The sequence below is a fragment of the Elephas maximus genome, chromosome 2, assembly GCF_024166365.1.
Source record: "Elephas maximus indicus isolate mEleMax1 chromosome 2, mEleMax1 primary haplotype, whole genome shotgun sequence".
Lineage (NCBI taxonomy): Eukaryota > Metazoa > Chordata > Mammalia > Proboscidea > Elephantidae > Elephas > Elephas maximus.
Window position 1 is genome coordinate 6,269,803 of NC_064820.1, and position 144,179 is coordinate 6,413,981.

Sequence of the window (144,179 nt, forward strand, 5' to 3'; positions counted from 1 at the left end):
TCATGAGGAATCTTTACATAGATCAAGAAGCAGTTGTTCGGATAGAACAAGGGGATACTGATTGGTTTAAAGTCAGGAAAGGTGTGTGTCGGGGTTGTATTCTTTCACCATACATATTCAATCTGTATGCTAAGCAAATAATATGAGAAGCTGGACTATATGAAAAAGAATGGGGCATCAGGATTGGAGGAAGACTCATTAACAACCTGCGTTATGCAGATGACACAACCTTGCTTGCTGAAAGTGAAGAGGACTTGAAGCACTTACTAAGGAACATCAAAGACCATAGCCTTCAGTATGGATTGCACCTCAACATAAAGAAAACAAAAATCCTCACAACTGGACCAATGAGCAACATGATGATAAATGGATAAAAGATTGAAGTTGTCAAGGATTTCATTTTACTTGGATCCACAATCAACACCCATGGAAGCAGCCGTGAAGAAATCAAAAGACACATTGCATTGGGTAAATCTGCTGCAAAGGACCTCTTTAAAGTGTTGAAGAGCAAAGATGTCACCTGAAAACTAAGGTGCACCTGACTCAAGCCATGGTATTTTCAATAGCATGTAAAAGGTGGACAATGAATAAGGAAGACCGAAGAAGAATTGACACCTTTGAATTGTGGTCTTGGTGAAGAATATTGAATATACTATGGACCGCTAAGGGAACAAACAAATCTGTCTTAGAAGAAGTACAACCAGAACACTCCTTAGAAGAAAAGATGGCGAGATTGTGTCTTTCATACTTTGGACATTTTGTCAGAGGGATCGGTCCCTGGAGAAGGACATCATGTTTGGCAAAGTACAGGGTCAGCGGAAAAGAGGAAGAACCTCAATGAGGTGAATTGACACAGTGGCTGCAACAGTGAGCTCAATGTAACAATGATTGTAAGGATGGCGCAGGACTGGGCAGTGTTTCATTCTGTTGTGCATGAGGTCGCTATGAGTCGGAACCGACTCGATGGCACCTAACAACAACAACAAGTATTGAATGGAAACTATATGTTATCTCATTGAGAATGCATCTTAATGTAAGAAACTTTTCTATGGAGTTATCGATTCATCTATCTACCCATCCACCCATCCATCCACGCACCCACCCATCCACCCATCCGTCTGTCCATCCATCTGTCCATCCATCCATCCAATCATGTATCTACAGATTCCACAGTGTTTATAAAGCTCCTACTTTTCTCCAAGCACTGGGGAATAGCTTTGGGTGTTTATTGATAAAACATGGGAAGTTCCTGCCCTCGGGAAGCTTATCTTCGAGTTAAGGCAGGTAAGACAGATAATAAACAAGGACTTTGAAGAAAACACAAGATCACCATGAGTCGGAACTGACTTGGTGGCAGTTAAAAACAATGTTAATGAAGAGTGGAGATCATTCTAAATTAGCGACAAGCATGGGTTACCTAACACATCTTAAAACAATTCATTTTTAATAGTTTTAACCAAATCCTAATGACTCTACTAGGTAAGACCTTTAGAAGACATGCTAAATAAATAAGGTTATTTCCGATTAGCACAAAATCACTTGTTCCTAGTATGAGGGGTAAATACTAGCCTTAAAATCTTATTCATATGGTTAGCTTCCTAGTGTGGTGAGCAGAATAATGCTCTCCAAAGAGCTCTACATCCTAATCCCTGGGTTTTGAGAAGAATTATAGTAGAGCTCTGATAAAAGTTGGGTGTTCCTGAACCCTGTGATCCCGGAAAACATCAGTGGTTAAGGAACTCCCCCACCCTTTACGTTCAGGAAAACTGCTTACTGCACAGAATCTCCCTTTCCGTATGTCTTAGGTAAACCTTGCAAATGTGCCCTTGTTTACCTAGGACAGGGCAGACGCAGGTCCTCCTGGTTCCCGCTTTTTGCTTCACAGATGAGTAACTGAGTCGCTTGTCCCCACTGATCAAGCAGAAGCAAGTGCTTGTGAACCACACTTTGGTGGGGCGTCTCTCCTTCCCCCACGTTCCGGTACCTGGCCCACCCTCAGCCCGCGCCGCCCTAAAACGGGCTGCCTTCCGGTCGGTTCTGGCTCACGGTGGCCCCGTGGCCCACCCTCAGCCCGAGCCGCCCTGAAAACTGGCTGCCTTCCGGTCGGTTCTGACTCACGGTGGTCCCGTGGCCCACCCTCAGCCCGAGCCGCCCTAAAACGGGCTGCCTTCCGGTCGGTTCTGACTCACGGTGGCCCCGTGGCCCACCCTCAGCCCGAGCCGCCCTAAAACGGGCTGCCTTCCGGTCGGTTCTGACTCATGGTGGTCCCGTGGCCCACCCTCAGCCCGAGCCGCCCTAAAACGGGCTGCCTTCCGGTCGGTTCCGGCTCACGGTGGTCCCGTGGCCCACCCTCAGCCCGAGCCGCCCTAAAACGGGCTGCCTTCCGGTCGGTTCTGACTCACAGTGGCCCCGTGGCCCACCCTCAGCCCGCGCCGCCCTGAAAACCGGCTGCTTCCGGTCGGTTCCGACTCACGGTGGCCCCGTGGCCCACCCTCGGCCCGAGCCGCCCTGAAAACCGGCTGCCTTCCGGTCGGTTCTGACTCACGGTGGCCCCGTGGCCCACCCTCAGCCCGAGCCGCCCTGAAAACCGGCTGCCTTCCGGTCGGTTCTGGCTCACGGTGGCCCCGTGGCCCACCCTCAGCCCGAGCCGCCCTGAAAACCGGCTGCCTTCCGGTCGGTTCTGGCTCACGGTGGCCCCGTGGCCCACCCTCAGCCCGCGCCGCCCTGAAAACCGGCTGTTTCCGGTCGGTTCTGGCTCACGGTGGCCCCGTGGCCCACCCTCAGCCCGAGCCGCCCTGAAAACAGGCTGCTTCCGGTCGGTTCGGGCTCACGGTGGCCCCGTGGCCCACCCTCAGCCCGCGCCGCCCTGAAAACCGGCTGCCTTCCGGTCGGTTCCGACTCACAGTGGCCCCGTGTGTGTCAGAGCAGAACGGATCTCCATAACGTTCTCAATGGCTGATCTGTCAGAAGTAGATTGCCAGGCGTTTCTTTTGAGCTGCTTTGGGTGGACTAGAACCACCAACCTTCTGGTCAGCAGCCAAGTGCATTAAGGTCTGCACTACCCAGGGACTCCAGCTAACATACTTCCCCTCTTTAAGGGCCGCTCCCTGAGAATGGACTGGCTTCAGTGTATACCATTCTGACTTGCTATCCAATGATACGGTCCCATTATCCTGCTTCTCTACAAATGCTCTTTGTTTTTTAACCTTGCTTATTCTGGCTTGGAAACCCTGGTAGCATAGTGGTTAAGTGCTATGGCTGGTAACCAAAGGGTTGGCAGTTCGAATCCACCAGGTACTCCTTGGAAACTCTATGGGGCAGTTCTACTCTGTCTTACGGAGTCGCTGTGAGTTGGAATCAACTGGATGGCACTGGGTTTGGTTTTTGGTTTTTTATTCTTGCTTATTCTCAGTCTCAATAAAAGAAAATAAGTTTTCGCTAACTCTGAGCCACTTGCAGATCTTGTAGTCAGAGTGTTCCCCCTGTTGTAGTAGACTCCTCCCCCACTGCCACAATAGTCCCTTTACTCCTTTTCCTTCTGAACAGAGCTTCTCCCTACCAAAGTCTGGGTTTGCTTTTGATGTGACACTTCCAGTCTTAGATTTAAAAATCCTGTTGCCAAAAATAAGTTGGCTACAAGAATGTGAAATCTTGATTGGATGATAACATTTCTATTGTCTCTACTAATTCTGAATCCAGAACACTTTGAAAGTTCTCTCGGATATGCAAACATGATAAGGAAAAACCTCACGTGGGAAAGGGTGAAACGGGCAAATCAGGAATCTCGGCTTAGCAAAACTCCCCACAAATGAGGGGCTTTAACTAGTTTGTTTAGAATGTGATTCAACAGGGTTCAGCTGTGGTGATACGCAATCCTTCCACTATACAGCTGCTGTGAAGGTAAATGACAGACACCTGCCCACAAGTAAAGTGGTCTCAGTAACAGGCTGAGACTGGAGGGGGCTCAAAGTAAGAGGATGTCACTTCTAAGTCTTTGTTGCTCTGTAGCCAAAAATAAAACCCACTTTGGACAACAGTGGCTATGAGCCTGAGTCAACTGGACGGCAACGGTTTTTTTCTGGACAATAGTGGAGGTCTTTTCCTCCCTCCCTTCTTCCCTCCTTTCCTCTCTTTTTTCTTTCCCTCTGTTGCCCACACATCTGCTCCCAGCCAGTGACTGGGCATTCTAAGCACAGTTTCCCTTCAGAAGGACTGGCAGCTTGTGTGATCCTCCTCCCCGGATCCAGACAGGGAGAGAAACCCCACCCTGTTACCCAACCCCGGGGTCCTTGTCCAGCACACTCAAACTTGCCAGTTATCTGGACACCGGTCTTTATGAAAGAGAAAGTAACCTTATTGCAATGTGAAGAGCAAAGAGCTGGAAGGAAGTTCCTCAGATTAGACTCCCTGAGCTGCAGGAAAGCAGGGCTCATACGTGATTTCGGCAGCAAGATGGCGGCCACGCAGGTGTACTGGGGAGGGAAAATTCTAGAAACAGGAGGTGACGTGGCTCTTGTCAGACCTCTTGTTTCGGAATAGGATCCGGGTGATGAATTATCTTCTGATTCGTTCCTCCTATTGCTACATCTTCTGTTGAGGTTAATTAGCTGTTGAAGCTAGCCCTTCTGCACATGTGGAGCAGGCCAAATCTGGCCTGGACTAGTTTAAGGACAAATGGAAACATACTGGCACTCATAGGGTCAGGTTTCAACTCTACCCCCTAGCCAAAGCCAAAATGAAAACCAAACCTGTTGCCATCAAGTTGATTCTGACTCATAGTAGAACTGCCTCATAGAGTTTCTAAGCAGCACCTGGTAGATTCAAACTGCCAGCCTTTTGGTTAGCAGCCATAGCACTTAATCACTACACCACCAGGGTTTTCCATACCCCCGCAGCAGGTTACAAAACCTAATAAAGCAATGGTGTTAAAACAATTAACAGATAAAGTGCTATTGGCACGCTGAAGGAGCCCTGGTGACTCCCAGCAGCTCCGAGGGAGAAAGACCTGGCCATCTGCCCCCAAAAATATTACAGCCTAGGATACCCTGTGAGACAGTCCCACTCAGTCACGTGGGGTTTCTATGAGTCTGAATCAACTTGCTGGCTCCCACCAACAGCACTGACATGCTAATGACCGTGAAATCACAACCCTTCTTTCTCATAGCTGAACTCCTACAACCAGAATGCTCCTTAGAAGCAAGGATGGCAAGACTGCATCTTACAAAGTAGAAGCAAGGATGGCGAGACTGCATCTTACACACTTTGGACATGTTGTCAGGAGGGATCAGTCCCTGGAGAAGGACATCATGCTTGGCACAGTACAGGGTCAGTGGAAAAGAGGAAGACCCTCGATGAAGTGGATTGACATAGTGGCTGCAACAACGAGCTCAAGCATGGGGTCGCTATGAGTCATAACTGACTTGATGGCACCTAACAACAACAACAACAAACTCCTACTTTGCTTCCCAACAGTTTATAAAACTCTTACCTTTCCTTGGGGGGAGGGAAAGAATGTAAATATAGATATGTGTATATATATACTTTTATATATATATGTATATATATACCTTTTTAATGCTGACAAACTCCGTTTTCAGTAATTGAGTTACTGAAACATTGTTTTTACACCTTTAATAAATCAGGGTAGGGTAGAGTGGATATGTGTTCATATCTTAGAAATCATCTAGTATGAACCAAGTAGCTCTCACTTTTAAATTCCATTACACTTGATTATGTAAATCATCAAATCTTATTAGTATACCTTCCTTCCTCACTTCACTCTTCACTCCTTATTTAAAGCAAATCATGCAATGATAATTTCAATGTAACTTTGACATCAATGAAAGTATAATTTCAATTGAAATCCCTATCAAAACAATTGAAATCCATAGCCGATTCCATGAAGCATCAAACACGCCAGATTTCAGGCCTAAATAAGAAAAAAGATAAATAGCTTAAATGCTAAGTGTACATTTGGTGAATCAGGGATAATTCTGGGACAAGCTTTCATGAAAAAAACAAAGAGAAGGAGGTAAGATAAGCATGAGGGAGAGGGTTGATGACCCCAAATTCTACCAGTTCCATGTCCAGTTCTTTAAGAATGATGCTGAGGCAAGCAAAATGGTGTGGTCACTGATATTCTCTGGAGTGTCCGGGCAGTTGTTAAGAAAAAAAAAAAAAAAGTCATATTAAGCCAGCAATAGAAATTTATTGAAGTTTAAATAATATATGACATGCAAATTAGGGTAGCATATTAACTAAAAAATGTTCCAAAAATGTTCCAAAGAGTAAAGAACTTACAAAAATTCTTATTCCCCATTTTTATCAACATTGCCATGGAAACAGGTCCATACCAGTATTTATACAGTAACAATTTACTGTAATACACAGCTTCTAGCCTGAACTGGGAGACCTGGTGGTACAGTGGTTAAGACCCTGGCTGTTAACCAAAAGGTCAGCAGTTCTAATCAACCAGCCACTCCTTGGAAATCCTAGGGGCAGTTCTACTCTGTCCTATAGGGTTGCCATGAGTCGGAACCCACTATACAGCAATGGTTTTTTTTTTTTCTTTTTTAAGTCTGAACATGGAATTTCTGTTTCTCAAAACTAATTGCATATAGATAATTCTTCAAAAGAGTCTAATGCCTAGAGAAAAACGGTCTTTACTAATTTATCTAGAACATTGTTTAACTAAAAGATGACTTTTAGAAACCAGTTTCTTCAAGGTGCCAAATATCACAATGACCTGTGTGGGTCACCCCAACCTCTGTGGAACCCAAAAACCTGGAATCCAGGAGAATTAAATTCCATTCTTCACATTGCCAAGACATATCCAAGCAAGAATTTCCTAAGGAAATAGTTGAGGTGCAGAGAAAGTCAGGCTCTTACTAGCCACCATGCAGGTGACCACAGGCTAACAGTTAAAGCATGTTCTGCTTAAAAACACATTGAAGCATGAATTCTGTAGAGACGTTTTCTGCCCTCTTGTTGTCTTTAGGTGCCATCAAGTCAGCTCTGACTTAAAGCGACTGCACATACAACAGAATGAAACACTGCTCTGTCTGCCCTTTTAGAGAGATTTATGCCAGGAGCCCTGGTGGTGCGGTGGTTAAGAGCTACAGCTCCTAACCAAAAGGTCGGCAGTTCAAATCTACTAGCTACTCCTTAGAAACTCTTTGGAGCAGCTCTACTTTGTTCTATAGGATTCCTATGAGTCGGAATTGACTTGACAGCAATAGGTTTTGGTTTGGATACACGCTAACAATCTTAGAATCATGATCCTGCAAAAACTGGTTGCCATCGAGTTGACCCCAATTCATGGTGGGTGACCCTACATGTGTCAGGGTAGAACTAGTTTCTCATCAAACAGTACACACATTGTTGTAAGACATTGGTTAACAACCCCATGACATGTCAACACTCTCCCTTCTCAACCCTGGTTTCCCTATTACCAGCTTTCCTCTTCCCTCCTACTTTCCAGTCCCTGCCCCAGGGCTGGTGCGCCCCTTTAGTCTTGTTTTATTCCATGTGCCTGTTCAATATTTGGCTGAAGGGTGAACCTCCGGAGTGGCCTCATTACTGAGCTGAAAGGGTGTCCGGGGTCCATACTCTCAGGGTTTCTCCAGTGTCTGTCAGGCCAGCAAGTCTGGTCTTTCTTTTTGAGTTAGAATTTTGTTCTACATTTTTCTCCAGCTCTGTCTGGGACCCTATATTGTGAACCCTGTCAGAGAAGTCACTGGTGGTAGCTGGGCACCATCTCATTGTACTGGACTCAGTCTGGTGGAGGCTGCGGTAGACGTGATCCATTAGTCCTTTGGACTAATCTTTCCCTTGTGTCTTTAGTTTTCTTCATTCTCCCTCGCTCCTGAAGAAGTGAGACCAATGGAGTGTCCTAGATGGGTGCTCACAGGCCTTTAAGACCCCAGACGCTACTCACCAAAGTAGAATGTAGAACATTTTCTTTATAAACTCTGTTATGAAACAGCTGTGTTTTTAGAAGTAGATTACCAGACCTTTCTTCCAAAGGGGGTGCTTTTTTTTTTAAAGTAGATTCCAGGCCTTTCTTCCAAGGGACCTCTGGGTTGTTAACCTGACTATAACCAAAAACCAAACCCTTTGCTACTGAGTTGATTCCAACTCCTAGTGACCCTATAGGGCAAAGCAGAAGGACCCCACAGGATTTCCAAGGCTGTAATCTTTATGCACTGATTAAATCTGTATGCTGAGCAAATAATCCAAGAAGCTGGACTATTAGAAGAATAATGGGGCATCAGGACTGGAGGAAGACTCATTAACAACCTGCATTATGCAGATGACACAACCTTGATTGCTAAAAGTAAAGAGGACTTGAGGCATTTACTGATGAAGATCAAAGACCAAAGCCTTCAGTATGGATTACACCTCAACATAAAGAAAATAAAAATCCTCACAACTGGACCAATAAACAACATCATGATAAATGGAGAAAAGATTGAAGTTGTCTAGGATTTCATTTTCTTTGGATCCGCAATCAACACCGATGGAAACAGCATTCAAGAAATCAAAAGACACATTGCATTGGGCAAATCTGCTGCAAAAGACCTCTTTAAAGTACCGAAAAGCAAAGATGTCACCTTGAAGACTAAGGTGCACCTGACCCAAGCCATAGTGTTTTCAATCATTTCACATGCATGTGAAAGCTGGAAAATGAATGAAGAAGAACGAAGAAGAATTCATGCCTTTGAAATGTGGTGTTGGCAAAGAATATTGATTATACTATGGACTGCCAAAAGAACAAATAAATCTGTCTTGGAAGAAATACAACCAGAATGCTTATTAGAGGCAAGGATGGCGAGACTGTGTCTCACTTACTTTGGACATATTATCAGGTGGGATCAGTCCCTGGAGAAGGCCATCATGCTTGGTAAAGCAGAGGGTCATCGAAAAAGAGGAAGACCCTCAATGAGATGGATTGACACAGTGGCTGCAACAATGGGCTCAAGGATAACAAGGATTGTGAGGATAGCACAGGACCAGGCAATGTTTCCTTCTGCTGTACATAGATAGCATTGCTTTGAGTCATAACCGACTAGACAGCACCTAACAACAGCAACAATCTTTATGGAAGTAGATTGCAACATTTTCTTACACAGAGCAGCTGGTGGGTTTGATTGGCTGATCTTTTGACCCTTTAACAACTATACCACTAGGGATCCTTAACCTGAATATATAAAAAAAAAAAAAATCCTGTATCTTGTATCTCGCATGGGAGCTCTTGTCTGACTTTCAGACTTGATTTTTTGAGTTTCAAAAAAATAATAAAGCTTATGAGTCCGTACACAAATTTAATATTGTGAGAATTTTTAATTTTAACAGGATTGACTTGAACCTCCAACCTTTCAGTTGGCAACTCAGCACATTAACCATCTGCACCACCTAGGGACTCCACTTTTTCATTCCGAAGCCAATAATTTGTAGATTTATGTAAGATAGTACAAATTCACCAAGGTCATCAATAATCATTAATTAATAGCATTCTATTGAAATTTTTGCAGTTCACCTTGAATTTCACATCAGACTCAGGTTCAGTCAATCATCATTTTGACCTCTGTTTTTAAAGAAGAGAAAATTATTTAGACCAATAGTGAGTGTCCTTCTCAAAGAATATACATGCAGTGAATTTGCATTTCAAAAATGCTTTTCTGTAATGGATGTTGGCAGTTATTGCTCCTTCATTAGCTTTAGAACATACAATGTGATAAAAGTTTTAGAAAGTATTTTTGAAAGTCGTTACTTCCTATGTAATCATAACTTTTAAAAGTAAATCTTTCTTCAGTTGGAAAATGTCCATATTTTAAAAACTGTTTTCAAAACTGCTGGCATTTCTGAGTTTTACTTCTTAAATTATGATTGGTGTTTTGCAATTTTTGGTGCAAAGTATACAATTTATTTTAGATTGGAATGATTCGCTTGGCTTTCTCCACCAAACCCAGGAAGGCCCTGGTGTTCTATTTCACAATTAACTGAAATGGGAATATGAAGCTAATTTGGGACATCAGCATTTATGGCTGAAAATGATTCCTGGAACACTGCTCTTTCAAACAATCATCACAAAGGCAGAGGGACATGCTGGCCCTATTGTGAAGTACTTAGGTTTTCTGAACCCAACTTGGGGCCACTTGGTCAGAGAAGGATGAACGTATCTACCGAAACCAAGATAGACAGCTTGAGAGTAGGCTTGTGTCTAAAAGACCAGGACTGAGGGGCAAGCCCTGCACCCCAGAACCCACCCAACCAACCTTAATTTTGATGAGGCAGGAACAGCACTGGGTGTATTTAAAGACGAAGAGAACGCACTATCCACCAGAATTGGCCTGGGTCCTATGGTGTGTGTAGGTCTTCTTTCTGTTCCTTCCGTAGCCTCTCTTGTTTTCAATCTTTACTCCTCCATTTTCCCTGGGCCTGGATTCCTTCACATCCTTCTGACTCATCCCTGGTTCCCACCTCCCAAACTATTCTGTGCCTGTTGTCTTCTCACTAACTTGCTTAAAGGGAAGAGAACTTGAAGCACTTATTAATGAAAATCAAAGAGCACAGCCTTCAGTATGGATCACAACTCAACACAAAGAAAACAAAAATCTTCACAACTGGGCCAATAAGCAACATCATGGTAAATGGAAAAAGATCAAAGTGGCCAAGGATTTCATTTTACTTGGATCCACAATCAACACCCATGGAAGCAGCAGTCAAGAAATCAAAAAACTCATTGCATTGGCCAGATAGGCTGCAAAGGACCTCCTTCGAGTGTTGAAAAGCAAAGATGTCACCTTGAAGACTAAAGTATGCCTGAGTCAAGCCATGGTATTTTTAATCTCATCATACGCATTTGAAAGCTGAGCAATGAGTAAGGAAGACCAAAGAAGAATTGACGCCTTGAATTGTGGTGATGGCAAAGAATATTGAATATACCATGGACTGCCAAGAGAATGAACAAATCTAACCAGAATTCTCCTTAGAAGCAAGGATGGGGAGACTGCATCTTACATACTTTGGACATGTTGTCAGGAGGGATCAGTCCCTGGAGAATGACGTCATGCTTGGTAAAGTAGAGGGTCAATGACAAATAGGAAGACCCTCAACGAGGTGGACTGACACAGTGGCTGCAACAACGGGCTCAAGCATAACATCAATCGTGAGGGTGGTGGAGGACTGGGCAGTGTTTGGTTCTGTTGTTCATGGAGTTGCTATGAGGCAGAACTGACTGGACGGCACCTCACAACAATTGCGTGGGCACACATGCACACACACGCACACATGCACGTGCACATATGCACCTACACATATTCACACATACAAATATGTACACATGCACATATAGATGCACATACAAACACACAGAATGCACACATTCACATGGACACACATGCACTTACACACGTACACATGCATGTGTACAGATGAACTCACACACACATGCACGTACATATGAACTCATGCACACCTACACTGAGCACACTCACATATGCATGCACACACACAGACACTCCAAGCACTGGTAACACCATCAGTGAATTCTCGTCTCTCCTTTATTGGAGATGGGTGACCCTACAGGGCAGACATGGCTAGGAAGGCTGACATGGTCACCCACTTTGGGGACAATGGCTTCCAGGGCCTTGACCCTGTGGACTCCATGGCTAAGTCAGGGTTGCATGCAGCCTTTTTGTGGCTAATATCTGTGACCAATCTGTGAGCTGCCCAGCCAGATAGTCCAATCTGTCTACTCCCCACTAGTATGAAAAAAAAACAAAAAACAGACATACAGCTCCATGGCCTGGTGGTTTTTGAGTTACCTTTTCTTTGTATTTTACAGCTCACGTCCCTTATATTTAAATAATAGGGGCCCTGGTGGCACAATGGTCAAGCACTGGGCTGCTAACCAAAAGGTCAGTGGTTTGAACCCACCAGTGGGTTGGTGGGAAAAAGACCTGGCTATCTGCTTCTGCAAAGAGTATAGCCTAGGAAACCCTATGGGGCAGTGCTACTCTGTCCTGTAGGGTCACTATGAGTGAGAATCTACTCAACAGCACACAACAACAACCAATATCTAAATAATGGATCGACAGGATGTCTACTTCTATTAAGTGAAGGTTATCTCCAAAAAGAGTGTGTTGAGTGAAGACAGACTTCTCTCCCATCAAAAGTGAGACAACTTTTGGACCTACAGGAGGCTGGGGCCTGGCTCCCATCCCTGGGACACCAAGTGCAGGGTGAAGATACCTGAGCATGCGTTCTCAAGCCATGTCTGCTTCACCATGCACAGCAGAAGTGCATACTCTCTAAATCACAAACAGAAGGCAGCTAGCACGGCCTCCATTTACTTATTCAAGGTTGTTGGTACATAAACTGCACACCATTTAGCAGATGCCACATGCTCAATTCAACAATACAGACATCGCACTGGAGAGGGGTGTGTAAGTAGGAGAGAGCACATATTAGGGGTACAATGATTTCGAAATGGAAATAGATAAATTTTTAATACTCAGGGATTGTCTGCTAGCATGGGCAACATCAATAAAAGCAAGTCTGGCTTGCTTGTGATCCATGCCTCATTCAGCTGTACTCTAGTATATTTTATGGGTTTGACAATCAAGCAATGCTTACCCAGAGTGTGTTTTCTCCGAGCCCTGCCAGGCTGTGCCGGCAATTCTGTATTAGGATGCTGCTTGCAGATCCCTAGGACTACCCAACCGCTGCACAGATTCACATACAAAATGACTCTTCAGGCCTGAAATAGTTTGTTTAGCTTTTGCTTAGAGATTTGCTCAGACTGGATATATTTGTATACCTGCATGCTGGTTTCAAGACCATTAAAATCACAGCTGTTAGAGTGAGGATTTGGCACGGGAAAGGGAAATCGTTAAAGATGCACACAAACATATTGTTTGAAATTACTGGAATGTTACAAGAGGCATATCAATATTCAGGGGAGGGTTTGGGCCTTCCATTACTCATTCACCAAAAATGTAACAAAGGTCTACCGTGTGCCCGGCCCGCCTAGTAGAGCAAAGCATGACCGATAGAGAAGACTGACCCAGTGGCATCCTGGTGGTTGGGTAAGTTTCTGTCCTGCCTCTAGCCAGCCCCCATCTGACAGTGATGCTCTCAGAGGACAAATGGTCTTCAAGCCCATGAAAGAACACATGGAAGCAAGAAACAGCTCCTTTAGCTAGAAAGCAAAAATTCAAACAGAAAATGACATCCAAGTGTATGCAAGTATCTGTCATTCTGAATATTTTCAGAAAGATTTCATCAGTTTTCTCTTTCTTCCTCATGTACTTCTCATTACTAACGCAGACACTGGCCATCTATCATTCTGAAATGCTGTGTTGTTGTTAGGTGCCATCCACTTGGTTTCAACTCACAGCGACCCTATGTACAACAGAAGGAAACACTGCCCAATCCTGTGCCATCCCCACAATCGTCATTATGCTTGAGCCCACTGTTGCAGCCACTGTGTCAATTCATCTCATTGAAGGTCTTCCTCTTTTTCACTGATCTTCTAATTTACCAAGCATGATGTTCTTTTCCAGGGACTGGTCCCTCCCGAAAACATGTCCAAAGTATGTGAGATGTAGTCTAGCCATTCTTGCTAAAAACGAACATTCTGGTTGTACCTCTTCCAAAACAGATTTGTTTGTTCTTTTGGCAGCCCATGGTATAGTCAATATTCTTCACCAACACCGCAATTCAAAGGCGTCAATTCTTCTTCAGACTTCCTTATTCATTGTCCAGCTTTTGCATGCATATGAGGCAGTTGAAAATACCGTGGTTTGGGTCAGGCGCACCTTAGTCTTCAAGGTGACATCTCTTTTGCACCAGATCTGCCTAATGCAATGCGTCTTTTGATTTCTTGACTAATGCTTCCATAGGTGTTGATTCTGGATCCAAGTAAAATGAAATCCTTCACAACTTGAATCTTCTCTCCATTTATCATGATGTTGTTTATTTGTCCAGTTGTGAGGAATTTTGTTTTCTTTATCCACACAAAGGCCTTTGCATAGTCAACAAAACACAGGAAAACATCTTTCTGATATTCTCTGCTTTCAGCCCGGATCTGACATCAGCAATGATATCCCTGGTTCCACGTCGTCTTCTGAATCTGGCTTGAATTTCTGGCAGTTCCCTGCCAAGATACTACTGCAGCCATTTTTGAATGATATTCAGCAAAATCGTACTTGCATGTGATGTTAATGATATTGTTCAATAATTTCTGCCTTGGATTGGATTACCTTTCTTGAGAATAGGCATAAATATGGATCTCTTCCAGTTGGTTGGCCTTTTAGCTGTCTTCCAAATTTCTTGGCATACATGAGTGAGCACTTCCAGTGTTGCATCCATTTGTTGAAACATGTCAGTTGGTATTCCATCTATTCCTGGTGCCTTGTTTTTTGTCAATGCCTTCAATGCATCTCGGACCTCTGTCTTCAGTACCATCAGTTTCTGATCGTATGCTGCCTCCTGAAATGGTTGAACGTTGTTCAATTCTTTTTGGTGCAGTCATTCTGTGTATTCCTTCCAGCTTCTTTTAATATTTCCTGCGTTGTTTAATATTTTCCCTGTAGAATCCTTCAATATTGCAACTAGAGTCTTGAATTTTTTCTTCAGTTCTTCTGGCTTGAGAAATGCCAAGCATGTTCTTTCCTTTTTCAAAAGGAAAAACATTCTGAAATGGAGGTACAAAAATAATGATTTGATTGTTTTTTGTGTGTGTTTTGTTTTAGGCGTTAAGGTAATGCATATCTCTGGACGGCACAAACAGCTTGTCCTTGGCTACTAACCTAGAGGCTGGTGGTTTGAATCTGCCCAGTGGTAATGCAGAGAAAAGCCTTGACAATCTGCTTCCCAAAAGATTAACCCAACCCAGTGCCATTGAATCGATTCTGACTCATAGCAACCCTATAGGACAGAGTAGAACCCCGCCCCCCAAAAGATTACTGCCTGGAAAACCCTGTGGAGCAGTTCTACTCTGTAACACATGGGTTTCACTCTGTAACACACGAGTCTAAGGGTTAAGGTAATGCAGGGTAGGAATATCCCCGGGGTACCCTGACGCAGACAAAAAACCTTGGGGACTTGCTCTAAGCAAATCCAACAGCCAATGAAGTAGGAAGAAGGATGAAATGTTATCCAAGCAATTCTGGTCCTGTAAATGCTCAGTCTGCATAGTAAGCCCTTGCTGTGTCCACTCCCAATGCCCAGAAATAAAGCCATTGTCCAGACAACAATAGGACAGCTCTCTACTTACAACCCATTCTAACTCCCTGCAATACACAAGGAAAGACATTTTTAATTCCAGGAAAAATTAACGTCAGGGGTGGGAAGCAGGACAAGGGGTAGGGGTGGGAGGCTATGCTGATGAAACAGCTTTGGTAGATATGGAATTTCAGAAAAGATTCTAGATATGTTCCCCTGAGAAAAGCTAAAAATAGTGAGGACAAATGAGCTGTAAAAAAATGGGCATGGAACGATGAATTGAGAAATTAAGCATGAATAATGAAGAAGATGGGCATGGAACCGTGAATGACGAGAAGAGAATTAACCCAAATTAATGGCTACACATTTTAGATGTTATAAAACTGGGGCCCTGGTCCTGTCGTCCTCTGACTGACATGGCATCTGAATGTATTGGTGTTTGGGTTCTTCTAAATAACATCAGCTCACATTGTGCCTCACAGAGGGACTGTCCAGATCCTTGAGCTAATATGTCTGAAGAGCTTACTATTCTGGGGATGAAAGGATTCTATGAACATGAGATATTATCAAAGTTGAAAATATTTGAAAGCCCCAGGACTCCAATTGAGTTTTCCTTTCTCAGATGCCTACCGAATAGTTTAAATGACTCCAACATGACTTTGAAGCTTTATTAAGGATGACTGGAAGATCAAAAGCATAAAAGCCAAATGCACAGAAACATTAACAACAGTGACGGGCTTAGTAAAAGCCATGCCAATAGGACATTGTTTTGATAGCTAGAGGTTGTTTGTTAAACTAATTTTAAGTTAAAAAAAAAAAAAAAGCTAACTACCAAACTCAGTAAAATAAAATCTAATACTCCTACCATGTCAGCTGACATTGTTAAACTATTGGACTATAATCTATTTAAAAGCATAAACTATCAAACCGAAACCAAACCCATTGCTGTCGAGTCAATTTCAACTCATAGCGATCCTACAGGACAGAATAGAATTGGCCTACAGGGTTTCCAAGGAATGGGTGCTGAATTCAAACTGCCGACCTTTTGGTTAGTAGCCAAGCTCTTAACCATTACACCAATCACCTTTACCCCCACCAGCAGAAGGGTCATACGTATCCCTAACTTTTCAACCATCATTAGAAAAAAAGAAAAAAGCATAGTGTTCTGTTCTGTTGTTTATACTTACGAATGCATACATTGCAATCCTAGCACTGCATTCTGTTTGGGGTCTGTTTTAAACTTTTGAGAACATGGCACTCCATTCTCCATTTTCATTTTTAGACCTGTCTTACTGATTGATATAGAAACATAGACCTAATGGCAGAGTCCATTTCTTACAATTGTTGCCATATTTTAATTATCCAATCTCCAGTTGATATTTGGTCGGTCTCCAGCTTTTCAACATTGCAAATTATATTGTGATGAGCATTTTTACACATGTCTCCTGGTGTGGAAGAATTCAGTTAAGCTATGTACCCAGAAGTGGAATTTCTTGCTCACAGAATATGTACTTAAATTTTTTTTTTCATTGATGAGTTGGATATTCAGGTTTCTTCTGTGAGTTGGCTTTTCATGTATGTTCTTACGTATTTGTAAAAGTTCTTCATTTATTGCGTATACTTATTTCTTGCTGGTTATATGTATATTGAAGTTATCCTCTCCCAGAGTGTCACTTGTCTTTAAACTTTTTCTGGTGTCATTTGAGATTTTTTGTATTTATTAGTTATTATCAATTACTGTTGACATACTTTTTTATTTAAAAATAATCAAATTTACTTACACTTATATAGCTTGAGGTTTTTTGTGCTATTTAAAGTAATTAGAGCAAACTATAGAAGAATACTTTGTAACACCTAGGATGGGAGAATTTTCTTAAATTTTTTTCAGACTTTCTCAATCCCACCGAAATTAATTTTTGCATATTGTGTAAATTAGGAATTCAATATTATTTGATTTTATTGTTCTTAATGGAGAGTCAATGGTCTTGATCTCATTGATCCAACCAGAAATGGCTCTGTCTTAGTGCTCTCTATTCTGTTCATTCCTTCACTAATACCTCACAATTTAATTGCAATACATTTGTAGCAATGGCTTGATATCTGGCTTCTCACAAGCAGCTTTTCATGCACCTTTGACTTTCTTTGTAAATATCTGAATGATTTTTTAAGCTATTAAAAATAAATCTGGATTGTTGTGGTGGGGGCCAAGATGGCGGACTAGGTAGACACTACCTCAGATCCCTCTTGCAACAAAGACTCGGAAAAACAAGTTAATCGATCATGTACATAACAATCTACGAACCCTGAACAACAAACAGATTTAGAGACAGAAAACGAACAAATACGGGGAAGCAGCGATTGTTTTCAGAGCCTGGAGCCAGCGTCCCAGTCAGGTAACCTTTGGCGCCTGATTTAGGGCAGAGCCCACGGGAGCTGACGGTGCAAACAAGGGGCTCAGCCCTACCCCCCTGAACTCACCCCAGGAGGGGGCCCAGCTGGTTCACGCAGGCGGCCAGGCTACGCAGCCTGTGGGAGATGCCCCCGGGAGGCAGTGACTGGTCTTGGAGCTGGGAGAGCAGCGTCCCAGCCACGGAATCATGCCACGGGGATTTTGACTGGGCGCTGGCACGGCACAAGCACGGAGAGCCGCTCAACCCCCCTGAACTAACCCTGGGAGGGGGCCTAGCCGGTCCACGGGGGCGGCGCGGCGACTCGGCTGGTGGGACGAGAAGTCCCTGGGAGGCAGTGACTGATTTTGGAGCCGGGAGTAAAGCGTCCCAGCAGGGGAACCTTGACGCTAGGAGTTGGACTGGCAGCGGGTGGCTTCAGAGGGCCAGACCCCGGGGGGGCAATCTCCACACAGCCAGCACACATAGGTGACACGCCCTGTGGGAATCTCAGATATAATAGTCATTCCAAGCAAGACAAGCAACTCTGGCTATATTCTGAGGTGCTACTCTCCTATCTCGCTGATCCCTCCCCCACCCTCCCCAGGCGGCTTCATTAACATTGGAATTGCCTGAGCCAGAGGGAGAACGGCTCCGGCTCCGGCTCCGGCTCCGTGGCAGCTTTGCTTCCCCCCCCTTTTTTTTTCTTCTTTTGGTCTTTTCCTAACCCACTCTTTTGGCCTGAGAGAAGGAACAACAACAACAACAACAAAAAAAAAAAAACCCAGGGACAAAAATCCACCCTTAATTGGACTAAAAACACAGAACAAGCTACAGCCAAGCACACATGATCCAAATCTCAGACTTTCATCATTACAGGGAACAAGGTGGCGGTTATAATACAAAGGCAATTTTGATAGGGATCTGACTGCATTTTTTTTTAGCGGATTTTCTGGAAAAACTAGTTTCCCAGTAATGGCTCAGAGACAGCAGTCCATATCAAACCACTTAAAGAAGCAGACCATGACAGCTTCTACAACCCCCCAAACAAAAGAATCAAAATCTTTCCCAAATGAAGATACAATCCTGGAATTATCAGATACAGAATATAAAAAACTAATTTACAGAATCCTTCAAGACATCAGAAACGAAATAAGGCAAGCTGCAGAAAAAGCCAAGGAACACACTGATAAAACTGTTGAAGAACTCAAAAAGATTATTCAAGAACATAGTGGAAAAATTAATAAGTTGCAAGAATCCATAGAGAGACAGCATGTAGAAATCCAAAAGATTAACAATAAAATTACAGAATTAGACAATGCAATAGGAAGTCAGAGGAGCAGACTCGAGCAATTAGAATGCAGACTGGGACATCTGGAGGACCAGGGAATCAACATCAACATAGCTGAAAAAAAATCAGATAAAAGAATTAAAAAAAATGAAGAAACCCTAAGAATCATGTGGGACTCTATCAAGAAGGATAACTTGCGAGTGATTGGAATCTCAGAACAGGGAGGGAGGACAGAAAACACAGAGAAAATAGTTGAAGAACTCCTGACAGAAAACTTCCCTGACATCATGAAAGACGAAAGGATATCTATCCAAGATGCTCATCGAACCCCATTTAAGATTGATCCAAAAAGAAAAACACCAAGACATGTTATCATCAAACTCGCCAAAACCAAAGATAAACAGAAAATTTTAAAAGCAGCCAGGGAGAAAAGAAAGGTTTCCTTCAAGGGAGAATCAATAAGAATAAGTTCAGACTACTCAGCAGAAACCATGCAGGCAAGAAGGGAATGGGACGACATATACAGAGCACTGAAGGAGAAGAACTGCCAGCCAAGGATCATATATCCAGCAAAACTCTTTCTAAAATATGAAGGCAAAATTAAGATATTTACAGATAAACACAAGTTTAGAGACTTTGCAAAAACTAAACCAAAGCTACAAGAAGTACTAAAGGATATTGTTTGGTCAGAAAACCAATAATATCAGATACCAGCACAACACAAGGTCACAAAACAGAACATCCTGATATCAACTCAAACAGGGAAATCACAAAAACAAATTAAGATTAATTAAAAAAAAATGCTCATAACAGGGAATCACGGAAGTCAATATGTAAAAGATCACAATAATCAAAAACAGGGGCTAAACACAGGAGGCATAGAACTGCCATATGGAGAGTGATACAAGGCGATATAGAACAATACAAGTTAGGTTTTTACTTAGAAAAATAGGGGTAAATAATAAGGTAACCACAAAGAGATATAACAACTCCATAACTCAAGATAAAAGCCAAGAAAAACGTAATGACTCAACAAACATAAAGTCAAACACTACGAAAATGAGGATCTCACAATTTACTAAGAAAAACGTCTCAGCACAAAAAAGTATGTGGAAAAATGAAATTGTCAACACACATAAAAAGGCATCAAAATGACAACACTAAACACTTATTTATCTATAATTACGCTGAATGTAAATGGACTAAATGCACCCATAAAGAGACAGAGAGTCTCGGACTGGATAAAGAAACATGATCCGTCTATATGCTGCCTACAAGAGACACACCTTAGAGACACAAACAAAGTAAAACTCAAAGGATGGAAAAAAATATATCAAGCAAACAATAAGCAAAAAAGAAGAGGAGTAGCAATATTAACTTCTGACAAAATAGACTTTAGACTTAAATCCACCACAAAGGGTAAAGAAGGACACTATATAATGATAAAAGGGACAATTGATCAGGAAGACATAACCATATTAAATATTTATGCACCCAATGACAGGGCTGCAAGATACATAAATCAAATTTTAACAGAATTGAAAAGTGAGATAGACACCTCCACAATTATAATAAGAGACTTCAACACACCACTTTCGGAGAAAGACAGGACATCCAGTAAGAAGCTCAATAGAGACACGGAAGACCTAATTACAACAATCAACCAGCTTGACCTCATTGACTTATACAGAACTCTCCACCCAACTGCTGCAAAGTATACTTTTTTTTCTAGCGCACATGGAACATTCTCTAGAATAGACCACATATTAGGTCATAAAACAAACCTTTGCAGAGTCCAAAACATCGAAATATTACAAAGCATCTTCTCAGACCACAAGGCAATAAAACTAGAAATCAGTAACAGAAAAACTAGGGAAAAGAAATCAAATACTTGGAAACTGAACAATACCCTCCTGAAAAAAGACTGGGTTATAGAAGATATCAAGGAGGGAGTAAGGAAATTCTTAGAAAGCAACGAGAATGAAAATACTTCCTATCAAAACCTCTGGGACACAGCAAAAGCAGTGCTCAGAGGCCAATTTATATCGATAAATGCACACATACAAAAAGAAGGAAGAGCCAAAATCAGAGAACTGTCCCTACAACTTGAACAAATAGAAACTGAGCAACAAGAGAATCCATCAGGCACCAGAAGAAAACAAATAATAAAAATTAGAGCTGAACTAAATGAATTAGAGAACAGGAAAACAATTGAAAGCATTAACAAAGCCAAAAGCTGGTTCTTTGAAAAAATCAACAAAATTGATAAACCATTGGTTAGACTGACTAAAGAAATACAGGAAAGGAAACAAATAACCCGAATAAGAAAGGAGAAGGACCACATCACAACAGACCCAACTGAAATTAAAAGAATTATTTCAGATTATTATGAAAAATTGTACTCTAACAAATTTGCAAACCTAGAAGAAATGGATGAATTCCTGGAAAAGCACTACCTACCGAAACTAACACATTCAGAAGTAGAACAACTAAATAGATCCATAACAAAAAAAGAGATTGAAATGGTAATCAAAAAACTCCCAACAAAAAAAAAGCCCTGGCCTGGACAGCTTCACTGCAGAGTTCTACCAACTTTCAGAGAAGAGTTAACCCCACTACTACTGAAGGTATTTCAAAGCATAGAAAATGACGGAATACTACCCAACTCATTCTATGAAGCCACCATCTCCCGGATACCAAAACCAGGTAAAGACATTACAAAAAAAAGAAAATTACAGACCTATATCCCTCATGAACACAGATGCAAAAATCCTCAACAAAATTCTAGCCAATAGAATTCAACAACATATCAAAAAAATAATTCACCACGATCAAGTGGGATTTATACCAGGTATGCAAGGCTGGTTTAATATCAGAAAAACCATTAATGTAATCCATCACATAAATAAAACAAAAGACAAAAACCACATGATCTTATCAATTGATGCAGAAAAGGCATTTGACAAAGTCCAACACCCATTTACGATAAAAACTCTCACCAAAATAGGAATTGAAGGAAAATTCCTCAACATAATAAAGGGCATTTATGCAAAGCCAACAGCCAATATCACTCTAAATGGAGAGAACCTGAAAGCATTTCCCTTGAGAACGGGAACCAGACAAGGATGCCCTTTATCACCGCTCTTATTCAACATCGTGCTAGAAGTCCTAGCCAGGGCAATTAGGCTAGACAAAGAAATAAAAGGCATCCAGATTGGCAAGGAGGAAGTAAAATTATCTCTATTTGCAGATGACATGATCTTATACACAGAAAACCCTAAGGAATCCTCCAGAAAACTACTGAAACTAATAGAAGAGTTTGGCAGAGTCTCAGGTTATAAAATAAACATACAAAAATCACTTGGATTCCTCTACATCAACAAAAAGAACATCGAAGAGGAAATAACCAAATCAATATCATTCATAGTAGCCCCCAAGAAGATAAAATACTTAGGAATAAATCTTACCAAGGATGTAAAAGACCTATACAAAGAAAACTACAAAGCTCTACTACAAGAAATTCAAAAGGACATACTTAAGTGGAAAAACATACCTTGCTCATGGATAGGAAGACTTAACATAGTAAAAATGTCTATTCTACCAAAAGCCATCTATACATTTAACGCACTTCCGATCCAAATTTCCAATGTCATATTTTAAGGGGATAGAGAAACAAATCACCAATTTCATATGGAAGGGAAAGAAGCCTCGGACAAGCAAAGCATTACTGAAAAAGAAGAAGAAAGTGGGAGGCCTCACTCTACCTGATTTCAGAAGCTATTTTACAGCTACAGTAGTCAAAACAGCCTGGTACTGGTACAACAGGCACATAGACCAATGGAACAGAATTGAGAACCCAGATATAAATCCATCCATGTATGAGCAGCTGATATTTGACAAAGGACCAGTGTCAGTTAATTGGGGAAAAGATAGTCTTTTTAACAAATGGTGCTGGCATAACTGGATATCCATTTACAAAAAAATGAAACAGGACTCATACCTCACACCATGCACAAAAACTAACTCCAAGTGGATCAAAGACCTAAACATAAAGACTAAAACGATAAAGATCATGGAAGAAAAAATAGGGACAACCCTAGGAGCCCTAATACAAGGCATAAACAGAATACAAAACATTACCAAAAATGATGAAGAGAAACCCGATAACTGGGAGCTCCTAAAAATCAAACACCTATGCTCATCTAAGGCTTCACCAAAAGAGTAAAAAGACCACCTACAGACTGGGAAAGAATTTTCAGCTATGACATCTCCGACCAGCCCCTGATCTCTAAAATCTACATGATTCTGTCAAAACTCAACCACAAAAAGACAAACAACCCAATCAAGAAGTGGGCAAAGGATATGAACACACACTTCACTAAAAAAGATATTCAGGCAGCTAACAGATACATGAGAAAATGCTCTCGATCATTAGCCATTAGAGAAATGCAAATTAAAACTACGATGAGATTCCATCTCACTCCAACAAGGCTGGCATTAATCCAAAAAACACAAAATAATAAATGTTGGAGAGGCTGTGGAGAGATTGGAACTCTTATACACTGCTGGTGGGAATTTAAAATGGTACAACCACTTTGGAAATCTATCTGGTGTTATCTTAAACAGTTAGAAATAGAACTACCATACAACCCAGAAATCCCACTCCTCAGAATATACCCTAGAGAAACAAGAGCCTTCACACAAACAGATATATGCACACCCATGTTTATTGCAGCTCTGTTTACAATAGCAAAAAGCTGGAAGCACCCAAGGTGTCCATCAACAGATGAATGGGTAAATAAATTGTGGTATATTCACACAATGGAATACTACGCATCGATAAAGAACAGTGATGAATCTGTGAAACATTTCATAACATGGAGGAACCTGGAAGGCATTATGCTGAGCGAAATGAGTCAGAGGCAAAAGGACAAATATTGTATAAGACCACTATTATAAGATCTTGAGAAATAGTATAAACTGAGAAGAACACAAACTTTTGTGGTTACGAGGGGGGGAGGGAGGGAGGGAGGGAGAGGGTTTTTTATTGATTAATTAGTAGCTAAGAACTGCTTTAGGTGAAGGGAAAGACAACACTCAATACGTGGAAGGTCAGCTCAATTGGACTGGACCAAAAGCAAAGAAGTTTCTGGGAGAAAATGAATGCTTCAAAGGTCAGCAAAGCAAGGGTGGGGGTTTGGGGACCATGGTTTAAGGGGACTTCTAAGTCAATCGGCAAAATAATTCTATTATGAAAACATTCTGCATCCCACTCTGAAATGTGGCGTCTGGGGTCTTAAATGCTAACAAGCGGCCATCTAAGATGCATCAATTGGTCTCAACCCACCTGGAGCAAAGGAAAATGAAGAACACCAAGGTCACACGACAACTAAGAGCCCAAGAGACAGAAAGAGCCACATGAACCAGAGACCTACATCATCCTGAGACCAGAAGAACTAGTTGGTGCCCGGCCACAATCGATGACTGCCCTGACAGGGAGCACAACAGAGAACCCCTGAGGGAGCAGGAGATCAGTGGGATGCAGACCCCAAATTCTCATAAAAAGACCATACTTAATGGTCTGACTGAGACTAGAGGAATCCCGGTGGTCATGGTCCCCAAACCTTCTGTTGGCACAGGACGGGAACCATCCCTGAAGACAATTGATCAGACATGAAAGGGACTGGACAGTGGGTGGGAGAGAGATGCTGATGAAGAGTGAGCTAATAATATCAGGTGGACACTTGAGACTGTGTTGGCATCTCCTGTCTGGAGGGGGGATGGGAGGATAGAGAGAGTTGGAAGCTGGCAAAATTGTCACGAAAGGAGAGACTGGAAGGGCTAACTCATTAGGGGGAGAGCAAGCGGGAGTACGGAGTAAGATGTATGTAAACTGATATGTGACAGACTGACTTGAATTGTAAACGTTCACTTGAAGCTCAATAAAAGTTAATAAAAAAATAAAAATAAATAAAATAAAGAAATCGATAATAATAAATAAATAAATAAATAAAGCTGCTGGAATTTTGACTGAAATGGACTTGGCTTTATAGGTAAATCTGGGGAGAATGGACATGTTTAACACGCAGAGTCTCCTTACGGACGTATAGGACCATTCTTCGCATTTATTCAGATCTTCTTTGACTTTTTATGACTTCTCTTTATTTCCTAGAGGGTCTGTCCAGGGGTCTGTCCGTTTGTTAAGGGTTGCGTTAAGCTCAGTATGCAGTTTTGGTTTTGTTTGTGTTTTTCCGAGGGTGAATGGTATCTTTTCTAATATTACACTGAACAAAAACAAAACAAGATTTTACCCTGTTTCAAGTGTGTTTAATTTCAAATGACCTCACCAACCATGGGTGATACATGCCTCCACTTCCATTCAATCCTGTGGCTCACTGGAAGCTGATTCGGCTATGGTTTATAAAAAAAAAAAGAAAAAAAGTTAGAATTCTATCTGTCTGATGTTTTCAGTTTCAAAATTGTTAATTGGCTGAAAGTTATTATTATGTAAATGTTGTAGTTTATTTGCATGTTTCTGTCCTTCTGGGCAAAGGCCAATCTAATTTTTAGGGCACTCAGCCACTGGAAATATTTTTTTCCTAAACAGTTTCGTTATTTTGGATCTGATTACAATTTTTTTTTTATCCTTCTCCTTCTTTTGGAGTTAGAGCTGTGTTTTGTTTCAGTCACGTCGTAGTGGTTACGCATAAATTGTAAGCAATTTAGAAACGTAGTTCGTTCATCGGTAAGGCCAAAACCAAACCAAACCCTTTGCCCTCAAGTGCATTCAGACTCATAGAGACCATAACAGACAGAGTAGAACCACCCCGTAGGGTTTCCAAGGATTGGCTGGTAGATTTGAACTGCCAACCTTTTGGCTAGCTGCCACTGTGTCACCAGGGCTCCAAGAGAAACCTGTAAATTGGTAGAAAGTTTTTTTTTAATGGACTTTACTTTTTAAAAATGTCATTAAGAGATACAGCAAGTCTATTAGTAAACATTTACATACAAAAGATTAAAAGAAAACCATTGAAATTTCTTTTATACCCTCTACCCAAAGATAATTAAAATAAAGTGATGCATAACATTATCTTAGGCTTTGTATATATGTGCAACACTCTTATGAAGTGTGTGCTGTTCTGTACTTTGAATCCTGTGTCGCTTTCTTCACTAACTACTATACAATTGGCATTTGCTGTGGTTATGAATATTATTTTAAAATTATGCTTTCAGTGACAGCAGAACATCCCATCCCATGATCAGAACAAATAAAACAATTTTCAACATTCTCAAAATCTTGTATATTTTCCTTGTGTCCAATTGTTGTTGTTTCTAGCTGCTATCGAGCCTTCTCCAACTCATAGCAACCCTGTACACAACAGAATGAAACACTGCCTGGTCCTGCACCATTCTCACAATCATTGTGATGTTTGAGCCCATTGTTGTACCCACTGTTCCAGTCCATCACATTGAAGGTCTTCCTCTTTTTGCTGACCTTATACTTTATTAAGCATGATGTCCTTTTCCAGGGACTGGTTTTTTTGGATAACATGTCCAAAGTATGTGAGACAAGTTCATCCTCACTTCAAAGGAGCATTCTGGCTGTACTTCCAAGACAGATTTGTTCTGTCTTTTGACAGTTCATGGTAATATTCAACATTCTTTGCCAACGCCACAACTCAAAGGCTTCAATTCTTCTACAGTCTTCCTTATTCACTGTTCAGCTTCACATGCACACAAAATGATTGAAAACACCAGGGCCTGGGCCAAGCGCACCTTAGTCCTGAAAGTGATATCTTTGTTTTTTAACTCTTTAAAGAGGTCTTTTGTGCAGATTTGCCCAATGCAACACACCCTTTGATTTCTTAACTGCTGCTTTCATGGGTGTTGATTATAGATTCAAGGAAAATGAAAGCTTTGACAACCTGAATCCTTTCTCCATTTATTATGATATTGCTTATTGGTCAAGTTGTGAGGATTTTTGTTTTCTTTATGCTGAGGTGTAATCCATACTGAAGGCTGTGGTCTTTCATCTTCATTAGTAAGTGTTTCAAGTCCTCTTCACTTTCAAAAAGCAAAGTTGTGCCATCTGTATAACACAGGTTGTTAATGAGCCTCCCTCCAATCCTGATGCCCTGTTCTTCTTCATATAGTCCAGCTTCTCGAGTTGCAATAGTGAAGGATTCCATGGCGAAAATATTAAAGGATGCAGGAAGCATCAAAAGAAGATGGAAGGAATACACAGAGTCATTATACCAAAAAGAATTAGTTGATATTCAACCATTTCAAGAGGTGGCATATGATCAGGAACCAGTGGTACTGAAGGAAGAAGTCCAAGCTGCTCTGAAGTTATTGGCGAAAAACAAGGCTCCAGGAATTGATGGAATATCAATTGAGATGTTTCAACAAACAGATGCAGCACTGGAGGTGCTCCCTCGTCTATGCCAAAAATATGGAAGACAGCTTCCTGGCCAACTGACTGGAAGAGATCCATATTTATGCCTATTCCCAAGAAAGGTGATCCAACCGAATGTGGAGATTATAGAACAATATCATTAATATCACATGCAAGCAAAATTTTGCTGAAGATCATTCAAAAATGGCTACAGCAGGGAATTGCCAGAAATTCAGGCCAGTTTCAGAAGATGATGTGGAACCAGGGATATCATTGCTGATGTCAGATGGATCCTGGCTGAAAGCAGAGAATACCAGAAAGATGTTTACCTGTGTTTTATTGACTATGCAAAGGCATTCGATGGTGTGGATCATAACAAACTGTGGATAACACTGTGAAGAATGGGAATTCCAGAACACTTAATTGTGCTCCTGAGGAACCTTTACATAGATCAAGAGGCAGTTGTTTGGACAGAACAAGGGGATACCGATTGGTTTAAAGTCAGGAAAGGTGTGTGCCAGGGTTGTATTCTTTCACCATACCTATTCAATCTGTATGCTGAGCAAATAATCCAAGAAAGGGGACTATATGTAGAAGAACAGGGCATCAGGATTGGAGGAAGACTCACTAACAACCTGCATTATGCAGATGACACAAGCTTGCTTCCTGAAAGTAAAGAGGACTGGAAGCACTTACTAATGAAGATCAAAGACTAAAGACTTCAGGATGGATTACACCTCAACATAAAGAAAACAAAAATCCTCACAACTGGGCCAATGAGCAACAACATGATAAACGGAGAAAAGACTGAAGTTGTCAAGGATTTCATTTTACCTGGATCCACAATCAACAGCCATGGAAGCAGCAGTCAAGACATCAAAAGACTCATTGCAGTGGGCAAATCTGCTGCAAAGGACCTCTTCCAAGTGTGAAGAGCAAAGATGTCACCCTGAAGACTAAGGTGCACCTGACCCAAGCCATGGTATTTTCAATCACATCATATGCATGTGAAAGCTGGACAATGAATAAGGAAGACCGAAGAAGAGTTGACGCCTTTGAATTGTGGTGTTGGCGAAGAATATTGAATATACCATGTACTGCCAAAAGAACGAACAGATCTGTCTTGGAAGAAGTACAACCAAGATGGTCCTCAGAAGCAAGGATGGTGAGACTGCGTCTTACATACTTTGGACATGTTGTCAGGAGGGATCAGTCCCTGGAGAAGGACATCATGCTTGGCAGAGTACAGGGTCAGTGGAAAAGAGGAAGACCCTCAAGGAGGTAGATTGACCCAGTGGCTGCAACAATGAGCTCAAGCAGAACAACGATTGTAAGGATGGCTCAGGACCAGGCAGTGTTTCGTTCTGTTGTGCGTAGGGTCGCTATGAGTCAGAACCGACTCAACAGCACCTAACAACAATAACAACAACAACAACAACTCGGCTTATTTGCTCAGCACACAGATTGAATAAACATGGTGAAAGAAGACAACTTTGACACACACCTTTCCTGACTTTATACCACACAACATCCCATTGTTCTGTTCTATCTATGTAGGGGTTTTCCATGAGCACAATTAAGTGTTCTGGGATTCCCATTCTTTGCAATGTTATCCATAATTTGTTATGATCCTCACAGTTAAATGTGTTTGCATAATCAATAAAACACAGGTAAACATCTTCCTGGTATTCTCTCTTTTCAGCCAGGATCCATCTGACATCAGCAATGATATTCCTCATTCCACATCCTCTTCTGAAACTGGCTTGAACTTCTGTCAGTTCCCTGTGGATGTACTGCTGCAGCCACTTTTAAATGATCTTTGGCAAAATTTTACTTGCCTGTGATATTAATGGGAAAGCCTGGTTGCGTAGTGGTTTAGTACTATGGCTGCTAACCAAAATGTTGGCAGTTCGAATCCTCCAGGTGTTCCTTGGAAACTCTACGGGGTAGTTCTACTCTGTCCTATAGGGTCGCTATGAGTCAGAATCGACTCGACGGCAGTGGGTGGTGGTGCGGTGATATTAATGATATTGTTCAATAATTTCTGCATTTGATTTGATCACCATTCTTGGAAATGAGCAAAAACATGGGTCTCTTCCAGTCAGTTGACCAGGTAGCTAGCTGCTTCCCAAATTTCTTGACATACATGAGTGAGCACTTCCAGTACTGCATTCATTTGTTGAACCATTTCAATTGATAGTCCCTCGATTCCTGGAGCCTTGCTTTTGGCCAATGCCTTCAGTGCAGCGTGGACTTCATCCTTCAGTAGTATTGGTTCTAGATCCTATGCTATCTCCTAAAATGTTTGAAAGTTGACCATTTCTTTTTGGTGCAGTGACTTTGTGCGTTCCTTCCATTTTCTTTTGATGCTTCCTGCACTGTTCAATATTTTGCTCATGTAATCCTTCACTATTGCAGCTGGAGGCTTGATTTTTTTTCTTCAGTTCTTTCAAGTATTCAGTATAATAACTAATATATAACAAATAATAATGTGCAGTTTGCTTATTTGTTTAATTATTTACTGGTTTATTAATCATATTTTCCAACTATTTCCTTAGCAAAGGATTTTAGAGGGTAGGATTTCTATACAATGTTGTGCTGGGACCTGTCTGTTTTGCTCTCTTTGGTTCCCCTGAGCCTATTAGTTTCATAACAAGTATTTGCCTCATTAGAAGTATTTGTCTAATGAATGGATGAATGAATGGCGATCAGCCAAAGGTTAAGATACATTAGAACCTCTTTATATATTGCCAAATTATTTTCAAGAAAAGTGTCTGGAAATTCCATTACCCATAAGAGTGTTGTTCTCTGTGGGGGGCTGGTTTACCTTACAATAATAATGCTGATAGTTCAGAAGGTTAACCAAAATAAATTTCTTTTCTCTTGCCCATGTCACATGTCCACTGCAAGTTGGCAGGTTTTCTCTGTTCATTATCATCATCAAGGGACCCAGGATGTGTCACATCCCATGATCACGTGTACTTCCCACCTTGCCTGGGAAGATGATATCAGGATATATTGATGGACTCTTAAAGCTTCGCCCACAAGTAATACATCTCACATGTACCTACACTCGCTGGTCCAGGGGAAGTCATCTGGCTACACCTACCTTCAGAGGGGCAGAGAAAGTGCACTGGAAGGTGAAAAATGGGAAACATTTGGGAAACGGAATGGTCTTAGTGTCCTAATGCTGGCCTAAGAAAATACCACAAGTGGGTGGCTTTAAAGGACAGAAATTTATTGTCCCAGAGTTGTGGAGTCTAGAAGTCTATCTAAATTTAGGGTGCTGGCAGGGCAAAGCTCTCTCTCTCTCAGCTCTCAGGGATGATGCTTGTCTGTTTCAGCTTCCGTAGCTCTGGTTGTTTCTTGGGGTTCCTTTGCCTGTAGACGGATTCTCACATGCTGTCTTCCCCTGTTTCCATGTCTGTTCTCCCCTTTTATAAGACACCACTCAGACGGAGTTAGGACCCACCCTCCTCTGGTATGACCTTGTTAATTCAGATGATAACATCTACAAAAGAAAAACACCGTTTCTCCAAACAAGTTCTCATTAACAGTTACAAGGGTTAAGACTTCATGTCTTTTTGGGAGACACGATGCAATCCAAAACAGCATTAATAATTACCACAGAGTGAATGATCTTACTAGTTCTGATTTTCATTTTAAAATCGACAGCTAATTGGTAGAGGAATGTTGTTTCTGTTAAGAATTTACAGCTCAGGGATTACAAGTGAGAATGGACGTTGATTTGTGTGTTTTGTCCTTATTTTGATGTCTTCTGTACTGTTTGTGTCCAGCCTACATTTTAATATTAATGACATTACAACAGTAACACCAGTAACAAAGAGCTGGTATCATTGTAGAGCACTCCAGTGTTGGGCCTGTTCCATGAAGACGGTAGTGCGTTTCTGTCTGCTGAGCAGGAGTTCATAGCTCTGAGTCGTAATTGACTGAATGGCAATTTTTTTTTTTTTGGTGTGTGTATGAGTTTCTGGCATATTTGAAGACATACATTTTTTATAATATACATTGCTGATATTTATCCAGGGTGTTTTGGTCTTTCCATTTTGTTTACAATGTAGCCAATATGAGGAAAAACCATATCTAATCAAATAAATTGATTTGCATTGTTGTATTTTTTTCTGAAAATATAGAAGAATGTTGTATCTTCACTGTACCCTGGTGGCACAGTGGTAATGAACATGGCTGCTAACCAAAAGGTCAGCAATTTGAACCCACCAGCTGCTCCTTGGAAATCCTATGAGGCAGTTCTATTCTGTCCTATAGGGTTGCTATGAGTCAGAATCAATTCGACAGCAATGGGTTTTTTTTTTTTTTCTTTTCTATTTTACTGAGATTAAATGTAAATTCGTTTAAAACTTCATGGAAAGGCTTTCTCATCTATAAATACATGCACTTTTAATCTCAGAATTTATTTTTCAAATCTATTTGGGGTTATATCAAATACACGGAATGAAGTGATGATCTATTGAGTTTTTGAACAGTTAACATATGTACAAATGATATAAGATACACATACCCTTTAAAAAAAAAAAAAAAAACACTGCCATGGAGTTAATGCAGACTCATAGTGACCCTAAAGGACAGAGTAGAACTGCCCCGCAGGGTTTCCAAGGAGCGCCTGGTGGATTCAAACTGCTGGCCTTTTGATTAGTAGCAGTAGCTCTTAACAACTACGCCACCAGGGTTTCCACAAGATACACATATTCACGATTATTGTTTCTCCATGACTTGTGATGAGCCCTTACCTGTGTACTAAGTTCTCCTGAGTGCTATGTCATCCTGGTGTATAGGAGATTTTATACTTTATATGCTTTATGGGATGACAGTCCTCCCCTGTGGATTACAGGTGATCTGGTGGGATTCCTCATGGCCAGGGCAGAACTGATTTTGTAACAATTCTCTAGGCTATCCTGGTCCATTGACCTGATGTCTATGGACTATAAGCGGGCTGATGTGTGTCACTTCTGGGGTGAGCTTGGAGCCATAGGAAGGGGCCAGTCATGGGAGCCCTTGTCTGCCCTAGCTTCACCCCCAAGGCAACAGCACACCATATGGCTTTTAACGTAGGCAAATGGGGGCTACAGGTGGAGAATGACAATAAATGCCTGTGAAATGTGGTGGAATGAGTTGGGTGGACAAAGGAAGAAATAAATGAATTCCTTTGCAGAGATACTTTGAAAGGCTACAGTAGCACACTGTCTGGTCTTGAAGCATGAGAGTGCATTCCCCTGGCAATAAAATGCTATGGAGGACATTTTATGTGCTGAAGATATGCAGAGGTGCTTGTGTAAGAAATGGCCGTTATCATAAGAGTGTACAGTTTTCACATCACAATTCTAGTGTGTTGTAGTGGTTGATCAGGGATTTGTGGATAGAAATCTCCTCACCTTTCCCCACATTCTCTGCTTCAGTGCTTGGAGGGAGGACAGTCATCTCTTAGGGATCACAAGTGATTCAGCGAGCTTTCACTTTGTCAGGGCAGAATTGATTTTGTGGCAATGTGGATATTTACTTTAGATTTTGAGTGGAAACCTAGGTCAAGCTAATATTCAAAAACATTCTTCTGTTTTGCAGAGGGAAATTCAGTAATTTGGAAAGAAAGACAAAGTCAAAGAATGAATTTGTGCAAAATTATTTTGTTTCTGGCATGGGACCCCCACCCAGGTCCGAAAGCAGTGGGAGCAAAATCTTGGAGATGGAACTAGTTAGTCACATGCCTGGACTGATAGCAAGGTCAGATCACGAGGGACGTTGTATGCCTTGCCTTTTAAGTTTCACCATTGGAGGATATTGAGTGGCTGACATCTGATCAGGTGTGAGCAGAAAGAACATACTGACAACAGCATGAAGAATAGTTTTGGAAGCCAAGGCCAGAAACAGGGAGACCAGTTGGGAAGATGTTCATTCCAGTACTGCAGGAGAAATTTGGTTGACCAACTAGGGTTAAAACTATTCTTGAGATGGTTTCTAAATTCAAGTGGGATATATTCAAGGCCTTACTTTGACTCTCATGAATTGGTCTTAATTTTCTTCAGCTTCGACTTGAACTTGCATATGAGCGATTGATGGTATGTTCCCCAATTGGCCCCAGCCTTGTTCTGACTGATGATATTGAGCTTCACCATCAGTTCTTTCCATAGATGTAGTTGACTTGATTCCTGTAAATTCTATTCGGAGAGTTACAAGTGTATAGTCACCATTCATGTTGTTGCAAAAAGATATTTGCAATGAATAAGTCATTGATCTTGCAAAATTCTATGATGTGATCTCTGGTGTCATTTGTATCACCAAGGTCATATTTTCCAACTACTGATCCTTCTCTGTTTCTGAATTTGCAATCTAATTACCATTAATTATCAATGCATCTTGTTTTCACATTTAATCTATTTCAGACTGCAGAAGTTGATAAAAACCTTCAATTTCTTTATCTTTAGCATTAGTGGTTGGTGCATAAATTTGAATAATAATTGTATTAGCTGGTCTTCCTTGTAGGTATATGGGCATTACCCTATCACTGACAACATTACACTTCTGCATAGATCCTGAAATATTCTTTTTGACAGTGAATACAACGCTGTTCCTCTTCGATTTGTCATTCCTGGCATAGTAGGCCACATGATTGCTAGATTCAGAATGGCCAATACCAGTCCATTTCACCTCACTAATGCCTAGGATATCTATTTTCAAGCATTCTGCTTCATTTTTGATGACTTCCAATTTTCTTCGATCCATATTTTGTACATTTCATGTTCTGATTACTAATGTACTTTTACAACTGTTACCTTTCATTTTGAGTCATGTCACATCAGCAAATGAAGGTCCCAAAAGCTTGACTCCATCTACATCATTAAGGTTAGCTCTACCTTGAGGAGGCAGCCCTTTCCAAATCATATTTGGAGTGACTTCTGCTCACCTTCCAGCACTGTATCAGGCAATGTTCTGTTTTTATCCATAAGGTTTTCATTGGCTAATCTTTTTCAGAAGTAGTTCTCCAGGTCTTTCTTCTTGTACTTAGTCTGGAAGATCTGTTGAAACCTGTTCACTATGGGTGGACACTATGGGTGACCCTGCTGGTATTTGAAATGCTGGTGGCATAGCTTCCAGCATCACAGCAACATGCAAACCACCAGAGTATGACAAACTGAGAAATGAGTGGTGGATTTCCAAGATAGTTTTCCCAGTTCACTTTTTAAAGCCAGGTCTCATGCCCTGGTCAGGAGGTCCCCCAACAGTTTTGCTGCTTAGTCTCTTTAAACTCTTCCAAAATAGGCCTTCCATGGGCAGGGACTGTAAGCAGAACTATCTTCCTTGGAAGAAGCTATCGGAGGCAAAGATTTTGAAGTTGCCAAGAATTTCATTCTTTCTGGAGCAACAATCAATGTCCATGGAAGCAGTCAAGAAATCAAACGACGTTTTGTGTTAGGCAAATCTGCTGCAAAAGACCTCCTTAAAATGTTCAAAAGCAAAGGTGTCACTTTGAGGACTAAGGTGAGCCTGATCCAAGCCATGGTATTTTCAATTGTCTTATGTACATGTGAAACGTGGGCAATGAAAAAGAGAGACTGAAAAATAATTGACAAATTTGAAATGTGGTGTTGACAAAGAATATTGAATATATCATGGACTTCCAGAAGAATGAATAAACCTGTCTTGAAGGAAGTACCACCAGAATGTTCCTTAGAAGCAAGGAAGTGATACTTCATCTCCTTTACTTTGAACATGTTATTAGGAAGTACCAATTCCTAGAGAAGGACATCATGCTTGATAGAGAGTCAGCAAAAAGAGGAACACCCTCAATAAGATGGATTGACACATTGGCTGCAACAAAGGGCTAAAACATAGCAACAATTGTAAGGATGGTGTAGGGCCAACCAAAGTTTTGTTTTGTTGTGCACGGGGTCTCTATGAGTTGGAGCTGACCTGAAGGCATCTAACCATAACAAACTACGGTAGCATTGTTGAAGATGGAGAAAAGTGAATCTGATTCAAAAAATGATGAAGAGATAGAAATTTCAAGGCCTGCCTGGTGATTGATCTAGTGGGGAGAGAGAAGGATGGCCCACAAATGATACTGTGATGTGACTAGGGCAACCAGATGGGTGATGAAGTCATTTCCTGAGTTAGAGGAAACAAAATATGAATAATGATAGAGGCCATGAGAGGTGGAGGTATCATGTCAACTTGTTTGGAGTTTGAGTTTGAGAAGACAGACAGTCTTGAAGGCAAATTTCCTCGTGCCCTATGCTTGTCTCTGCTTTTGAGTTTAAGCCTCAGAGGGAAATGTGGACAGCATGACAGTCAGATATCACAATGCAACCTGTGAATTGGCCTGGGCTCTATCCTTGTCTTTCTGTTTAGAGAGAAATAAGCAGGAGAAACTAAGAAATGGCTACTCCCAGAGTGGCTGATGTCTAACAGTGTGAGGGGGTGTTTGGCCACCATGAGGTGTGTCCCAACTGGATGAGGTTGCCAAATATCAATAAAGCCACAGCTGTTTACCTGTGGTCTGGAAAGAACCAGCTCCCGACCAACACCACCTCCACTGGGTTCTGAAGTGGACTGCTCAGGCTGCTTTTGAAGTAAAGACAGCCAGAAGTCTATGTCCACTACTGCTGCCTGGTCAAAAAAAAAGCGACTATTTTCCATGCCCAAACATAAGGAACTCGGATGGAAACTGAAGAAAAGGTTCCTCATCCTTCGTCCATGTCTCTAATCCTGTATTGGTTCTACCCTCTCTAGCACTAAGGACAGTGTAGCAAATAATGACACTATCAGTCAAAGACCCTGCACTCAAGTGGGTTTGGCTGAAGAGAGCTTAATAAAAGAACTCATAGACGTGTAGATAACCAGCTATAGATGTTGAGGCCTTCAGCAATAACAACAGAAGGCCACTGCCTTAGGCTGGATTCTCCAGGGAAGCAAAACTGGCAAAACACACACATTATATATAAAAAGAGAGAGAGATTTATATGAAAGAAATGGCTTACACAACTCCTAGAGGCTGTACATCCCAAGTCTATGAGGAAGGAAAGAGGATTCTCCTGATCCACATAGACACAGGGGCTGGCGAGCCCAAGATGGGCAGGCTGGAGGGCAGTGCTGCTGCAGGCCATGAATGTCGACAAATCTCAAGATTGGCAGGCAAGACCACTGGCAAGCTGCCAGCCCAAGTCCCAAGAGCCGGAGGTTAGATGAACAGGAGCAAGGTGAAGGATCTGAAACAAGCGAAAGCCCCAGCCAAGGCAAGCAGGAAGGAAGTAGGCAAAGAAGGGCAGAGAGATGAAGGCTGAGGGGGCAGTGAGCTACCACAGGCTCCGCCCCCACTGGTATCTCCCACCAGACTCCATCATGGGGGTAGTCACATGTCAGATTTCAACAGGGAAGGGATCACAACATTATACAACTGCCAAAACACTGATAATCATGGCCCAGCCAAGCTGACACACAATATTAACCATCATGTTCCACCCCTTGTCAACTTGGCACCTGTACACATCTCCCCAAACCATACATAATCTCTGAAAAAAGACAATTGCAAAGTCATGCTTGTGCCTAACATGATAAAACTATGACATGTACAACCAAAAATGCACTAGCCCCGTTTACATCATATATTTCATAAGTGAAGAAAACAAAAATATTTGATACACACACACACACAGCAGAAGTACTCAACACAATTACAGTCTTCGTTTCTGCAACTGACCACGTGGCCGTAACTGGTATTTAGAATTACCTTCTCCCACCACACATTCCATATTCCTTTTGTCCTCAGCAAGCACCTCAGGTGGTCATGATTCTTTGCCTGGTGGGGTGACCCGAACCTTCATTCCTGAAAGGTTTGGGCCGTTAGTCGTCGTGTTGGAATTGGGTTGCTGTAGTTTTCATAAATTTTAATCACAGGAGTGGTAGTACTTAAGAGATGCTCTAAAGGATCTTTTGCATTCCAGACGTACTCTCCTTTACCTCCATCATGTAATATCAATCCGATTTCCTCTTGGTAATCAGGATCAATCACACCAGCCAGTATAGTAACTCTCTTCTTTGCCTGTTGATCCAGAGGCATAAGGAGCCCTAAGTGGCCAGGTGGCATTCTTAGCTTCCAGTTCAATGGAATCAGTGATGTGTCTCCAGGTGGGAGCATTCCTTTCTTTGGAACTAAGACCTCTAGACCTCAGAGCATAAGGCCCCAGGGACAGGAAGCAAACGCTCGTGAATGGGGTCACTAGGGGTAATAGTGAATGGTGCCACCCCCACTTCCACTCCTTGATTCCTGGACCCATGAATCCTGACTACATACACTACATACAGCACCATATATTGGACACTGGTTTAGAGCATATACAGCCTCCTGGAGAACATTGCCCCAGCCCCGCGAGGTATTGCCACCTAGCTAACACCATAAATGTGTCTTCAGGAGACCATTCCGTCATTCTATCAAGCCAGCTGCTTCAGGATGAAGGAGGAACATGGTAAGACTGGTAAATTCCGTGATCATGGGCTCACTGCTGAACTTCATTTGCTGTGAAGTGAGTCCCTTGATCCAAGGCAATGTTGTGAAGGATACCGTGATGGTGGATAAGGCATTCTGTAAGTCCATGGATGGTAGTTTTGGCAGACGCATTGTGTACAGAGAAGGCAAATCCATATTCAGAGTAAGTGTCTATTCCAGTAGGAACAAAATGCTGCCCTTTCCATGACGGAAGTAGTCCAATGTAATCAACTTGCCACCAGGTTGCTGGCTGATCACCTTGAGGGAAGGTGCCGTATCGGGGACTCAGTGTTGGTCTCTGCTGCTGGCAGATTGGGCACTCAGCAGTGGCTGTAGCCAAGTTGGCTTGGTGACTGAAAGTCTATGTTGCTGACCCCATGCATAACCTCTATCCCTGCCATCATGGCCACTTTGTTCATGAGCCTAGTGAGCAATGATGGGAGTAGCTGGGGGAAAAAAATGAGTGGTGTCCACAGAATGCATCATTCTATCCACTTGATTGTTAAAATCTTTCTCTGCCATGGTCACCCTTTTGTGAGCATTCACATGAGATGCAAATATCTTCACTTCTTTGGCCCATTCAGAGATGTCTATCCTCATACCTCTTCTCCATAAATCCTTGTCTCCAATTTTCTAATCATGTTCCTTCCAAGTCCCTGACCCTCCTGTCAAACCATTGACCACAGCCCATGAATCAGTATACAGCTGCACATCTGGCCATTTCTACTTCCAAACAAAATGAACAACCAGGTACACTGCTCAAAGTTCTGCCCATTGGGTGGATTTCCCTTCAACACTGTCTTTCAGGGAGGTCCCAGAGAGGGGCTGTAGTGCTGTCGCTGTCCACTTTCCTGTGGTGCCTGCAGATCGTGCAGAACCATCTGTAATCCAGACACGAGTTTTCTCTTCTTCAGTCAGCTGGTCATAAGGAGCTTCCCATAAGTCCATAGGTGCAGACTGGGAGATGGAAGGTAATATGACAGGAGTGGAGAGCATGGATATTTGGGCCACTTCCTCATGCAACTTACTTGTGCCTTCAGGTCCTGCTCAGGCCTGATCTTGTATATTCCACTTCCATTTAATGATGAACTGCTGCTGTGCACGTCCAACTTTATGACGCTGTGGGTCAGACAACACCCAGTTCATGATGGGCAGCTCAGGCTGCATGTGACTTGGTGTCTCATGGTTAAGCATTCAGTCTCTATTAAGGCCCAGTAACAAGCCAAAAACTGTTTCTCGAAAGGAGAGTAGTTATCTGCAGAGGATGGTAGGGCTTTGCTCCAAAATCCCAAGAGTCTGTGCTGTGATTCACCAACAGGGGCCTGGCAAAGACTCCAAACAGCAGCTCTACCTGCTGTGGACACTTCAAGCACCACTGGTTTGCCAGATCCTATGACCCAAGTGGCAGAATAGATTACACAGCAGCCTGAACCTGTTGCAGAGCCTTCTCTTGCTCTGGGCCCTACCAACTTTTTGAGTAACTTGATAAATAGGCAGGAATAACACATCCAAATGAGGATATGCTGCCTCCAAAATTCAAACAGGCCCACTAGGCATCGTGCCTCCTTTTTAGTTGTGGGAGCAGCCAGATGGAATAACTTTTCCTTCACTTTAGAAGGAATATCTCGACATGCCCTACACCACTGCATCCCTAGAAATGTCACTGAAACTGAGGGGCCTGAATTTTTGTGGGACTAATTTCCCACCATCTAGCATGCAAATGTTTTACCAATAAGTCCAGAGTCATTGATACTTTTTCCTTACTAGGTCCAATCGGCGTAATGTCATCAATGTAGCAGACCAGTGTGAAGTCTTGTGGAAGGGAAAGGCGATCAAGTCTCCTGTGGACTAAATTATGACATAGGGCTGGAGAGTTGATGTAGCCTTTAGGTAGGCAACTGAAGTTGTATTGCTGGCCTTGCCAGCTAAAAGCAAACTGCTTCTGGTGGTCCTTTGAAACAGGTATGGAGAAAAAGGCATTAGCCAGATCAATAGCTGCTACAGGTACCTGGAGATGTATTAATTTGCTCAAACAATGAGACTACATCTAGAGTGGCAGCAGCAATTGGAGTCACCACCTGGTTAAACTTTTTATCATCCGCTGTCATTCTCCAAGATGCATCTGTTTTTTGAACAAGCCAAATAAGCGAGTTGAATGGGGATGTGGTGGGAATCACCACCCCTGCATCCTTCAAGTCCTTGATGGTGGCAGTAATCTCTGCAGTCCCCCCAGGAATGTGATATTGCTTTTGGTTTACTATTTTTCTAGGTAGGGGTAGTTCTAATGGCTTCCACTTGGCTTTTTCTACCATGTTAGCCCTTATTCCATTTGTCAGGGATCCAATGTGGGGGTTCTGCCAGTTGCTGAGTATATCTATTCCAATTATGAGCTCTGGAACTGGGGAAATCACTACAGAATGGGTTCAGGGACCCAATGGACCTACTGTGAGACTGACGTGAGCTAAGACTCCATTAATATCCTCACCTCCTTATACTACTACACTGACTGCTGGGCCAGAGTGATGTTTTGGGTCTCCTGAAGTTAGTGTCAGTTCAGAGCCAGTATTCAGCAACCTCTCAAAAGTCTGACTATTTCCTTTTCCTCGATGAACAGTCACTCTTGTAAAAGGCCATGGATCCCTTTGGGGAAAGCTGGGAGAAAGATTAACAGTATAAGTTTTTGTTTTAATTAATTTTTTTATTGTAATTTTTCATATTGATCTGTTGTCACTTGGAAGGGTGGCTAAATTCCTTTTAAAGAAAGACACACTCATCATTCTAAAGGCAACAAGAGTCACATTCTAGCAAGATTGTGGAAAAGCTGTTCAAAGCCATCCCGGCCATTGCCTGGCCATGTCGTCTCCTGCCCTCCCCACCAATGAGATGACTAGCACCTCCATGTGTCCCTCACTGGGAGACAACTGCAGCTCGGCCATGCTTCATAGTCTAGTTTTTTCTTTTCTCCTCCTCCTCACCTATCAGTACATGTGTGCTGTTGTGGGCCCCCTCAGGACTTAGTGTTAGCTGAGGACTAGAGAATGCCTGGTCTTACCCCAATATTTTGAGATTTCAACCCCGCTCTGGCAGTGGGACCGGAGGCTTCTGGGTGAAGGTGTATTTTTGTAGCAACACAATAAGCCTGAGAATAATCAGATCCCTGCTCTCAGCCTTTATTCACACACTCACACACACACACACACACACACACAGAGGAAAATATCTAGGAAGTAAACTCTTGGTCCACACTCCCCTCAGGAGTCATATAGTGGGAGAACAACGAAAATCCTGTGCATCTTCTCACTCCCTCACCCTATCTCATGCGACACAGGCCCAATCAGGTAGGAAGCTGACATTATTTGCCATATACATACACATAATTTCCAACACTTCACTTCCCTATCTGATCTTTCTGACCAAGATGCTCAAGCTTAATCTGTGAGTTAAATGTGAGGTCATTTTGGTGTGTATCTATATCGTGAAAATAGTCCATGACACTGGGTACTAAGATGTCACTGATTCAGAAACAAGGCAAAGCTGTTGAGTGAACGTGTGTAGGCAAAGCTGAGTCACAATGCATAGTGAAGGCAGGGTGGTGAAGGCGTGTGTCCCTGTAGTAAATGTCTTCAAATAGCAGGGGAAGGGCACCATCCCACATGGAAGCTAAGGGAACAACAGGATTCTTAGCAGCTAGCATCACATTAGCTATTCAGTGAAAAAGTACATTATGCCTCTGTCTTTTTTTTTTTTTTTTTTTAAGGACAATCACATCTTAAAGGAAAAGAGGTGCTGAATATATGTATTCTGTTAAATTGTCATTCCCTCCATGTAAGATTATGCCAACAGAGCATGAAAGTTGAGTATTGGATATTTAGTCTTTTAGGTAAGCATTTAAAAATATTTATGGTTTCCCTGTAAATATAAAAAGTAGGTATACATTTGTTTCAGGGTACTTGAAGAATCTTAAAGGCACATGTGTGAACACACACACACAGAGACACACACACACAGAGACACACACACACACACACACAGTTCTTCCTTAATCCTATCACCAAGTAATGACCATGTTTAACATTTCGTTTATTTACTTTGCCCTTTTATCTCAACAGGTAAGTAGATAGATAGATAGGTGATAGATGATACATAGATGGATAGATAGATGCTAGATGATGGATGGATGGATGGATGGATGGATGGATGGATGGATGGATGGATGGATGGATGGATGGATGGATGGATGGATGGATGGATGGATGGATGGATGGATGGATGGATGGATGAATATAGATTGATCAATCGATCAGCAGGCAGAAGAAGAAATAAAATGGAGCACTTGATAAGATCAAAGAAGTACATGAAAATTATGTTGGAAATGACGAGTCCTTCCCTTTTTTAGTTAATGGCACCTGTCCTAGTTTGAGTTCTCCCAGAAGCTGACCTTGAAACTAGAGTTGGAACATAAGAAGTTTATTTAGGAGGTGATCCCAGGAAACACCAGTAAGGGAGTGGGGTAGTGGGAAGAAGAGAAAGCCAGTGCAGGGGATATTCCTGAGCAGGTGACTTCTGCAGACACCTGAGATGCCTTCCCTCTGTGTATAACCGTCTGTGGGATGAGAAAACTGTTGTGTTTGCCCATCAACTCCCATCCGTCATTGTCTTGGGCCTTCTGTCAGAGACACCAACTCTCTGCAACTCTTTGTTGACCTCATGAACATGTCTATGACCAGAGAAAATCCTCAGGGATGGAGTCACAGGTGCTTTTAGTGTGGAGGCAGAGGTGTGGACCAGAAAGAAGAGGCAAAGGGGATAGGGATGGCCCCAACAGCTTCACAGCAGGACTGCCCCCATGCTCCACCATCTTTACATTCCATGCTCTCATCAATCTCACAGTGCAACCTTCAATTCCACCTTGAAACTGTTCACAGACCCGCTTTCTCCTCTCCCTCCAATGGTCACAGCATAGATTCGACCTTGACAATGTGTCATCCAGCATCATCCAAAGTGTTTGATAGTCCTACAAGATTCTGAGAAAAGGAGCCTGGTAGTCAAATAACTTTTCTCAATTCTGCCTTATAGTTCCCCTTCTTGGAGATTCACATTCACCAAATGTTTTTTGTTGTTGTTGTTATTGTTGTAGGTGCCTTTAAGTTGGTTCCAACTCATAGAGACAGTGTATTCACCAGAACAAAATGCTGCCAAATCCTGAGATACCTTCACAGTCGTTGCTATGTTTGAGCCCATCATTGCAGTCACTGTGTCAATCCATCTTGTTGAGGGTCTTCCCCTTTGTCTACTTTACCAAGAATGATGTCCTTTTCCAGGAACTGGTCCCTATGATTATATGTCCACGTCAGGGTTTTTTTTGGGTCATTAAGGTCAAATCTACTTTGAGGAGGCAGCTCTTTCCCAGTCGTATTTTGAGTGCCTTCCAACATGAGTGGCTCCAGCACTATATGAATCAATGTTACACTGTTATTCATACTGTTTTTTTTTTTTGAAGTAGATCTCCAGGTCCTTCTTCCAAGTCTGTCTTAGGCTATAAGCTCCACTGAAGCCTGCCCGCCATGGGTGATCCTGCTGGTATTTAAATACAGGTAGAGTAACTTTCAGCATCATAGAAACACACAAGTCACTACAGCACGACAAAGTGACAGACAAGTGGTATTAATTTTATCCCCATTATAAGTGATATAATACAATAATATCAATATATTAATACATGGAGTATAAATGGATCTCAATTTGGGAAATGCTAGGTTACTTCAGTAGTTTCATCGATATTCTGTCATCACTTCCCCTTCCAGTGCATATTGCCAAAATTCCTGTCCCAGCACCCAGGATTCTTGAAATCTGCCTTTCCATCTTATAATTCCCTAACTTTTTATCTATTTACTTTTTATTGTGCTTTAGATTACAGTATATAGAGCAAATTAGTTTCTCATTAAACAATTAATACATATATTGTTTTGTGACATTGGATGCCAGCCCTATGACCTGTCAACACTCTCCCCTTCTTGACCTTGGCTCCCTATTTCTGTTTGTCTAGCTTTCCTGTCTCCTCCTGCCTTTAGTCTTGTTATGTTTTATGGGCCTGTCTAATCTTTGGCTGAAGGGTGACTCTTAGGAGAGACTTCAGTACTGAGTTAAAAGGGTATCGGGGGGCCATACTATTGGGGTTTCTCTAGTCTTTGTCAGACCAGTAATGTTGGTCTTTCTTTTTTGTGTGAGTTTGCAAATCTCCAAAATTTCTCCAAGTATTCTGCATTTTAGCTAAGTTATACTTATTTCAATTTCGTGTTTGTGACATATGATTTTCTGCATTCATTCACTGATTATCATTTACTCATTCATTTATCCAGCAAACATTTTCTGGCACATACTTACTCCAGAGTTAAAAAGAAATGGCTTTAAAAAAATCAAGTCACCTTTTCTTGCATTGCTTTGTGTTTTGGCTGAATTGATCTATATTTTCTGGAGACATTGGGCTTGGATATTCCACTTGCCACATTCACTTAACTGATATCCAGCTTCCAATGGCACACAAATGAACAATGTTGCATACTTTTTATCTGAAATATCTCGTATCTCTGCAGTTTTATTCCCTATTAGATCAGCCCTTTACCAGTTGTAGAATCCCTGGGTAGTACAAATGGTTCACATGTTTTCTGCCTACCAAAAGGTTGGAGGTTTGAATTCATCCAGGTGTGCCTCAGAAGAAAATTTTGGTGTTCTACCTCCAAAAAACCAGCCATTGGAAAAAAAACCCTACAGAGCCTAGTGCTACTCTGACACACTTGGGGTCACCATGGATCAGGGTTGACTCGACAACAACTGGTGACAGTGGTTTAGGCAGTTGTATCTTTCTCCACTTTTGAGGAGCCAGAGGGGTACACAGTTCACACAACAGGGATACCTCCAGGCAATGCCTGTTGACCTGATGGACCAAGACCTTTACAGGCTGGAGGACCAGCTGATTGTCTGCCTGGTAACCTCAGGTGCAGTTCCCCAGGTGGAAGAAAGAAAAAGGGTACCATTGCTGTGGAAAGGGGCTTGTCCACACATTGTTAGTCCCTCTTGATTGTCATTCCACAAAATACACAGCTTAACTTGGGAGCACCAACGAGACTTTTAAAAGATTCACTAAGTTCTGTAACAAGTGCCCAGCATCTTTCATGAGTAGTACCAGTGAAGAGAGAGAAAAAATAGACAAAGGCCTGATCTCCATCCTTTATAGTCACTCAGAAATGGAAAGAATAAGATATAATACACCCTAGATTTCAAGAGGGATGGAATACTGACTCCTTGAATTGCCAGAACCAGTTTCTAGCAAATATGCATGGGGTGAGGCAGAGATAATTAAATGTTGGGTGCTTCTCTCTTTCGATGACACAGTAGTCACATTATACCATATATTTCTGATGTCGCATTCAGCTCCACCTACTTCTTTCTAGGATCTGTGGGTTGATAACATAAGTTAACTCAGCATTATCTGTAAGCTCAGGAGAACAGATTGAGGGAGAAACAGAGACATTCTGCAAACACATAAAGAGCATGTGAAGGAGGGGCTGTGCACAGATAGGAAAACATGTGGAGCAGAGGCTGGTAGGTGGGTGTCCTGTCATCTAGGGAGCTCCTTTGTTCAGGGTCCAATGAGAAATGTGCACTTTGACAGTTTCCCCCATCAGAGGAGCTTAGGCTGGGGCTGCCTACTTGTGAGGGCTGAGATGAATTCAATTTGGGGGCTCGGGCTGGGGCTGCCTACTTGCGGGGTCTCAAATGAATTCAATTTGGAGACTTGGATTGGTACTGTCTGATTGTGGGGCTCAGATGAATTCAATTTTGGGGAGTTTGCCACACAACTTTGAACCAATTAGTTCCAGTTTGAACTCCTGCTGAGAATTTACATTTCTAACAAGCTCTCAAAACCCCTCCAAAAAACCAAACCAGTTGCCATCGATTCAGTTTCAACTCATAGATACCTTACAGGGTACAGTAGAACTGCTCCAAGGAGCGTTCCCAAGAAGCAGCTGGTGGATTTGAACTGCTTACCTTTTGGTTAGCAGCCGTAGCTTTTAACCGCTGTGTCACTAGGGCTCTAGCAAGTTCCCAGGTGATGATAATACTGGTGGTTAGGGACCAATTCTGAGAACTGCCAGTAGAGCAGTTATTCTCAAAATTTATTTTACATCAGAATCACCAGGGAATCTTGTTAAAACGTAAATTACGATTCACTATTTTTTTATACCTGGGGTGGAAATACAAGTGCTCAGCAGGGGTTGGAACCAGAATGAACTGGTTTGAAGCCCCAATTTCTCCATCGTGATTTGATGGAGATGATCCAAACTTAAACACACTAAACAAAAACCTGTCCAAGGAAGCCAGTTATAACCACCACTTTCTAAGAAGACGCCACCTGAGTAACTGGCATTTTCTGACACTGCAGGCTTCAGAATATTCCCGGAGATAATTGAGAAGTGGACTGATTCCCTCATGAGTTTCTGACAAATCACTAATCTGGGTACCCTACTATTTATATGTATCTCACATCCCTCTCTCCAGAGATAAGGGATCTGCCTTCTCCTAAGAAATGAATGACGGCTACGGGCGCATAATGAGAAAGCTAATAAAGAAGGAATTTAGCAGGATACGTGGCTTCTTGAATAAAGGATTCCTTTATTACTTCATGAATCTCAGTTAAAGGTTAATGTCATGAAGCTGAGGAATTGTCTGCAGTTCAAGAAATAAAAAAGAAATGAAAAAACGACAAAACCTGGGAAACCTCTCAGAATGTTTGCTTGTTGGTGCAGTTTATCAGAATTCAACTCTCTTAGGTTTTTTGGACTGCCATTAAAACACACACAAATTGGGTGGCTTTAAAGAACAGAAATTTAGAAACATATTTTCTCACAACTCTGGAGGCTGGAAGTTCAAATTCTAGGCATCGGCCAACCAAGTCAATTCCTTCTGGAGGCTCATGCCTCTCTTCTTCCTTCTGGTGGCTCTTGGCAATCCTTGGCTGCTTATAGACGTATCTGCTTCATTTGCCACGTGTTGTCTATCTTCCCTCTGTATGTGACTCTGGTTCCAAGTCTGTCCTTGTTTTAAAGACACCACTCAGAAGGAATTAGGGTTAGGACCCACCCTGCTCCAGTATGATTTTGTTAACTGATTACATCTTCAAAACAAAACAAAAAAAACTTTTTTCCCAAACAAGACTGCATTCACCAGTGCAGGGGTTAAGACTTCAACATACGTTTTTTGCAGACATAATTCAGTTTATTAAATGAACCCCCAAATTTACTGATATTTCTACATTATCTTAGGAGAGGTGAAACTCAAATGTCCCTTATTTGTCACTGACATTGATACCCAGGCCAGTTTCTGGTGCCACAAGAAGTTTGTAGGTTTATTGTTACTAGGAGTCCATGGGTGGTGCAAATGGTTAAGTGCTCAACTACTAACCAAAACTTTGGTGGTTCAAACCCACTCAGAGGCACGTCAGAAGACAGGCCTGGTGATCTACTTCCAAAATATCACAGCTTTGAAAATCCTACGGAACAGTTCTACCCTGTACACATGAGGTCACCACGTATTGGAATCCCCTCAGTGGCAACTAACAACAACAGCAAGTATAGTTACTACTTAAGACTGGAGACAAGGAGAGCTCGGGCTGTGACTCACAGCTAGTTCAGTATGTTCCAGTTAGGGCACCAGGCAGGAAAGGTGCGGCCATCCAAGTCTTCCACTTGGTCACTCTGTTTTTTTGGCATTGCCAGGACTCTGCATGATGCCACCAGGGCAGAGGATGAGGCACTTTGTGAGAAGGGTGATGCTTGGGGATCCACCAGGAAGCCCACAGGACTCAGTCATCATGGAGGCCTCAGCATCCAGGAGGTAACAACAGTACCCCCGGGGAAAGGCTGTGAAATCGGCATGGTCAGCAGGAAGCCAGTCTGCCGCCGAGCACGTTAATGAGCAATTCTGCAGGAGGATCAGGCATGGAGTGGACCTCTGTCCAGGAAGCCCATGGCAGGACCCTGATTAGCACCAGCAAAAGGCAGTTCTGACATGAAACGGCTGGTAAATGCCAGCACTAAGTGTTGGACATGCACAGACAGGAAGCATAATCACACAGCTCTTAACACCCTCTCCTGGCATCAATAGGAGCTGCTGTCTTTGGTCAGAGAGAGACAGCCACACAGACAGCATTTTGGGTGAGAAAGCTACTGATATGTACATATTTGCATACCTGATCAAGCTGGGTGTGGCTGCTTCAGAGAACAGTGCTGGGAGGTAATTCACAGGGTTTCATTGGCTGATTTTCAGAAGTAGATTGCCAGGCCTTTCCTCCTAGCCTATCTTAGTCTGGAAGTTTTGCTGAAACCTGTTCAGCATCACAGACACACAGGACTCTACTGAAAGATGGCTGGTGGCTGTGCATCAGGTGCACTGGGTGGGAATTGATCCTGCATAGAAGGTGAGAATTCTACCGCTGAACCACCAGGGCCTCACATGTAGGTTTAAAACCCACTGACCAAACCCACTGCCGTCAAGTTGATTCTGACTCCTAGCAACCCTATAGGACAGAGTAGAACTGCCCCATAGAGTTCCCAAGAAGCGCTTAGCGGATTCAAACTGCCAACCTGTTGGTTAGCAGCCGTAGCACTTAACCACTACGCCACCAAGGTTTCCACATGTAGCTTTAGCAGCAGACCATAAATACATAACAGAAAACTTGATTTGAAAAAGGTACATTGTATGCAATTTTTAGCCTCCAGTGGGTGGCAGAAATTACGTTTCTGCTTGAACCACGAGCAGAGCTAAGCACCAACATCATAGCATTTGTTAGGCATCTACCAGGATGGAAGTGCTCAAGTTCCTAAAACGCCCTGGGAGTTCAGCTGCTCCCAGAGCCCTCCCAAATCTGCTGAGTGTCACACATTGGCTTGAAAAAGTTATTTTCAAATGAAATTTGGGTGCTATGAGCAATCTCATTTGCAGGCTTGGCCAATTGCTATGTATCTTGTAATAATTATTTTCTATTTAGGGCCACTGCTGAGGTAGCTACGCCTACTTATAAGTCAAACACATTGAAAGCATAACATCCAATCCACTTCCTACTCCAAAAACCCAACATCTTCCAGGTTCCTTTAATATCATTTTGAGTGAGAACTGCAGTATTAAATGTTGCTTTTTAAAGTAGCCCTAACGGTCAGATACATAGGGGGTAAGAAAACCCAGTTATACTCTTTTAAATTTAAAACATTGAACCATTAATGCAAAGGTGCTGGTATGTTCATTGAATCAAGTCCAAATTCTCAACTGGCATTGAGAACCTACTGCAATATGAGGAAAACCTGGTGCCTGCCAATTACGCCAGCCTACTCACCTCTCACTATGTGCAACCCTCTTGCTCCTTGGGGGCTACCTCTTCACATTCTGCCTGACGTTATAATTTGCATTTGGAGTGGTTAAGTTTAGGGGGGTGGGGTGTTAACATAGTTTGTTTCTCCTTCTGGGAAATGCAGTTCATGACTAGTTGATGTTAGCTGCAGTCAAGGCAGTCCCCTACTTATGGTGACCCCAGGTGTTACAGAGTAGAACTGCTCCATAGGGTTTTCTGGGTGGGTCCAGACTGCCAACATTTAGATTATACAGTTGATTGCAGACCACTTGTCCCACAGCCTATCATGTGTACCCTCTGTAATATCTCGCATGGTGCTTTACACCTAATAGGTGCTAAATATGTGATAACTAATAAATATTTGTTGTCTAAGTGACTTAATGAATGAACAAGTGAATTACTGTCTTGGGGACAGTAAATCAAATTAATAAAGGCATAGTTTGGGTTCACAATGGCAAACATTTTAATTGAAAGGGAATGATACAAATCTTTATAAGACAACTGCGTATAAAGGTGTTTACTCGTGACTTTTATAGACATGATTTTTTGTTTTCCTAAAAGACAAATGCCATAGTATTTGGGATATACAGAGGTTTTTTTTGTGTGTGTTTTTTTATTAAAGGTACTAAATATATTCTTACTTTAAAAAAAAGAAAAAAAAATTATCCCAACTTTTTGTTGTTGTTGTTTTTGAGAGTATACATAGCAGAACACGCACCAAATCAACAATTTCTACATGTACAATTTAGTGTCACTGATTACATCCTTCAAGCTGTGCAACCATTCTCATCATCCTTCTCTGAATTGCTTCTCCCCAATTAACATAAATTCAATGCCCTGTAGGTTTCCTATTTAAACTTTTGATTTGTTATTAATTTGGTCACACACAGGCAGCTTGTAAAAGAGTACAAAGCTCAAGGCAGACATTCTTTACTAATTAAGCTATTGTTTGGTATAAAGACTTCGGGGGATATTTTTGGTTTAAGGTTTGGTTTAAAGATTATCTCAGGGCGATAGTTTCAGGGTTCATCCAACCTCCATGATCCAGAAAGTCTGGATTATATGAGAATTTGAAATTCTGTTTTGCATTTTACCCTTTTGATCGGGATTCTTCTATAGAAACTTTGATCAAAATCTTCAGTAATAGTAGCCAGGCACCATCCAGTTCTTCTGGTCTCATGGCAAAGGTGTCAGTTGTTCATGAAAGCAATTAGCCACACATTCCATTTTCTCCCATTCCTGACTCCTTCCTCTGTTGCTCCAGGTTAATATAGAGCAATTGTTGTGTCTTGGATAGTCTCTTGATAACTTTTAATGACTCAGACACTACACAACAAACTAGGAGGTATAACAAAAGCACTAAATGTGGTTTCAGGACAGTTAGCTGCGATGTCCCATAAAACCATAACCATAAACCCCACAAGTCTGTCAGATTGTCGTACTGTGAGGGTTAGTGTGTTGCTGTGATGCTGGAAACTATGCCACCGGTATTCAAATACAAACACGGGTACCTATGTTCAACAGATTTCAGCTGCGCTTCCAGACTAAGACGGGCTAGGAAGAAGAGCCTGGTGACCTACTTCTGAAAAGAAGCAGACAGTGAAAATCTTATGAATAGCAGCAGGACATTGTCCGATATAGTACCAAAAGATGAGTCCTTCACATTGGAAGGCACTCAAGGGACAATGGAGTAAGAGCTGTGACCTCAAAGTAGAGTCAATCTTAAAGATGTGGATTTAGTCAAGCTTTTGGGACCTTCATGTGGTGATGCGGCATGACTCAAATGAGAAGAAACAGCTGTAAACATCCATTAAATAATAGGAACGTAGAATGTATGAAGTATGAATCTCGGAAAATTGGAAATTGTCAAAAATGAAATGGAATACATAAATATCAACATTCTAGGCATTAATGAGCTCAAAGGACTGGCATTGGCTGTTTTGAATCAGACAATCCTTTGGTCTACTATGCCAGGAATGACAACATGAATAGGAATGGCGTTGCATTCATCAATAAAAAGGATGTTTCCAGATCTATTCTGAAGTACAGCGATGTCAGTGAATGATAAGATCTGTATGCCTACAAGGAAGACCAGTTAATACAACTACTATTCAAATTTATGCAACAACTACTAAGGTCAAAGATGAAGAAACTGAAAATTTTTACCAACTTCTGCAGTCTGAACTTCATCAAACATGCAATCAGGATGCATTGTTAACTACCGGTGATTGGAATGCTAAAGTTGGAAACAAAGAGAAGGATCGGTAGTTGGAAAATATGCCCTTGATGAAAGAAATGACACCAGAGAGTGCATGATAGAAATTTGGAAGAACTATGACTTCTTCACTGCAAATATCTCTTTTCACCAGCATGAATGGTGACCATACACGTGGACCTCGCCAGATGGAATACACAAGAATAAAACTGACTACATCTGTGGAAAATGCCTATGGAAAAGCTCACTATCACCAGTCAGAAGAAGTCCAGGGGCCAACTTAGGAACAGACCATCAATTACTCATACGCAAGTTCAAGTTGAAACTGAAGAAAACTAGTCAAAGTATGACCTTGAGTATATCCCACCTGAATTTTAGAGACCATCTCAAGAACACTTAACTGTGCTCATGAGGAACCTGTACATAGATCAAGAGACAGTTGTTTGGACAGAATAAGGGGATACTGATTGGTTTAAAGTCAGGAAAATTGTGCATCAGTGTTGTATCTTTTCACCACTCTATTCAATATGTATGCTGTGCAAATGATCTGAGAAACTGGACTATATGAAGAAGAACGGGTCGTCAAGATTAGAGGAAGACTCATTAACAACCTGTGTTATGCAGATGACACAACCTTGCTTGCTGAAAGTGAAGAGGACTTGAAGCACTTACACAGCCTTCAGTCTGCATTGCACCTCAACATAAAGAAAACAAAAATCCTCACAACTGGACCAATGAGCAACATCATGATAAATGGAGAAAAGATTGAAGTTGTCAAGGATTTCATTTTACTTGGATCCACAATCAACACCCATGGAAGCAGCAGTCAAGAAATCAAACGATGCATTGCATTGGGCAAATCTGCTGCAAAAGACCTCTTCAAAGTTTTGAAGAGCAAAGATGTCACCTTGAAGACTAAGGTGCACCTGATCCAAGCCATGGTATTTTCAATTGCCTCATATGCATGTGAAAGCTGGATAATGATTAAGGAAGACTAAGAAGAGTTGATGCATTTGAATTGTGGTGTTGGCAAAGAATATTGAATAACCATGGACTGCCATAAGAATGAACAAATCTATTTTGAAAGAAGTATAACCGGAATGCTCCTTAGAAGCAAGGATGGCGAGACTGCATCTTGCATACTTTGGACATGTTGTCAGGAGGGATCAGTCCCTGGAGAAGGACATCATGCTTGGTAGAGTAGAGGGCCAGTGAAAACGAGGAAGATCCTCACCAAGATGGATTGACACAGTGGCTGCAACAATGAGCTCAAGCATAATGATGATTATGAGGATGGCACAGGACTGGGCAGTGTTTCTTCCTGTTGTACATAGGGTCACTATCAGTTGGAACTGACTGAAGGCACCTAATGACAACAACAACATGAGAATCCACAGGAACTTCACTTCATATGGGTGGATGAGGCCATATCTCAAAAAAGACCCCTAAGAAAGAATGGACATTCAGAGAAGGAAGTTGCATCAATACGAAAGTAGAACGTTGAAGAAAACCACGTGGAAAAGAGAGAGATAGAGGTGATAGAAATGGTCGAGATAAAGAGAGAGGAAACAGAGAATGAGAGCACAAGTTTCTGAGATTGGTCCACACCCCAGCTTCTGGTGAAATAGTAATGTAACTCCCATATGTGAAAAGATACCCTAAGACAAATCTATTCTCTTTGGAGCAGGTGCTGTGACCACAGGATCCCCACCAATCCTAAGCTCAGGAAAATGAACATAGGCCACCGCTGGGAAGATGGGTGACCGCCGTGGATCTAACAATGGTACGCCATCTATATCAGTCTAAAAATGTAACTGCAGGCTGCCTGCATTAGTGTGCAGCCTTCAGCCTTCTATGTTGTTGTGACAGATGATTAACAAAGAAGTGTTTGGGGAATTGTCCCCAACTACATATTATGAATTCATGTAAAGCCATATTGAATTAAACATCTGTCAGTAAATAAGTTAGCACCACCCTAACCCAGCCTCCTGTACCATTTATATGTTTGTCTCAGTGGTATAATAAAAGTTCAGTGGCAAAATAAATGAGAATGTGCTTTATGCATAGAGTTGCATAATTAGTTTAGGATTATTGTTTTCAAAATCCATATAATATGAGTAGTGGTATGAATTTGTAAAGTTTTTTTTTTTTTTGCTTAATGCAGTCATTCATATCACTACTAGAGTGTCACACTGAAGTCAAGTAAAAATATAAGATGTCATGATTAAGCAGAAGAGTCGAAGCTTAGATGCACAAGCTATAAAACAACAAAATAAACTCAATGTTCAGATGGTAAATTTGTTTTACAAAATGAAATGTGGAGGAGGGTTTGGAAAGGAAAAGATTGTAAATACAATAATAATCCCATGTCTATGAAAGCAGAACTTTGATATTTTCAATCATACCTATTAATTAGCAAATCATTGAGATGAATTGTAGGTTAAATATGCCAACTAAAATGGAATAAAATGTGGTTTTAATAGTAATAGATGATTCATATAGTTGTTCCCATTGAGAACAACTGGAAAATAAACTAACTGAAAGACATTGGAGAGTTAACAGGTGTTCATGTGCTATGGGGCAAGATGAGTGAGAAGAAGGAAAACAAGATAGCTGAGCCGAGCATTTTTGTTTTCCTTTCGTCTTGGAGCATCAGCTGATTCCAGAGAAGACAGCCAAGAGATGAAGACACTAAACAGATGTGTAGACATCTTTGTGAGTCAAGGGGACAAAAACTGGAGCCCAGGGCCTGCTGGTCAGGGAGGTGGGAAGACTGATAAAATTTCCACGCATCAAGTTGGAAGAGAACTAACTGTACCACAAGAGAACGAATAAACTGAAACTAGGCTGGTTCGCCTAGCCTGAAACCAAGGTTTGAATAATCATAGTCTCTGGAATTGAGTTAGGATATTACTGCATCATTGATGCCTGTAACTGCTTGCAAAAGGCAAGTAGAAATAATCTTTGAAATATGACAACATTAGCTTAGTGATCAAATTATTTCCGAATTATTTTTTATCAATTTTCAACTCTCAATTATGGACCAATAAGGACAAAATATAACAGACAATAGAAACAGACTCACTGAGGATTCAGATAATAGAGTCTGGCCCAGAAATTAAAATGAATACATTTAATAAGTTCAAAGATATAAAGTTAAGATGGAAAATTGTAGCCAAAAAATAAATAAACAAGAAAACTATTAAATAGAACCAAGTGGAATTTCTGGGTTTGGAAAAACATAACAATGAAAATAACACAATGGGTGGGTTTAATATCAGAATAAAAAGAAAAAGAAAAAACCAAACCCATTGTCATTGAGTTGATTCCAACTCATAGAAACCCTATAGGACAGAGTAGAACTGCCCCAGGGGGTTTCGAAGGGGCACCTGGGGGATTTGAACTGCAGACTTTTTGGTTAGCAGGCGTAGCTCTTAACCATTGCATGACCAGGGTTTCCAATATCAGAATAGACATAAATAAATACACAATTCTGTAACTCAGAAGTTAAAAGTGAAGAAAATGTTCATAACTGACAAAACAGAAACAAGAAGATAGAGGATGGAGAATACAGAAGAAATGGTAATGAGAGGGAATTATGAGATCTAGGACTTTCAGTGAGAAGGTCTAATGTACATGTAACTGAAGTCCTATGAGGAGAAAAGAGAAAGGAGCAGAAATGCTGTTTGAAAAGATGATGGGTAATAAGTTTCTCAAATTGATGAAAAACAACAGGTCACAGATTCAAGAAACTCTACATTTCCAGGGAGAATAAACACACACAAAAACAAATACACACTATTAATAATGAAAAAGAATAAGAAATATTTATATGTAGCCAGCAAAAAATTAAACTATTGATTTCTCAGTATAAACAAAAGAAAACAGCAAATATATACCATAATTTATTTATTCATTTGTCCATTGAAGGGCACCTAGGTTGTTTTCATCTTTTTGTTATTCTGAACAGTGCTGCAATAAACACGAATGTGCATATATCTATTTGTGTGATGGCTCTTATTTCTCTAGACTATATCCCAAGGAGTGGGATTGCGAGATCATATGGTACTTCTATTTCTAGCTTTTCGAGGAAGCGCCAAATCAATTTCCAAAGTTGTTGTGCCATTTTACATTCCCACCAGCAGTGTATAAGTGTTCCAGTCTCTCCACAACCTTTCCAACATTTATTTTGCATTTTTTGGATTTATGCCAGCCTTGTTGGGGTGAGATGGCATCTCATTGTAGTTTTGGTTTGTATTTCTCTAATAACTAATTATCCTGAGCATTTCTTCCTCTATCTGTTAGCCACCTGCATGTCTTCTTTGGTGAAGTGTCTGTTCATATCCTTTGCCCATTTCTTAACTGGGTTACTTGTCTTTTTGTTGTTGAAGTGTTGCAGTATCTTGTAGGTTTTGGAGACTGGAACCTGTTCAGATCTGTGCTAGCCAAAGATTTTTTCCCAGCCTGTAGGTTGTCTTTTTACTTTTTTGGCCCAGTCTTTTGATGAGCATAAGTGTTTGATTTTTAGGAGCTCCCAGTTTTTTTTTTTTTTTTCCCCAGTTATCTAGTTTCTCTTCTGGTGTTTTTGCCTTGCTAGTTATGGTTTGTAGTCCGTTTATGCCACGTATTAGGGCTCCTAGCATTGTTCCTATTTTTTCTTCAATGATCTAGATCATTTTAGATTTTATATTTAGGTCTTTGATCCATTCGAGTTGGTTTTTGTGCATGGTGTGAGATATGGGTCTTGTTTCACTGTTTTGCTGATGGATACCCAGTTATGCCAGCACAATTTGTTAAAGAGGCATTCTTTTCCCCATTTAATGGACTTTGAGCCTTTGTCAAATATCAGCGGCTCGTAGGTGGATGAATTTATGTCTGGATTCTCAATTCTATTCATGTCTGGATTCTCAATTCTATTCCATTGCTGTATGTACCTGTTGTACCAGTACCAGGCTATTTTGATACCATGCAGTATAATAGATTTTAAAATCAGGTAGTGTGAGGCCTCCCACTTTTTTCTTCTTCAACAATGCTTTACTTATCTGGAGCCTCTTCCCTTTCCAAATGAAGTTGGTGATTTGTTTCTCCATCTCATTAAAAAATGTTTTTGGAGTTTGAGTCAAGATTACATTGTTTCTGTAGATGGCTTTTGGTACAATTGACATTTTCACAATGTTGAGTCTTCCTATCCATGAGCAAGGTATGTTTTTCCACTTCTGTATGCCTTTTTTGGTTTCTTGAAGTAGTGTCTTGTAGTTTTCTTTGTATAGGTCTTTTACATCTCTGGTTAGATTTATTCCTAAGTGTTCTATCTTACTGGGTGCTATTATAAATGGTATTGATTTGGTGATTTCCTCTTAGATGTTCTCTTTGTTGGTGTAGAGGAACCCAAGTGATTTTTGTATGCTTATCCTGTATCCTGACACTTTGCTAAACTCTCCTATTCGTTCCAGTTGTTTTCTTGTGGATTCTTTGGGGTTTTCTGTGTATAAGATCATACCGTCTGCAAATAGGGATAATTTTACATCTTCCTTGTCAATCTGGATGCCCTTTATTTCTTTTTCTAGCCTAATTGCTCTGGCTAGGACCTCCAGCACAATGTTGAATAGAAGTAGTGATAAAGGGCATCCTTGTCTGGTTCCCCTTCTCAAGGGGAATGCTTTCAGACTCTCCATTTAGGATGATGCTGGCTGTTGGCTTTGTGTAAATACCCTTTGTTATGCTGAGGAATTTCCCTTCTATTCCTATTTTGCTGAGAGTTTTTATCATGAATCGGTGTTGGACTTTGTCAAATGCCTTTTCTGCATGAACTGATAAGATCGTGTGGCTTTGGTCTTTTATTTATGTGATGGATTATATTAATTGTTTTTCTAATGTTGAACCATCCCCGCATACCTGGTATGAATCTCACCTGGTCATGGTGAAGTATTTTTTTTTGATATGTTGTTGAATTCTAATGACTAGAATTTTGTTGAGAATTTTTGGGTCTATGTTCATGAGGGATATAGATCTGTAATTTTCTTTTTTTTGTGGTGTCTTTACTGGGTTTTGGTATCAGGGTTATGCTGGGTTTATAAAATGAGTTTGAGAGTACTCCATTCTTTTCTATTCTCTGAAATGCCTTAGTAGTAGTGGCGTTAATGCTTCTCTGACAGTTGGTAGAATTCTCCAGTGAAACTGTCTGGGCCAGGGCTTTTTTTGTTGTTGTTGTTCTTGAGAGTTTTTAAATTATCTTTTCAATCTCTTCTTTTGTTATTAATTTGCTTAGCTCTTCTACCTCTGTTTGTGTTAGTTTAGGTAGGTGGAGTGTTTCTAGAAATTTGTCCATTTCCTCTAGGTTTTCAAATTTGTTAGAGTACAGTTTTTCATAGTATTTGGTTGTGATTCTTTAAATTTCGGTTGGGTCTGTTGTGATATTGCCCATCTCTTTTCTTATTCGGGTTATTTGCTTTCTCTCCTGTTTTTCTTTTGTCAGTTTGGTCAATGGTTTATTGATTTTCCTGGTCTTTTCAAAACCAGCTTTTGGTTTTGTTAACTCTTTCAGTTGGTTTCCTGTTCTCTATTTCATTTAATTCTACTCTAATTTTTATTATTTCTTTTCTTCTGGTGCCTGAGGGCTTCTTTTGCTGCTCTCTTCCTATTAATTTGAGTTGTAGGGTTAATGCTGTGATTTTGGCCCTTTCTTCTTTTTGGTTGTGTGTATTTAGTGCTATAAATTGACCTTTGAGCATTGCTTTTGCTATGTCCTAAAAGTTCTGGTAGAGCTTTTTTGTTGTTGTTGTTGTTCTCATTTGATTCTGTGAATTTCTTTATTCCATTCTTAATTTCTTCTATAGCCCAGTAGTTTTTCAGCAAGGTTTTGTTCCATTTCTATGTGTTTGATTTTTTTCCCTTGCTTTTTCTGTTATTGATTTCTACTTTTATTACTTTATGTTCAGAAAATATGCTTTGTAATAATTCTATGTTTTGGATTCTTGCTCTATGGCCTAATATGGGGTCTATTCTGGAGAATGTTCCATGTTCATTGGAAAAGAAAATATACTTGGCTGCTGTTGGGTGGAATGTTCTGTATATGCCTATGAGATCAAGTTGATTGACTCTGACATTTAGATGTTCTGTGTCTTTCTTGAGCTTCTTTCTGATGTTCTGTCTTTCATTAAAAGTACGTGTTGAAATCTCCTACTATTATTGTGGAGCTATTTCTTTCATCAATGCTGTTAGAGTTTGTTTTACATACTTTGGAGCCCTGTCATTGGGTGGGTAAATATTTATTATGGTCATGTCCTCTGATGTATTGACCCTTTAATCATTATATAGTGCTCTTCCTTATCCTTTGTGGTGGATTCTACTTTAAAGTCTATTTTTTTCAGAGATTAATATTGCCACTCCTGCTCTTTTTTGATTGTTGTTTGTTTGATATATATATTTTTCATCCTTTGAGTTTTAGTTTGTTTGTGTCTTTAAGTCTAAGGTGTGTCTCTTGTAGACAACACATAGATTGATCATTTTTTTTTTATCCATTCTGTCACTATACGTTTCTTTATTGGTGCATTTAGTCCATTTACATTTAGTGTAATTATTGATAGGTATGAGTTTTGTTTTTTTTTTTAGTAGTGCTGTCATTTTGATGTCTTTTTTGTGCGTGTGTGTGTTGTTCACAGTTTCTTTTTCCCACTTAATGTTCTGTGCTGAGTCATTTTTCTTTATGTATTTTCTTTCCATCTTTTTCATTGTTGTTGATTTGTATTTGCTAAGTCCTTAAGTTCTCGTTTTTTGTTTTGATGTGTAGGATTGTTAGTTTCCTTTGTGGTTACCTTAATATTTACCCCGTTTCTGTAAGTTTAAACCAATCTTTTATTTCTGTATATTGCCTTGACTTCCTCTCCATATGAAAGAAATGACTACATTATTTAGACCCTCTTTTTCTATTGTAATGCTGTCATCTTTTACATACTGACGTCTCTGTTTCCCTATTTTCAGTGTTTTAACTTTGATTTATTTGTAGCTTCCACATCTGGGTTGATATCTGGTTGTTCTGTCCTGTGTTCTAGTCTTGGGTTGTTTTCTGATGTTATTGATTCTCTAATCAGAGGGATCCCTTTAGTATTTCTTGTAATTTTGGTTGTTTTTTTACAAATTCCCTAAACTTCTGTTTATCTGGAAATGCCCTAATTTCACCATCATAATTGAGACAGTTTTGCTGGATATATAATTCTTGGCTGGCAGTTTTTTTCTTTCCAGGCTTTGTATGTCATTCCATTGCCTTCTTGCTTGCATGGTTTCTGCTGAGTAGCCTGAGCTTAATCTTATTGACTCTCCTTTTTAGATGATTTTTTGTTTATCCCTAACCACTCTTAAAATTCTTTATCTTTGGTATTCGCAAGTTTGATAATATGTCTTGGTTGCTTTCTTTTGGGATCAACCTTGTGTGGGGTATGACGAGATTCTTGGATAGATATATTCTCATCTTTCATGATATCAGGGACATTTTCTGCCAACAAATCTTCAACAATTCTCTCTGTATTCTCTGATTTCCCCCTTGTTCTGGTACTCCAATCACTCATACGTTATTTCTCTTGATACAGTCCCACATAATTCTCAGGGTTTATTCATTTTTTTAAAATTATTTTATCTGATTTTTGCCTCAAATACCTGTGTGTCAAGTGCTTTATCTTTAATCTCACTAATTTTGACTTCCAATGCCTCAATTTTGCTCCTATGACTTTCTCTTGTGTTGTCAAATTCTGAAATTTTATTGTTAATCTTTTGGATTTCTGTTTGCTGGCTCTTTATGGATTCTTGCAGCCTGTTAAATTAGTCATGATGCTCTTGAATAATCTTCTTAAATTCCTCTATTGCTTTGTCTGTGTGTTCCTTGGCTTGTTCTGCATTTTGCCTGATTTTTTGAAGAGTTCTGTATCTTAATCTTTTGAATTCTAACTCCAGTAATTCCAAGAAATTATCTTCCTCTGGAAGATTTCTTGATTCTTTGTTTTGGGTGCTTACTGAAGCAATCATGGTCTGCCTCTTTTTGTGATTTGATGTTAGCTGTTGTCTCCAAGTCATCAATAGGTTATTATATTTATTCATTGTGTGTTTGCTTGCTGTGTCCTAGCTTCTTGTTTTGTTTGTTTTGATATGCCCAAATAGGCTGCTTGTGTGAGCTAGTTTATTATTGGCACCTTTGAAGATCTCACTTCCTGTCACCAGGTGGTTAGAGCTGTTGTTAAGTATATACTAGGTATGTCAGCCCAGGAGTCCGTTTATTTTTCTTGTATGGATTCAGCTCAGGTGTTCATGTAGTCGGTCATTGAGTATTTGGTGCAGGCCCTCATCTATAGTCCTAGAAGGGCAGGGGTGTTGGGGTAGTCACAGGTATCTGGCTGCAGTAGGGGGTCATGCACTGAACAACACAGGGGGCTGATGGTTGTCCCTGAGTGTCTGGGAGCAAACTGTGTCCCTGTTCCCCAGAGCACATAGGTGGGTGAGTTTTGCATCCAGACTAGCGGCACCAAATGCTGTTGGCTGCAAGGACTGGGAAGCACCACTTGCTCTTGGATCCCTGTCATGGGTGGCTAGGTAGAGTGGGTTGAGCCACCAGTCCTCAGGCCCCTGATGTGTGTAGATGATGACCCTGGTTAATGGGCAGAGCAGTGTCAAATGTCTTGAACCTGCCACTCCAACGTATGATTGATACAGTTGAACTTAGGCTTGGCTTATATACCCTGTGGTACTGTGCTAATAAGGGCCTGTTGTTGTTGTTAAGTACCATTGACTCAGTTCTGACTCTTAGAGACCGTATAGGACAGAGTAAAACTTCCCCATAGGGTTTCCAAGGAGTGGTGGGTGGATTTGAATGGCTGACCTTTTGGTTAGCAGCCAAGCTCTTAACTACTATGCCACCAAAGCTCCTTCACTGTTGAAATGGGTCCACACAGGTCTATGCAGGGGTGAAAGGTATTCAAAGTCTGTGGACTCCTTATGTCTGTGCCTAGGCAAAGAAGCTATGTTTGCCCTGAGTTTCCAGCTTAGGGGAGCTGGCAGATTATATTTTCTTCCTGTTTGTTAATTTGTTCCATCTCCAAAGCTGGGAGAATGGCTCAGCGTCCATGACAGGTTACTTCCAGCCCAGGGAACATGGCAATCACTGAAGCCAACCTGGACCTGGTTCAGAGTGACAAAGGGGCAGGTAAATAGGAGACATGTTTTTCCCAAAGGGGGTGTTTTTTGATCCACGTGGTATGTTAGGTGTATGTACTTATCTTTTGCTGATTCAGCATCTCTTGTCGCTGGTTCTAGAGGGTTGAGCAGACTCTCCACTGCTTGGTTTCTTCTGATGTGGAAAACTCATCCTGAGAGCCACTGTTTGCCTCACCATATGTGTCAGCAGATCCAGCCTTCAGGGTGCTGGTTGCTAGTAGGTCAGGTCTGGCAACTCCTTGCCGCTTCAGAACCACCTGTCCTTCCTCCTGCCTCTCAGTCCAATTTCTCAACTTTGCCTGTGATGTTCAGGGCTCCTAGATTGTTACATATAATCAGTTCACTTGGTTCATAGAGTCTTTGTTGTAAGAGAGACCACAGAAAACTGACTGCTCTTCCATCTTGGCCCCACCTCCCACAAAAATATTCTTCTCAAATGAAGATGAAATAAAAGCTTTTAAGCTGTGACATGGTTACTCATACTGAAGATGATACCAAAGGGATTTAGTGATATTGTTTGATAATTTCTGCATTCGGTTGGATCACCTTTCTTTGATATGGTCACAAATATGGATCTCTTCCAGCTGGTTGGTCAGGTAGCTGCCTTCCAAATTTCTTGGCATAGATAAGTGAGCATTGCCAGCACTGCATCCATTTGTTGAAATATCTCAACTGGTATTCTGTCAATTCCTGAAGCCTTGCTTTTTGCCAATGCCTTCAGTGCAGCCTGGACTTCTTCCTTCAGTACCGTTGTTTCTTGACCATATGCTATCTCCTGAAATGATTGAACGTTACCAATTCTTTCTGGTACAGTGACTCTTTGTAGTCCTTCCATCTGTTTTTGATGCTTCCTGCACTGTTCAGTATTTTGCCCACAGAACCTGTCACTATTGCAACTCAAGGCTTGAATCTTTTCTTCAGTTTTTCAGCTTGAGAAATGCCAAACATGTTCTTCCCTACTTGTTTTCTATCTCCAGGTCTTTGCACATGTCATTATAATACTTGTCTTCTCAAGCTGTCCTTTGAAATCTTCTCTTCAGTTCTTTTATTTTACCTTTTCTTCCATTTGCTTTAGCTACTCAGTGTTCAACAGCAAGTTGCAGAGCCTCTTCTCTAACATCCATTTTGGTCTTTTCTTTGTCTCATGACTTTTTAATGACCTTTTGCTTTCTTCATGTATGATGTCATTCCACGACTGGTCTGGTCTTCAGTCATTATTGTTCAATGTTTCAAATTGATTGTTGGTATTGTTTCTAAATTCAGGTGGCTCTTGTGGACTTGTTCTAATTTCCTTCAGCTCCAACTTGAACTTGCATAGGAGCAATTGATGGTCTGTTCCACAGTCTTATTCTGCCTGCTGGCATGGAGGTTTTTCCATTGTCTCTTTCCACAGATGTAGTCAATTTGATTCTTATGTGTTCCATCTGGTGAGGTCCATGTGTATAGTCACAGTTTGTGTTGTTGAAAAAAAGTATTTGCAGTGAACAGGTCATTGGTTTTGTAACATTCTCTCATATGATCTCTGGTGTCATTTCTATCACCAAGGCCATATTTTCCAACTGCTGATACTTCTTTGCTTCCAACTTTCACATTCTAATCACCAGTAATTATCAATGCATCCTGATTGCATGTTTGATCAGTTTCAGACTGCAGAAGTTGGTAAAAATCTTTCAATTCTTCATCTTTTGCTTTAGTAGTGGTTTGTAAATTTGAATAACAATCATATTAACTCTTCTTCCTTGTACGCATATGGACATGATCCTATCACTGACAGTGTTGCACCTCAGGATGAATCTTGAAATGTTTTCCTTTTTTTTTTTTTTTTTTTTGATGCTGAATGCAACGCCATTCCTCTTCAACTTGTGATTCCCAGTGTAGAAGACCATATGATTGTCTGATTCAAAATGGCCAACACCAGTCCATTTCAGCTCACTAGCACCTAGGATATTGATGTTTATGCATTTCACTCATTTTTGATGATTTCCAAATTTCCTAGATTCATACTTCATACTTTCCTGTTATTAATGGATGTTTGCAACTGTCTGACATGTCTGTCAGTTTGCCGTACTGTGGGGGCTTTCATGTTGCGGTGATCCTGAAAACTATGCCACCAGTATTCACATACCCATGGTAGACAGGTTTCAGCTGAGCTTCTGGACTAAGACAGACTAGAAGGAGGACCTAGCGGTCTACTTCTGAAAAAAAAAAATTGGCCAGTGAAAACTTTATGAATAGCAGCAGAACATTGTCTGATATAGTGCTGGAAGATGAGCCCCTCAGGTAGGATGTCACTTGAAAGACAACTGGGGAAGAACTGCCTCCTCAAATAGAGTTGACTTTAAGGACATGGACAGGGTCAAGCTTTTGGGGCCTTCATTTGCTGACGTGGCATGACTCAAAACGAGAAGAAACATTAAATATAAAACTAAAAAGGACTAAAATATCTATTATTAATAAACAAAACAAAACTCTTCAATCTGGATAACAAATGAAAATATACACCATTTATGAGATACACTAACATTATATGAGTAAAGAAAATTTGGGGTAAAAGAAAAAAGTTTTACAATACAAATGTAACAAAAAAGTGCCACTATATTCATCTTACAGAAAACAGACTTCAAAGAAGAAAGTATTATTGGAGAAGAGTGGCAGTTCATAATGGTAAGTGCCTCAGTTAATCAGGAACACAGAACAAATCTATCTCTCTGTGTGACTAACAAGACAGTGTCAAAGTATATAAAGCATAGTTACAGAATTTGAAAGAAAAATAGATAAATCCACACTCGCATTGGGAGATTTTGACAAACTTCTCTCCATAAAAAATGGAAGAAATAGGCAAATCAACCAGAAACGATGTAGAAAACGTCAGCAAAATGGCTAACATATGCACATTACACCCAACAAGTCAGAAATCACGTTTTTTTCAGTTGTGCATAGAACAAATATATTTTTAAATGACTATATTCGTGGCCGTGATGTGAGTCTCAACACATTTCCAAGGCTGAAAACATGCAAGTTATATTGTCTGGACACTTTAAATTTAAATTAGAAATTGGTAATGAGAAAAACTAGAGAACTCTCTGGTATTGGGAATTATGCAACACATGTCTAAATGACCCGCTGAAATTCAAAGATATTTTGAACTGAATTATAGTAAAAATACAACATAGGAAAATAAGACATGTGGGAGGTAGCTAGAATTGGGCTTAAAGAAAAATATTAAAATTTTCAGGAAAAAAAAAAGACTAAAAAGAATTGGTCTGATTATTCATACAATGTTCTCCTGAGCTGTTGAAACTGAAAGAAACAAGCATAATTTCTTTCTTGACATGGAGGTGTTTTATAGATGAATGGTATGTCTAGGCAGAATAAGGACAACGTTTGGCCATAAGTGTCTCTAAATCTTTTATGCAGCTATTTCGGTCCCTATTTTTATCTCTAAAGTTGTTTCCAGCTTTTGAATCATTTAAGTGCACAGGAGACCCTATATAAGAAACCACCTTCAAGGATAAAAGCTACTGCAGGCTACAGCCCCAAGTTTTCATGTCTTCTGAAACAGCTATGGTCCTGGTCCTCTGGTGTATTTGAAGACTGCCACAGTCATTGATCACATCATCTCACCCTACATTAGTGGACTGCCACTAAGGTATTCCTGTCAACAAATGGTTGAAATATTTCCATGGCATTTTTTATTGATCAAATTAAATGTTAAAATGGTGTGCACTGGGCACTTGGGTTGAGCATTGGGTGACAGGACAAGCCCCAAGTTCAGGGACACCTAGGTATATACCTGTCTGAACGACATGCTAGGCGATACAGACATTCAGGTGATAAAAGGCAGAAAGGTTGTAAGGTTTTTCATAATTTAGTAAAATATGATTTTCTGTATTTACTTATCTGAAGAAAGGAGCCCTGGTGGCACAACTGTTAAGCACTTGGCTGCTATCCAAAAGGTTTGTGGTTCGAACATACCAGTGGCTCTGTGAGAGAAAGACTTGAGGATCTCCATCTGTAAAGATTACAGCCTAAAAAAACCCTCTGGGGACGTTCTACTCCATCACATGGGGTCACTATGAGTCAAAAATAGACTCGACATCACCCGATAACAATAATATTTACTTATCTAAAGAAAGTAGATCTCTACTGGGCAACTTCAAAGGCACTAGACCAGCTAGTATGCTACAACAGTAATACTGCTGCAACGTGTTTGCAAAGCTTGATCTGAAAGGGAGTGATGGTGGGAATAGGGCAGATATAATTAATCTTTCAACGTAGAACTATCAGTGATATGAGTGAGCCAAAGGTGGAAGAATGGAGAAAGCAAAACTTGCACTTAGAGAGTAGGGGGGTATGACAGTGACCTCTGGGCCTGGCATTTTTAGGGACATCAGTATAGCCAGTGCAGTACCAATGCAGAAGCATACTGAGGCTAACCTGTGCTTGCCAGACCATCCTATGTCTAGGGGTGAGGGAGCCTCTGGCAGTGAACTTAGGATATTATGCTCACATTGGTGAGACTGTCCCTTTTGTGAAGATAATACCTTTGAACTCTCTGTCTGCTGCCATTAAACAGCTAATGTTTCCTCTTATTCTGATTGTAGCCTCAGTGAGCTGGCTCACTGCTGAACTATTGGATTTGGTTTTCTATGTGAGTCTACTAGAGGGACGGAAAGGAGCTGGTCCTGCTAACAGGCGTATTTCATTCTGAGAAAATATTGGATTGTTTGTATTGGAAAGCTAGCCATCTGGTTCTCCTGTTTTATATTCCCATCTCAGGGGCTTTGGTTATAAAAGAGTGACCTTGAAGGGATGGATCTTCTCTTAGCATCCCCACCAGGTTTTATTTCTGAGCCCGTGATGCAGAGGTCAGTCCCTAACCTGATATACCATACCATGCTGGGATTTGGACCCAACCTTGGAGTCCTGTTCCTAGGCCTGTGACTATGTTCTTACTCTTCCAATTTGAAGCTTCAACAATGTCATGGACAGAAGCAAGAGTGAGCTTATCACCCTGGGGAGTTCAGCTCAGAGAGGCATCAAATCAAACAATAGGATAAAAGAAAAAAAAACAGGAAAAAAAAATGATTCATGCTGGGCATATTATTGATAAAGGGCAAATTTGCAGGGATTTTCCTATAAAAGGGAAAAACAATTTTGAAAAATTTCTATGAAGCAAGGGATAATAAATACACAGAAAACATAGCAACTATTATTAATTAGGTTGCATACAATATCATGAGAATATCTTTATTTTTTGGCCATTATGTATTGTGTTATTTTTGTGAACAGAAATATTTTTAGAAGGGCTCTAGAAAGTTCATTTATTCAAGATCCCAGACTGCCATCCTGATTTTTTTTTTTTCATAAGGTCATAAAGTCTTCAATTGTGAATTCTTCTACCATAAGATTTTCAGGAGTTGTAGCCTAGCAGTTGGGGGAGGTACACTGAAGACTTTTGGACTCCAGACCAAATTCACTTGCTTCTTTGTCCAAATGAGATGACTCCCTTCAAGTTAGTTCAGTCCATACATTTTGAAAAAGACTTTTAAAATGCAAGGAGATGCACAAGGGTAAATGATAATACAGTCACATATTTGGGAAAACTTGGCCTTTATTTTATCCCAACTTAATAATTATCCCTCTGATCTTATTGATTCAATATGTCAGTAATTAGAGGCTTAATATTCTTGTCCCTGGAGGAAAAAAAAATGAGTGTACCAATTGTTTGTGGAAGGGATAGGACAGTAAAACCAGTTGGTGTTTAGCTCTGATCTCTTGGAATGATAAGAAATAAAGCCTCACAGAACAACTGTGTGCTGAAATGCCGAAAATCAATTTGGAAAGCAATTTGGCTTATGCAGCCACAGCTTTGCAATGCTCTTGCCCTTAGAGTTGGCTCTCCCATTTTTCAAGATACATTCCGAAGAACATCCAAATCACTTGCTTCAACTAATCGTTCATTTAGTTAGTGGCTGGTGCCAGACATCATGCTTGACACTGGATTTCCAAGAGTCCATGAGGTTCCCTACTTGCCTTCAAGAGCTTGCACTTTACGAAGAGAGAATGATGTGAAATAAATGGTGATGCTCCAATATGTTCCTCACTGCAGTGACTTTAACAGTGATAAACTAGTGAAAAGTTGTCAATCACATGGAAATAGTTACGTAAATTATGGGAGATGGTCAGTTAAATGTAGTGAATTTAGCACAGGCATTTTTTTTTTCTCTCCTTCTTTAAATACCAACAAAATGGCAGTTCTGAAAGTAATGGGAAGTTTAAGCTCAGGAGGACAGAGATAATGGAAAAAGAGCTAACAGCACCTCAAAGGTATTTCTCATGTTTTGAAGACATATGGGGATTAGAAGGAGAGCCTGACTTATCAGACTCTAAGAAGCAGAAACTTAGATGACTTCTATTAAAAGTGAGCCATACCCCTAGAGAACTAAGAAAGACCTAGTCTTTGAAGTACTGGTGACAGGAAATGTAAGGGTGATGCCTTGGGCTGGAAACTGGGGAACTGATGGAAGCCCACAGTGGAAAAGCTCTCCTTGCTCAGAGCAGCCAAGCTTCTCCCACCCCCAAGCAAGGGGTCAGAATCTTAATCTGTAGAGAAACTGAACCAGAGATGCTCTAGACCTGGGATGTCAGGCACAGACAGAAGCAGATGTGAGGCTAAGAGCTAAACCTAAAGAAATTGGTTAAATTCTAAGCATTGAAGACCAGTATCCATCTAAACAATCTGCTTCTAGAAAGAACATCAACAGTGAGCCTTACAGAACCAGAAAGCAGGTTGGAAGTTTTGTCACTGAATCTCAGAGGACACAGAGGAATGACATTGATGTTGTAGGGTCCCAGTGAAAAACCTAGCTTCCTACATGATCACTGAGCAGTGAGGGTCACCAGTTTACAAACTGCCCTGCACTCTAGCCCATCTATCCCTATGCAGGGAATTTCCATCCATTATTTTCCTGCCTTATTTTTTAAAATACAGGTCCCTGGGTAGCTCAAATGGTTTGTGCTTGGCCACTATCTAAAAGGTTGGCAATCCAAACCTGTTGAGTGGTGCCATGAAAGTCCTAGCAATCTGCTTCCATAAAGATTACAGCCAAGAAAACCTTATGGCACTCAGTTCTACTCTGTAACCCCTGAGGTCTCCTTGAGTCAGAATCAACTTGATGGCGATGGGTTTGTTTTTTGGGAGTTTCATCTTTATATAAGGAGTTCTGGTGGTACAGTGGTTAAGCACGCTACTGCTAACTAAAAGGTCAGTGGTTGGGACCCATCAGCCACTCTGCAGGAGAAAGATATGGTAATCTATCTCTGTAAAGATTTACAGCCTCGGAAGCCCTATGAGGAAATTCTACTCTGATCTACAATGTCGCTATAAGTAGAATCAATTCGATGGTAATGGGTTTTTTTTCTTTTTTTTTGGTATCTTTAAATATAAATAGGCAACCAAGATCGTTAGACATTTGTGGAGAGCCTACAAAATGAAAGAGAAACCAAAGCAAATCAAGAGAAAAAAAACAGAACCCAGAATGAAGAGAGAAAGTATGGGAGAGAAAAAGAAAACTTGAAGATAAGCACCCACGAGCTTGCATGCATAAACCTAAAATGGGATGCTATGAAAAAGGAACATCAGAGAATTTAAAAAAAAAAAGAAACTTTTGGAATTAAATGCAGGATAGCCAAATATTAAAACAAAGCAAGGAAATACTGTGAGATGGGGAAAAAAATGAAGAAAACTCCCGGAGGTGAGCAAAAGGAATGATAAAGAAGATAAAATGTCAGGAAGATAGAAGAGTCACTGAATTGGTTCAGAATGACAAGACTGATGGAATGAAATGAAGCTAATTGTGGTATGTAGATAATGCTCCAAAGATACATCCATGTCGTAATCCCCAGCACCTGTGAATGTGACCTTGTATAGAGTGGGCAGGTCATGGAGGCATATGTCACCCAAGCAGGAAGATGGGTAGGTCTTCCATGGAGATGGGAGGGAAATGGCCCCATACTCCTTATGATTCCTGCAGTTCTCACAGAGCATAGTTACTTTTAATCTTAAAATCAGGTAGTCTGTCTCAACATTGTGAAAATGACAATTCTACCTAAAGCAATCTGCAAATACAATGCAACCTCAATTCAAATAACAACAACACTCTTTAAAGAGATGAAAAAACTAATCATTAACTTTATATGGAAAGGGAAAGCCTCAGATAAGTAAAGCACCATTGAAGAAGAAGAATAAAGTAGGAGGACTCACACTACCTGACCTCAGAACCTATATACAGCCACGGTAGTCAAAACAGCCTGGAACTGGTACAAAGACAGACACATTGACCAAATGGAATAGAATTGAGAACTCAGATATAAATCCACTCACCTACAGTCACCTAATCTTTGACAAGGGCCCAAAATCTGTCAAATGAGGAAAAGACAGCCTTTTTAACAAATGGTGCTGGCAAAACTGGATGTTCATCTGCAAAAAACTGAAATAGGACCCATACCTCACACCATACACAAAAACTAACTCAAAATGGATCAAAGACCTAAATATAAAACCAAAAACTGTAAAGATAATATAAGGAAAAATAGGATCAATGCTAGAGGCCCTAATACATGGCATAAACAGACTGCAAACCATTACTGACAGTACACAAACTCCAGGAGATAAGCTAGATAGCTGGGATCTTCTAAAAATTAAACCCTTATACTCATCAAAAGACTTTACCAAAAGAGTAAAAAGAGAACCTAAAGGCTGGAAAAAAAAATTTTGGCTGTGACAAATCTGACAAAGGTCTAATCTCTAAACCCTACAGGAAAATCCAATACCTCTACAACAAAAAGACAAATAATCAAATTAAAAAATGGGCAAAGGAAATGAACAGAAACTGCACCAAAGAAGACATTCAAGCAGCTAACAGCTACATGAGGAAATGCTCAAGGTCACCAGCCATTAGACAAATGCAAATCAAAACCACAATGAGATACCATCTCACCCCAGCACTACTGGCACGAATTGAAAAAAACAGAAAATATAAATGTTGGAGAGGCTGCGGCGAGATTGGAACTCTTTTGCACTGCTGGTGGGAATGCAAAATGGTACAATCACTTTGGAAAATGATATGGTGCTTCCTTAAAAAGCTAGAAATAGAAATACCATATGATTCAGCAATCCCACTCCTAGGAATAGACATATGCACACCCATGTTCATTGCAGGATTGGTCATAATAATAAAAAGATGGCAACATCCTAAGTGCCCATTAACAGATGAATGAGTAAACAACTGAAATACTTCAATCACAAAAGGACAAATATTGTATGAGACCACTACTATAAAAACTCATGAGAAGGTTTACACAAAAAAAGAAACAATCTTTGAAGTTATGAGGAAGGGGTAGGGTGGGGAAGGAAAAACACTAAATGGACAATAGGTAAGTGGTAACTTTGGGGAAGGGTAAGACAGTATACAGTACTGTGGAAGCCAGCACAACTTGTCCAAGGCAAGGTCACAGAAGCTCCATAGACACATCCAAACTCCCTGAGGGACTGAATTACTGGGCTGGTGGCTATAGGGACCATGGTCTTGGGGAACATCTAGCTTAATTGGCATAACATAGTTTATAAAGAAAATGTTCTACATTCTACTTTGGTGAGTAGTGTCTGGGGTCTTAAAAGCCTGTGAGTGGCCTTTTAGGATACTCCACTGCTCTCACCACTTTGGGAACAACTGAGAGTGAAGGAAACCAAAAACACAAGGGAAAAACTAGTTCAAAGGACTAACAGACCACAACTACCAAGACCTCCACCGGTCTGAGTCCAGTACAACTTGTGGTGCCTGGCTACTACCACTGACAACTCTGACAGGGATCACAGTAGAGGGTCCTGGACACAGCTGGAGAAAAATGTAGAACAAAATCCTAACTTATGAAAAAAGACCACTTACTGGCCTGATGGAGACTGGAAAAACCCTGAAAGTATGGCCCCCAGACACACTTTTAGCTCAGTAATGAAGTCACTCCTGAGGTTCACCCTTTAGGCAAAGATTAGATAGGCCCATAAAACAAAATGAGACTAAAGGGACACACCAGTCCAGGGGCAAGGACGAGAAGGCAGGAGGGGACAGTATAGCTGGTAATCGAGAAGGGAGAATGTTGACATGTCGTGGGGTTGTTAACCAATGTCATAAAATAATATGTGTACTAACTGTTTAATGAGAAGCTAGTTTTGTTCTGTAAACTTTCATCTAAAGTACAATAAAAAAAAGTTCTCCCGGAAAACAATAAAAAAAGGATAAGTCAACATTAAAACAGGCAAAGGATAAGAGCAGACAATTCACAAAAGGTGAAACATGAAGGGCCAGTAAACTTGAAAAGTTGTTCAATCTCTCCAGTGAATTTTCCAGGGAAGAGTTCATTAAAACCGTGAGATAATCTTTCACATTCATCAGATTTTCAGAAATTGAGAAGCCTGCCAATTCCAAGTGTTGGCAAGGAATTGGGGGAAAGAAATACTCATTATTTTACTGAGTGTAAATTGGACCAGCCACTTTGAAAAGCAATTCATTAATATAAAAAAAAATCAGGTAGTCTATAATAACTTGAGGTGTGAATATATATTGACAAATAATCCCTGAGTGGTGGAAATGGTTAAGCACTCAACTACTCGCCAAAATGTTGGTGGTTTGAACCCACCCAGAGATGCCTCAGAAGTAAGGCCTAGTGATTTGCTTCTGAAAGGAAACAGCCTGTAAAACCCTATAGTGCAATTCTGCTCTGATTCCCATGGGGTCGCCATGATTCAGAATCTACTCAGCAATAACTAACAACAGCAGCAAACAATTTTACAGCACAGAACAGATGTGGCAAAGCCTGGCATACGATAAAATCCATAAAAAATTTATTTGTGAAGTCTTTGGTTTTGTGTTTCCTACCTCTAGAGAGTTGAAGGGCCTGTACCAAACAGGCTCAAACCATCCAGTGGCATTGTTTCTCCCACACAGGTAAACATCTTTCTGGTATTCTCTCTTTCAGCCAGCATCCATGTGAAGTCAGCAATGAAATCCCTGGTTCTATGTTCTCTTCTGAAACTGGCCTGAATTTATGGCAGTCTCCTGTCAACACTGCTGCAACAACTTTTGAATGATCTACAGCAAACTTTTGCTTGCCTGTGATATTAGTGATATTGTTCAATAATTTCCGCATTTGATTGGATCATCTTTCATGGGAATAAGCATAAATATGAGTCTCTTCTAGTCAGTTGGCCAGGTAGCTGTCTTCCAAACTTCTTGGCATAGACAAGTGAGCACTTCCAGCACCGCATTCATTTGTTGAAACATCTCAATTGATATTCTGTCAATTCCTGGGGCCTTGTTTTTCACCAATGTCTTCAGTGCAGCTTGGATTTCTTCCTTCAGTACCATTGGTTCCTGATCATATGCTACCTCTTGAAATGGTTGAACTTGGACCAATTCCTTTTGGCATAATGACTCTGTGTATTCCTTCCATCTTCTTTTGATGCTTCCTGTGCCGTTTAATATTTTCTCTATACAGTCCTTCACTGGAAACCCTGGTGGTGTAGCGGTTAAGTGCTAACGGCTGCTAACCAAAAGGTCGGCAGTTCAAACCCGCCAGGAGCTCCTTGGAAACTCTGTGGGGCAGTTCTACTCTGTCCTATAGGATCGCCAAGAGTTAGAATTGGCTTGACGGCAGTGGGTTTGGTTTTTTTTTTTTTTTTGGATCCTTCACTATTGCAACTCGAGGCTTGAATTTTTTCTTCAGTTCTTACAGCTTGAGAAATGTCAAGTGTGCTCTTCCCTTTTAGTTTTCTATCTCCAGCTCTTTGCACATGTCATTATAATACTTTGTCTTTACGAGCCACCCTTTGAAATCTTCTGTTCAGCTCTTTGACTTCATCAGGTTTTCCTTTTGCTTTCAGCAAAAAAGAGGAATACCCTCCGTGAGATGAACTGGCACAATGACTGCAACAATGGGCTCAAACATAACAATGATTGTGAGCACAGCACAGGACTGGGCAGTGTTTCATTTTGTGGTACATAGGACCATTGTGAGTCGAAACTGACTCAATGGCACCTAACAACAACAGTTATTCACCTTCTCAATGTTATGTGATTCTTAGAGAAAAGACCCTGTGAAGTGAGGTCTCCTGCTGGAGTGAGATTTCCTGAGACCATATCCTTTCCACCCTGTAGCCCCAACACCTAGTACAGTGGACATCACATCGTAGGCCAAAAATAAGCACTTTGGGATTAATCAGCATTTCTAAATTTATATGATCTTATTCTTCTATCAATTTTTGAAGTCAAATCAGCATGTAATAGGCGTTGGAATCCAAAGGTAGGTGGGTGGACAGACAGATAACGCAAATGCCAGTCTAAATTTTACCTCACCCCAAGAGAAGTGTTGGAACACTTTGCTGTATTCCATGTTTTGCCCAATGACCATGATGACAGCTGGTGTTGCAGATGTGTTAAACGAGACCATTTTTTTCTGCTGGGAAATTTGGCATGCAAATTAGATTAACATATGGCAACAACATTTTTTTTTAATCAGAATGGGCAATATACTCTACCTGGCATTCAGTGTTAGAAATAAGACAGACCACTTATATACATAGATTAGCTTTAGAACAGGAGTTCTGAGATAAGAGATTCCCACTTATTTCTAGATTGTAAAATCAAAGAGAGAAATGTGAAAGTGGACGGTCAGACCTATTTGCATATTTAGGTTGACTGGGCTACATACAACAATTTCAAGAAAAGAAATTCAAACATTTCTTTATGACATAGCTATAGTTTCAAAGTCTGTTATTGACTACTGTCTATGAGATTCACTTTAAAGTATTAACAAAGATGTCACTGTGAGGACTTTGAGGACTAAGGCGCACCTGATCCAAGCCATGGTATTTTCAATTGCTGCATGTGCGTGTGAAAGTTGGAAAATGAATTAGAAAGACCAGAGCAGAACTAATGCATTTGAGTTATGGTGTTGGTGCAGAATATTGAATATATCATAGACTGCCATAAAAAACAAGCAAATATGTCTTGGAAGAAGTACAGTCAGAATGCTCTTTAGAAGGGAGTATGGTGAGGCTTTGACTCACATACTTTGGACACGTTATCAGGAGGGATCAGTCCCTGGAGAAGGACATCATGCTTGGTAGAGGGTCAGCGAGAAAGAGGAAGACCCTCAGTGAGATGGATTGACACAGTGGCTGCAATAATGGGCTCAAACATAGTAATGATTGTGAGGATGGTGCAGCATGAGGCAATGTTTTCATTCTGTTGTACGTAGAGTAGCTATGAGTCGGAACCGACTCAACAGCATTTAACAAGAACCCAACAATTTGATGACACAGCTATGTTGTCAAGGACCAGAGTAATTTCCATTCTACTGTTATCCTTGATTTATTGGCTGTCACCCTTTATGGGTACAAGAAGAAAACCATAGTTTCAAGCATCCCATCTTCATAACGCTACATCCAAAGAAAGAATGAGAAGTTTTTCTCAAGCGTATCTATTAGCAGGGTATAATACTTTCAGAGAAGTCCAACAGCAGTCTTCCTCAGATGTTCCAAAGGCAAAAATTAAGTCAAATACTATGCTGATTATTGCCTATTAGGACTCATCTAACATTCTCGCCCCTGATATGCAATCCCCTCCCTGGTGATGCAGTGGTTAAGAGCTCACCGTTAACCAAAAGTTTGACAGTTCGAATCCACCAGCTGCTCTTTGGAAACCCTATGGGGCAGTTTTACTCTGTCCTGCAGGGTCTATATAGGGTCACTATAAGTCAAAAACGACTCAATGGCAATGGGCTTGGTTTGGTTTTTTTAGCTTTTATATTGCAAAGGTTAGAAGTCTAAAAGCTACAATTCTTAAAATTCCTAACAGCTAGATTTCTGGATGATAACCTGCCAGTGAGAGACAATTGTGTGAAATGTTAGAGGCAAAAGTGAGGTGGGAGCCACTTCCTGCTGCTGTGGTTGCCAGTGGATTAGAATGAGTGTAGGACGACTGCAATCGACATGTCACTATCTATGAGATGTGGCCATTGTGGTGGGGCCAGTGATGGTGGGAACAGGAGGAATAGCCCCTGGACTCTGTGTGGCCAGATTCTGTGCTGTTACACCAGTATCCAGTGGCATCTCCTGACTTTGCTTCTCCAGCATTTCCAGTGATGGTAAAAAGCACCTATCTTTGTATTACATACTATTCTCCAGTGGTCAGTGTCTAGAGCAGATTTGGTCTTCTGCCTGGAACTCTGACAGAGACACATGTCCACTTCAAATCCATCACTGCAAAGAGTACTGGGATTATCATGACTACTTGTTCTAGTCAGGGCTTTCCTGAAAGACAGAACAACCAATAAAATATATACACGTTGAAAAAGAGAGATTGATTTTTAAAAACTGGCTTATGAGATTGTGGGGGGCTGGCAATGCCAAAGTTCATAGGTCAAGTGACAGGTTGGAAACTCCAGCAGCCTTGTGTCCTAAATCGGAGGCAAGGTGGAGGCTGGTAATTCTGGCAGGATGTCTATTTACAGTCTTGAGGCAGAATCTTACTCACTCAGGAAGCCTCAGTTTGGCTCTTAAGGCCTTCCACTAATGAAACGAGGCCCACCCACGTTATGGACGGTAATTCCCTTTACTGATTTAAATGGTGATCACATGTAAATGCTGTCATAGCAAAATCTAGACTAGTTGACCATAAAATTAACCATCCCACTATTGGTGCCTGAAGATTGAGAATAAACCCATATTCCAAGAACATATTGCCATCTGATATCTTGAAAAAAAACAAAACTGACATTTTTCTGTCTAAAGAAAAAGTGGGGCAGAAATTATAGTGCCATAAAATCTTCCCCACTATTATGTTAGAAAGATATTTTGTAAATGAAAATAAATAAACAAACTAACTAAAGAGTAAGATTTTCCAGTAGTTGAGACCGAATGTATGCAAATGATTACATTGTGGACGGAGCACTGTCACCAAGATGAGGAATTGGGGGCTCTGTGGGTGAAGTTAAAGGGAAATAAATAACTAATATGCCTGCTTCATGGTGGTGCCCAGGGCCAATGACCTATGTAGGGGATTCCTACATGAAACTTCATTTATGGTGACACCAAACTGAATGGCCAGCGGAAAAAATAATGAAAAGTTATATTATTCTCCTTTTTTAAATATATATAAGTCCTCTAAAATTGCCAAGTTGGATATTTCTTTTTTTAAACAGAGTAATTATTTTGATATCAAACCACGATTAACAGATAAATTCGGTTCTCTGAAAAAAAGGGGAGTTAAAAATGAACATTTTGGTGTGGACAATTTGACAGTTAAGATGACAATCACACAAAAACTGAGGACCATTTTCCTATCTCTTTGATAGATTTTCTTTTCTTGAAAATATTATGATAACTAAACTGGTGGTCATTAGAGATACACACTCACGTGTGTACACACACACATGCCCACATGCACACACACACGTGAAAACACACAAGAACATATACGCCCATGTGTACACACGTGCTCAACATGCACACGTGTCCACACCCAAGCACATAAACAGACATGCCTGTAGAAACACACCACATGTGTGTGCACCCACACATTTTAGGCCACTCTCAAATAACTTAAAATGGATAGGGAGACACCGTGGAATTTAGTTAGCACACCTGCGTCCTTGTCCTTTAATTAACTAAAAGCACAGCCGACAGAACCCTCTGCTCAGTGTTGGTGTGAGGGTCCTGGTGCTGCGGGGTGTCTTCCAATCCAGACACCCTTCCCTTTCTGAGGAAGGCAAGCGTCTGGCACGTGCAAGCATCGCTCCAGCATATTGGCTTATAGGCCTTATTTTCGACCTCCATGAAAGCACAGGCAAGCCCGATTTCCCCGTAAACTTTCACTCTTGAAGCGCTGCGGAACTAAGATTGATGCACTTCATCCCGACGCAGAGCGGTGGCAAATCTTAAATGAACGTATCAATTATTCAAGACTCCGAGGTCGAGAATGCCAGCTATAAATTATTAATCAGCCCATGTAAATATTTAAAAACCCTGGTGAGAAACACATTCTGTGAAAGCATTTCTGCAGCAGAGTGAATAAACACCTATTTTTAAAGCGAAGGGTGACGATCACATAAGAACGTTTATTCAAAACTGCGCAATAAGGTCAAATTAGAGCGCTCACTTCATTTTGCCCACGTAAGACAGGACTGGATTTGCGAGGCCACAGCCTTAATCCAACGCGCTTAACCTTAAAACCAAAAACCAAAAACAAAACAACAAAAAAAACCCATTGCCGTCCAGTTGATGCCAACTCATAGCGACCCTATAGGGCAGAGTAGAACCGCCCCTAGAGTTTCCAAGGAGCGCCTGGTGGATTTGAACGTCCACCTTTTGGTTAGCAGCCTTAGCACTTAACCACTATGCCACCAGCGTTTCCATTACTTAGCAGTAGCCAAATGTGGGTGGGGTTCTTTAATCCCTTTATCTTCTATTAAAAAAAAAATCTTAAATGTAACAAAATATTCGCGTATGCTCTTATCTCAGGTTTTCATTCCAGTGAGCTGTTCAATGAAGGAGATAAGAAATATTAAATGGAATTTTATTTTAGGTGATTTAGACGGAGAATGATTCCATTCTACCCAAAACTTCATTTTTTTTTTAGCTAAGTAAACAAAAAAACAACTCCTTATTTCTGTGACTTTACCCTTCCTTTAGCAGTCCCTGTGTACCGCAAGCAGCTAAGTGTTCAACTACTAACCTCAAGTTTGGTGGTTCAAACCCACCCAGAGGTGCACTGGAGAAACGCCCTGGTGATCCGCTTATGAAAGGGTCACGGCCTCGAAAACCCTACAGAGCACAGCTCTACTCTGCACACGTGGGGTCGCCATGAGCCAGAACCTACTTGATGGCAAGTCCTTATTTTTATTTCTTTATTTGGTACCCTTTCTATTTTTCTGACTGGACTGCCCTTCCCCCTTCTCCTCCCATTCAATTGTTCTTACTCTCCAATTTTCAGCTTTTTTGACGTTTGCCCTCTGGGACTATTTTCCTGTATTCCTGGGTGGGAATGACTCACTCCTTCCATTTATTTAATTTCCCTCAAATATAGTGCTGACTAGGTGAGAACTGAATCTTCCTGGTTTCCGTACAACTGCAGCTTTTAACACACACAAGCTGCTCAATAAATATTGGCTCAATCTTTCAAAGTAGATGTTTGCATGAATAAATGAACATAACCCACAATCCTTAATTTGTAGATACCTGCATGTGATCTGAAATTAGGTTTTGCTCCTCTTATTATCCAGCAAGCAACATATCCTAATGACTAAGAGCCTTTGCAATGAAGTCAGAGTAGATACAGGTGGTACGTGGTTTTCTTTACTGGACTGTTTGAGGTTCAATTGGAATAATGTGAAAAAATACCTGGCACAGCACCTGATCTTTAGCAGCTGCTTGAGAAATTGTGCTGGTGGTTGTTTATGCATTATCATAATTATTTCTGTGAAACCAGGTTTCTGGTGACATCAATAATGATAGATATTTATTGAGTCACTCAAATTTCCATTATTCTGTAGGCCCTGATTCTTGCTAATTTCCTTCCTTTTATTAAGTTCCCCTGAATAACACTGGCAGAGTAGTTCAAGTCCAATTTAGCTTTGCTACAGAAAAACAAAACCCCAATTAGATTCCTTAAACTACAACCAAAATGTTTGGCCACCTTGCTTCTGAATTTTCACAATTTTCTTATTGTTAAAATGGAGGCATGGGTTTCTCAATCTAATACCTTAAGTGAGAAAAACACACCCTGGACTTAACAGCATTTATCACTGTTTCATCAAAAAAAAAAAAAAAGGTTAAGTACAAACTCCTTTTTTAAAACCCCATGGTTAAGGAGAGTATAGGCCAGTGGCTGAACAAGCACTCTGTGTTTGAATCTAATCCTTCTATTTAACCAGCTTGGCAACCTCAGAATATTCCTTAACATTTCTGAGCTTCATTTCCTCATTGTAAAAAATGGAAGCTAAAATGAGCCCCTGGCTTTGGTGAAGTTTGGAGGATGAATTGAGCGAAGTGATTATACCAGATCCTGGCACGTGATGCCTGCTCTACAAATACTAGCTATCGTGATTACTAATGACTCAAATTCACAGATAGGAGCTGTTTCTTTATGAACCAAGATGTATGACTGCCATATGGATCCAAGGGTTTTTAATTTCCCATTGAGACTTTACCAAAATACTACCGAGATATCTTAAAAACTAGACCCAGTTTTCCAACAGTGTTGTTGTTGTTAAGTGCCATGGCAGCCCTACGTACAACAGAAGGAAACACTGCCCTGTCCTGCACCATCCTCACAATCCTGGTTATGCTTGAGCCCATTGTTGCAGCCACTGTGTCAATCCATCTAGTCAAGAGTCTTCCTCTTTTTCACTGACCCTCTACCTTACCAAGCACGATGTCCTTCTCCAGGGACTGGTTCCTCCTTATAACATGTACAAAGTATGTGAGATGAAGTCTCGCCATCCCCACTTCTAAGGAGAATTCTAACTGTACTTCTAAGATAGATTTGTTCATTCTTCTGAAAGTCCACGGTATATTCAATATTCTTCAACAACACCATAATTCAAATGCGTCAATTCTTCCTTGGTCTTCCTTATTCATTGTCCAGCTTTTGCATGCATATGAGGTGACTGAAAATACCATGGCTTGAGTCAGGTGCACCTTAGTCAAGAAGATGACATCTTTGCTTTTGAACACTTTAAAGAGGTTTTTTGCACCAGATTTGCCCAATGAAGTGAGTCGTTTGATTTTTCGACATGAAAATACATCAGTAAATACTTAAGTTCTCTTCACGTTCAGCAAGCAAGGTTGTGTCATCTGCTTACTGCAGGTTTTTAATGAGTCTTCCTCCAATCATGATGCCCTGTTCTTCTTCATATCGTCCAGCTTCTCGGGTTGCTCACTCAGCATACAGACTGAATAAGTATGGTGAAAGGATACAACCCTGATGCACACTTTCCTAATTTTAAACCACATGATATCCCCTTGTCCTGTTGAAATGACTGCCTTTTGCTCTTCTTGCTGAGCACAATAAATTTTTAGTACACAGAGAATTTCATTAGGAAGACTACCGGAAGGAGATATGTGGGACCATGTGCCGTGGAACTGTAGAGTGCTGAGGCTGCTTCCACATGCTAACAACACTGAAAGACTGGAATTATAATAAATGGTCTTGCTCCTGCCTAATATAGAGATTCTTGATTTAAGGATATTGATTCTGGGCCACCACCAGAGACTAAATAGCAGATAACATCTGATGTATTAAGCTCCTGCTTCTCAATATGGCCAAGTAGCAGGTGGCAGCTTTGAATCAATAGTGTGTGTTCACGTCGGGAATTCTTATAACACGCTTGGCTGGAATGTCTCACATGAAATGAAGATAACACTTCTGCAATCACACACCTCATCCTCACCTCTGCCTGTTGGTGACCTTGATCCCCATAAATAAGCCATGGTTCACAACCTTGCTAATATATCTCCATTTTATTTTTCTTATTAACAAGGCTTATTGTCACAGTCCTTTTTGAGGTTAAAAAAAGAAACATGATCTTTGTGGAGACAGATAAAGTTAAGATTTTTTCCCTCCAGAGGAAAAAGAAATCACAAAATACATGTCAAGGTTTTGACCTTAAATGCAGATGGCAAGCACAGACTTTTCTTACGTGTGATGTTTGTCTGGAAGATCATCAAAGCCACGGATTACAGAGGAGCTCTCTGCAGCCAGGTTAGGCTGCTGGGACAGAAAGGCGTCACAGTCACAGATGGAAGGCATCCCACATACGGAAACCCACAGGAGTTGTGAAAACGTAAAATGAGGAAAGATTTAGCTGAATTCTCCTGAGCTTAAAAGAAGGCTTATTCCTTGCCATTCTCAAGGCAGGGGAAATTATGAGGGATATCAGTATTTAAAGAGATGTCTTTAGTCAAAAGTAAGAAAAAAGGCTGTGGGGTGTTTTCAAAATCTATGAAAGGCCGCTTGGAGTTTCCGTATTCATTCACTCCACGAAATGTGGAGGCCTGGTCTGTTGAACACACAAGTGCAGAGATAGACCAGGGCAATGTGAGAGTAGCCTATGCAGTGGTTATCCTTGGAACACATCAACTATAATTGAGCTATAAACTGGAGCGCTTGGGTGGTGAAGGAAATGCTGGTGGTGTAGTGGTTAAGAGCTACAGCTGCTAACCTAAAGGTCAGCAGTTCCAATCCACCAGGCGCTCCTTGGAAACAGCATGGGGCAGTTCCACTCTGTCCTATAGGGTTGCTATGAGTCGGAATCGACTCAACTGCATGGGTTCTTTTTTTTTTGGTGGGTGGTAAAAAAGGTTAAACTTTTTAGCTGCTAACTGAAAGTTTGGAAGTTTGAGTCCACCCAGAAGTACCTTGGAAGAAAGGTATGGCAATCTACTTCCAAAAAATCAGCCATTGGAAGCCTTATGGAGTACAGCTCTAATCTAACACACACGGGGTCACCCATGAGTTTGAGTTGACTCCATGGCAGCCGGTAAACAGTATGACATGCCCGCTGTAGGAACGACCCTGAAGGGCTGCTTAAGGGCCTCAGAGCAATAACCAAACTATCCTTTCAATAATCTCTTTACTTGTTAGAGTACGAGATGGGGGAAGGGGAGAATACCAAGGTTAGGGGCAGCCTTGTCATTTTCGCATTCATCCTTCTCCCAGTGCGAGTCAATCAATGACAACATCCTTTCCAATAAAAAAGGGGTGGGGGGCAATAGCAAAACGAATATCTCCTCTGGAAGCATCTACTTCTCCGCCCACCATCAGCCTGCTTCTCTCCTCAACTCGTCTCTGTAAATAGAAGCTCAGTCTCCCCGTTGCTCAGGCCAAGAGTATTGGACCTGTCTCCTCTCAATCTCTCACTCCTGTATTCAGACAGTCCAGACTGTCCTGTCTCTATAGACAAAAAGCATCTGGATTCTGGTGGCCTTCACTACCCACTCTGCTACCACCTGCCTGAGTCACCATCATCTCCTAATGGGCTGCTCCTTGTATTCGTGTCTTAGGGCCCCTGTAATAAAGAACCACAAACTGAACCACTTAGAAGAATGGAAGTGTGTTGCATCACAGTTTTGGAGGCAAAATCAAGGTGTTAGCAAGGTTAGTTATTTTTGTAGGCTCTATTTTTTTTTTTTAAGGAAGAATCTGCTCCATGCCTCTCTCCTAGCTTCTGGTGACGGCTATCGATCCTTGCTGTTCCACAGCTTGTAGATACATCACTCCAATCTCCACTTCATCTTCCCATGCCCGTCTTCCCCTGTGTTTCTTCTCCTCTTTTATAAGGGCACCACTTATACTGGACTAGGTCCCACCCTACTCCACCGTGACCTCATGTAAACTGATAACACCTTTAAAGAGCCCATTTCCAAAGAAGGTCACGTTCACAGGCATCGGGGGTTAGGACTTAAGCATATCTTTTGGGGGGAAACAATCCAATCTATACTGACTTGGCAGTCCTGGAGCCCCAACTTTTTTCCTGCTCTAACAGATGCATGACAACAGTTCTTAGCACAGTAAGAGTTCACCCCTTAAAATGTGGACAAATCAAGTCACTCTTCTGGAATCCACTCCGATAGTTCCCCATCTCACTCACGGTAAAATGTGACATCCCACATGACATGATCTCCTCCAGCTGGCACCTCTGTAACCATATCACCTCCCCCTCACTCACCCCGCTTCAGACAAATGGGCATCAATACATTCCATACAAGAACACTCCTGCCTCAGGGCTCTTTTACCTGCTATTCCATTCACCTTGAACATTCTCCCCATATATCTGCATGGGTCCATCTCTGTTAAAACATCACTGTCGCCATAAAGCCTTCCATGACCATCCATATAAAATAGCAACTCTCCTCAGAGCCCCCTACCTCTTTCCACTGTTTTGTCCTATTGCAGCTATCAATACCTGACATGCCTGCCTTTTGCTCTTACTGTTACTTGTTGTTATTGTTATTGTCTGTTTCCGGTGCACACAAGAGTGCCTGGTGCATAGTGGGTATCAGTAAATCTGTGTTGTGTGAATAAATAGAGGGAGTTATCTTTCTTAAAAGACTACAATCCTCAAACAACCATTTAGAGAAATGATCATTCTATAAAGAACACTGCAATACGACAAGGTAATGTTTGTGTGTGTGTAAATGTATATAATTTCCTGGTGCTGAATACCCGTAAGAATTCTCATTTTATAATTTCCCTGCTCCACACTTACATTCAAATCAAAATTCATTATAGGCAGTTCTTTAAAGGATGTTTTGTATTTGCTCTTTCAAAGTCCTTAAAATCTTTTTCAGTTCTATTTCATTTTATCTCTGCTCAAGTCTTTTATCTACTTGTGATCAGCACGCTTGTTTACAGAGCGAGGTGAAAAGAACACCGTGGATGTAAAATACTATCTTTGTACTCGTCTCTTTGCTTTTGCTAAGTTGACGCCTTTGAATTGTGGTGTTGGCGAAGAATATTGAATATACCACGGACTGCCAAAAGAATGAACAAATTTGTCTTGAAAGAAGTGTGGCCAGAATGCTCCTTAGAGGCAAGGATGGCAAGACTGCATCTTGTGTACTTCGGACATGTAGTCAGGAGGAATCAGTCCCTGGAGAAGGACATCATTCTTGGCAGAGTACGGGGTCAGTTGAAAAGAGGAAGACCCTCAACAAGGTGGATTGACACAGTGGCTGCAACAATGAGCTCAAGCATAACAACAATTGTAAGGATGGCACAGGACTGGGCAGTGTTTCGTTCTGTTGTGCATAGGGTCGCTATGAGTCGGAACAGCCTCGACGGCACCTAACAACAACAACAACAACCATCTGCATGTCTTGCTATAAACTCAGGTGACACATGATGAAAATGACTGCTTCTCCTTCTTTGAAGGTCTATGTCATGACGTGTCCTTTTAACATCCAGAATGCATTTGTCCAGCAACATTGTTGAGTGCTGGACAACATCAGGGGGACACAACCAATGACATCCCTGCCCTCATGAGCTAGTGGGAGAGGCAGTCTTAGAACAAACTGTGATAAATCTTAAGAAGGAAGGGCCTGAATTAGAGAATAAACATGCTTTTGAGAGAGGGGCTTCAGGAAGACCGTTTTTGAGGGAACTAGATTTAAGTTGGGGACTGAGAAATAAGGACCCCTGGTGGTACAGTGGTTAAGCACTCAGCTGCTAACAGAAAGTCAGACTTTCAAACCCACTAGTCACTCCACAGGAGACAGGTGCGGCAGTCTGCTTCCCTCAAGATTACAGTCTTGGAAACCCTATGGGGCCGTTCTACTCTGTCCTATAGGGTTGCTGTGAGTCGGAATAGGCTTGATGGCAACAGGTTTTTGTTTTTCTTTTGGTTTTATGAGTAATAAGAAGTCTTCGGGTGATGCAAATTGTTTGCACTCAACTGCTAACCTAAAAGTTGGTGATTTGAACCTACTCAGTGGTGCCTTGAAAGAAAGGCCTGGTGATCTGCTTCTGTAAATATTATAGCCAAGAAAACCCTATGGAGCAGTTCTATTCTGTAACACACGAGGTTGTCATGAGTCAACATACACTCAGCTCAGTAGCAACAGGTTTGATTTTGGGTTGTATGGGGAATAAGAAGACACTACAATTCAAAGTATGGGGAGAGCACAATTCTTGGAGTAAAGGAAAGAACTTGCCCTCAATCTCCAGAGAGGTGGGTAAGAGCCTGGAACTGAAAATAGACCCACATGACATGAGACAGTGGAGTGTGGGAGAGAATAGTGAGGGGGGAGAGCTAGGCAGAGATCAACACATCCACACTGTTACAGGGAGTTTTGATTTTATTCCAAGAGCAATGTGAAACCTTTGAAATGTTTGAAGCAGGAAAGTGACAAGATCTGATTTCTACTTCAAAAAGACTGTCAGTAGGCTGTGTGGAAAATAGACTGAAAGGGAGCAAAAGAACAAAACACGGTAAGTGGAAGGAGGTGGTGCTATGTCCCTCAACTGAATGGCACAAAGCAAAAATGAAAACCCACACTGCCTTTGAATCGGTTCCAACTGGTAGCAACCCTATAGCAGAGAATTAGAACTGCCCTGTAGGGTTCCCAAGGCTGTAAATCCTTAGAGAAACAGACTGCCATACTTTTCTCCCACAGATCCTCCGGTGGGCTCAAACCACCAACATTTCAGTTAGCAGTTGAGCACTCTAACTACTGCTCCACCAGGGCTCCTTCTGAAAGACACAATGCCAAAAAAAACCCAAAAAAGCAAACTCATTGCAGTCTAATCAATTCTGACTCATAGCAACCCTATGTTGTTGTTGTTAGGTGCTGTTCAGTTGATTCCGACTCATAGCAACCCTATGTACAAAAGAATGAAACACTGCCCAGTCCTGTGCCACAGTCATGATTGATGTTATGCTTGAGCTCATTGTTGTAGCCACTGTATCAATCCACCTCTTTGAGGGTCTTCCTCTTTTCCGCTGACCCTGTACTCTGCCCAGCATGATGTCCTTCTCCAGGGACTGATCCCTCCTGATAACATGTTTGAACTATGTAAGACAAAGTCTCACCATCCTTGCTTCTTAAGGAGAATTCTGGTTGTACTTCTTCTAAGACAGATTTGTTCATTCTTTTGGCAGTCCGTGGTATAGTCAATATTCTTCACCACCACCACAATTCAAAGGCATCAATTCTTCTTGGTCTTCCTCATTCATTGTCCAGCTTTCACATGCATATAAGGCAATCGAAAACACCATGGCTTGGGTCACGTGCCTCTTAGTCCTCAGAGTGACATCTTTGCTTTTTAACACTTTAAAGAGGTTTTTTTTGCACAGATTTGCCCAATGCAACGAGTCATTTGATTTCTCGAAGGCTGCTTCCATGGGTGTTGAATGTGGATCCAAGTAGAAGGAAATCTTCGACAACTTCAATCTTTTCTCAGTTTACCACGATGTTGCTTGTTGGTCCAGCTGTACAGAGCAGAGTAAAACTGCCACATGGAGTTTCCAAGGAGCAGCTGGTGGATTTGAACTACCAACCTTTTGGTTAGCAGCTGAGCTCTTAACCACTGCGCCACAAGGGCTCCACAGCCCCTCTCAAATAGTTCCTTCATAAGTGACATTCTGCTTCGGGTTTTCAGTAACCACTCCTTCCCTCACCCCTTTATGCAGACGGTAATAGCCAGTGCCTGTATACTCAATAGTTCCTAGTCCTGGGATACAGCATTATCCCTTGTGACTTCCATCTAGCCATGCTTCTGTGGATAGTATAATTTAAGGCAGCGGGTGTGGGGGAGAAACTAAAACAAAATCACCATTCAGCCGATCCTGACTCATAGTCAGCCAATAACACTTACTTCAATTTGACAGTCCATTTGTAAGCCTTATAGTCCATGGATGGTTCTTCTTTATTCTCGTTTCTATTTCTAGGCTCCTTGAAAAGCCACGTGCACAATTCAGTTGTAATAAGCTTTTCATGAAGGTGAAGATGAGAAGGCTTCTTTAGAAGTGAGATGATCACATGGGCACTTGTAAAGAGAAAACCAGCTCAAGCGTCATACCAAACAATTATCTTTATAGTTTAGTTGTTTTAAAAACTAATGGTCAACTTCGAATCATTAGTGATGATAATAAATGGCTCACATTTTTTTCTGAGTCTGCCATGAATTCTGTTTGTTTTTACGTCAATAAAAGAAATAAATCAGCTAGAATCCAAGGCCAGTTGTGTCCTCCTGAACTCTTGGCTGTGACTTTGTTCCACATCTGCTGGTGCTGCCCACACACTGGGAGCCTTGTACCTGCAGCAGCACCCCTGGGGCTGCTTGTTGGGAGTTGTCAGTACAGCACTTATAGACTGACTTAGCTACCTGGGGAGCCATGGTGGCTTGGTGATTAAGAGCTCGGCTGCTAACCAAAAGGTCAGCAGTTTGAATCTGCCAGCTGCTCCTTGGGATCCCCATGGGGCAGTTCTACTCTGTCCTTATGATTTGGAATTGACTCAACGGCAATGGGCATACATATATTTATATACTTCTGCTATGACTTCATGTATATATGAGTGTGTTTGTGAGTGTGCATGTGTATGTGTAGACAGATGGATGGATACATAGACAGATATGTAGATACTAGTGAGTGGTCCCGGGCAGGGAGTCACCTGTCATTCCTGTGACTCTGCCAAATCACCTCACTTACCAGGCTGGAAGAAGCTCCATAGTTACGGGCAGCCCACAGAGTTGAGGTGAGTTGCTTTCCTACCAAAAGTGTTAACAGTATGAGACCACCATAAAACTGGAAGACATATCTCCATGGCAATGTTAGATCTCCATGTGCCACGTGAAACATTTTCACTTTATTATTCACTCAGCTTTGACTGGACCAGCCATTGTTTACCAAACCCTTTAGTAGGGAAGCCAAGATGAATGTGCAACCTCATAATGATGGGAGATGAAACATTTAAAACCAAACAAAAAACTGTCGACTCTGACTCCTGGAGACCCCAAGTGTGTCAGAGCTGAGCTGTGCGCCACAGGATTTTCAGTGGCTGATTTTTCTGAAGTAGATTGCCAGGCCTTTCTTCTGAGGTAACTCTGGGTCAACTTGAGCCTTTCATCTTGTGATGAACAGCTGAGCATGTCAACTGTGCACTACCGTTAGACTGCAATGGAACATTAAGTAGCAGTTATAATAAACCGTGAGCTGTGCAAATGTAATGGAGGCTTTCCAAGGGAGGTGGTATCAGAGTGGGGTCTGTAAGGATGAAGAGGAGCTTGGGGCAGACCAGCAGGGAGCAGCCACTGGGAGGGTTGGGGGCATTCGAGGCAAAAGCCATCAACCAGCACGGGGCTGCTCGGATGTCTGCTCCCTCTTGTGTTCCGTGAGTCCCCTTTGGTGCTTTCACAGACTGCATCTTCCTCAAGGCAGAAGCAGTTTTAGTCAGGGTGGTGGCAGAGTTTGGGGGTGAGCTGTGGACAGTGGAGGCTTCTGTTCTGTAATTGCCTCACATCTGATGTAAAGACTGGAAATGGTACCACGTAAAATGGCTCCTGAGTAATGGACCTTTTAAAGCTTGGATAAGTGCTGTGAAAAATGGACCTTTCAGCAAATTTTATATCCATTTTAAAAGAACTTTAATTGTATTTTTTTGAAAATAATCACTTTGGGTTCTAAGCACCATAAAATCAAATACCGCAGCTGTAATTCCAATGCTGTGGCATATATATTGGCCAAGAAGGAGTTATTCAGGTCAAGCTCTGTTTGATGTTGCCAGAAACATGTTCTATAATCGTGTGTTTGCATATATATGGCTCAGAGATGAGAAGCCCATTTTGCAAGCAAGTTTTACTGTTATGGTGAGAGATCGAGGGTCCAAAATATATGGCAGTTATTTTTGCATTGAATGTTGACTGCTCATTCTGAATCCCATTTTCATTACTGAAATGCTTACATTCTGTGTACACAGATGTAACGCGATCTAAACTCTCCTCTGCTATGGATAGAGCTAATAGATTGACAATAGCAATGGAATGACATCTGTTTTCAAGCCTACAAACATTTAACAAAGAGAAGAACAAAACATCACTTTCTTTTTTCTTTTTTGTAAAAGAAACAACAGAAGCATGGCAGTGCCCTTGAAATTGCTGTTTCTTAATCAACCATCAGACTCATTCTATCCTTGCCTGGTCATCATGACATCAAAGATGAGAAAGCAGAATGTAATGTTGAGCGTAATTAACACCTTCACTTATTTATCATGATAATTAAGTACTTGTATTAGTCAGGGTTTTCCAGAGAAACAGAGTCAGCAAAATATATATATATTTAGAGAAAGAGAGGTTTATTTTAAGGAATTGGCTCACGCAATTTTGTAAGCCAGCAGTCCAAATCCATATGTTAAGTGGTAGGAAACTCAGATGGTTCTAGGGAAAGGTCCTTTCTTGTCTCTTACCTACTGATAACTCCAGGTGTTCCTTGGTTGGCAGCTGTAGTATAACTCCAGCATCATAAGGCCATCTTTCCTCTCTCTGTGTGTTCCCTTCTCCTCTTTTATGGGATACCACTCAGGTTGGATTAGGACCTACCCTGCTCTGTGGTATGACTTCATGTTACTGATAACATTGTCAAGAACCCTATTTCCAAACAAGGTACCAAAGTTTTGGGCGTTAGCATAAATTTTTGGAGGAACAGAATTCAATCTGTAAGAACATTGTTGCTGTCGTTGTTAGGTGCCATCGAGTCAACTCTTACTCATAGTGACTCTATGTACAATAGAACGAAATACTGCCCAGTCCTGTGTCATCCTCACAATCGTTGCTATGCTTGAGCCCATTGTTGCAGCCACTGTGTCAATCCATGTCATCAAGGGTCTCCCTTTTTTCACTGACCCTCTCTACCTTACCAAGCATGATGCCTTCTCCAGGGATTGGTCCCTTCTGACAACATGTCTAAAATAAATGAGATGACGTCTGACCATCCTAGCTTCTAAAGAGCATTCAGGATGTACTTCTTCCAAGACAGATTTGTTCATTCTTCTGCAAGTCCATGGTATATTCAATATTCTTCACTAGCACCATAATTCGAAGTCATCAATTCTTCTTTGGTCTTCCTTATTCATAGCTTGACCAGGACTTAGTTGAAACATGCTTTGTATTATACATACTGTCCAGAATGAAAGCAGGTTTAAACTGAATCACAGGGATAAGGTTTCCAGTGGGTTAACCATATCCCATATTGTCTACAAGCAATTGGTTTTCTATGTACAACTGCTTTATCTATTTATTTATGTATATGCAGCAAGAGCTGTACTTGGAAAATTCCGGTCAATTGTCAAATTAACTTATTCTATGCATTTGAAAAGAACAACACTGGGTTTTCTTAAGTATATATGTTTTTATTATAGCAAAATATATATGACATAGAATTTACTATTTCAACCATTTTAAAATGTGCAATCCAGTGGCATTAAGTATATTCACATTGTTGTGCAACCATAGCCTTTATCTAGTTCAGAATTTTTTCACCATCACAAATGGAAATCCTGTACCCATTAAGCAGAAACACCCCATTCCTCACCCCACCCCCAGTCCCTGGCAACCACAAATCTGTTTTCCAGAAATTGCCTATTCTGTATATTTCATGTAGATAGAATCACACAATATGTGGGCTTTCTGTCTGGCTTCTTTCATTTAGCATAGATGTTCCATTTTTAGGTATATACCCAAAAGACTTGAAAGCGAGGACTCAAACAGATAATTTTTGTATACTTATAGTTCATTGCAGCATTATTTTCAATAGCCAAAAGGTAGAAACAAACCAAGTGCCCATCAGCAGATGAATGGATAAACCAAATGTGGTGTACCCATGCAATGGGATATTATTCAGCCATAGGAATGAAAGAGTGATGATCCTACAACGTGAGTGAACCTAGAAAACATTATATTATGTAAATGTTTATAGGTCAGTATTTTCACAAATTTAAGCAGCTCTCTTGAGACAGAATTATTGATGGTTGTCACAGGGAGAAATATACCTGGTTGGGTTTGAAGACTGTTGCTGAGTCTGTCTTCTATCCCCAGGCAGCCATGGTCCCCTCTAGGGCCTTTACGTGGCTCCATTGCTGCTCTAAAAAAATAGACAAATCCCTTAGAAGGGGGCAATTAGTAGAAAAAGAGATGAGCAAGGACACCCTACCTGGCTGTGGGACTTGGGGCAGGTACCTAAATTCTCTCGGACTCAGTTCTATATACAAAGTGAGGGAATTAGACCAAGGGACCACAAATTCCTCAAAGCTTTGAAATTCTGAGACAAAACATGACTACGTAGAGAAGAGAAAAAAACAGCCAACTCCAGATCTACGTAAAGAACTGATAAGCAAACAGAGGGTTAGAAGGAGTGTGAAAGGGCTTTTGTAGAGACTGATTTTAGGTGCCTGGGTGGGGCAAATGGTTAACACGCTGGCTACTAACCAAAAGGCTTAAGGTTCAAGTCCACCCAGAGGTGTCTTGAAAGAAAAGCCTGGGAATCTACTGGGAATCACTGAAAACCCTGTGGGACACAGTTTTACTCTGATACCCATGGGTTGCCATGAGTCAGAGTCAACGTGAGAGGAACTGGTTGGGGGGGGGGCTGTGTGACCTTGTTAGAGTGAAATCATGTTAGATATAGGGTCAAGATAGCATCTTCCAGGAGAACAGGGTCTTGTGGGGTGGGGAACGGCCCATCAGGTATCCCACGTACATAGGGAATGGAAAGTATCAGCTCAGAAACAGAGGGCAGAAACATAAAGATTTGGCCAGTGAGCCAAGGAAGTCATGCCGCATGTGGAAAAGGATGATAGAGCAGAAGGGATGTCTCAGAGGCCTTGTGGATTGTTTAATTTGACAGTAGAGGTATTGAGAGCTAGCAAAGATGGGAGCCAAGCAAAGATGAACGCAAGTCCTTTCTGGCGATCGTGGACTCCTGAGTGAGAGGCACGCAGTGTTCAGAGACGGTTGCTGATGGTCATGCATGCTATATCTCAGAGCAAACCGAACAGTATGGGGAGGGCAGCCAGGGTGCGAATTCTGACTGGGAGAGAGCAAGGGAAACTCTCAGAGGGGCAGTCGTGAGGAGAAGGGCCTTGGAGCAGTGGGACATTCTAGACTGAGAACAGAAGCAGGTGAAGGGTGAAGGCAGGTCACACTACCATAGCAGGAGATAGGTATTGCTGCAATGGCGATGGGTAGACCAGTAGAAGTTACATGGAGAAGGCACAGCAGGAGGCCCTCAGGCCCCTCCCAAGGGAATGAGCACTCTGGGCTCCTGCTCTCCTTTTGCAGGCCCAAGCCACCAAGCTCCTTGGCCCTTTGTCTGGTCTACTCTTACCTCGGCCTTGCCCCTGACTCCTCCAGAGCAGGCTCTCTCCTGTGCTTCACTCTGTCCCTCAGTGCTCCTGTTTGGGACCCCTCTGGTGACATAGCATCCTCCTCCTTTGAGCCACAGCACCTCGTACCTGAAATGGTACCAAATCATCCTGTTCTCAAGGCTCTCTGTTCTGGAAAGGCAAGCTGAACACCTCCGCCTGGGGGATTGTTTCCTCTCTCCAGTCTCTAAGAGACAAAGGAATGTCACATTCTGGACTAAAGAAACTCTTGCAAGAAACAGTTATTTGTGGAAGATATAGAGATTTGGTGACTGATTAAGTCATTTCTGACTCATAATGATCTTACAGGACAGAGTAGAACTGCCCCATAGGGTTTCCAAGGAGTAGCTGGTGGATTTGAACTGCCGACCTTTTGGTTAGCAGCCGTAGCTCTTAATCACTACGCCACCAGGGTTTCCACAGCATAAGATGCAGGCTTTTATTGTGAGGTGGAGGTGGGTGGGCAGCACATTGCTCCAAAAGAAACTATTCTGGAATTCTGGAGACCCTGGTTGCATAGTGGTTAAGAACTACGGCTGCTAACCAAAAGGTCGGCAGTTCAAATCCACCAGCCACTCCTCGGAAACCCTATGGGGCAGCTCTACTCTGTCCTACAGGGTTGCTATGAGTCAGAATCGACTCGACAACAACGGGTTTGGTTTTTTGGTTTATTCTAGACACACATACACCAGAGACATGTACGAACACACACATGCACACAAAGACACACACTCACACAGAGACACTAGACAGGCTCATATATACACAGTTAAGTATATACATATAAACCCAGACTTACACTGACACTCATACACAGAAACATCAGGCACACGGACATACAGAGACACCAGATGCACACATACACAATGACATATGTGTATACGCACATACCCACGTGGACACTCACACGCTGTGACTAACACACACACACAGGCATACACACCTTGCAGCCAACATCAGCCTCAATCCATACTCATCACACCCCTGAAACTGTGAACCTGCCAAACATTTGTAACTATGTAACATAACTACTGATTAAGCTATTGGGATCCAAGGAAACTCTATAGTAGTTGGCATTAAATATAAACCATCAAGTAACTTACTTTCTACAGTGGATTAAGGATGTAGAGATGTCATGCTCTGGAAAAAGAAAGAACTCATTTGTTTTTTATGTGTTTAAATTTCCTCAAGTGGATCAGAGGTGTGCACACTGACAGAGCCCCCTGGGCTTGGCTGAGAGGGCAGTGCCTGTGGTCATGTCAGCTGTAGGTTGGCCTTAATCTGCTGCCCAGAGAGTTCATGGACAGAAATCAAAGAAAACTCAACTAGGTAGGAAAAGACACAGTCTTTGCAGAATCTCCCCTGAATGCTTCTGCACAAGGCATAAAGAACATACGGCATTGACTGGCTGAGCCTATGACACGTGCTATTTGACCAGGGCTGCTCAGCAAAGAAGCATTTGTGAAGTTGTTGGCGACTCAGGAAATGAGCTGCCATGTCATCTCTTTGCCCATTGTTCTAAGGGCAGTTTCATGGAATTTAGAGTTTGACACACACAGCACTCCCTTCATACCTCCCCCCACCTCCCTCCCACACCTGCAATCACAGAGTGTTCATCTCCAAGCTGAGATTCCAATAAAGGTCAAGTTTATTACAACCTAAATGAAGATGAGATGTTCTTCCTCTTAAACACTATTCCAACTCCTCACAGACATGACAAAGGCTGAGCAAACATGGATCATTCCCACTCTGACACTTCTTATGGGGAACCCTGTAGATTTAACAGGGAACTCTGGTGCCACAGTGGTTAAGAGCTCAGCTGCTCACCAAAAGGTCAGCTGTTCGAATCCTTCAGCTGCTCCTTGGAAACCCTATAAGGCAGCTCTTCTCTATCCTATAGGGTCTCTGTGAGTTGGAATTGGCTCAATGGCAATGGGTGTTTTGCTTTTTGGTAGAGTTAACAGACCTATGGGATCCCCCAGGAAAGAAAACCCCTTCTCTATGGGAAAGTTTTTCTCTAGCATTCTAGAAGAGGAGGGCAGGAATTACTACTGATTTACCATACCCATTCTTCATAAAGCTCAGCTTCTTGGATTATTTTCCTAGCATACAGATTGAAAAAGTATGGTGAAAGGGTACAACCCAGACACACACCTTTCCTAACTTTAAACCACGCAGCATTCCCTCGTTCTGTTCGAAGGACTGCCTCTTGATCTATGTACAGGCTCCTCATGAGAACAATTAAGTGTTCTGGAATTCCCATTTTTCACAATGCTATCCATAATTTTGTTATGATCCACACAGTCGAATGCCTTTGCATAGTCAATAAAACACATGAAAACATCTTTCTGGTATTCTCTGCTTTCAGCCAGAATCCATCTGACATCAGTGATGATATCCCTGGTTCCACCTCCTCTTCTGAATCTGGCTTGAATCCCTGGAAGTTCTCTGTTGATATACTGCTGCAATCCCTTTTGAATGATCTTCAGCAAAATTTTACTTGTGTGTGATATTAATGATATTGTTAGATAATCTTCTCATTCTGTTGGATCACCTTTGCTTGGAATAGGCATAAATATGGATCTCTTCCAGTTGATTGACCAGATATCTGTCTTTCAAATTTCTTGGCATAGATGAGTAAGCACCTCCAGCACTGCATCCATTTGCTGAAACATCTCAATTGGTATTCTGTCAATTCCTGGAGCCTTGTTTTTCACCAACGCCTTCAATGCAGCGTGGACCTCTTCCTTCAGTACCACCGGTTCCTGATTATGTTACCTCCTGAAATGGTTGAAAGTCGACCAGGTCTTTTTTTTATAGTGGCTCTGTGTACTCCTTCCATCTTCTTTTAATGCTTCCTGCATCATTTAATATTTTCCCCATAGAATCCTTCACTATTGCAGCTCGAGGCTTGAATTTTTTCTTCAGTTCTTTCAGATTGTGAAATGCTGAGTATATTCTTCCCTTTTGGTTTACTGACTCCAGGTCTTTCACACGTCATTATAATACTTTACTTTGTCTTCTCGAGCTGCCTTTTGAATCTTCGGTTCAGCTCCTTGGTAGATCTATAGATACTGAGAGGATGACCTGGTTAAACCTCCTTGTAAATAAGTTATTGACAGACCCCCTGGCAAGCACATTCGTGTTGTTTGTGAGTGGGAAATCTTTTATACATGGAATTCTTTAACAGGATGTACCTAGTCATCTAATATTACTTATAGAAAACAGTTCTGGAAGTTGGAATTTATGGAGCATAACTCCCTGGAAAATGTCCCGGAAGCTATGTAACTATCTGAGTATAAAATGGGTATGTTTCATGACCCAACGTCCCTCTTCTGCACAAGTAATGGGGCTCAACTTACTATCTAGAAACTTCATATGTTAACCTGAGCTGCAGTGTGACCTGATGTGACAAGAAAGACAGTGAACCCAAGCTGGGGTCCTGGACGTCTGCTTGCCTCACCAGTGCCCCATGACTACTCACATCCTTGAAATTATTAGTAGAGCTCGATTGTGAGCAGCACTGCTAATTAGGTGAACCTGATTTGACAGACCAATCTTCTGTGTTATCTCATCAACCAATAACAATTACCAGAAGCACTAAACTTACAGTAAACCCTCACAAAATAAATATTGTAAAAGAAGACAATCCCCCAAATGGAAGCATAGTCCAGTCTTTATAAAAATTGGAGAAACATTTCAATTATTACTCTCTGAAATTTTCCACTAACAAATATGATAAAAATTAAATGTCTCCATAGAGGATCTTGTGCCATTATCTAGGTAAAGTATACATTTAAGCAGACTTATTAAAAAATGGGTAGCCCTGGTGAAGTAGTGGTTAAGCAATTGGCTGCTAAGAAAAGGTCGGCAGTTTGAATCCACCAGCGGCTCCTTGGAAACCCTATGGGGCAGTTCTACTCTGTCCTATAGGGTTGCTAGAAGTTGAAATCAACTCAACGGTGATGGCTTTTGGTTTCTGGTATACACAAATGGAAGAAGCCCTGGTGGTGCTGTGGTTAAGTGCTCAGCTGCTATGCAAAATGGTGATTCGGACCCACCAGCCACTCGACAGGAGAAAGATGAAAAGAGCCAGTCTGCTTCTGTAAAGACTTACAGTCTTGGAAACCCCGTGGGGCAGTTCTACTGTCTCCTATAGGGTCACTATGAGTCAAAATAGACTTGACCAGCAATGGATTTTTGGATACATAAATAGTTCTTAAAACACTGAGAAAACATTGATTCTTTCATGCAGCATATTGAGATACATGTAATTTCATTGCATTAATTGTTATAAAGACAGTTTAAGTTTTAATTGGAATATTATCTTCTCAATAGAAGAAAGTTTTCTCAATTCAGAATGATCAACACTTAAATTAAGCTAATGAAAAGTGATACTGTGAAGCTCTGATCTGAGAGAAGAGTTAATAAAGATGCAAATAGCCAGTGTCCCCTGTGGACAGGAAGTAGAGACACAGAAGAGGTAGACGATGTCTTTCTGCTCCTTCCCTGGTCTCATCTTCCCAAAGTCTGAGTGCACCTACTGCTCGAGAGCTGCTGTGCCAGCATGCTGAGGGAAGGCGGAGTCACAGGAAAGGGGAACATCCCTGAGTGGCTCAGAGTCTTACTCTATTTGGGCACATTAGAGTCAGTCACTGCAGGTAAAGAATATAGCATTATCCTAAGTAAGGTGCCCTTTGTCCTTGGTTCCTGAGACACAACTTTTGGACTAATTGAGGTGCCTTGGTCTGGGACTCCAGGCCATACCTGAGAATTTGTGCTGGTGAGTGGGGAAAGGCCAGACAGAAAAGACTCACCTGAGGGGCTGGTATCACTTAGCCTCAGGAGGCATGATTCAGCCTGCCATGCCCTCTCTGAGTTATGGTAACTCCATGTTGGGGACCCTTCCAGACCTCATTCATGAGTCTCTTCCTCTTGAAGACCCTGATATGTGTCCTTTGGCTATAATAAATCCTAAGCCTAAGTATAGTCCTTTCCATGAGTCCTGAGTCCTTCCAGAGAATTATTGAGCATAAGGGGAAGGAGAGCCAGGAGGAGAAACTGAAGGTGTGGTATAGACTCCTGACCTTGTGGCACCTAAAGGATGGTGCCATTTTAACCTGTGAGATAGGCCCGAGCTCCGGGTGGCTAGGATCAGAGAGAGAGTGCCATGTGGGTGGCTGGTGTCAGAGATAATTGAGAAGTGGGGAGGTGGGAGGGCAGGTAATCAGTTTCCATACCGTGGGGATTGGATGCACGCAGATTCTTATCCATGAAGTTATTCACAAAGTCACTATCACAGCTATGGAGGGCTGGGGTGTCTGTTCCATAGATATGTGGCTCTGTGTGACATGAAAGCAGGCTCTGGTCAAAAACAAGCCATGGTGCACTGGAAAACAGCCAGCCCTTTCTCCACTGTAACCAAGGGGACTCAGAGCCAGGACCCTGAGGTAAGTATAGGACAGGATCTGCCAGGCATCTGCTGACAACATCCATCCTGGGGAAGCTGGGTCTTCTAATTCCTCACTCAGTGCAAGCTCTCACAAACTGAGTTTTTGAAGTCCTCATAGGTGGTGATTCCTTGGTCCATCATGTCCTCCCACTGCTGTGGCTCGCTGCAGGCTTTCTGTAGGGTAGAACTTGTCTCCACACTCAGACTTTGCCTAGGTAAATACCATATTATAGAGCCAGAGAGTCTGAACTTGGACAGTAAAGAGAAGGCTTCACAGAGATGCCTCTATGCTCTTTCTTCTAACCCATTCTCAAATTTTTAAACTCAGAAGAAAAACCAGGCAATATTATATTCAGAGCAACCTAGCAAGCCTTATGACAAACAAAGCATAGGAAATGACGTGGGCTGGGTGTCATTCATGCTGCTGGTCACCTCCACTTTCCATCACTCAATAATAACAGATTCACACAAACCCCATTCCACGGTGCTAGCTGACAGGCTAGAGCACCCAATTTGGTAATTTACGAAGGGTCCTCAAGCCATGGAGGAGCTCTGGTGGCACAGTGGTTAAAGCAGTCAGCTGTTAACTGAAAGGTTAGGGGTTTTGACCCTCCAGATGCTGCAAGGGAGGAAGATGTTCCAGCCTGCTTCCATAAAGATTACAGCCTTGGAAGCTCTATGGGGCAGTTCTGCTCTTTCCTATAGGGTTGCTATAAGTAGGATTTGACTTGACGGCAACAGGTTTGTTTTTTGGCTTTGTTTCAGACATCAGCTGGTCTTCCTGTCTCTTTCCTCCCTCTCACATTTTATATGTCAATTTCCATTCCCAACAAAAAACTCCAGGATCAGGTCCATCTTGCTGTAATGTAATTTTCTGTTTCCTTGCCTGTCTGCCTACTCTGCCTCAAGAATACTAAAGGCAGAACTGTGTGTGCTTCTCACTGTCACACACCACTAGCCTGGCACAGAGTAGGAGCTCTTGTATTTCTGTAGAATTAGAGAAAGCATGAATGAATAAATAAATAAATAAATGCAACTGGAGGTCACAGTGGTTTGGGGGGCATGGAGAATATTCCAAAGACCCTTACTGACATCAATTCATAACCTTTCCAGTTAGGTTTTGTGGGTGCTCAAATACATAACCAGGCTCCTGCACTCAGTAATATTTGCAAAATGTCAGAGACCACTAGACTCTATCAACATAAAATTATCCTAAAGAGCAATGTTGTGATTATGTTACATGAAGTGTAAGTTAGATTGACTCAAAAAGATGAAAACCCTAACACTAAAACCATACTGGCATTCCAACCAACTCTATGAATGCTGGGTGGATTACTCCATTTTTTTTAGTTACCATTGTCTGTTTGTCCCTCCTCCCCTACCACAGTAACTTCTCTTTAGTTGAAAGAAGTCACTGAAGGCTGGCATTAGAATGTAAACACTTATATCAAAATGTAAGGACAATTCCAAGCACCTATTATTGATATATATCTTTTTTATTATTGAAAAAGTTGTGCTTAAGAGTGATCAAAGTGGTTGTTCAAAGTTCTATTACCAAATATTTTCACGGTAAAGGTTTTAAATTTTTTACAAATTTTAGAACATATTAACTTATACTTCATTGTAATGAATTGTGTCTGTCTAGAACCATATAGATTGCCACTACAGGGGACATCATACTGATCATCTCCTCCAATCTTTTGGATTTAGGATGGCCTGTTGACAATCTCCCAACTGATGTCAGGACAGAAACCCAGTACTTCTCCCCCTGATGTAAATTGCTCTAATTTTAATTTGTACCTGTCCTGAGCGTTATGATAACCTTTTAAGAGAACATTAAGAATTTTTTATGTCTATTCTCATTATTGTGTTGTTAAGTGCCTTCAAGTCAGTTCTGACTCATAGTGATCCCACGTACAACAGATCAGAACACTGCTTGGTCCCACGCCATCCTCTTAATTGTTGCTGTGTGTCAGCTCATTGTTGCAGCCATTGTGTCAATCCATCTCATTGAGGGTTTTCCTCTTTTTAGCTGACTCTCTACTTTACCAAGTCTGATGTCCTTCTCCAAGGAATGGTCCCTCCTGTTAACATGTCCAAAGAATGTGAGATGAAGTCTGGCCATTCTTGCATCGAAGGAGCGATCTGGCTGTACTTCTTCCAAGACAGATTTGTTTATTCTTCTTGCAGTCCATGGTATACTCGATATTCTTTGCTAACACCATAATTCAAATCATCAATTCTTCAGTCATCCTTATTCATTGTCCAGCTAATTATAACCATGTAAGATTGATTATAACAATTTACGGACAACATTGCAAAGAGTGGTAATTCCAGAACACTTAATTGTGCTCAGGAGGAACCTGTACCTAGATCAAGAGGCAGTCATTTGAACAGAACAAGGGGATACTGTGTGGTTTAAGGTCAGCAAAGTTGTGTGTCAGTGTTGTACACTTTCTCCACACCTATTCAATCTGTATGCTGAGCAAATATCCAAGGAGCTGGACTATATGAAGAAGAACCGGGCATCAGGATTGGAGGGAGGCTCATTACCAACCTGTGATATGCAGATGACATAACCTTGCTTGTTGAAAGTGAAAAGGACTTGAAGCACTTACTGATGAAGATCAAAGACCACAGGCTTCCGTATGGATTACACCTCAACATAAAGAAAACAAAAATCCTCACAACTGGACCAATAAGCCACATCATGATAAACAGAGAAAAGATTGAAGTTGTTAAGGATTTCATTTTACTTGGGTTCACAATCAACAGCCATGGAAGCAGCAGCCAAGAAATCAAAAGACACATTGCATTGGGCAAATCTGCTGCAAAAGACCTCTTTAAAGTGTTGAAAAGTAAAGATGTCACTCTGAAGACTGAGGTACACCTGACCCAAGACATTGTGTTTTCAATTACCTCGTATGCGTGTGAAAGCTGGAAGATGAATAAGGAAGATCAAAGAAGAATTGATAACTTTGAATTGTGATGTTGGAGAAGAATATCAAATATACTATGAACTGCCAAAAGAATGAACAAATCTATCTTGGAAGAAGCACAGCCAGAATGCTCTTTAGAAGCAAATATGGCCAGGCTTTATCTAACATATTTTAGACCTGTTGTCAGGAGGGATCAGTTCCTAGAGAAGGACATCATGGTTAGTAAAGTAGAGGGTCAGTGAAAAAGAGGAAGACTGACAACAAGATGGGTTGACACAGTGGCTGCAATGATAGATTTAAGCATAACAAGGATTATGAGGATGGTGCGGGACCAGGCAGTATTTTGTTCTGTTGTACATAGTGTCACTAAGAGTTGAAAGAGACTTGATGGCACCTAACAACAACAACAAGATTGAACTCTGGTGTCATCTGTATTTAGAATGAAGAAATCTAGAAATACATTAATAGGGATATTATTGTTTTTGTTAAGTGTGGTCAAGTTGATTTCAACTCATAGCAACCCCATGTGACAGAGTAGCACTGCCCTTTTTCAGGTTGTAATCTTTACTGCCACCACTTCTCTGTCACTTTGTTGTACTGTGGCAGCCTGTGTGTTACTGTATGCTGTACACTATGTCACTGGTATTTCAAATACCAGCAGGGCCACCAATGGTGGAAAGGTTTCAGCAGAGCTTCCAGACTAAGACAGGCTAGGAAAAAAGAACTGGCAGTCTACTTAAAAAAAAAAAAAAAAAAAAACCAGTGAAAAAACTTATGGATAGCAGTGGAAAGTTGTCTGACATAGTGCTGGAAGATGAGCCCCTCAGGTTGGAAAGCATTCGGATATGACTAGGGGAAAGCTGCCTTCTCAAAGCAGAGTCAACCTTAATGATGGTAATAGAGTAAAGCTTTTGGGACCTTCATTTTCTCATGTAGCATGACTCAAAATGAGAATAAATAGCTACAAACATTCATTGGTAATCGGAACATATAATGTATGAAGTATGAATCAAGGAAAATTAGAAATCATCAAAAATGAAATAGAATGTTTGAAGATCAATATCCTAAATATTCAAAGAAAACCAATTGCTGCTGAGTCGATTCTGACTGGTAGGGACCCTATAAGACAGAGTAGAGCTGCCTTATATGGTTTTCAAGGAGCAGCTGGTAGATTCAAACTGCCTACCTTTAGCTTAGCAGCAGAGCTCCTAACCACCGAGCTGCCAGGGCTCCATCCTAGGCATCAGTGAGCTGAAAGGGACTGGTATAGGCTGTTGTTAATTGGGCAACCATAGGGCCTACTATGCCAGGAAAAACAAATTGAAGAGAAACAGCGTCACATTCATCTTCAAAAAGAACTTTTCAAGATCTATACTGAAGTAAAATGCTTGTCAGTGATAGGATAATATCCATATACATGCAAGGAAAACCAGTTAATGCAACTATTATTCAAATTTACACACCAACCACTAATGCCAAGAGGAAGAAATTTAAGAATTTCACCAACTTCTGCAGACAAAAAGTCATCAAACATGCAATGAAGATGTATTTATAATTACTGGCTACAGGAAGGCTAAAGTTGGAAAAAAAGAAGAAAGATCAGGAGTTGGAAAAAATGGCCTTGGTGATAGAAATGATGCCAGAGATGACATGATAGAATTTTGCAAGACCAACAACTTATTCATTGGAGATACATTTTTCAATAACATAAAATTAGGACTATACCTGTGGACATTGTCCAATGGAATATGCAAGAATCAAATCACCTCCATTGCAGAAAGAGGCGATGGAGAAGCTCAATGTCATCAATCATAGCAAAGCCAGGGGCCAACTGCAGAACATACCGCCAATTGCTAATACACAGGTTCAAATTGAAGCTGAAGGAAATTTATACAAGTCCACAAGAACCAAAGTACCACCTTAAGTACATCCCACCTGAATTTAAAGACTGTCTTAAGAACAGATTGGATCCATTGAACACTGATAACCAAAGACCAAACGAGTTGTGGTATGACATCAAGGACACCATACATGAAGGAAGCAAAAGGTCATTAAAAAGACAGGAAGGAAAGAAAAGACCAAAATAGAAAGAAAAGACTAAGAAGGATATCAGAAGAGACTCTGAAACTTGTTCTTAGAGTAGGTAAAACAAATGGAAGAAATGACGATTAAGGGGCTGAACAGAAGATTTCAAAGGGCACCTCAAGAAGAAAAGGTAAGGTATTATAATGAAATGTGCGAAGACCTGGAGATAGAAAACCAAAAGGGTAGAAAATGCTCAGCATTTGGCAAGCTGAAAGAACTGAAGAAAAAAATTCAAGCCTCAAGTTGTAGTATTGAAGGATTATATTAACAAAATATTGAACAACGAAGGAAGCATCAAATGAAGATGGAAGGAACACACAGAGTCACTGTACCGAAAAAAATTTGTCAGTGTTCAACCATTTCAGGAGGTAGCATGTAATCAAGAACTAATGGTACTGAAGAAAGAAGGCCAAGCTGCACTGAAGGCATTGGTGAAAAACAAGCGTCCAGAAATTGACAGAATACCAACTGACATGTTTCAACAAATGATGCAATGCTGGAAGCACTCATGGTTCTATGACAAGAAATTTGAAGACAGCTACCTGGCCAACCAACTGGAAGAGATACATAAACATGTTTATTCCAAAGAAAGGTGATCAAAAAGAATGCAGAAATTATCAGACAATATCATTAATATCACATGCAAGTAAAATTTTGCTGAAAATAATTCAAAAATATTTGTATCAGTACATCAAAAGGAAACTTCCAGAAATTCAAGCCAGATTCAGAAGAGAATGTAGAAAGAGGGATATCATTGCTGATGTCAAAAGGATCCTGGCTAAAAGCAGAGAATACTAAAGAGATGTTTATTTGTGTTTTATTGACTACATAAAGGCATTGACTGTGTGGATCATAACAAATTATAGATAACATTGTGTAGAATGGGAATTTCAAAACACTTAATGGTGCTCATGTGAACTTGTACATGGACCTAGAGGCAGTCATTTGAATACAAGGGTATACTGTGTGGTTTAAAATTAGCAAAGGTGTGTGTCAGGCTGTACCTTTTTACCATACTTATTCAGTTTGTATACTGAGGAAATAATCAAAAAATGTGGACTACATGAAGAAGAATGCAGCATCAAGATTGGAGAAAGACTCATTACGACCTGCAATATTCAGGTCGCAACTTGGCTTGCTGAAAGAGAAGAGAACTTGAAGCACTTACTGATGAAGTTCAAAGAGCACAACTTTCAGAATGGATTACACCTCAACATAAAGAAATCAACAATCTTCACAACTGGACCAATAAGCCACATCATGATAAATGGAGAAAATATTGACATTGTCAAGGATTTCATTTTACTTGCATCCACAATCAATGCCCATGGAAGCAGCAGTCAAGAAACCAAAGGATGCATTGCCTTGGGCAAATCTGCTTCAAAAGACCTCTTTAAAGCGTTAAAAAGCAAAGATGTCACTTTGAGGACTAAGTTGTGCCTGATTCAAGCCATGGTATTTTCAATTGCCTCCTATGCATGTGAGAGATAGGCAATGAATAAGGAAGACCTGCGAAGAATTGATGCTTTTGGATTATGGTGTTGGCAAAGAATACTGAATATACCATGGACTGCCAGCAGAAAGAACAAGTCTGTCTTGAAAGAAGTATTGCCAGAATGCTCCTTAGAAGCGAGATTAGCAAGACTTCATCTCACACACTTTGGACATGTTGTCAGGAGGGATCAGTCCCTGGAGAAGGACATCATACTTGGTAGAGCATCACTGAAAAATGGAAGACCCTCAAAGAGATATATTGACACTGTGTATTCACAGGACTGGGCAGTGTTTCATTCTGCTGTACATAGGGTCACTATGAGTAGAAACTGACTCACAGACACCTAATCTGGAGCAGATTGCGAGGTATTTCTCCTGCAAAGCCACTGAGTATGTTTGTACCGCCAGCCTTTCGGTTGGCAGCCAAGCGCTTAACTGTTGCACCACCAGGACCCCTTAATTGAGATATTAGTACATCTAATTTACTATATATTTATTTTTAAATACATGATTTATAATTTTTTTTGATGATAGACTTGAATAATTTTGGATGTTGCTGCTGTACTAATTAGAAAGGAATGTCACAGAAGCAATTGTCTAAACATCTGCTGGGAATAGATCATAAAATCCCGCACAGTAAAGACAGAAATAGATGGGCTCTCATCTAAGATGTACGACAGGGAGAACAGGGTAGTTGGCATCCTAGACAGGTGTGTGGTGCTCTAGGAAATTGAGATATCACAGTGTGCTGTCTTCCCTGGCCTCCCACACGAACCCAAAGGAGACACAATGGAAATGGAATCTGGTTCTTGCAGCTGAGAAGTAATTATGGAGACAAATTACATGCGAGTACACCTGACGTGTTAAATTTCTGCACTGTTATGTGCATCAAATGAATGTTTCAGAGTACATTTTGAATTAAAAATAAAACTCTAACTATCCAAACTTTTTACCTTCTGGTTTTGAAAGCAAGATTTTCTTGCCATAAAAAAGAAAAAAAAAAAAAAAAAGGGTTATTTCCTCAAAAAGAGTTGCAGAACTCCTTATTACTGATGGCCTGTCTCCTGACTGTTGTGAAAGAGGAGCGCGCATGTCCAGAATGATAATTGCTAACATTTTATACCCTGGCCCAGAGCCAGAGAGAGCCACACTTGGTCAAATAGCAGAAATCAGTTACTGGCTAATAATATTAGCAAACTTTGACTAACCCACCCAGACATTTCAAACACATTATTTTATTTAACCTTTGCAACAAGAAGGTAGATAAAGCTGTTGTTAGTAACTCCTTTGCACAAAAGAAGAAAATGGACCTCAAAGAAGCTAATGTGTCCACTAACACCATTGTCCTGACTGGATCCAATCCCAGATGGATTTTGGCCAAGTATTATATTCTCTCACCTTTGAGCATGAGACAAGTGTCTCTTTTTGGGATCGTTCTGCTCATGATCTTGGCAGGGGTCCCTAAGAATGGGTGTGCTCAAAGTTCAGTGTGCAATCATAACTAATTTAAGATCATTACTGATCACTTGTTACAAGCCAGGGACTTTTCAATGCTAAAACCAAAAAACCCATTGCCCTTGAGCCTATTCCAACTCATAGCAACCCTATAGGACAGAGTAGAACTGCCCCATAGAGTTTTCAAGGCTGTAAATCTTTATGGAAGCAGACCGCTACAACTTTCTCCTGCAGAGCTGCTGTTACCATTGACCTTTCAGTTAACAGCTGAGTGTCTAATCCTTGTACCACCAGTGCTCCTTCTTTCAATACTAGAGTTGTGGTATTAGGTCCAAACAACCCAATAGTTAGCAGTCAGTGATGAAGCATGCCATAAAAGAGGTAAGAGCTCCACGGGAGTTTCAGAAAGATTTGGTGGGGAAGAAATTGGGGTGCTGGAGCATGAGGTGTGCTAAGGGTAGCAAGGGAGACATCTAGGGTGAAGGGATTATCAGAGGCAAAGCACGTTACGAAAGAAAAGAAGTGGACTTGCAAAGAGGTGCGAGGAAGTCCAGTCTGTAGAAGGACTCTCTCACTGAAAAAAAATTTTCAAAGCCTAAATAAATTGGGCACTTAAAGGAAAAGAGTCAAAACTACCAAAGTTATTGATTTCATGGTTAGTGTGGTTGTGGTAGATAAATAGCTAAGTTCTTATATGATGATCATGTCTTCCTGATTTTTTTTTCCTATCTATCTATCTATCTATCTATCTATCTATCTATCTATCTATCTATCTATCTATCTATCTATCTATCTATCTATCTATCTATCTATCTATCTATCTATCATCTATCTATCTATCTATCTATCTATCTATCTATCTATCTATCTATCTATCTATCTATCTATCTATCTATCTATCTATCTATCTATCTATCTATTGTAATAGAGATACAATTTCATTAATGGGACTGTGATTTATGGGAAAGGAGCCCAGGTGGTACAAAAGGATCCCTGGTGGCACAATGGTTAAGTGCTGAGCTGCTAACCAAAAGGTTGGAGGTTGCAACTCACTCACTGGCTCTATGGGAGAAAGACCCGGCAATCTGTTTCCATAAAGACTACAGTCAAGAAAACCCTATGGGGCAATTCTACTCTGTCACATGGGATCATTTTGACTTGAAATCAACTCGATGCCACTAACAACAATTTATGGGAAAGGCTTAATGTTTTTTGTTATTGGGAGGATGACCTGTTATTTTTAGTTTATCTCAGGGAGTTGTTGTTGTTAGACACCGTAGAGTCGGCCCTTAATTCACAGCGACCCCATGTATAACTGAAAAAATGCTCCCGGTCCTATTTCCACCCACTTGATCAGTTGCAGACTGGACCGTTGTGACCTACAGGGTTTTCATTGGCTGGTATTAGGAAGTAAGTCACCAGGCTTTTCTTCCTAGTCCAGCCTAGTCTGGAAGCTACACTGAAGCCTCTTTAGCATCATAGCAACATACAGCCTCCACTGACAGATGGGTGGTGGCTGTGCGCAAGAGGCATTGGCTGAAAATCAAACTGGGATCTACTTCTTGGAAGGTGAGAATTCTACCACTGAGCCACCATTGCCATCCTTACCTCAGGTTACAAGGTGCTATTGCCTCTGAATGTGGGTTGTGTTGCGTGTACTCACATGAAATAGTGGCAGGGTAAGGTGTCTCTAATGCTCCACAGCACCACCTTGTGGTCAACTATCCACCCCATATCTACTAGCTATTGCTGGGTAACAACCACTTCCAAATCCAATTCATTAGAATAGAAGTTATCTATCTTTGCTCACATAACCATGGGCCTGCTAAGATTTAGCTCATCCACATCGGGCTTGGCAGGAATGGCAAAGCTTCACATGGCAGATCTGTGGCCCAGATCTATCAGACATCACATGTTTTACTCCAGAGTCAAGGCAGAAGGGTCAGCAGCTACCCATAGCCATGGCAGAGACTTGACATGGTGAGTGGAAATGTGTGAGGCCTCCTACGGCTTTGAACTGGCACACTGCCACTCTTGTTGGTATACTATCAGCCAAAGCAAGGCATGTGGTCAAGTCCAAAGTGAAGGAGTGAGAAAATACACTGTGCATAAGGCCAGGGAGGGCACAGGTACACAGAGGGTGATGAATGGGGCACAGTAAAGCAATCTGCCATAGTCTCGCGGCACTCCTTTGACCATACCATTTTCTGAAGAGTTTTGCAGGCAAAGTCAGTTTGCACATGTAATTATTTTCTATTAGAATCATTATACTTAAGTTTGCTGACAATTTACTAGCTTTTAATCTATATATACTAAGAACTTTTACAATATATAGTTTTTCTCAGTTGTGAGGGATTAGTTGAAATGAGATATTTTTTAAAGAATATTTCATTCCAGTTTGTACCGTTACTGCCTTTTAAAATGAGTGTTGATGATAGATTAAGACGAAGGAACAGGGTTTCTGGGATGCTTATTTATTAACAACAGAACTTTAATATGACAGTTGAATCTATTCATGTTGTCCTCTGTAGTGGCTGGTCTTGCTTTAAATAGGTGAGTTCCATGAAGTCAACTACTTTTGAAATAAAGAAGTCCTGGGAACTCACACCCGGTCCCTTCATACAACATAATGGGGTCTGTTCACAGGGACTGAGCAGCTTTCCGGGGAAATCTGCAATCTTGAGTAGAGCCACTGTAGTATTCGTGATCAGAAGTATCCAGTGTGGTCCTTTACTGAGGTTCTTTGGCATTTTTTTGGAAGACTTGATATTGGTTTGGTCATTTATACCGAACCCTTTAGGAAAATGTAAGGGCAATTAGAGACCACCAGTTTACAACAAGGTTGAATAACTCTGATAAATTTATTATAATGAACAACATCAAAACAGAGAGTCCCCATTTTGTAGTACAATATATTATCAAGTGATGTAACCAAGTAATCAAGTGACAAGTACTAAATTAGAAGCAAATCTAAGATGACGAATCTATTGAGGTTAGTGAGGGTGCTGACACATCTCCAGAATATTCTAATTTATTCCATAACGTTTACAGTCCGATTACTAACCAGGGACAAGTCTATGTGTGTATCCAAACTGAAAAAAACCACAGTTGTGGAAGTATCTTTATGTTTCTGACATTTTTATTTATTTTTAATGAACCTAGAGAGTAGGCTTCGCTGTATGATCTGCCTGTTCTTCTGCTGTTGGCTCAACAAACAGTGACGGTCCCACAACTGAGTGGAGCTAATTAAAACTTTGGAGAATGACAAGCTAATCCAATGATTTCTAGCATTCTTTCTTTATGCAGAAAGGGAGTTAATCTCTGTGGAATTCAGCGACCACTGGGGGTGACCTTAAGATAGTTTAAGAGAAAAAAGATACCTTGAGTTTCATTTTTCTGGAATAAGGATGCAAATTTGAAACAGAAGACAAAAAATAAGCCTAAATCTTAAGTACTTAAAGACAAGAAAAGGTTATAGTCTCAGTCTAAAGTCAAAGTAAACACAAAAGCAGGGAGTAATCATTATTAGGAATTTTGTTGTTAGGTGCCGTCGAGTCGATTCTGACTCATGCAACCCTATACACAACAGAATGAAACACTGCCCGGTCCTGAACCATCCTTACAATCGTTGTTATGCTTGGGCTCATTGTTGCTGCCACTGGGTCAATCCACCTCGATGAAGGTCTTCCTCTTTTCCTCTGACCCTGTACTCAGCCAAGCACGATGGCCTTCTCCAGGAACTGGTCCCTCCTGACAACATGTCCAAAGTATGTAAGACGCAGTCTCACCATCCTTGCTTCTGAGGACCATTCTGGTTGTACTTCTTCCGAGACAGACCTGTTAGTTCTTCTGGCAGTCCATAATATATTCAGTATTCTTCGCCAACACCACAATTCAAAGGTGGCAACTCTTCTTCGGTCTTCCTTATTCATTCTCCAGCTTTCACATGCATACGATGCCATTGAAAATACCATGGCCTGGGTCAGGCGCACCTTAGTTTTCAAGGTGACGTCTTTGCTCTTCAACACTTTAAAGAGGTCCTTTGCAGCAGATTTACCTAATGCAATGTGTCTTTTGATTTCTTGACTGCTGCTTCCATGGGTGTTGATTGTGGATCCAAGTAAAATGAAATCCTTGACAACTTCAACCTTTTATCCATTTATCATCATGTTGCTCATTGGTCCAGTTGTGAGGATTTTTGTTTTCTTTATGTTGAGGTGCAATCCACTCTGAAGGCTACAGTCTTTGTTGTTCATCAGTAAGTGCTTCAAGTCCTCTTCACTTTCAGGAAGCAAGGTTGTGTCATCTGCATAATGCAGGTTGTTAATGAGTCTTCCTCCAATCCTGATGCCCCATTCTTTTTCATATAGTCCAGCTTCTCATATTATTTGCTTAGCATACAGATTGAATAGGTATGGTGAAAGAATACAACCCTGACGCACACCTTTCCTGACTTTAAACCCATCAGTATCCCCTTGTTCTGTCCAACGACTGCCTCTTGATCTATGTAAAGGTTCCTCATCAGCATAATTAAGTGTTCTGGAATTCTTATTCTTCGCAATGTTATCCATAATTTGTTACGATCCACACAGTTGAATGCCTTTGCATAGTCAATAAAACACAGGTAAACATCCTTCTGGTATTCTCTGCTTTCAGCCAGGATCCATCTGACATCAGCAATGATATCCCTGGTTCCACGTCCTCTTCTGAAACCAGCCTGAATTTCTGGCAGTTCCCTGTTGATATACTGCTGCAGCCATTTTTGAATGATCTTCAGCAGAATTTTGCTTGCATGTGATATTAATGATATTGATCTATAATTTCCACATTTGGTTGGATCACCTTTCTTGGGAATAGGCAAAAACATGGATCTCTTCCAGTCAGTTGGCCAGGAAGCTGTCTTCCATATTTCTTGGCATACACGAGTGAGCACCTCCAGCGCTGCATCCGTTTGTTGAAACATCTGAATTGATATTCCACCAATTCCTGGAGTCTTGTTTTTCACCAATGACTTCAGAGCAGCTTGGACTTCATCCTTCAGCACCATTAGTTTCTGATCATATGCCACCTCTTGGAATGGTTGAATATCAACTAATTCTTTTTGGTATAATGACTCTGTGTATTCCTTCCATCCTCTTTTGATGCTTCCTGCGTCATTTAATATTTTCCCCATAGAATCCTTCACTATTGCAACTCGAGGCTTGAATTTTTTCTTCAGTTCTTTCGGCTTGAGAAATGCTGAACCTGTTCTTCCCTCTTGGTTTTCCATCTCCAGCTCTTTGCACGTATGATTATAATACTTTACTTTGTCTTCTTGAGCCGCCCTTTGAAATCTTCTGTTCAGTTCTTTTACTTCATCAATTCTTCCCTTTGCTTTAGCTGCTCGATGTTTGAGATCAGGTTTCAGAGTCTCCTCTGACATCCGTCTTGGCCTTTTCTTTCATTCCTGTCTTTTCAATGACCTCTTGCTTTCTTCATGGATGACGTCCTTGATGTCATTCCACAACTCATCTCATCTTCTTCGGTCACTAGTGTTAAATGCATCAAATCTATTCTTGAGATGGTCTCTAAATTCAGGTGTGATATACTCAAGGTCATATTTTGGCTCTTGTGGACTTGCTCTGATTTTCTTCAGTTTCAGCTTGAACTTGCATGTGAGCAATTGATGGTCTGTTCCAGAGTCGGCTCCTGGCCTTGTTCTGACTGATGATATTGAGCTTTTCCATCATCTCTTTCCACAGATGTAGTCAATTTGATTTCTGTGTGTTCCATCTAGCAAGGTACATTTTGTATAGTCACCGTTTATGTTGGTGAAAGAAGGTATTTGCAATGAAGGAGTCGTTGGTCTTGCAAAATTCTATCATTCAATCTCCGGCATTGTTTCTATCACCAAGGCTGTATTTTCCAACTACTGATCCTTCCTTTTTGTTTCCAACTTTTGCATTCCAATTGCCAGTAATTACCCATGCATCTTGATTGCATGTTTGATCAATTTCAGGCTGCGGCAGCTGATAAAAGTTTTCTATTTCTTCATCTTTGGCCCTAGGGGTTGGTTCATAAATTTGAATAATAGTCATATTAACTGGTCTTCCTTGTAGGCATATGGATATTATCCTATCACTGACAGCATTGTAGTTTAGGATAGATCTTGAAACATTCTTTTTGACAATGAAAGCAACACCACCCTTCTTCAAGTTGTCATTCCCAGCATAGTAGACTATATGATTATCTGATTCAAAATGGCCATTTCAGCTCACTAATGCCTAGGATATCGAAGTTTATGCATCCCATTTCATTTTTGACGATTTTCAGTTTTCCTAGATTCATACTTTGTACATTCCAGGTTCCAATTATTAATGGATGTTTGTAGCTGTTTCTTCTCATTTTGAGTCGTGCCACATCAGCAAATGAAGGTCCCAAAAGCTTTACTCTATCCATGTCATTAAGGCCAATTCTACTTTGAGGAGACAGCTCTTCCCCAGGCATCTTTTGAGTGTCTTCCAACCTGGGGGGTCATCTTCCAGCACTATATCAGACAATATTCCGCTGCTGTTCATAAGGTTTTCACTGGTTAATGCTTTTCAGAAGTAGACTGCCGGGCCCTTCTTCCTAGTCTGTCTTAGTCTGGAAGCTCAGCTGAAACCTGTCCTCCATGGGTGACCCTGCTGGTATGTGAATACCAGTGGCATAGCTTCAAGCATCACAGCAACACACAAGCCCCCTCAGTACGACACACTGACAGACACGTGGGGGTTAGGAATTTTAGCTTTTTAAAAAAATGTGGACTTTTGTTCAAAGATATTTCATGGACAAGACAAAAAGTGCAAACATTAAGAATATAATTTGGTGATAATCAGGAACTCTGATACCTGGGCACAGAATAACTTTTTACTACTTTGTTTTAAGAGTATAATCAACCAAAACCAAACCCATTGCCCTAGGGTCAATTCCGACTCTTAGCGATCTATAGGACAGAGTAGAACTGCCCCACAGAGTTTCCCAGGAGGGCCTGGTGGATTCAAACTACCGACCTTTTGGTTAGCAGCGGTAGCTCTTAACCACTACGCCACCAGGGTTTCCTTAAGACTATAATATTAGTTTGCTATTTTAACAGGAAATCCAAATTTTAGTTTTTCTTTTTTTTATGTCATTTATGTACTAATTTGCATAAAAAGTTTTCACAAGACTTGTTTTCATTTTATAATTATGCTAACATCCATCCAATTTTGTGACAATTTTAGCACATTTTACTGTCCTCTTAAATTTTTTTTTTTTAAACTTACTGTTTCCAGGAAATGTAAACCAAGCTTCAATTTCCCCAGAAGTTTTACACTTATTTTATACTCTCAAATATGTCTTTTTTTTTTTTTTAAAACCTTCTCTCCCATTCTGGCACTACCAAATAATTGTATTTAAAGACAAAAGTACACCCTTTTCCCTTTGGGGGGGATTTTCCAGTTTTTGTATAAATATCCCCCTTCCGTCACCATTGCACTATCTATAATGTTCTGTCTAGTTCACAGGAACGGATCCTTTTAAAAGACATATCACTGCAATTAAATATTTTTTAACAAAGTTTTACACATAATTGGAAATATTTTGTGGACACAAAGATAAAAATCAGTTTTTGACATTGAGAAGTACAAATTAATTGGGACTTCAATGAGTAATAATTCCAAGTCTCCCATAAACAAGAGTATTAAGATAACACTATGTTATCTTAATATATGTATATGTATAGCAATATATGTATAAAGGTATGTTATTTTAATATCTTAAGATAACATATGTTATCTTAATTAAAGTACTGAATACTACAGTATTAAGATAACATTATGTTATCTTAATTGACACCTTTGAACTAAGGAGTTGGCGAAGCACGTTGAACATACCATGGGCTGTCATAAGGACAAACAAATCTGTCTTGGCAGAAGTATAGCCAGATGCTCCTTAGAAGCAAAATAGTTAGACTTTATTTCACATCCTTTGGACATGTTATCAGGAGGGACCAGTCCCTGGAGAAGGACATCATGCTTGGTAAAGCAGAGGTTCAGCATAAAGAGGAAGACCTTCAATGAGATAGATTCACACAGTGGCTGCAACAATGTGCTCAGACATATTAACGATTGTGAAGATGGTGCAGCTTTTTGTTCTGTTGTACATGGGGTCACTGTGAGCCGGAACTAAAGCGACAGCACCTGACAGCAATTTTTTTTTCACTTTCATCTTGCAACTTATTCAGCAAGATCATTAATTTAACTCATAGATAAACATTATTGTATTCAGATTTCAGACAATATCTAAAACTTTCCAAAATTTAAAATTTTGATGTATTGTAAGTTCAATTTTTTTCTTTTATTTTCTGAAAATTCTTGAGCTCATTTAAGTTTGTGTAAATGCTCAGGAATTTTCATAAACCGATCACCAACAGGAGCTCTGTTACTTTAAGAACCTTATATTCTTTTTTTCCTGAAGCTGGAAAAAGGATAGCAATGTTTTCTTCCCTCCCTCTCTCCCTCTATCCATCCATCTGTTTATCATCTATCTATCTATCTATCTATCTATCTATCTATCTATCTATCTATCTATCTATCTATCTATCTATCTATCTATCTATCTATCTATCATCTATCTATCTATCATCTATCTATCTATCTATCTATCTATCTATCTATCTATCTATCTATCTATCTATCTATCTATCTATCTATCTATCTATCTATCTATCTATCATCTATCTATCTATCTATCTATCATCTATCTATCTATCTATCTATTTATCTATCATCTATCTATCTATCTATCATCTATCTATCTATCTATCTATCTGTCTATCATCTGTCTATCTGTCTATCATCTATCTATCTATCTATCATCTATCTATCTACCTATCATCTATCTATTATCTATCCGTCTGTCTATCCATTCATCTATCCATCCATCCATCATCCATCCATCCATCCATCCATCCATCCATCCATCCATCCATCCATCCATCCATTTTCTATCTGTACATGTGTGTATACACACACACACACACACACACACCCCTCACTGGTTCTGTTTCTCTAGATAACCCTAACTAAGCCAACTTATTCACAAGAGCAGCAGGGAGAAGTGTCAGTTCTGCTTGCAGAATGGGAAGGTATATTTTGCTCTGCAGGCAGAGCAAAGTTATGGAGGGCCTTGAGGACCAGGAGAGCAAGTCTGGCTTCATTGGGTATGCAGGAGGGAGCTACTGAAGGTTTTAGAGCTGGGCAACAATCACCTATGACTCATCAGTTTGCAGGCACACACCTTTTGATTTCCCTGTGAACACAGAGTTTTATCTTTTGGGACAGAGAGTCATAAAGCTTCTTGTTCAGAAGCTGCCAGCTGAGGTAGGAATTATTTCTCCCTTGGGCCAAAGCTAAATGTAGTGAAAGCTGGGAGTGCAGAAAAATAATCGGCCTGAGCCCATCATGTTCGTCTCAGCACATCATTCTGTCTGGGAGAGAAGCATCATCTCGTCGCCAACAGGTCTCACAGCCCAAAATCCCTGTGAGAGAGCAGTTGGCAAAAGCAGACTCCATGCCACGCTGAGACAGCAAGCTCTGTGTTGGACATTCTCAGTGCTTGACAGGTTGTACCTTCTTCTTAATCTACAAGGGTTTAATCAATCAGTCCCCCAACCAGAAGCTTGCTATTTACCAATTGTTTAAAATCTCATTATTCATTTGGCTAAATTCACCCCCCAAAATCAATTTTTAAAGAATTTTATTTTGGTAAAGATACATAGAACATAAAATTTGCTTTTTTTAAACCATTTTAAGTGAACATTTCAGTGTCATTAATCACATTCACAAAGTTGTGCAACCATCACCACTATTACCAAAACCTTTCCATCACCCCCAAATAGAAACCCTGTATCCACTAATCAATGATCTCTGTCCCTCTCTCCCCTTAGCCCCTGGTAGTCTCTAGTCTACTTTCAGTCTCTATGAATTTGCCTAGTCTAGACATTCCATGCACAACCTCACCCGTCTGTTACTGGAGGCTTGCATGTTGCTATGATGCTGAACAGGTTTCAGTGGAGTTTCCAGGCTGAGACAGACTACAAAGGCCTGGTGATCCTCTTCTGAAAATCAGCCAATGAAAACCCTCTGAATCACAACGGTTTAATCCACAGCTACTCATGGGGGCGGTGTAGGACTGGGGAGCATTTCATTCCATTGGGCCTGGTGTCACATAAGCTGGGGCTCAATGGCAGCTAACAACAATAAGATATTTCGTATAAGTCCGATCATACAATATTTGTCCTTTTGCAGCTAACTTATTTCACTCAGAATAATGTTTTCAAGGTTCATCCATTTTGTAGTAGGTATCAGAATTCTATTTCCTTTTATGACTGAATAATATTCCATTGTGTGTATATACTACATTGTGTTTATCCATTCACCTGTTAATGGACACTTGGCTACTGCTTTCATTTTTTGGTGTTTATATCTAGAACTAACTCTAATTTTTGTATGTTCTATTCTATGTATCTCCACAGATCAAAATGGGCATTAAAATAAGCGAGTCTCTGATCCACATATTAAAACAGACTACTTGGCCCCAAGTGTATTTTTGTCTTAAAATTTCAAGATGTCAACATATTTATTTTTATGAATTCAGTTGAATAATCTAAAATCCCTCCATATTCTCTGCTACACAGACATTTTCTAAATCTTAGGACTCCATTTATTGGTAATACAACATGCAGTTGGAGCGAAGAGCAGTGATGATAGTGTTGAATTAATTCGTTCTTTAATTCAGTCAGTGTCGTCTTCAGTTGAAAAGAAAAGATTCAGTGTTTAAATTTAATTTCCATAATCTTGACTTATGCCTTTTTTTTTTACCCTAAAGACAAGGAATTCATGCAATAATAAATGGTAGCAACCACAATAACATAAAAAAATTGCTGTTTACAGTATAGGGTATCTGGGGAAATCTGAAAACTGACTGCCATGTTATTTTGTGCAAAGTTATATAACAGCAATATTAATTAAAAATTATTTTGGTAAACACATCACAAATCTCTTAGCTCATGGGTAATTTCAACTCCCATATGTTTACCCTGTCTTTTTGGATCTCAGAAAATGTTTTCACCCCAAAATACCATTGCCACTTATAGCTTAAAAAGAAAATTGAAACAGACAATGTGTTTCTCTGCACAGAGTGGCTTGGAGTAGGAATATAGTATTATCTCCAGGAGCCACCAAGACCTCTGGGATACTCAATAATATTTTATTTACCAGCCTGTCACTTTCAGGATCAAAAAAGCCTAATGGAATTGAATACTTAACTGTCTGCTGCATTTGGGGGTTGCAGAGATCTAAGCGTTCTTGCATGCAGTGCTCCATGTTAACGTTCATGAATTCCATTGAGCATCCAGGCAGGCTGAGGGAGTGTCCTGTGTCTGGGTCTACATACACAGAAAGGTTCACCACTTCCTCTGATGGGAGCTGTAAATGACTACTGGGCATTTGTACAGGTTATTTCTACCACAAACATTAAGCATCCCTCATTTTATATCCAGAAAATATAAAACAGGGCATTCTGTTCACTTACCCAACATTTATGTTGTTAAAAAAATTCACTTAAAGCATTAAACCTTAAAGCCTTAAATGTTATTTCCTCTTCGTGATTCCAAGCACTGTATGTTAATGTTACCCCCCTGTCATGGATTGAATGATGTCCCCCCAAAATGTGTATATCAACTTGGTTAGGCCATGATTCCCAGTATTGTATGGTTGTCCTCCATTTTGTGATTGTAATTTTATGTTGAGAGGATTAGGGTGGGATTGTAACACCACCCTCACTCAGGTCACCTCCCTGATCCAAGGTGAAGGGAGTTTTTCTGGGGGGTAACCTGCATCACTTTTTACCTCTCAAGAGATAAAAGGAAAAGGAAGCAAGCAGAGAGTTGGCGACCTCTTACCACCAAGAAAGGAGCACCAGGAGCAAAGTGCATCCTTTAGACCTGGGGTTCCTGCACAGAGAAGCTCCTAGTCCAGGGGAAGATTGACGAGAAAGACCTTCATCCAGAACCAACAGAGAAAGAGCCTTCTCCTGAAGATGATGCCCTGAATTTGGACTTCTAGCCTACTTTACTGTGAGAAAATAAACTTCTCTTTATTGCTATCCACTTGTGGTACTTCTGTTATAGCAGGACTAGATAACTAAGACACCCCCTCTTCCTGACTTTGTGAGACTGGCCACCGTCTTGATTACTCAGTGCTGCTACAACAGAAATACCCCAAGTGGATAGCTTTAACAACACAAGTTTATTCTCCCACAGTCTGGTAGGCTACAAGTCCAAACTCAGGGTGTCAGCTCCAGTGGAAGGCTTTCTTTCTCTGCTCTGGAAGAAGGTCCTTGTCATCAATATTCCCTTGGTCAAGAAGCTTCTCAGTGCAGGAACCTCGGGCCCAAAGGACCCGAGATTGCTTTCTTGGTGGTATGAAGTCCTGCACTCCCTGCTCACTGCCATTTCCTTTTAGCTCTTGTAGGATAAAAAGTGGTGCAGGCCACACACCAGGGAAACTCCTTTTACATTGGATCAGGGATGTAACCTGAGTAAATGTGTTTCATCCTGCCCTAATCCTTTTTAACATAACCCAGTCTGCCTCATGAACCACAGGCAGAGATCAGGATTTACAACGTGTGGAAAATTATATCAATCACAAAATGGAGGACAACCACACAATACTGGGAATCATGGCCTCACCATGTTGACATATATTTTTGGGGGACACAATTTAATCCATGACAGCCACAAAAAGGATTCCCACGAAGCACCTGTGGCCCATGTCGCCGTCATAGTAGAAATAAGGATATTGGAGAGAGGTTAAATATTTGAAAGCATCTTTGCCTGTGGGGAGAGTGGCTAGTGTCAGGCTGTCTGTTTCTGAAGCAGAGCTCTGTTTCTGAAGCTCAGGAGAAAAGGCAGCAACAGAAGGGGAATTCTGTCAGAGATTTATACCCCCAAAACTTTCATCTCCACTCAAGCCCCTAGTGTTTTATGGCCCCTCTTCCTGTCATCTTTTCCTTTATTCCTTTTCCCTTATCTTCCTCCTTTTGAAGACATCTTCAGGGCACCGCATGTGAGCTGCTTGAGGGCAACACCTGGGTTTTCAGCCTTGAATATTTAACACCCATGGTGGATCATGATACAGAATGATAGAGATGAGTGAATAAGACATCTTAAAAAAAAAAAAAAAAAAAAATTTTTTTTTTTTTTTTTTTATCCTAAAGGCAGCATAGGTGGAGTGGGCAAAGTGGAGAGAGTAAGGAAGAATGAGAGAAGACAGAGAGAGTCTGAAGGGAGTTCTAATACTATAATGACTTCACCGAATGACACTAAGGAAATCAGTGAGCCCTGAGTGTGTCCTGGTAGATTTCTACAATACAGAGATTCTATAGCACGTCTCTGGTCTTAGAGCAGACACTCTGCAGATAAAGGCAAGGGCTGTACAGCTAGGATCACCAACTCTGGCATAAGCAATAAGCCCAAATAGGACTGATGAAAGTAAGGACGAGAAATTCTGGTGAACTTCTTCATTAGGTGAGGAATAAATAGGACTGCAGAGCTTTGCAGATGTGGGTGTAAGACGGTTTGTTGTTGTTAGTTGCCATTAAGTTGATTCTGACTCATAATGATTAAACGTTAAGCTACTAACTCAAAGATTGGTGCTTCAAACCCGTGCAGATCCTCCTCAGAAGTAAGCCCTGGTGATCTGCTTCCAAAAGATCAGATCTTTGAAAACTCTGTGGAGTGCAGTTCCGTCCCACACGCGTGGAGCCTCCGTACGCATGATGGGAGCATGTTGAAACCTCCAGCAGTAAGCTCTGCCTCTGGCTCACTAGAACCTCTGGCACTTTAACTAAAAACAAAGAAATTATTGTAGCCACTGTATTTCTTTTAACAATTGCATAAATTCCAAAGTGCTTGCATTAAAATTTATTACCCTAACAGTAATCCCATAACTTAATTGCAAAACCACTGATTGTGAACTTTTGGTTCACAAGACCTTGTGGTCCTTGACATTGGAGCAGCTCTCCTCCAAGCTGGACGTCCATGAATCATGAGGGACCTTGTGACCATGCAGCTCTGATTCTGTAGGGCTTTGGGGACACCTGAGACTCTGAATTCCTCACATGATGCTGATACCATTGTCTACTTTGAGTAGCCTCTTGAAAGAAGATTCTGGAAGGTTTCTGGGGATTCCACCTGGGTTCCCATCCTGAATGCTCCACTTAATGGCTTGTAGCATTGGGCATTACCAAACTCTCCATGCACTGATTTTTCTCCTTTGTGTCACATGTCTCGTACTTGCAGCTGCCTCGTGAAGTCTGTGTGAGGATTGAATGAGATGAAGCATGCAAAGTGCTCTGTGCCATGTTTGGCAGGTAGAATGGGGTCAGACTGTCAGCTGTTCTCATTATTTTTTTAAATTTTTATTGTGCTTTAAGTTAAAGTTTACAAATCAAGTTCATCCTTTCATACAAAGATTTATATGCACTTTGCTATATATTCCTAGTTGCCCTCTCCCTAATGAGACAGCACACTCCTTCTCTCCACCCTGTATTCCTGTGTCCATTCAGCCAGCTTGTGTCCCCCTCTGCCTTCTCATCTCCCATCCAGACAGGAGCTGCCCACATAGTCTCATGTGTCTACTTGAGCCAAGAATCTCACACCCCACCAGTATCATTTTCCATCTCTTAGTCCAGTCCATTCCCTGTCTGAAGAGTTGGCTTTGGGAATGGTTCCAGTCTTGGGCTAACAGAAGGTCTGGGGACCACAACCTCCAGGGTCCTTCTAGTCTAATTCAGACCATTAAGCCTGGTTTTTTTTTTAGGAGGGTTTGAGGTCTTCATCCCAGTGCTTTCCTGCTCCATCAGGGATTCTCTGTTGTGTTCCCTATCAGGACAGTCATCGGTTGTAGCCAGGCACCATGTAGTTCTTCTGGTCTCAGGATGATGTAGTCTCTGATTTATGTGTCCCTTTCTATCTCTTGGGCTCATAATTACCTTTTCTTTGATGTCCTTCATTCTCCGTTGTTCCAGGTGCGATGAGATCAATTGATGCATCTTAGATGGCCGTGTGCTAGTGCTTAAGCCCAAGATGACACTCACCAAAGTGGGATGCAGAATGTTTTCTTAATAGATTTTATTATGCCAGTTGACCTAGATGTTCCCTGAAACCATGGTGCCTAACCCCCCATCCCTGCTACTCTGACCTTCGAAGCCTTCAGTTTATTCAGGAAACTTCTTTGCTTTTGGTTTAGTCCAGTTGTGCTGACCTCTCCTGTATTTTGTGTTGTCTTTCCCTTTACCTAAAATAGTCTTATCTACTATCTAATTTGTGAAAGCTGGACAATGAATAAGGAAGACCGAAGAAGAGTTGACGCCTTTGAATTGTGGTGTTGGTGAAGAATATTGAATATACCATGGACTGCCAAAAGAATGAACAAATCTGTCTTAGAAGAAGTACAACCAGAATGCTCCTTAGAAGCAAGGATGGCGAGGCTGCATCTTACATACTTTGGACATGTTGTTAGGAGGGATCAGTCCCTAGAGAAGGACATCATGCTTGGCAGAGTACAGGGTCAGCGGAAAAGAGGAAGACCCTCAATGAGGTGGATTGACACATTAGCTGCAACAATGAGCTCAAGCATAACAACGATTGTAAGGATGGTGCAGGACCAGGCAATGTTTCGTTCTGTTGTGCATAGCGTCACTATGAGTCGGAACCGACTCGATGGCACCTAACAACAAACAACAACACTAATTAGTGAATACCCCTCTCCTTCCCTCCCTCCCCACTCTTGTAACTATCAAAGTATATTTTCTTCTCTGTTTAAAGTATTTCTTGAGCTCTTATAATATTGGTCTCATACAATATTTGTCATTTTGCAACTGACTAATTTCACTCAACAGAATGCCTTCTAGGTTCCTCCATGTTATGAAATGTTTCACAGATTCCTCACTGTTCTTGATCGATGCATAGTATTCCATTGTGTGACTATACCATAATTTATTTATCCATTCATCTGTTGATGGGCACCTTGGTTGTTTCCATCTTTTTGGTATTGTACATAGTGCTTCAATGAAGAGGGGTGTGCATATATCTCTTCGTGTAAAGGCTCTTATTTCTCTAGGATATATTCCAAGGAGTGAGATTGCTGGATCATATGGTAGTTCTATTTCCAGCTTTTTAAGGAAACACCGAATTGATTTCCAAAGCAATTGTACCATTTGACATTCCCACCAGCAGTGCAGAAGTGTTCCAGTCTCTCCACAACCTCTGCAACATTTATTGTTTTGTGTTTTTTGGGTTAATGCCAGCCTTGTTGGAGTGAGATGGCATCTCATTGTAGTTTCGATTTGCATTTCTCTAACGGCTAATGATCATGAGCATTTCCTCATGTATCTGTTAGCTACCTGAATGTCTTCTTTGGTGAAGTGTCTGTTCATATCCTTTGCCCATTTTTTTTTTAAATTGGGTTATTTGTCTTTTTGTTGTTGAGTCTTTGCAGTATCATGTAGATTTTAGATATCAGACACTGTTTGGAAATGTCATAGCTAAAAACTTTCCCAGTCTGTAGGCAATCTTTTTACTCTTTTGGTGAAGTCTTTGGATGAGCATAGGTGTTTGATTTTTAGGAGCTCCCAGTTATCTACTTTCTCTTCTGGTGTTTGTGCATTGTTAGTAATGCTTTGTATACTGTTTGTTCCATGTATTAGGGCTTGTAACATTGTCTCTATTTTTTCTTCCAAGATCTTCATCATTTTGGATTTTATATTTATGTCTTTGATCCATTTTGAGTCAGTTTTTATGCATGGTATGGGCCTTGTTTCATTTTTTTTTACAGATGGATCTCCAGTTATGCCAGCATCATTTGTTAAAGAGACTGCCTTTTCCCCATTTAACTGACTTTGAGCCTTTGCCAAATATCAGCTGCTCATAGGTGTATGGATTTATGTCTGGATTCTCAATTCTGTTCCATTGGTCTATGTATCTGTTGTACCAGTACCAGGCTGTTTTGACTACTGTGGTGGTATAGTGTGTTCTAAAATCAGGTAGTGTGAGGCCTCCCACTTTCTTCTTCTTTTTCAGTAATCCTTTACTTATCTGGGGCCTCTTTCCCCTCCATGTGAAGTTGGGGATTGTTCTTGTTGTTCTCGTTATGCTTCTGGAACCAGTAAGGATTGACCTGTGCACCAAAAGGTAGCTTCATTAGTGTTATGGATTGAACTATATATCCCAAAAAGATGTACTGAAATCCTAACCCCTGTACCTGTGAGTGTGACCCTATTTGGAAATAAGGCTTTTCCTTCGTTATGTTAATGCGAACATACCCTAGTCGGGTAGGTCCTAATCCTTATTCCTTTTGGGTGGTGTCTTATAGAAAGGGAAAACAGACCTGGGGAGACACACACACAGAGGAAAGAGACCATGTGAGACTCATTCTGTAAGCCAAGGAACATCAAGGAATGCCTAGGGCTACCAACAAGAAGGAGCCTTCCCCTAGAGCTGATGCCCTGATTTGAACTTCTAGCCTCCAGAACTGTGAGACAATAAATTCCTCTTCTTTAAAGCCACCCACTTGTGGCATTTTTGTTACAGCAACACTAGGAAACTAAGACAGCTAACAAGCCCTCAGGGAGAGGGAGTTTGCAGTCTAAGGATCACAAGCTCACGGTTGTAGGGTGCATGAGACATGGAGCTTTCTCTCTGGGGCAGAGGCTAGCACATCTTACCACATTCTCATCTGCTGCCCGACCTGTTTCTGAGCTCCAGATCAACTGTTAATATTTCCTTATAAAATCATCCTGAATCCTCAGACAAGGTTACTCATCAATGAGGGAATTCGAACTTCCCTCAAACTATTGCGTTTGTATCCTTTGGTGTCTTTGTGAGGCTATTTTCCAAACTGATGAATACACTTAAGCTTCTTTAAGATAACTTTGAGAAGTACATGGATCTCATCGGAAAGGCATCTATCAACCTTTCATATTCCAGACTCATTTCACAAATGGATAAGCTCATTATTTTATAATGATTTTTATCATAACTCCTGACGAGTGATGTTTATTGATCTTGATTATAAAATCTAGCCGTATGTCTATTTTGGTGGCATACATACTGACAGTCCATGGACACAAGTAACCAAATACTGAGTAACTCAAGTTTTTGTTTATTAGCATTGTAGCTACAAAGCTCTCTTAGTAAACTTAATAACAATCAAAATATATTACAGTGAAGCAATTTCTAGGGTTGTTTCTTATCCATGTTTCCAAGGAGGCTTTTCATAGTGTTAAAAATTGCTAAGCCCAGGGAAAGGAGCAGGGGGGAGGGTCTTAAAAGTCATCTAATTTACCTTCCTTCTTCCTATCATAGATGAAAAGTGGGAGCCCAGATAACATAAGCGACTTGCCCACGGTTACCCAATTTAGGTCTCAATTTTATATATATTAAAATGCATATGCAAATATTTACTTGAATGGAATTGTGGCAATGAATGAACCTAGATATGAATGTTACGTTATGAAGAAACGATCTTGTCCAAACCATCTAACCTTACAAATTAATATTTCCAACCAGGTTGACAAAAAAACTCTTTCTTTATAATATGTAACAGATCTAGATCATGTTGCTCCCTATAGCGTGGCTCAAGCACAGCTGTTGCACACTCGATGGGCTTTCGATAAGAAATGAATAACAGAAGTGAAACTCCTCCAATCAACCAGTTGCCATCGAGTTGAATCTGACTCATGGCGACCCCACATGTGTCAGGGTAGAACTGTGCTCTGTACATTTTTCAGTGGCTGATTTTTTGGAATTAGATCATCAGGCCTTTTTCTAGAGAAGATTCTGGGTGAACTTAAACCTCCAACCTTTCAGTTAGCAGTCAAGCATATTAACTGTATTAGCACCCAGAGGCTCCAGAAGCCACGTAGATATAAGGTAATCCTCAAAGTTATACCTTCTCAGCAGGAAACCCAGAGTTTCATCAGACTGTAATGTAATTTCCCGCCCCCACCCCAGGAGAAAAAAAAGAAATGATGTGGAGTAAAATGCATATGCTTCATAGTCAAGCCAGGACCGCCGGGTTTTGCCTTGGATTCTTGGCATTGGTGATTAACAGGCCAAGGAGAGTGGTTTCACATCCCCATAACCTATGTCTTTTGACAAGACATTGACCTGCCCATTTTAAAAGGAAGAAGTGATGGTTGACAGATAGTTCTCCTGTCCCTTACAAAAGAGACACACGCTACCCTGATAAAACATCACGTTTATTCAGAATGAAATGAGCAAGAAGGTGGCAATCTGAGTTTTCCCCAACTGTCGAGGAAAGGGTCTTTTTCATATGGAAGAAACATGCAGTGGGAGAATTTGGTCCATGCTTTATTAGAAACTGGGATGATATCTGAGGAAATGGTACATGGAGAGGAAGTAATTTTATTGCTGACTAAACAAGACCAAACCACAATCTTCATGCATGGCATTAGATGTAGATATTTAATGTATTTTAGGCTTAGCAGAGAGAAACCAGAGGTCTTAGTAATGCCTTGGGGATGCTTTACAGTCTACTGCAAATGAATGTTAGAAAGTTTATATTTTGGTAATGAGGAACAATTATAAGGCAATGACCAAGTTAAAATTGGGTAACAACATTAATATACAGTAATAGGATGAAAATAATAAACTTGAAGAAATGGGAAACTTGGCTAAGTGTCTAGGGGAAGATCAATATAATCATTAGTGAGAGACTCAAAGTAAATGCTATGCTGAATGTTTTTAATTAGTTGAAGGGAAAAAACATGATCTGAGTTAAAAGTTCTCAGAGGAATTTATCATGGCTCCCAGAGAAGATCAAGAACTTCACTTTGTCAACCAGCAGGGAAAGCTCCCTCTCCAGGCCCCAAGGAAGGGTGCACCTACTTTGTGGTTTCAGCATGTTCCTTTCTTCATCCAGGCTTAGCTGCTCTCAGTTTCGTTGCACCTGCTTTTACCTCTTTCCTGGCAGCTGTTGGCTATCTGCACTCAAGGGAGGCCTACTGCAGAACCTTATTAAGGGTACAAATGGCAGCAGCCTTGCTGCATTTGTAAGAGATTCACCATATCGGCAGTTCCTGGCCCCAGGGACCACCCGTGATGTCTCTTTGTTAGTGCTCAGCTGGGTCAGGACCAGCAAATTAGAGGCCTGGAACTGAAGAACTGCACCAGGCTCTGAGTTCGTAAAAGTGACAACTTCTATTCTCAGGTTCCCTCCTGGGGTATGTGGGGTGGGGTTGTGGGGGCAGGGTTATGTATGCTGGATTGAGGTGAGCAGAATGTATTTGAATAAGTGACTCTTGAAGCCTGCAAGCATATCCAAGCTAGTTGGCAAACCTGAGTTACTGAGACTGATTAGCACAGTGGCTTCAACAATGGGCTCAAGCATAATGATTGAGAAGATGGTGAATGTTGGGTAACAACCCAGCGGCACCTGAACCCAAGGTCAGCCCCGTCTCCAAGAGACCAAAGAAAGACTCTGGAACCAGCGATCATGACATATGGTTTATTTGGGAAGCTTACTTACAGGACTGTGGCCCAGGGCGGCGGCTGGACCAGTGTGGCATTCCGCAACCACCTAGAAAGGGACACAAGCTTATATACCATTCCAGCTGGGACCAAGGCTCATTGTTTTTCTCCCACGTCCTTGGGCAGTCAGTGTTCCCAGGGGCTTCACATCCAGGCCCAGGTGTTTTCCTATCTGTTGGTAAGGAATTCCTTGGCCTTGGCTGCTGGCCCAGTCATGTCGCTCTCAGCATTGTATCTTAGCCTGACTCCATCCCAGATTCATTCCCAGCATGCTTCGGGGAAGAGCAAAGCTGATTCCATTAGGACGGGATGTATATAGCTGAATAGCATTACCCTACAGTGAAGGAGCAGACAATGTTTCGTTCTGTTGTACATAGGGTTGCTATGAGTCAGAATTGACTCAACAGCACCTATCAACAACAACTACAAGATATAAGTAGGATGGGAAATGTTTTTTCATTTTATCATTTTTTTCTTCTGCATACCCATGCCATTTTACCCACCTAAATAAAATATTTTCCTACGCCCCACAGTTTGAAACCTATGAGAACAGCAGCACTGGCTGCAGTGGGTGGGTGCAGCCCTGCTCATCAGGCCCCCGTTGCACCTCCTCCCACACAGCTTCTCTGCCCACTTCTTGTGCCAGATGCTTCTGGCACCAGCCCATCTCTGGTTTCAGTGGCCAGTTTAGTGCAAGTTCAGACTCAAATTCGTGGTGTCTTGCCTCAAGCTGTGTGTCTTTCTGTGTTCTGCTGAGGACCTCCTCCAAAGCCACAGAAGCCTACAGAACAAGTACAGCCTAGAAGCATGAGGGCATTAATAGGAGGCATTCTTTATACTTCTCATAGGTCCCTGTCAGCATCAAGGATGCATGCTTACATTAACCGTTGTTTCTTTCTGACTGTCACTCCTTTTCCTCATCCCCGCTTCATGAAATCACTAAGTGATTGTATCAGCCTATGGTGTCAAGATTGTTCAAGAATAACCCCAAGTCATCCCAAGCCACCTCCAGGGAATGCCAGGTGATCTTAGAACATGGTATGAAATCCACCAGTGTAGGTCATTGTAGAAGGACTTGGGTCCTTGCAGGTCTCAAGCTCTTTCTATTTCAATAATTCAGTAATTTTGGTAATATAAATCCTCTTATTTGAGATTTACCTCTGTAACTGAACTGTCTGGTAGCCTTGAATGGCCCTTATTGCTCTTTAATCAATCTTCGATTGGCAGATAGTTGAGGGGCTCCAGAATGTTGGACTCTGCTCTGAGCCATCAGACCTCAGAGGTGAGGGTTGCTTTTCTTGAGCGTAAAGCTGCCAGTTTGGGAAATGGTCCTAAAAGAACCGCAGGGCAGGGCCTTTGGCTGAGGAGCAGGGGAGCTCCTGTGCTGCCATTCATTCACTTACTTCCTGTACATGCCCCCTAGAGATAGCAGACCGGTGAGCCTCAGCAAGGTGGTTCCACGTCTTAGGAAATGCCGTTTAATCAGCAGGAATTGAGAGAAGCAGAGCATTTAGTGACTAAGAGAGTGGAGCTTTAGAGACACTGCTTATAAGTGATGACCAAGTGGATACCCAGGGGGAAGTGTCATCAGGGGTTGCACATACAGATTTGATGTTCAGAAAAGTGATCTTAACAGGAGATGTGGACCATCCACGTGTAGGTAGTGATGAGAAGTATGAATATGAATACAGCCATCCGAGGAGAACTGGTGAGTCCAGAAGACGAGTGGAGGAGAAAAAAAAAAAAATTCAGAAAAAAGAGACAGAGACAGAAAAAAGGGTGAGGAGTAACTGGCATCTGAATTCCGTGGAGAATTTGAAGAGTTTTAAAATGAGCACTCGATCATTATCCTTTTTTATAGTTTGGGATTTGAATTGCTAAAATGTTTGCATTTATGCTCACGAAGGACCTGTTCAGTTTTATTTTCTTGTAATGTCTTTGGTTTTGGTGTTAGGGTGAAGCTGGCCTCAGAATGCATTGAGAAGGATTTCCTTATCTTCACTTTTTTGAAAGAGTTTGTGTAGAATTTTTTTTTTTTTTCCTTACTTTTTTGCTGGAATTAAATAGTAAAGTCAACTATGCCTGGTGTTTTCTTTATGGGAAAGTTTTAAGAAAAAAATCATATAAAAAAATAAATATAAGGCTAGACATGCTATTTATTTCCTCTTAAGTTTTGGTAGTTTACGTGTTTTAAGGAATAAGACCACTTTATCTAAGTTGTTCAATTTATTGGCCTAGAGTTTTTCCTAATATCTCCGTATTATCTTAATACTATGAAATCTACAGTAATTTCATTCCTGATGTTTGTACTTTTCATCTTTCCTCTCTCTCTCTCTCTTTTTTTCTTTCCTAATTCATCTGGCTGGTTATTTATTATTTTTATTTTTTTCAAAGAACCAGCTTTTGTTTACACCATTTTTTTCTGCTTTGTGTTATGTCAATTTCACATTCCATCTTTATTTTTTTTTTCTTCTGCTTAATTTGAGTTTACTTTGCTCTTCTTTTTGTGGTTTCTTAAGATGCATGCTAAGTTTGTTAATTTAAGACCTTTTTTTCTCAAATAGATGTTTAGTGCTATAAATGTATTCTTACTACTGTTTTAGTGGCATGCCACAAATGTTGATAAGTTGTGTTTTTAATTTCATTCACTTTAAAATTGTTTATAAATTCCCTTTTTTTTTTTCTCCTTTAAGACATGGATTATTTGAAAGTGTGTTATTTAGTTTCCTAAAACTTAGAGATTTTCCAGGTATTTTTCTCAGTGTAATTCATTGTGGTTGGAAGATATGCTTTGCACGACTTGGATCAATTTAAATTTACAGAGACTTGTTTCATGTCCCAGAATATGATCAGACTTGATAAATGTTCTGTGTGCACACAAATACAGTGTGTATGCTTCTGTTGTTGAAGTGTTCTATAAATGTCAATTAGGTCAAAGTGGTTGATGGTGTTCTTCATGTCTTCTACTAGTGTTCTGTTTACTCATTCCAGCCAATATTAAGAGAAGGTTCTTGGAATCTATAATTATAGTTTCAGATTGGTTTATTTCTCCTTTCAGTTCTATCAGTTTTTGCTTCATGCATTTTAATAATCAAAAGTTTTTGTTTCTCTGCAATAAATGACCAAGAGCACCAATTGCTGGATCATATGGTAAGTGCTTGTTTAGTTGTGTAAGAAATGGTCACACTCCTTTTTTTTCTTCCTAGAGTGGCTGTACCATTTACATTCCCACCAGCAATGTCTGAGCGATCCAGATTTTCAGCATCCGTGCCAATGTTTGGTGTTATCACTATTTTTTATTTTAGCCATTCTGATAGTGATATATCATTGTGGTTTTAATATGTATTTCCCTAATGGCTAATGATATGGAATATGTTTTCATGTGCTTGTTTGCCATAAGTATATCTTGTTCGGAGAAATGTGTGTTCATGTATTTTGCCCATTTTCTTATTAGATTTTTTTTAAATGTTCAGTTTTGAGAGTCATTTATGTATTAGATAGAAACTCTTTTACAGATATGATATTCAAGCCCAGTGCCGACTCACAGCGACCGTATAGGACAGAGTAGAACAGAGTTTCCAAGGAGCGCCTGATGTGAGATTAGCAAGTATTTTCTCCCACAAGATAGCTTGATTTCTCATCTTCTTTACATAGTCTTTGCAGAGCAGAAGTTTTCAATTTTGAAGAGGTTAAATTTAACAATTTTTCTTTTTATATCCCCATGCTTTTGGTGTTAAAAGGAACTTACCATGAAGCCCCAAGTCCCAAATCCTTTTTTTCTATTTCTTTTTTATAAAAGGTTTATAGTTTTACATTTGTATTTAAATCCATGATCCTTTGTTCAGTTTTTTTCCTTCTTTTTTTAATATAATGTGAGGTTTAATTTGTTTTTTGTTTACTTATTTTCTTTTGTTTTGTAGGTGGATGTACTAATACTCCTGCACCATTTGTTGAAGAGTTTATCCTCTTAATTGAATCACTTTTGAATGATTGTCAAAAACCATTTGGCCATATTTGTGTGCATCTATTTTTTGGTTTATATGCTATATCATTGATCACTATGTCTGTCTTGCTAATAATACCACATTGTTTCGATAACTATACATAAAAAAAAAAAGTCTTAATATCAGGTATAGGTGGCAGCAATATTTCAGGTCCCGTAAGATACACCTCAAGCACAGCGCCCTCCCTTTGTCAGTGGAGCTGTGTGTGTTGGTATGATAATGAACAGATTTCAGAAAAGCATTCAAACCAACTCAAGCTAGGAAGAAAGGCATGGTGATCTGCTTCTAAAAATTAAGCCAACAAAAATCCTATGAATTACAATGGTTTGATTCCATTGTGCATACGTTTGCCATGTTTTTGTTGTTGTTCAGTTCCGACACATAGCTGTCAAGTCATTTCTGACACATAGCTACACTGTGTACAGCAGAAAGAAATGCTATGCGGTCAGTCCTACACCATCTTCACGATCGTTATGCTTGAGCCCGTTGTTGCAGCCAGTGTGTCAATCCATCTCATTGAGGGTCTTCCTCTTTTTCACTGGACCTCTACTGTACCAAGTGTACATGATATCCTTCTCCAGGGATTGGTCCCTCCTGATAAATGTCCAAAGCATGTGAGAAGAAGTCTCACCATCCTTGCTTCTAAGGAGCATTCTTGTTGTACTCCTTCCAAGACAGATTTGTTTCTTCTTCTGGCAGTCCGTGGTATGTTCAATATTCTTCAACAATGCCATAATTCAAAAGCATCAATTCTTCTTTGGTCTTCCTTATTCATTGTCCAGGTTTCATACCCTTGTGAGGCGATCGAAAACACCAGGGCTGGAGTCCGGGGCCTCCTAGTGCTCAAAATGACATCTTTGCTTTTTAACACTTTAAAGAGGTCTTTTGCAGCAGGTTTACCCAATGCAATATGCTGTTTGATTTCTTGACTGCTGGTTCCTTGGGTGTTGATTGTGGATCCAAGTAAAATGAAATCCTTGACAACTTCAATCTTTTCTCCATTTATCATGATGTTGCTTGTTAGTCCGGTTGTGAGGATTTTTGTTTTCATTATGTTGAGGTGCAACCCATACTTAAGGCTGCAGTCTTTGATCTTCAGCAGTAAGTGGTTCAAGTCCTCTTCACTTTCAGCAAGCAAAGTTGTGTCATCTGCATATCGAAGGTTGTTAATGAGTCTTCCTCTAATCCTAATGCTATGTTCTTCTTCATGTAGTCCAGCTTCTTGGATATTTACTCAGCATACAGATTAAATAGGTATGGTGAAAGGATACAACCCTGACATACACCTTTCCTGACTTTAAACCACACAGTATCCTCTTGCTCTGTTTAAATGGCTGCCTCTTGATCTAGGTACAGGTTTCTCATGAGCACAATTACGTGTTCTGGAATTCCCATTATTTGCAATGTTATCCATAATTTTTTATGATCCACACAATCGAATGACTTTGCATAGTCAATAAAGCACAGATAAACATCTTCCTGGTATTCTTTGCTTTCATCCAGGATCCATCTGACATCCCCAATGATATCCTTCATTCCACATCCTCCTCTGAACTCAGCTTGAATTTCTGGCAGTTCCCTGTTGCTGTACTGCTGCAACCACTTTTGAATGCTCTTCAACAAAATTTTACTTGTGTGTGATACTAATGATACTGTTTGATAATTTCCGCATTTGTTTTCATCACCTTTCTTTGGAATGGGTACAAATATGGATTTCTTCCAGTTGATTGGCAGGTAGCTGTCTTCCAAATTTCTTGGCATAGACAAATGAGAATTTTCAATGCTACATCAATTTGTTGAAATATCTCAGATGGCATTCTGTCAGTTCCTGGAGGCTGGTATTTCAATAATGCCTTCAGTGCAGCTTGACCTCTTCCTTCAGAACCATCGGTTCTTGATCATATAACACCTCCTGAAATGGTTGAACATTTTGGTACAGTGACTGTGTATTCTTTCCATCTTTTGATGCTTACTGTGTCATTTAATATTTTCCACATGAAATCTTCAATATTGCAACTCAAGGCTTGAATTTTTCTTCAGTTCTTTAAGTTTGAGAAATGCTGAGCATGTTCTTCCCTTTTGGTTTTCTAACTCCAGGTCTTTGAACATTCATTATAATACTGTACTTTGTCTTCTTGAGGTCCCCTTTGAAATCTTCTATTCGGCTGTTTTACTTTATCATTTCTTCCTTTTGCTTTAGCTACTCAACATTCAAGAGCAAGTTTCAGAGTCTCTTCTGACATCCATTTTGGTCTTTTCTTTCTTTCCTGTCTTTTTTTATGACCTCTTGCTTTCTTCATGTATGATGTCATTCCACAACTCAACTGGTCATTAGTGTTCAATACGTTAGATCTATTCTTGAGATGGTCTCTAAATTCAGGTGGGATATACTCAAGGTCATACTTTGGCTCTTGTTGACTTGTTCTTATTTTCTTCAGTTTCATCTTTAACTTGCATGTGAGCAATTGATGGTCTGTTCCACAGTTTGATCTTGGCCTTATTCTTACCAATGGTATTAAACTTTTCCATCATCTCTTTCCACAGATGTAGTTGATCTGATTCATGTGTATTCCATCTGATGAGGTCTGTGTGTATAGTAGCCTTTTATGTTGGTAAAAAAAGGTATTTGCAATGAAGAAGTCATTGGTCTTGCAAAATTCTATCATGTGATCTCTGGCATCATTTCTATCACCAAGGCTGTATTTTCCAGCCACCAGTCTTTCTTCCTTATTTCCAACTTTCCCATTCCAATCACCAGCAATAATCTATGCATCCTGACTGCATGTTTGATCAATTTCAGCCTGCAAAAGTTGATAAATTATTCAATTTCCTCATCTCTGGCCTTAGTGTTGGTGGGTAAATGTGAATAATTATAGAATTATCTGGTCTTCCCTGTAGGGATATGGATATTATCCTATCACTAGTCATGTTGTACTTCAGGAAAGATCTTGAAATGTTCTCTTTGACCATGAATACAATGCCATTCCTCTTCAATTTGTCATTCCTGGCATTGTAGGCCATATGAATGTCTGATTCAAAATGACCAGTGCCAGTCCATTTCAGCTTACTAATGCCTTCCAGGAAAAACCAGTGCCATCGAGTCGATTCAGACTCATAGCGACCCTATAGGACAGAGTAGAACTGCCCCATAGAGTTTCCAAGGAGCGCCTGGCAGATTTGAACTGCCGACCCTCTGGTTAGCAGCCGTAGCACTAATGCCTAGGATATGGATTTTTATGTGTTTCATTTCATTTTTGATGATTTCCACTTTTCCTAGGTTCATACTTCATACTTTCAACATTCCTGTTACTGATGTGTTTTTGGAGCTGTTTCTTCTCATTTTGAGTCATGCCACATCAGCAAATGAAGGTCCCGAAAGCTTGACTCCATCCATAACATTAAGGTCGACTCTACTTTGAGGAGGCAGCTCTTCCGTTGTTGTCTTTTGAGTGCCTTCCAACCTGGGAGGCTCATCTTCCAGCACTGTATCAGGCATTGTCCTTCTGCTGTTCATAAGGTTTTTACTGGCTAATTTTTTTCAGAACTGGACTGCCAGATCCTTATTTCTGGTCTGTCTTAGTCCGGAAGCTACCAGAAACCTCTCCGCCATGGATGACCTTGCTGGTATTTGAAATATCAGTGGCATAGCTTCCAGCATTACACCAACAGGCATGCCAGCACAGTATGTCAAATTGACAGATGCTTTGGGTGGCTGTTCTTAGGAAGCAGTAATTAGTCTGCTTAATTTATCTAGAAGGAGCTGGTCCAGACACAGATGTTCGGTAGAAGGTGTATATTGTCTGCAGAAAAATACAGTAATGAAGATGGATCTCTTACATCCACCATGAGTCGAGGCTAACTTGATCAGGTAAAGTGATTCCTCTCATTTTATTCTTCCTTCTCAAAATTGTTTTAAGTGTTCTGGATCCTATGTCTTTTAATATAAATGTTAGCATAAGCTTGCGTATGTCTGAAAACATCCTCTTGGGATATAGTATCAAAAGAATTGAATTAAACCTAAGTATAAATTTGAGAAAACTAGCATCTTCCTATTTTTAATTGTTCGATTCATGAACACAGTGTATCCCTTTATTAATTTAGGACTTCTTTGATTTCTTTTATCAGCATGTTGAACATTTCAACATACAGGTCCTGTACATGTTTTCTTATATTTGAAGTTAAGTATTTCATTTTCTTTGGAACAATTATAAATAGTATTGTGTAATTAATTCCAGTTTCCACATGTTATTGTGTGTGTACATGAATGCAATTGATTTTGTATGTTTACCTTGCATCCTACAACCTTGCTGAATTCACTTATTAGTTCTAAGAGTTTGTTTGCTTTGTAGATCCCCTTGGGCTTCTGTATGTAGACAATTACGTCATCTGAAAACAGGCTTAGTTTTCTTTCCAATCTGAAAAGAAAATTTCTTTTCTTGCCATTTTGCAATGGCTAGAACTCCTGGACTATGTTGAAGTCAGAGAGGTGAGAGTAGATTTAGGAAGAATGTATTCAATCTTTTACCATTAAGTATGATGGCAGCTGTAGGTTTTTAGGAGATGTTCTTTTTAAGTTGAAGATATTCCACTACATTCCTAGTTTACCGAGAGTGTTTCTTATGAAAGAGTGCTGGATTTTGTCAAATTATTTTTCTACATTGATTACTATGAGCGTATGATTTTTCTTCTTTATCCTGTTGAAATGATGGATTAGACTTATTGATTTTCTAATATGGAACCAGCTTTACATACTTGGAATAAATTCTAATTGTTCATGGTTTATTATTCTTTTCATACATTGTTGGGTTCAATTTGCTAATACTCTGTTGAAAATTTTTGCATCTAAGTTCATCAGAGATTTGGTCTGTTGTTTGCCTGTTTTATGCTGGTTTTGCCTGGTTATGTCATCAGGTTAATACTGACCTCATAAAATGAGTTGGAATGTGTTCCTTTCTCATGGATTTTCTAGAAGAGATTATATAAAATCTGTGTTAATTCTTTTTAAAATGTTTGATAAAGTTCTTCAGCAAATCCATCTGGACCTGGAGATTTCTTTTCTGGAAACATTTAAATTTTGAATCAATTTTTAAACTGTTATTAGACTATCCAGGCTTTGTTGAGTTTTAGTAGTTTTTGTTTTTTAAGGAATTTGGTTCATTTCTTTGAAGCTGTCAAATAAATTCTAGGTCGACGGGTTTTATTTTTTTCGTACAGTGCTTTAAAAATGTTGCTATAATGTCTTCTGGTTCACACTTTCTTTTGAAGCAAAACCTGTTGTCATGTTACTTTGATCTTCTGTATTTAATGTCTTTTTCCCTGGCAACTTTTAAGATATCTACTTAATCACTGGTTTTAAGAAATTCGATTACAACATGCTTTGGTATAATTTTATTCATGTTTCTGATACTTGAGGTTTGTTAAGCCTCTTAGACCTGTTGTTTTATGACATTATCTCTTTGGGAAATTTTCAAGCATTATTTTCTTTAGATTTTTTTTTCTTCACTCCCTTCCTCTTTTTCTGTGACTCCAAATACAGATATATTAAACTACTTGAAGTTGTCCCACATTTTACTTATGCTTGGTTTTGCATTTCTCAGTCTTTTCCTCTATGCCTTTTACTTTTAAGAGTCTCCATTGCTCTGTCTTTAAGTGTATTTGTTTTTGCTTTTTTCTTTTTTCCTATGCTGCCTAACCTGTTCTTAATCCCATATGCCATATATTCCATCTCAAACATTGTCATTTTTATCTCCAGAAATTTGATTTGTGAACATTTTACATCTTGCATGTCTCTGCTTAACATGCTCAGTTTTGTCTCTACTTTCTTCCGCATATGGAATATATTTGTATAATGTGTCAGTGTACTCTGCCTTCTAATTTTATCATCTGTGCTTAGTATGACTTAATTGTGACTGATTGATTTTTCTTTTCATTGTGGGTGGCATTTTCCAGCTCATTGCATGACTGTTAATCTTTTATTTAGATGCTGCACACTGTGATTTTACCTCATTACCTGCTGGAGATTTTTGTATTTCTATAAATATTCTTGAGCTCTCTTCCTCTTCTTGGGTTCAGTATTTGGAAAAGAGCCTGATTCTGTCAAGTTTTGTTTTTAAGGTTTGCTAAGCAGAATCAAGGCAGTCTTTGTTCAGGGGGTAATGTGACTCCACTACAGAGGCAATACCCTTCTGACTTCTCCACCCAATATCCCATAATTTACAAAGTTCTTCCACCCTGACTTTTGAGAACCCAATCTATTGATGGCTCTGTATGATGGTATGTTTGATATTTTAGCTGGCTTTGCTAACTCTTATAACCTCTGTGATTCTCCTTGGATAGAAGACCCCACAGAAGTCCTGGACTTAAGCCCCCTGTCAGCTTCCCTTCTTAACAAAATGATGCAGAGGTACAAGTCTCAGGAGTATGTTGTCCTTAAGCCTTATCTATTGCACCTCACCAAATGCTCAGTAAAGGAAAATCATAACCAATGGAAGGCAAGAAGTGTAATTCAAAGCAGCTGTCTTCAGCGATTTCTAAACTCCCCAAACCAGAAAGCCTGGGGTATTTACTAAGGGAGCTGAAGACGCTGCACTCATCTGTAAATCCTCGCTAGACTGAGGTCTACTTCATCTTCACCTCTTCTCTGTAACCATGGGCTGATGGGCCAGGGCCCCAGAAGAGGGCACCAAATGTGACAACTGGCCTGTGGGGTGAGGGCTATAGATTGTTAGGGGCAGGTATGGGTGAGACCCTGTAGGTGGGGCTTATTAGATTCCAGCTGTGGGAGAGAGCACCCCAAACATCCTAGAAAAACCTGTAAACCCATTGCTGTGGAGTTAATTCTGACATATAGTGACCCTAAAGGACAGAGTAGAACTGCCCCATAGGGTTTCCGAGGAGTACCTGGTGGATTCAAACTGCCGACCTTTTGGTTAGCAGCTGTAACTCTTAACCACTACGTCACCAGAGTTTTCAAGCCCAGAGTTGTTAGGAAATGAGGAAGAGATGGGTCCTCCATGGTAGGGTCTCCAAGTTAAGAGGACTTTATAAGACAGGGTAACCGAGTGGCTATTTACGCCACTTACCCTGACTGCAGCTGCCCTTGTCCTTGCCTTCTCTGATCTCTGGAACATTGGAGGGGGGGAGTTGTGCTGTCTGCCAGAGCAGATGACACATACGTGACACACTGGCAGAAGATGTCCTCATTCCCCCTCAGGTCTTCCAACCATTTCCCCTTCCCACACCTTCCTCCAATGCCTGGGAGACCCAGGGACAGCTCTGGCTGAAACAGGAGGTGATTCTTCCCACCTTGAATCCCTGGAGACTGGTCAACGTGACATGCATGTCTTTATCTACTTAGAAGGAATATTTTCAAAATGTAGTGGCAGATTGCCAAGGTGGAAAATGGCCCAGTCAGCATTTTCTAGAAGCTGTGGCCAGCGCACACACATGCATCATGCACTGACAACTTGGAAAGTGTAGATCTTTCACAGTGCATCAAATCATTGAGCCCAGCCCCCCTCCCAGACTTTTTCTTTTATATTAATTTCTTGATTGCCTTTATGTTTGTTTTGTTTTTATGTCCCTTTGCCTTTCCATCTGTTGAATTGCGAATACATCAGGCTGCTGATTTTATAAGGCTGCTGCTCTCTGCCCTTGTGGGTGAATAAATCAAAATATAAGGCCAAGCCAGGTGGTCCCTTTTAAGGAGAAGGCAATAGTGGCCTGCTTAGAAGACCAGGCAGGCTTCTGCCTTTCTCTTGGGGGTAGGTGTGATGGATTTCACTGATGTGGGGAATTACTTTCTTGTTCTGGAATTAGACTCCAGAAAATACCTCCCAGAGGGATATGGAACTGTAGTCTAAACTCACATGTTGTTGGTGTTAGCTGCCACTGGGTCAGCGCCTGACTCATGGGGATCCCACGCACAGTGGAGTGAAATGCTGCCAGGTTCTTTGCCATCTCACGATCAGTTGCAGACCATTGTGATCCACAGGGTTTTCATTGGATGATTTTCAGAAGTAGATCACCAAACCTTTCTTCTTCGTTAATCTTAGTCTGAAAGCTCCACTGAAACCTGTTCAAATCATAGCAAAACACAAGCTTCCACTGAATGTGGTGGCTTCACATGAGGTGCATTGGCTGGGAATCGAACCCTGGTCTCCCACATGGAAGGTGATGATTCTACTGCTGAACCACCAGTGCCCTCAAAGTCACATAGGGAATCTTTTATTTCATTACATGGATTGTATTCACTTCAAATTTCCAAAATAAATAAATAAAAAGTGCATTGAAAACCCATTGAGGGTCAATAAGCTTTAAAATACTATTTTTGTATTTGCAAAATATGTAAGAAAACAGCACACACATTGAAAAGTATTTGCAATATCTAAAGCTTAAGGTAGTTTGTCTAGTTCCCATTTGGAGTGGACTTAGATTGTCCGTGTTTTTCTACCTGGAACAAATTGCTCTGAATTGCCTCCCCACTCGATGTTGATCAGCCAATTTTCTAAGACTCCCAGGGAGGCAGGGTCTGTTGACAGGTTTCTGAGGAAAGTTTCAGATCAGTGGCATCCATGTGGGGTGGGTAGGGGACCAGCCCGGGGCTTGCAGGGACCATATCTCCATGCCTCTTCTTCACTTATTTTCAAATTTGAAGATGTACCTGCTATGTGGTAGATTTCCCAAAGCCCTTTCACAATTACCTAAATAAACATAAAAGTCTCATCTTTCACATGTTTTAGAGGTAGCCCTCATTCATTTTTCATACTCATTCTTTTTCAGCCTGTTCACAAACTAAAGACTCAAAGGTACGCATAGTACCTTTTTTTAAGCTTCATCAGTGATATATAGGTTACTATTTTATTTATTATTATCTAAAGTAATTTTTAAAGCACTTGATAAACAATCTTAAGAGGAAACATGCTGAATTTGGTTATAGAAAATAAGTTTGTGCAGTCTGACATTGTCTATGTTACGCAATAGGAAATAATTGAAAGGCAGGCAGAAAACCATGGAGGACAGCCATCTTCAAGGCTACATGGTCGTGGGTAAGCACTGCAAATTATACTTGGCCCTCATTCTAAGGCTAAATACAGTCTTGAAAAGTCCCACGTGGCGTTTTTGTTGTTCACTGAGCTTCCATGCCTCAGTGCCTTTGCTTACACTGTTCTTGCCATCTGGAATCTCATTTTCACTCTCGTTGAAACCACACTCATTATTCAAGATTCAGTTCAAAAGACACCTTCCTGGGGAAACCATCCACAGTCCCAGCTGGGGTGGGCTCCTCTCTGCCTGTGCCCCAGAAGGACCCCGCCTGGATCATCACTGAACTCCAAATTGCCAGGGAGTTCTACTTCACTGCAGGAATTCTATTTTGCAGACTTTAGTAAAGGAGCAAGATAAAGGTCCAAAAGATCTCTCGAGCTTTCTTTTGGAATTTTCTATCATACGATTCTCTTATTATACCCATTTTCTTCACTAGAATATAACTCCTTCATGGTAAGGATCAGACCTTACTCATCTTTGTACCTTTTACTCAGCTTTTCATCCCCCCCCCCATCAAATAAACATCCTTAAATGTAATCTTGTTCCATAGTTGAATTTTTTTTTAAATTTTTTTTTCTAAATCACATTACACATTTGTAGTGTTGGTGAAGAATACTGAATATACTATGGACTGCCAAAAGAACAATCTGTCTTGGAAGAAGTAAAATCAGAATGCTTGTTAGAAGCAAGGATGGAGAGACTACGTTTCAAGTACTTTGGGCATGTTATCACATCATGCTTGGTAAAGTAGAGGGCCAGCAAAAAAGAGGAAGACTTTCAATGAGATGGATCAACACAGTGGCTGCAACAAGGGGCTCAAATATAACAAAGATTGTGAGGATGGTGCAGTACCGGGCAGTGTTTTGTTCTGTTGTACATAAGGTAGCTATGAGTTGAAACTGATTTGATGGCACCTAACAACAACAACAACATTCTTCTCTGCTCACCCACCTATAGTAAAATGGAAAAATGGGCCCCATGCAAAGGCATCCACGCCCTAATCCCTGAAACCTGTGAACATGGTACCTAACATGGCAAAAATGGGCTTTGCAGGTGTGATAAAGTTCCCTTAAAACGGGGAGATTATCCTGGACTTCCTAGGTGGTTAAATCTAATCACACGAGTCCTTTAAACAGAGAAAGTTTTCTGGTCTGGTCAGAGACAGAAAAGGCAGCAGAAGGCCAGAGAGATGTAACTTGAGAAGGACTCAACTCATCATTGCTGATGTTGAAGATGAAGCAAGGGCTACAAGCCAAGGAATGCAAAAGGCCTCTAGAGGCTGGAAAAGAGCAGGATGGATTCTCCCTACTACAGACAGACAGGAACGCAGCCCTGCTGACATCTTGATTTTAGCCCAGTAAGACCCATTTGGGACTTCTGCCCTCCAGAACACGACATTTGTGGTAACTTGTTACAGCAGCCATATGAAACCAATACTTAGCCTCTAGGCTTACTGTGTTGTAATTTTTAGCTGCCATTAAATCAGCCCCTGACTCGTAGTGACCTCACACACAACAGAACAAAATTTTGCCCATCCTGTACCATCTCCATGATAGGTTGTGGATCAGAGAGTTGTGTTCCGTAGGGTTTTCAGTGGCTGATTTTCAGAAGTAGATCACCAGGCCTCTCTTCCTAGTCCATTTTAGCCTGGAAGCTCTGTGGAAATCTGTTCACCATCAGAGCAGCACACAAGCCTCCACTAGCAGACGCTGGTGTCTGCACGTGAGGTGCATTGGCCAGAAATCGAACCTGGGACTCCCACATGGATACAGGAACTCCACTGAAGCACCACTGCCCCCATTACCATCCAGGCCAGGGTCACTGATTTTCTCTTGTTATGTATCACACACTTTGCATTATCCCAGTGCTCACTGTCTTCATTCACGGAGGACAGTGGATCCTTAAAAATTCAACAGAGTAACATAACCCACCGCCAGTGATCTCTCTGTATGTGAAGGGCACGGTCACGTTCTGTAAAGTTCTCCTGTGCCTTCTGCTGCCATTACAGCATAAATGACTCCGCTGTTATCAGATGCTGTGTTGCTTTGAGACCATAAAACTGGCGGTAAACCCTTCCCGTCCTTGAAGCTTCTTGGGTTTGTTAAACTGAACTATTCGATTCTGGTTCCCACATCAGGCTTTCTTACTGCCCTTCATTATAACCCACCAAATTATGGCAAACAGAGTGAGAGAACACGGAGGGATTTTTCTCTTCTCACAGCCACATCTGAGACATTCAGACAATAGGCATGGACAGCTTTCTGATTTCGTGTACACACACACACTCATTCACACACATACAGACACAAACACACATCATGCTCACACACACTCACACAAACTCTGACACACACCAAACACACTATACACACTCTTACACACCACACATGTACATATTACACACACACACCATACAGTCACACAGCACACAGTCTCATATACTCACACACACACCACACACTTATACACACACGCCATACACTCACACATAGCCACACACATCAGTCTCACACTCACACACCACACATATACTCATATGTATACACACACACTCACACACCCCAGTCACATGCATACACACTTCACACACCACACACACTCACATGCATACACAATGCACACACATACTCACACACACCACACTCACACACACACACCACACATATACTCACACACACATTATATGGATGGCATAATCCTGCAGCAGACCAGTGTAGCTGCTACATGTTTAAAATAAACGTCCACTCACTTACAAACACTGCTTTTAAGATACCATACAATCCTGAACAGCCTTCTGCATTACAACTGTTCCCACATTTCAGTTCAGACAAGGGATAAAAAATAACAAGAATTGAAAAATAACAACAACAGAGCATAGCTCCGGGAGGAGAGGCAGGGCCCTGGCCCCTGAGAGAGTCCTCCTTTCAGAGACGCGTCCCCTGTGTCACAGCTCTGCTCTTCCAAGATGGCAGTGCCTGGACTGCCTAAGGGGGCACGAACCATGGTCTCAGGAGAGGGCAAAGTCCTAAGAATCAGTCCACCCCGTTACTGTTGAGTGCACTCTGACCTGTGGAGACCCCATGTGTGTGAGAGTAAAGCTCTGTTCCATAGGGCTTTCAGTGGCTCATTTTTCAGGAGCAGATCACCAAGCCTTTCTTCCAAGGTGCTTTGGGTATACTTGAACCAACAACCTTTCACTTAGCATCCGAGTACGTTAACCCTTTCCACCACCCAAACCAAAACAAGCCAGCCCATTGCCTTGAGTCGAATTCCCACTCATGGTGACCCTATGGGAGAGTGTAGCACTGCCCCATAGGGTTTCCAAGGCTGTAATTCTTTATGGAAGCAGATTGCCACATCTTTCTCCCTTGGAGCAGCTGGTGATTTTGAACTACTGACGTTTCGGTTAGCAGCTGTGTGCTTAACCACTCCCAAATTAGTCTAAAGATACCTCTAAGGATATGCCAAAACAGAACCAACACTAGGTCTTTGTAACTCATTTCTCAATTAAGAATTTTCATTTCACATTATTTGCTAGAAATTTGAGCAATATGATGTAGAATTGTCTTAAGTTCTTTCAATATAAAATGTCTGTACTTTAATCACAATGTCTTTGTCAAAAATCCTGTGAAATAAATTATGAAGAATTTGGAAGGTATTATGCTGTTAGGGGAAACCCTGGTGGCATAGTGGTTAAGTGCTATGGCTGCTAACCAAAGGGTTGGCAGTTCAAATCCGCCAGACACTCCTTGGAAACTCTGTGGAGCAGTTCTACCCTGTCCTGTAGGGTCGCTATGAGTTGGAATCGACTTGATGGCACTAGGTTTTTTTTTTTTTTTGGTTTTATGCAGTTAGGAGCTAAGTACACGTTTACTTCAGAATATTTGAATATACATATGCACATATATACATATATACACACATATGTGTGTATGTATACACACAGACATACATACATGTATATATGAAAGCATGCCTATATATATATATATATTTTTTTTTTTTCTGTGAAATATCTGTATCTTAGGAAATTTTTTTTTTTTTTAGGAAATGGCACTGAATAAATGCCTCATTTCTGCTTGTCTGTCCAGGTTCAGTGGATTTCTGCATTAAGCCTGGAAGAGAAGATGGGGGCTCTGACCGCATTAGCAAATGTACCACAGTGGATAAATTTTACATTTGACATGGTCTCTTGGGAAGCTTCTAGACGTTTTAATATGAAATGAGGAGCCGGATCATCTCCATGGTGAGCCCGATTTGCCTTTGTGGCCCTACCAAAGCGTGTAATAATATTCATTCATGGTAGATCAATGGTCCGATTTGTTTTATTGTGTGGAAAATAATGAGATTAATAATAAGCAATATCTCAGGAGCTAGAACACAGCTCAGCTGGTGTGCTGTGGGCAACGCAGGCTGTCTAGGGGAGTTCGTCCCCTGTGTCTATGGAAGCCCAAGATGATGCTTGCTCTAATTACACCC